Here is a 144,179-nt window from a genome sequence, read left to right as displayed (position 1 = left end):
TTTTCAGCGACTTACCTGTATGGGGTCCTCTGAAGGTGTTCCAGAGGTTTTCTTTTTGGTGAAAATGTTTAGTTTTATGTGCTCCCCCTCTCTGGGCCTGACTCAATCCTTGGCGGCACCTTAGCAAGGATCACATTTGTCGCTGAGATTGGGAGCACCCGCCCGCTGCTGCCCAGATTCACTGCGTAAGTAATTATTTTGCCGCCGGGTGGTATTTCAAGAACTTTTTCACAAAACTCCTGCCCAAAGTACCGTCAGGGATCTCGGCAGTCCTTTGGGCGGCACTTGGGTGGAACTTGGCTTCCACCAAGTTTGGGTTCTATGCTTCAAAGTGTGAAACATGCAACACCTATCAATCGAGCCAACCAAAAGAGCAATTGATAAGTCACGACCTCCCTCAGAGACCGTGGGAAAAGATTGGTTGTGACATATTCACACTCGATGGCCAAGACTACTTATGCACAGTGGACTACTACTTGCACTATTTCGAGATAGACAATCTGCACAGAAAGAAAGATGCCACTGTCATCATCAAACACCTCAAGAAACACTTCTCCAACCATGGTATTCCGGAAAAGGCTCAATCCGACAATGGACCTCCCTTCAACTCACAAAGTTCACAAACTTTGGCACAAAATATGGACTTGATCACACAACAAGCTCACCAGAATATCCACAAAGCAACGGAAAGGTTGAGAACGCGGTATAGCTCAGAAAGCGTTTAGATCTGGTCTTGTGTAATGAGACAGGAATAATAAACGATCTCCGAGTAAAAGATCCTCGCAGAATGAGTGATCACAGTATGGTTGAATTTGTAATACAGATTGAGGGTGAGGAAGTAGTGTCTCAAACGAGCATACTATGCTTAAACAATGAGGGCAGAGTTGGCTAAAGTAGACTGGGAACACAGACTAAACAGTATGCACAATTGAGGAACAGTGGAGGACTTTTAAGGAGTTCTTTCATAGTGCTCAACAAAAATATATTCCAGTGAAAAAGAAGGGCGGTAAGAGAAGGGATAACCAGCCGTGGATAACCAAGGAAGTAAAGGAGAGTATCGAATTAAAAACCAATGCGTATAAGGTGGCCAAGTTTAGTGGGAAACTAGAAGATTGGGAAAATTTTAAACGACAGCAAAGAATGACTAAGAAGGCAATAAAGAAAGGAAAGATAGATTACGAAAGTAAACTTGTGCAAAACATAAAACAGATAGTAAAAGCTTTTACCGATATATAAAACGGAAAAGAGTGACTAAAGTAAATGTTGGTCCCTTAGAAGATGAGAAGGGGGATTTAATTTTGGGAAATGTGGAAATGGCTGAGACCTTAAACAATTATTTTGCTTCGGTCTTCACAGTGGAAGACACAAAAACCATGCCAAAAATTGCTGGTCACGGAAATGTGGGAAGGGAGGACCTTGAGACAATCACTACCACTAGGGGGGTAGTGCTGGACAGGCTAATGGATCTTAAGGTAGACAAGTCCCCTGGTCCTGATGAAATGCATCCCAGGGTATTAAAAGAGATGGCGGAAGTTATAGCAGATGCATTCGTTATAATCTACCAAAATTCTCTGGACTCTGGGGAGGTACCAGCGGATTGGAAAACAGCTAATGTAACACCTCTGTTTAAAAAAGGGGGCAGACAAAAGGCAGGTAACTATAGGCCAGTTAGTTTAACATCTGTAGTGGGGAAAATGCTTGAAGCTATCATTAAGGAAGAAATAGCGGGACATCTAGATAGGAATGGTGCAATCAAGCAGACGCAACATGGATTCATGAAGGGGAAATCATGTTTAACTAATTTACTGGAATTCTTTGAGGATATAACGAGCATGGTGGATAGAGGTATACCGATGGATGTGGTGTATTTAGATTTTTAAAAGGCATTCGATAAGGTGCCACACAAAAGGTTACTGCAGAAGATAAATGTACGCAGTGTCAGAGGAAATGTATTAGCATGGATAGAGAATTGGCTGGCTAACAGAAAGCAGAGAGTCGGGATAAATGGGTCCTTTTAGGGTTGGAAATCGGTGGTTAGTGGTGTGCCACAGGGATCGGTGCTGGGACCACAACTGTTTACAATATACATAGTTGACCTGGAAGAGGGGACAGAGTGTAGTGTAACAAAATTTTCAGATGACACAAAGATTAGTGGGAAAGCAGGTTGTGTGGAGGACACAGAGAGGCTGCAGAGATTTAGATAGGTCAAGCAAATGGGCTAAGGTTTGGCAGATGGAATACAATGTCAGAAAATGTGAGGTCATCCACCTTAGGAAAAGAAACAGTAAAAGGGAATATTATTTGAATGGGGAGAAATTACAACATGCTGAGATGCAGAGGGACCTGGGGGTCCTTGTGCATGAATCCCAAAAAGTTACTTTGCAGGTACAGCAGGTAATCAGGAAGGCAAATGGAATGTTGGCCTTCATTGCGAGAGGGATGGAGTACAAAAGCAGGGAGGTCCTGCTGTAACTGTACAGGGTATTGGTGAGGCCGCACCTGGAGTACTACGTGCAGTTTTGGTCACCATACTTAAGGAAGGATATACTGGCTTTGGAGGGGATACAGAGACGATTCACTAGGCTAATTCCAGAGATGAGGGGGTTACCTTATGATGATAGATTGAGTAGACTGGGTCTTTACTCATTGGAGTTCAGAAGGATGAGGGGTGATCTTATAGAAACATTTAAAATAATGAAAGGGATAGACAAGATAGAGGCAGAGAGATTGTTTTCACTGGTCGGGGAGACTAGAACTAGGGGGCACTGCCTCAAAATACGGGGGAGCCAATTTAAAACCGAGTTGAGAAGGAATTTCTTCTCCCAGAGGGTTGTGAATCTGTGGAATTCTCTGCCCAAGGAAGCAGTTGAGGCTAGCTCATTGAATGTATTCAAATCACAGATGGATAGATTTTTAACCAATAAGGGAATTAAGGATTATGGGGAGCGGGCGGGTAAGTGGAGCTGAGTCCACGGCCAGATCAGCCATGATCTTGTTGAATGGCGGAGCAGGCTCGAGGGGCTAGATGGTCTACTCCTGTTCCTAATTCTTATGTTCTTATGTTATGTTCTTATGTTTAATCAAGAAGACAAATAAAGACTGTGGTGACTTCTACATGAACCTTCTCATCTGGCAAAACACACCAACTGAAGGCCTTGATAGTTCGCCAGCACAACGCATTACTCGGTCGCCGCACAAAGACAAACATCCCTATCGCAAACTAACTACTCAAACCAAGAATTGTACAGGACTTCAATGTCAACAAAGAAAAGAACCATGCCAAACAAGCACACTACTATAACAGAGGTGCTACAGCCCTTCCTACACTGCAGGGAGGAGAAACAGTGAGACTCAAACAAACACGAGACAGCAAAGTGTGCCAAAAAGCTCAGGTTCAGAAACAAATCAGCATTCAGTTATATCAGATCATTACAGAAGCTGGCCATGAGTATCGCCGAAATAGGAAACATCTGAGAAAGAGCGCTGAGACATTCATCGAAACGGCAGAGATCTTAGTGACACCCACACGCGATCCGCTGCCAACACAGCCAATTAACACGTGAAACAGCACTTCAATGACACACGCAAAAACAGGGATATGTCGCCTGATATTTCCCCTCAGAGCACTTATAAAGGGATTAAAGTGATCAGTGCACAGAACACCACTGAAACAACCAGTTTGAGGCAAAGCAACAGAATCTGCACAACACCAAAATACCTGGAACACTATGTATAAAAATCAGAAATCATGGACACTGGACACTTGGGGATTAAAGAGGGGCAGGTGGAAGGGGTATCTGTGGAAGTGCATTTTGGTGCTTGTGATATATGCAGTCTATAGATATACTCTCTGTGTAGTCACTGTATAGTTGCATAAGATGGAGACTTGTTACCTGATGTACTGTCAATAAGGTTTGCACTGTGTATATGCTATGCTGGCACCACTAGAGGGTACAACTGAGGAGATCGAGGTTTCCTGCCCCTGTGGCAGAGGCTGTCCACCAGAGGGCACTGCGATGGGAGACCTGAGGGTCACCTGCATAAGTGCGCAGGGCCCAGTATAAAAGGCTGCCCACCATGCATGTGCCTCACTCTGGAGTTACAAATAAAGGACCACGGTCACTATAGTTTGAATACAACACATTGCCTCGTGGAGTCATTCATAAGTGCATACAGATAACAGTGCTAGTGATCATAATTCAACAAGATTTAGGGTAGTTATGGAAAAGGATAAAGGGGGACCAGGAATAAAAGTTCTCAATTAGGGTAAAGCCAATTTTGCTGAGCTGAGATGGAATTTGGCTAAACTGGACTGGAAACGGCTACTTGATGGTAAATTGGTAAATCAGTGTCAGAGCAGTGTGAGGCATTCAAGGAGGAGTTCATGAGGGTACAGAGCAATAAGTTCCCTTAAAATAGATGGGTGGGGCTAACAAATCTAGAGCCTCCTGCATGTCAAGGGACATACAGGGTAAGATAAAGAAAAAAGGGAAGCTTGTGACAGATACCAAGAACAGAAAGTAGTTGAGGCCAATTCACTAAATATATTCAAAAGGGAGTTAGATGAAGTCCTTACTACTCGGGGGATCAAGGGTTATGGCGAGAAAGCAGGAAGGGGGTACTGAAGTTTCATGTTCAGCCATGAACTCATTGAATGGCGGTGCAGGCTAGAAGGGCTGAATGGCCTGCTCCTGCACCTATTTTCTATGTTTCTATGTTTCTAACTCAACACTGCAGAAACTCTAGAGGAGTATAAAAAGTGCAGGGGTGCAATTAAAAAAGATATCAGGAAAGCAAGGAGAGAGCATGAAATAATGTTGGCAATTAAAATCAGGGGCAACCCAAAGATGTTTTATAAATACATCAAGAGCAAGAGGATAACTGAAGAAAGAATGGGGCCTATTCGAGACCATAAAGAAAATTTGTGTGTGGAGGCAGAAGACGCGGGTAGGATTCTTAATGAATATTTCGCATCCGTTTTCACAAAAGAGAGGGGCGATGCATGCTTTGCAATGAGGGAGGAGGAGTGTGAAATATTAGACAAGATTAATATAGCGAGAGAGGAAGTATTAAGGAGCTTAGCAGCTTTGAAGGTGGATAAATTCCCAGGCCCAGATGAAATGATAAAGTGCCACATAAAAGGTTACTGCACAAGATAAAAATTCACGAGGTTGGGGGTAATATATTAGCATGGATAGACGATTGGCTAACGAACAGAAAACAGAGAGTTGGGATAAATGGTTCATTCTCGGGTTGGCAATCAGTAACGAGTGCGGGGATCAGTGCTGGGTCCCCAACTATATACAATCTATGTTAACGACTTGGAAGAAGGGACCGAGTGTAACATAGCCAAGTTTGCTGATGATACAAAGATGGGAGGAAAAGCAATGTGTGAGGAGGACACAAAAAATCTGCAAAAGGACATAGACAGGTTAAGTGAGTGGGCGAAAATTTGACAGATGGAGTATAATTGTTAGAAAGTGTGAGGTCAAGCTCTTTGGCAGAAAAAAATCAAATAGCAAATTATTATTTAATTGGAGAAAAATTGCAGGACCTGGGGGTCCTGGTGCATGAAACACAAAAGGTTAGTATGCAGGTACAGCAAGTAATCAGGAAGGCCAGTGGAATCTTGGCCTTCATTGCAAAGGGGATGGAGTATAAAAGCAGGGAAGTCTTGCTACAGTTATACAGGGTATTGGTGAGGCCACTCCTGGAATAATGCATACAGTTTTGGTTTCCATATTTACGAAAGGATATACTTGCTTTGGACACAGTTCAGAGAAGGTTCACTAGGTTGATTCCAGAGTTAAGGGGGTTGACTGATGAGGAAAGGTTAACATAGAAAAATAGAAAATAGGTGCAGGAGTAGGCCATTCGGCCCTTCGAGCCTGCACCGCCATTCAATGAGTTCATGGCTGAACATGTAACTTCTGTACCCCATTCCTGCTTTCTCGCCATACCCCTTGATTCCCCTAGTAATAAGGACTACATCTAACTCCTTTTTGAATATATTTAGTGAATTGGCCTCAACAACTTTCTGTGGTAGAGAATTCCACAGGTTCACCACTCTCTGAGTGAAGAAGTTTCTCCTCACCTTGGTCCTAAATGGCTTACCCCTTATCCTTCGGCTGTTCTGGACTTCCCCAACATTGGGAACATTCTTCCTGCATCTAACCTGTCTAAACCCGTCAGAATTTTAAACATTTCTATGAGATCCCCTCTCATTCTTCTGAACTCCAGTGAATACAAGCCCAGTTGATCCAATCTTTCTTGATATGTCAGTCCCGTTATACCGGGAATCAGTCTGGTGAAGCTTCGCTGCACTCCCTCAATAGCAAGAATGTCCTTCCTCAAGTTAGGAGACCAAAACTGTACACAATACTCCAGGTGTGGCCTCACCAAGGCCCTGTACAACTGTAGTAACACCTCCCTGCCCCTGTTCTCAAATCCCCTCGCTATGAAGGCCATCATGCCATTTGCTTTCTTAACCGCCTGCTGTACCTGCATGCCAACCTTCAATGACTGATGTACCATGACACCCAGGTCTCGTTGCACCTCCCCTTTTCCTAATCTGTCACCATTCAGATAAAAGTCTGTCTCTCTGTTTTTACCACTAAAGTGGATAACCTCACATTTATCCAAATTATACTTCATTTGCCATGCATTTGCCCACTCACCTAACCTATCCAAGTCACTCTGCAGCCTCATAGCATCCTCCTCACAGCTCACACTGCCACCCAACTTAGTGTCATCCGCAAATTTGGAGATACTACATTTAATCCCCTCGTCTAAATCATTAATGTACAATGTAAACAGCTGAGGTCCCAGCACAGAACCTTGCGGTACCCCACTAGTCACTGCCTGCCATTCTGAAAAGTCCCCATTTACTCCTATTCTTTGCTTCCTGTCTGCCAACCAGTTCTCAATCCATGTCAGCACACTACCCCCAATCCCATGTGCTTTAACTTTGCACATTAATCTCTTGTGTGGGACCTTGTCGAAAGTCTTCTAAAAGTCCAAATACACCACATCGACTGGTTCTCCCTTGTCCACTCTACTGGAAACATCCTCAAAAAATTACAGAAGATTTGTCAAGCATGATTTCCCTTTCAGAAATCCATGCTGACTTGGACCTATCATGTCATCTCTTTCCAAATGCACTGCTATGACATCCTTAATAATTGATTCCATCATTTACCCACTACCGATGTCAGGCTGACCGGTCTATAATTCCCTGTTTTCTCTCTCGCTCTTTTTTTAAAAAGTGGGGTTACATTGGCTACCCTCCACTCCATATGAACTGATCCAGTTGAGGAGGTTGGGCCTCCACTCATTGAAATTCAGAAGAATGAGAGGTGATCTTATCGAAACGTATAAGATTATGAGGGGGCTTTACAGGGTGGATGCAGAGAGGATGTTTCCACTAATAGGGGAGACTAGAACTCGGGGGCATAATCTTAGAATAAGGGGCTGCCCATTTAAAACTAAGATAAGAAGGAATTTCTTCTCTCAGAGGGTTGTAAATCTGTGGAATTCACTGCCTCAGAGAGCTGTGGAAGCTGGGACATTGAGCAAATTTAAGACAGAGACGGACAGCTTCTTAACCGATAAGGGATTAAGGGGTTATGGGGAACAGGCAGGGAAGTTGACCTGAGTCCATGATCGGATCAGCCATGATCATATTAAATGGCGGAGCAGGCTCGAGTGGCTGTATGGCCCAGTCCTGTTCCTATTTCTTATGTTAAATGTATCCTAGAGAAGCAAAAGAAGAAATAGCAGAGGCTCTGACCATCATTTTCCAATCCTCGCTGGCTACAAGTGTGGTGCCAGAGGACTGCTAATGTTGTACCTTTGTTTAAAAAGGGAGATAGGGATAGACCGGGTAATTACAGACCAGTCAGCCGAACTTCAGTGGTGGGAAAATTATTGGAAAAACTCCTGCGGGACAGGATAAATCTTCATTTGAAAAGACATGGATTAATCAAGGAGAGTCAGCATGGATTTGTTAAGGGAAGGTCGTGTTTGATTAACTTGATTGAATTTTTCGAGGAGGTAACCTGGATTGTCGATAAGGGCAGTGCGTGTGATGTAGTGTAAGATTTTAGCAAAGCTTTTGATAAGGTCCCACATGGCAGACTGGCCATGAAAGGAGTAGCCCATGGGATCCAGGACAAAGTGGCAAGTTGGATCCAAAATTGGCTTGGAGGCAGGAAGCAAAGGGTAATGGTTGATGGGTGATTTTGTGACTGAAAGGCTATATTCAGTGGGGTTCCGCAGGGCTCAATTTTGGATTCCTTGCTTTTTGTGGTATATATCCAAGACTTGTACTTAAATGTTGGGGGTATGATTAAGGAGTTTGCAGATGACACTATGGACTGCAGTAAGGTATCAATGTACTAATCAGGTGGGCAGAACTGTTATATAGGTATAATTGTATTTGCTCTGTACAGCCACCAGAGGGCTCATCCCCTGGAATCCCAAGGGATCCCATAATCTCTTGGGAGCACAGGTATTTAAGGAGGCTTCACAGGTTGGAGAGGCACTCTGGAGACCTGCAATAAAAGACTAAGGTCACACTTTACTTTGAGCTCACAGTGTTCAGTCTGACTCTTTCTCCATACACTACAACTGGTGATGAGATATAGATAGCAAACCCAAAGATGCAGAAAACAGTGGGCATCCTGGAGAAATTCTCTGTGAAGCACGATGCTCCTCACAGTCTGTGGGGCACCAACGAATGGCCTCATGAAGAATCTGCTCACTCCAGTGAAACCCACGCAGAAATTGTACAACGATTTGTGCACACTGGTCCGGGATCATTTGAACCCGAAGGAAAGCGTTCTGATGGCGAGGTACCAGTTCTACACCTACAAAAGGTCTGAAGGCCAGGAAGTGGTGAGTTATGTCGCCGAGCTAGACGCCTTGCAGGACATTGCGAATTTGAAGGACATTTGGAGCACATGCTCAGAGATTTTTTCGTACTTGGCATTGGCCACGAAACCATACTTCGCAAACTTTTGAAGACTCCAACCTTGACTAAGGTCATAGCGATCTGTATCTCATCACCAGTTGTAGTGTATGGGGAAAGAGTCAGACTGAACACTGTGAGCTCAAAGTAAAGTGTGACCTTAGTCTTTTATTGCAGGTCTCTAGAGTGCCATGCATTCATTGTCACCAGTGACAATACGAAGCAAATCTCTCAGCACACAAGTGCTGCTACAAATACTGTGAACAAAGTGATGTTGGTTTCGAATCGTAACATACAGGGCAGGTCACACATACCTGCAGCTACACGTCCGCAGATGTCTCAGACTCCACCATCAAGGGTGATGAATGCAAGGCCATTAACACCTTGTTGGCGCTGCGGGGGTGATCATTGTTTCCATTCATGCCGATACAAAGAATACGTTTGAAAGGACTGTGGAACAATGGGACACCTCCAATGAGTGTGCAGGCGAGCTGCAAAGCCTGTTAGACCTGCAAACCACCACATTGTAGAGGAGGACAGATCCATGGAGGATCATGACGAACCAGAGCCTCAGATCAAGGAGGCAGAGGTACATGGGATGCACACGTTCACCACGAATTGTCCCGCAATAATGTTGAATGTTGAACTACATGGACTCACGGTGTCTATGGAGCTGGACACGGACGTGAGCTGGTCCATCATGGGCAAAAAGACTTTCAAACGGTTGTGGTACAAAAAGCCTCAAGGCCAGTCTTAACTCCAGTTCGCACGAGACTAAGAATTTACACTAAAGAACTGATTCCTGTAATCGGCAGTGCTACTGTAAAGGTCTCCTATAATGGAGCGGTGCACAAGCTACCACTCTGGGTGGTACCGGGTGAAGGTCCCACACTGCTCGGCAGGAGCTGGCTGGGAAAGATACGCTGGAACTGGGACGACGTCCGAGCGCTATCGCCCGCAGACGACACTTCATGTGCCCAGGTCTTAAACAAATTTCCTTCGCTGTTCCAAGGAGCAAAAGTGCCGATTCACCTAATTCCGGTGGCACGACCCATCCATCACAAGGCAAGAGCAGTACTGTACATGATGAAAGTGTAAAGATTGAGCTAGACCAGCTGCAAAGAGCTTCCCCGATCGAGTTCAACGAGTGGGCCAGTCCTATCGTCCCAGTCTTCAAGGGAGACGGCACCGTAAGAATCTCTGCGATTACAAAGTACTATCAAATGTTTCTCCCTGCTGGACCAATACCCACTACCAAAGGCCGACGACCTCTTTGCAACGCTGGCGGAGGAAAGACATTCACGAAACTGGATCTGACTTCAGCCTACATGATGCAGGAACTGGAGGAATCATTGAAGGCTGCATCACCTGCATCAACACGCACAAAGGTCTTTTTATTTATAACAGATGCCCGTTTGGAATCCGATCGGCGGCGGCGATATTCCAGAGAAACATGGAAAGCTTATTGAAGTCGGTCCCGCACAACGTGGTCTTCCAAGACAACATCTTGTTCACAGGTCGGAACACAGTCGAGCATCTACAGAACCTGAAGGAGGTTCTTAGTCAACTCAACCGTGTGGGGCTCAGGTTAAAACACTCGAAGTGCGTTTTCCTGGCGCCTGAAGTGGAGTTCCTGGGAAGGAGAATTGCGGCGGACGGCATCAGGCCCACCAACGCGAAGACAGATGCAATCGAGAATGTACCAAGGCCACAGAACATGATGGAGCTGCGGTCGTTTCTGGGACTCCTGAACTGCTTTGGTAACTTCTTACCGGGTCTCAGCACACTGTTAGAACCACTGCACGCCTTACTGCGTAAAGGGGACGAATGGGTTTGGGGCAAAAGCCAAGAAAATGCCTTTGTAAAAGCGACAAAATTGTTATGCTCAAACAAATTGCTAGAGTTGTATGATCCATGTAAGCATTTGGTACTAGCAAGTGATGCGTCGTCATATAGCATTGGGTGTGTCTTGCAACAAGCTAATGATTTTGGGAAACTGCAACCGGTTGCTTATGCTGAGAGAGCCTACAGCATGATTGAAAAAGAAGCGATAGCGTGTGTCTATGGGGTAAAGAAAATGCATCAATACCTGTTTGGGCTAAAATTCAAATTGGAAACTGACCATAAGCCACTTATATCACTGTTTTCCGAGAGTAAAGGGATAAATACCAACGAATCGGCCCACATCCAGAGATAGGCGCTCACGTTGTCCGCATACAACCTACGTCATCCACCACAGGTCAGGCACAGAAAACTGCGCCGATGCTCTCAGTTGGCTGCCATTGCCCACCACGGGAGTGGAAATGGCGCAGCCCGCAAATCTAGCCATGGTTATGGAAGCATTTGTGAGTGAGCAATCACCCGTCACTGCCCGGCATATCAAAACCTGGATAAACCAGGATCCCTTATTATCTCTAGTCAAAAGCTGTGTGCTTCACGGGAGCTGGTCCAATGTCCCAATGGAAATGCAGGAAGAGATAAAGTCGTTCCAGTGGTGTAAAGATGAAATGTCTGTACAGGCAGACTGCCTTCTGTGGGGCAATCTGTGGAGGTCATTGATGAAGGGCGGAGACACCTTCATCAATGACCTCCACAGTACCCACACAGGCATCGTAATGATGAAAGCAATAGCCAGATCCACGTGTGGTGGCCCAGTATCGATGCGGACTTAGAGTCCTGCATTCACAGCTGTAATACATGCTCGCAGTTAAGCAATGTACCCCGGGAGGCGCCACTAAGTTTATGGTCTTGGCCCTCCAAACCATGGTCTAGGGTACACATCGACTATGCAGGCCCGTTCTTGGGTAAAATGTTTCTTGTGGTTGTAGACACGTACTCCAAGTGGATTTAATGTGAGATAATGTCGGCTAGCACGTCCGCTGCCACTACTGAAAGCCTGCGGGCCATGTTTGCCACACACGGCTTACCCGATGCCCTGGTGAGTGACAACGGGCCATGTTTTACCAGTGCTGAGTTCAAAGAATTCATGACCCGTAACGGGATCATACATGTCACATCTGTCCCGTTTAAACCAGCGTCCAATGGTCAGGCAGAGAGAGCAGTGCAAACCATCAAGCAAAGCTTGAAGAGGGTAACTGAAGGCTCACTGCAGACTCGCCTATCCCGAGTCCTGCTTAGCTACCGCACGAGTCCCCACTCGCTCACTGGGATCCCATCTGCTGAACTGCTCATGAAAAGAGCACTTTAGACAAGGCTCTCATTAGTTCATCCTGATCTACATGAACAGGTAGAGAGCAGGTGCCTTCAACAAAGTGCATACCATGATAGCACAAATGTGTCATGCGAGATTGAAATCAATGATTCTGTATTTGTATTGAATTATGGACAAAGTCCCAAGTGGCTTCCCGGCACCGTCATGGCCAAAGAGGGGAGCAGGGTGTTTCGGGTCAAACTTTCAAATGGACTCATCCACCGGAAATACTTGGACCAAATCAAACTCAGATTCACGGACTACCCTGAGCAACCCACCTTGAACCCTACTTTTTTTGATGCCCATCATACACACCAGTGGCAACTTGCATCATGGTTGACCACGAAGCAGAACCCATCATCCACAGCAGCCGAGCAGGGCCCAACACACCAGGCAGCTCAGCAAGGCCATCTGCATAGCAGTCCAGCGAGGGCCCAACAAATGATTCAACAACACCAGCTTTCACACTGAGACACTCAACCAGGGCAAGAAGTGTCCCAGATCGACTCACATTGTAAATAGTTACAATATTGACTTTGGCGGGGGCGGTGGAGTGTTGTTATATATGTATACTTGTATTTACTCTGTACAGCCACCAGAGGGCTCATGCGCTGGAGTCCCCAGGGATCCCATAATCCCTTGGGAGCACAGGTATTTAAGGAGGCTTCACATGTTGGAGAGGCACTCTGGAGACCTGCAATAAAAGACTAAGGTCACACTTTACTTTGAGCTCACAGTGTTCAGACTGACTCTTTCTCCATACACTACAAGAACAGTGTGAGTTAATGCATTTGAGGAGGTCTAACAAGGCAAGGGAATACACATTAAATAGTACAACACTGAAAAGTATAGTGGAACAATGGGACCTTGGAGTGCAGGTCCACAGATTCCTGCTGGTAGCAGGCCAGGTAGATAAAGTGGTTAAGAAGGCATATGGAATACTTGCCTTTATAAGTCAAGGCATGGAATACAAGAGCAAGGAGGTTATGCTTGAACTGCATAAAACTGGTTAGGCTGCAGTTGGAGTACTGTGTGCAGTTCTGGTCACCACTTTACAGGAAAGATGTGATTGCATTGCAAAGGGTGCAGAGGAGATTTACAAGAATGTTGCCTGAACTGGAGAAATTTGGCTATGAGGAAAGCTTGGAGATGCCGGGTTTGTTTTCTTTGGATCAAAGGAGGCTCAGGGGAGACCTGATTGATGTGTATAAAATTATGAGGGGCCTGGATAGAGTGGATAGGAAGGTCCTGTTTCCCTTGGCAGAGGGGTCAACAACCAGGGCGCATAGATCTAACGTATTTGGGGGGGTTTAAAGGAGATATGCGGGGAAATTTCTTCACCCAGAGGCTGGTGGTCGTCTGGAACTCACTGCCTGAAAGTGTGGTAGAGGCAGAATCCATCATCACATTTAAACGATACTTGGATGTGCACTTAAAATACTGTAATCTACAGGGTTATGGACCAAGAGCTGGAAAGTGTGATTCGGCTGGATAGCTCTTGGTCAGCCAGCACAGACACGATGGGCCAAAATGGCTACTTTCCATGCTGTAAATTTCTATGATTCTATTCTGTAAAGAAACAATAAGACAAGATTTTTGTTGTTGTTTGTTAAACTTGTAGTTGTTAATCCAACATCCCCAGCATTGAAACACTGACCACACTTGATCAGCTCCACTGGGCAGGCCACATAGTCCACATGCCAGACACGAGACTCCCAAAACAAGCGCTCTACTCAGAACTTCTTCACGGCAAACAAGCCAAGAGTGGGCAGAGGAAACATTACAAGGACACTATCAAAGCCTTCCTGATAAAGTGCAACATTCCCATTGAAACCTGAGGGTCCCTGGCCAAAGACCGCCCTAACTGGAGGAATTTCATCTAGGAGGGCGCTGAGCACCTCGAGTCTCATCGTTGAGAGCATGCAGAAATCAAGCGCAGGCAGCGGAAGGAGCGTGTGGCAAACCTGTCCCACTCACCCTTTCCCTCAACGCCTATCTGTCCCACCTGTGACGGGGACTGTGGTTCTCATATTGGACTGTTCAGTCACCTAAGGACGCATTTTTAGAGTGGAAGCAAGTCGTCCTCGATTCTGTAGGACTGCCTATGATGATGATGATGATGGAGTTTACTACATGTATTCTGAAGGAGTTAATGGCCAGTTTATATTGAAGCTCACTTTAATTCACTTTGGGGTAGAAATTGCCCCCGCCCGAAACGGGGTGCACGTACCCCGTTTGAATGGTTTTTACCGCAGCTGTGGTTCAGGTCGCCCATCGAGTGACATTCCGCTCTTCGTTGTTTTTTTTTCCTTGGATCCGGATGTCGCCCTTAATGGAGGCGGTGACAACACTTGAGGGGCGGAAGTTAGAGGTGCGATGACATCATCACAGCAGCTCGTCACCACGGCTCTCCCCTTCACTTAAGGGGGAGAGCCTCCGCGATTTAAAAACTTCGGTGCACTGAGCCACCAGGGAAGGTTTCATCCGGGCCAGTGGCCCGGCACCCAAGAGGGGGTGCCAGGTTGCCTGTTGGCAGCCCAGCCGAACCAGGGGGCATAATTGTCAGGCCGACTTAGCAGTCTGCCGAGAAGAAAAAAACATGGCAGCAGCGGCAGTGCATCCTCCCCTTTAAGGGAAACCGCACCGCTGCTGCAGAAGGCCACAGCCTCACTGGACCACTGGGAAAAAACAGGTTTTGTCACCGCTGGGTGGGCTGAAGATCTTCAGAGGGGAATGTCACCGTCAGGGGTGAGGGGGAGTGGGGGGTAAATCGGTGGCGCGCATGGTGATGACTTGCTTGTCACGGATCGGCAGCAGTGGAGTGGTAGGGGAGATCGGGGCACCGCCGGGAAAACTCCGGAGGGCAATTGGGCTATCAGCAGCCATTCCACAAAAAGTCGCTGGCCACTCCACTCCGCAGCGTGGCCACCGATTTGTGGTGGTAACAGGCCTTAAGGAGAGCAGCAATTTCGGCCCCTTCATTTCTTACGAAAGGAAAGGTGTAATGATAAAATGTATAGTGCACTCTAGCTAGGAGGTATGGCGCCCTTGATCTGCAGGGGCAAACCTCGTGTGTGTATGAGGTTCACCATTTTAACTGTACATTGCTGACTGAGCTCCAGAATAAAGAGAGTTATAGTGGGATGGGGAAGTGATAATGTAGATAGTGAAGGCTGGATGGAGGTGCAAGGTAAGTTGGTGTGAGTAAAGATGTGCAGGAGTAGGATAGGGAATGCAGAGTGATGGGGATGTGATGAGTGGCACAGCAGGATGCGGGTTGAGTGTGGCTTTGAGGCAACCGTTCGTGATCCACTGAGATGATTGAAAGGTTTGTGCCACTGCAGCCTGGTCCTCCCGATGACATGCCTGCTTGTGTCCTCCTGTGCTATGTGCAACCAGGCTGCGTTAGTCTCCTGGGGAGGTCTCTTCCACTCTTTGGAAGGGAAGAGAACATCCCTGTTGTGTCTTCCTCTGTAAGCATATGGGCGGAATCATGGGAGAGCCTGCATGCAGCCGTGCACCTCTGTGCAATGCTGGTCAATGTTTGCAGCACCTCAATGTTGTAGAACACAACTGTCAAAATCAATTTGCGCATGGTCCCTTTAAGGAAACCGACTGATGACGTGATGTCATCAGACCCTCTTTCTCAGGAAATGCGCTGGGCGGCTTAATAAGCCCAATCAATGAAAAATAATTTCTACAGTGCGGGCTGTGAAGTCGGGACCCGCCACCTACCCCGGCCGCACTGGATTGGCCGAGGTAAGCGAAATCGCGGCCATTATCTCTGTGCTCACTCAATCAGTATCAACCTCACAATAAGGTATGCACTACAGTGCTGCAGTATAACACACTACAGCATTTTGCAATGTAAGTCTATTTCAAGTGAAGGAGGATTATTGCCAGCATTCTAAAATATGATCATTTTCTGATTTTCTAGATGCCCAAGAGGAGAAGGTGGTAGAGGTGAATTCTGAACTAGGCATCTTGCATCATCCTACAGTGGCAAGCATCATGAATTTAGTTCATAAGTGTTGAGGAGGGAACACCACTTGAGCACATAATTTAGTGTGATACTGAGGGAGCGCTGCATTGTTGGAGGTGCCATCTTTTCAATGAGACATTAAATCCAGACTGCAACTGCCTGTTCCTGAACCTCAAACACAACCTCCCTCCAACTCCGCCCCCCCCCCACCCCTCCCCCAGATCTCTGATATATGGCTTACATGTTTATGTGTTTTTTGCACATGGCTAAGGGCTTTTGATTAATAAAAGTAAAATCGTAATTTCTGGCTGTTAAGCTGCTGAATTTTAATTATTTTACATTAATTTCCATGAGACAGCTTGACTTTCCATTGGTAATAAATTACCGTTGGAAACTGCAAAAACTAGCATCTCCCAGTTTACTAACAGTGTGGCTACTAGTAAAATAATCTTGACAGTCACAACTAAACATTCCAGCCCAAACATCTCATCTTGTATTTTTAGCAATGTTAACAGGTACTCACTTTTGACAGAAAGTATGTGGGAGAATATTGATCTCTTATTGTGTTCCTCCATAGCTATTTTAGTTTCAAAATATTCTTGAACAGGTGCTTTGTTAAGGAAAAGGTGTCATCATCATCATCATAGGCAGTCCCTCGGAATCGAGGAAGACTTGCTTCCACTACTAAGGTGAGTCCTTTGGTGGCTGAATAGTCCAATGCGAGAGCTACAGACCCTGACATAAATGGGACAGACATTCCTTGGGGGAAGGGGGGGGTGGGACTAATTTGCTGCATGCTCCTTCCGCTGCCTGCGCCTGACCTCTGCACGCTCGCGGCGTTGAGATGCAAAGAGCTCAACGCCCTCCCGGATGCACTTTCTCCACCTCGGGTGGTCTTTGGCCAGGGACTCCCAGGTGTCAGTGGTAATGTCGCACTTTACCAGGGAGGCTTTGAGGGTGTCCTTGTAACTTTTCCACTGCCCATCTTTGGCTTATTTGCCATGAAGGAGCTCCACATAGAGCAATTGCTGAGGGAGTCTTGTGTCTGGCATGCGAACTAAGTGGCCTGCCCAGCGAAGCTAATTGAATGTGGTCAATGCTTCAATGCTGGGGCTGTTAGCCTGGGCGAGGACACTGATGTTGGTGCACCTGCCCTCCCAAGGGATTTGCAGGATCTTGCAGAGACATCGTTGGTGATATATCTCCAACGACTTGAGGTGTCTACTGTACATCGTCCATGCCTCTGATCCATACAGAAGGGCGGGTATTACTACAGCCCTGTAGACCATGAGCTTGGTGGTAGATTTGAGAGCCTGGTCTTCGAACACTCTTTTCCTCAGGTGGCCAAAGGCTGCGCTGGCGCACTGGAGGCGATGTTGAATCTTCACATCAATGTCTGCCTTTGTTGATAAAAGGCTCCCGAGGTGTGGGAAGTGGTCCAAGTTGTCATAGACATAGAAACATAGAAAATAGGTGCAGGAGTAGGCCATTCGGCCCTTCGAGCCTGCACCACCATTCAATGAGTTCATGGCTGAACATATAACTTCAGTACCCCATTCCTGCTTTCTCACCATACCCCTTGATTTCGCAAGTAGTAAGGACTACATCTAACTCCTTTTTGAATATATTTAGTGAATTGGCCTCAACAACTTTCTGTGGTAGAGAATTTCACAGGTTCACCACTCTCTGGGTGAAGAAGTTTCTCCTCATCTCGGTCCTAAATGGCTTACCCCTTATCCTTAGACTATGACCCCTGGTTCTGGACTTCCCCAACATTGGGAACATTCTTCCTGCATCTAACCTGTCTAAACCCGTCAGAATTTTAAATGTTTCTATGAGATCCCCTCTCAATCTTCTGAACTCCAGTGAATACAAGCCCAGTTGATCCAGTCTTTCTTGATATGTCAGTCCTGCCATCCCGGGAATCAGTCTGGTGAACCTTCACTGCACTCCCTCAATAGTAAGAATGTCCTTCCTCAAGTTAGGAGACCAAAACTATACACAATATTCCAGGTGTGGCCTCACCAAGGCCCTGTACAACTGTAGTAACACATCCCTGCCCCTGTACTCAAATCCCCTCGCTATGAAGGCCAACATGCCATTCGCTTTCTTAACCGCCTGCTGTACCTGCATGCCAACCTTCAATGACTGATGTACCATGACACCCAGGTCTCGTTGCACCTCCCCTTTTCCTAATCTGTCACCATTCAAATAATAGTCTGCCTCTCTGTTTTTACCACCATGAATCTTGATGACTGGGGGGCAGTGCTGTGCGGCAAGGATAGGCTAGTGGAGGACCTTTGTCTTATGGATGTTAAGCGTAAGGCCCATGCTTTCATAGGCCTTGGTGAATAAATCGACTATATCCTGGAGTTCAGCCTCAGAATGTCCGCAGACGCAGGCATCGTCCGCATATTGCAGCTCAACGACAGAAGTTGGGGTGATCTTGGACCTGGCCTGGAGGCGGCGTAGGTTAAATAGCTTCCCACTGGTTCTGTAGTTTAGTTCCACTCCAGCGGGGAGCTTGTTTACTGTGAGGTGGAGCATGGCAGCAAGGAAGATTGAGAAGAGGTTTGGAGCAATGACGCAGCCCTGTTTGACCCCGGTCCAGACGTGGATTGGGTCTGTAATGTATCCGTTGGTAAGGATCACGGCCTGCATGTCATCGTGAAGCAGGTGAAGGATGTTGACAAACTTTTGGGGGCATCCAAAATGGAGGAGGACGCCCCATAAGCCCTCACGGTTGACAGTGTCAAAGGCCTTTGTAAGATCGAAAAAGGCCATGTATAAGGGCTAGCGCTGCTCCCTGCATTTTTCCTGCAGCTGTCGCGCTGCAAAGATCATGTCCGTTGTGCCCCGTAGGGGACAAAATCCGCACTGTGATTCGGGGAAGAACTCCTCGGCCACAGGGAGAAGACGGTTGAGAAATCTAGCGACAACCTTCCCAGTGGCTGATAGCAGGGAGATTCCTCTGTAGTTGCTGCAGTCGGACTTGTCCCCCTTTTTAAAGATGGTCACAATCACTGCTTCTCTGAGATCTCCCGGCATGCTCTCCTCTCTCCAAATGAGAGAGATGAGATCATGTATGCGCACCAATAGCGCCCCTCCGCCATACTTTAGCGCCTCAGCAGGAATTCCATCCGTATCCGTAGCCTTGTTATTCTTGAGCTGTTCTATGGCTTTGCCTACCTCGTGCAACGTTGGGGTTTCACTGAGGTGGTGGCGGGTCACATGCTGCAGGATGGAGTTGAGAACACTCCTGTCAAAGGCAGAGTTTCGATTGAAGAGGTCTTCAAAGTACTCCTTCAGCAGGCCCTGACAGCCTCGGTGTCCTTGATGAGTGTTTCCCTGTTCTTGGCCAGGAGTGGAGTGGGGCCTTGAGAGTTTGGACCGTAGGTGGCTTTGACTGCAATGAAGAATCCTCGCATATCGTGGCTGTCGGCCAGTTGTTGAACTTCCTGTGCTTTCTCCATTCACCACCTGTTCTTTAGGTCCCAGGTTTTTGTTGGACCTCAGCCTTGAGCCGTCTGTAATGTTGTTTTGCAGCTCTCAAGTTGGGTTGTTGCTTGAGGCTCAGAAATGCTTTTGCGCTTATAATCTATTAGTTCTTGGATCTCCTGATCATTTTCATCAAACCAGTCCTGGTGTTTTCTGGTTGAGTAACCAAGTATCTTTTCACAGGCACTGGTTATGGAGACCTGGAGGGCAGACCAAGCGCTGTAGGCATTCAGCATCTCAGGGTCATCAAGGCGCCCCAGATTAGTTGTGAGGCGCTGGCTGTATAAGGCTCTCTTAGCTGGGTCTTTAAATGTCCCGGCATTCACTTTTTTGTGGCACTATTTCTGCTGTCCCCTCTGCTTTGGGGCAATGTTTATATTGATGATGGATCGGATTAGGTGGTGGTCCGTCCAGCGGTCGTCAGCTCCTGTCATGGCGCGGGTGATGCGCACATCCTTGCGATCCATGGCTCGGACGATGACATAGTCGAGCAGGTGCCAGTGTTTGGAGCGAGGGTGTTGCCACGATGCCTTGTATTTGTCCCTCTGTGGTAGAACAGGGTGTTGGTGATAAGGAGTTCGTGTTCTAGACATTTTGTCAGGAGTAGGGTACCGCTGGAGTTGGCTTTCCCTATCCTGCCAATCACACCCCCCCAGAGGGCTGTGTCTTTGTCGACCCTGGCATTAAAGCCACCTAGGAGAATCAATTTGTCGCCCGTGGGGACGCGGGACAGGTATGTCTCGAGGTTGGACTAAAAATCATCTTTAGTCTCATCCATTGCATCGAGTGTTGGGGCGTACGCACTTGTGACTGTGACGCATTGGTTCCAGGATAGGGTAAGGCGAAGAGTAATGAGGCGTTCGTTAACCCCGCAGGGGGAGTCTTTGAGGCGGTCGACCAGTTCATTTTTGACGGTGAAACCGACTCCATGAAGGTGGCATTCTTCCTCTGGTTTTCTTTCCAGAAAAAGGTGCAACCTCCACCATGTTCCTTGAGCTGGCCTTCCCCTGCCCGCCGGGTCTCACTTAGGGCGGCGATGTCAATGTCAAAACGTCTGAGTTCCCGGGCAATTATGGCGGTGCGGCATTCCGGCCTGTTGCTGTTGGACTTGTCCATGAGGGTCCTGACGTTCCAGGTCCTGAACTTCATACTGACGAAGTGGAAGATGCCTGTGCGTGAGTTCTTTTAACGTGGGGTGGCCGCTGCACACTGGCAACCACACGGGCTTAGCTGAGCAAGGTCTTGGTCCAATGGCAAGGGGGTCCAAGACAACTGGAGACCAGGCACAGCTGTATGAGCCTAGTTGCCTACGGCGAGATGTTGGCCGCAAGCTCAGCGCTGAGTAGTGCCATTGATGGTATATGGCCCGAGGCTTGGTTGGGGGGCAGGCATTAGGAAGGTCAGCCGTCTGCTGGGGCTCTGAGGGATATTTTGGGAAGTTTCTTCCAAGGTTAAAAATTTCCCCAGAGGTTTCCAAGTTGTTTTAAAAGTTTAAGAGTTTAAAAGTATTTCCAGATTATTTAAAAAAAGGTTACATAGGTTGATTGAAGGTTTAATAAATAGATTAAGAGTTGATTAAAAGTTACAGAAAAAATTTTCTCCAAGTTGATTAAAAATGTAAAAGTTTTCCCGAATTGTTTAAGAAGTTTAAAAGTTGATTAAAAGTTTAAAAATGGAGTCCTTTCAGCCGGTTCAGCGCCGGACCCGGAGTCCCTTCGGCCGGTTCAGCGCTGGCCCGGGCAGAATGTTTCACAGTACTGCTGGAACACTCCACCCCGGCGTCTTCCTTGTGGCTGGCGGGCCAGTGGGCCCAGAAAAGCCGGCGGGTCCCAGAAGAGCTGGTGGGCCCAGAATAGCCAGCGGGCCCCGGGGTCCTTTCGGCCCGGGATAGAAGCGGCCAGTGCTGGGTCCTTTCGGTGGGGTCCTAGGAGGTTATCCGCACATCTGGTTCAGCTGGCATATTGCCCCTCAGTACAGCCCCGGGACACACACCTAACACCATCAAGCCCAAATGATTGTTTGACAATATGTTGGAGGATGTATTTCTGCACAGAGGAAATTGCTGAAAATTTGACGGAGAAATTTAAATATTGGCTGAACCAGCAAATAATGCACATGGGATACATACACTGACTACATTCATTGCAATTTTAACAGTTACGAATATTGGATGCTGTTTCTTGCTGCCATTGCCAAGGGAAACCTGACCAACTCATCATCTGGTGTTATTTCCATATCTGAATGATTGGTCCTTCAATCATTTCTAGATTAACAGTGGACCATAAATACATTTTCCTGGTAAGACTTGCACATTGCTTTTGCACTGTTCAGCAATAGGTGATGACTGGCGGCTTGAATTATTCAGAATTCAACTAGTTCAGCATTGTCAGTCTTTGCTGTGCACACTGTACATAAAGTTGATGTAGCTGACTTTTCAGTCATGTTAAATTTATGTGTTGACAGGATACTGATTTTAGTGGGCCTTTACTGCATGATGTAGTTTGCACACCTGTGGTTTCTGAATGACAAGATAAGCTCTGTGAAATCATCTTTGCCTGGAAGCAATAACATGGGCATCACATGACTTGAAGTGACTGGTGAACCAGTGTTATTGTTATTCATATTCATAGACAGTTTTTTAAACATTTTATCAGACTAACATCTGGAGTAACTAACATGGAAATAATGTGAATACAGAATACTTTGAAAGGTTGACTTTAGGAAGCACAAAACTGACTAATATAATTCCCATAGAGTATTTTCTCCATAATATCATCCACCAGTTATCTGTACTGTTCTATTTATTTCACAAAAATATGGCAATATATTTTCAACTTACATTTGATCTACAATTCTAACACATTTTGAATCTGGAGTGCATACAACTCTCTTTTCTTTTGCAAGTTATTCTCCTTTACTCGGATCTTCCCGGGCATTTGAACTAAGTGCAGGCAGGAAAATGAGGGTGGGGCTTGCCGATCTCGAAGATCACTGCCAGTACTACCCTTGAGCTGACTGCTGGGAGGTAGGCAGTGTGAATACTGTAGGAAAAGTAACCCCAAATGTATTGTTTGAAACCACACTGCTGAATTCTGGTGAAACCTAATGGGTTAATGTTAGGAACTCTAGGGAGTTCAAACAGCACCCCCAAAATAAAGGACTCTTATCATCAGTAGCTCCCCTCAATTAATGGCTTGAGCTGGGTGGACCTGGGCTGTCAAGGCTACAAGCTTATAGAACACACAGGTTATGCTGTCTGAGTAAAGTTAGAGTGGTCCAGAAAAAAAACTATTTATATCTGATGTTGTGTTGCTTATCATTATTTAAGGGCAGAAAAATAAAAGAGGTTTACCGGCTCACGAGTCGGTCTGGTTTCTATCGAATAATTAAAATTTGCTCAGTAGAAGCACAACTATTACTTCAATCTGGATCGGAGGGATAAAATGTCATACAAGTGCTTTCTGAAAGGAAATGGGCAGGCCGCGGCATTTAGAGAAGGACTATAGAGTGGGACCCAGACAGCTGAAGGCATAGCCACCAATGGTGAGGTATGGGAGGGGATATACACAGGAGTTGGCATCAGGAGATTGTAGAGCTGGAGGAGGTTACAAAGATAGGGAAAGGCAAGGCCATGGAGAGGTTTCGACTTAGATTATATGGAACATCCTGTTTTTTAAAGATATTAGGTAGCTTTAATAAAATTAGACATTACTGAAAGTCTCTGATGAATTTTACTTGCGACTCTCTCCCAGAAGCTGTCTGATCCGGCTGTGAACTTCTGATGTCCAGTTTCTCTCTCTCAGGGGGTTCAGCATCTGAGTTTGTCTCTTTGTCAGAATATACAGTCCATTCTGAAGAGTATATTTGTGGAGGATACAGCAGGCCACCACAATTCATGAGCCAATACTGGGAGCAACACAGGGAGCCACATAGGCAGCTGAATCTTTTCTTCAGCACGTCAATGCTTTGTTCAATTCAAATGCAGATTTGAGCCTTATTGTAGTAACCCTCTGCTTTATTAGTGAATCTTCTCAGTGGTGTTAGAAGCCATGGTAGCATTGGATGCCCATTGTTTCAAGCATCTTGGCCCTGATTATGAAAGATTGCAGGGACACTGGTCAAACGATGAATGAATCATGGCAGTTCCCTGCATAGTGGTTTGACATAAATTGGACTAAACCCATCATTTGTGTGGCTGCACTCTTCCTAGAGTGTGCACATCTTACACCCTCCTGCTTGTAGTGGAATTTAGGGCAGAATTTAAATAGGACATTTAACTGGTGGATGTGCTTCTGCCCCCTCCCCCTCCCCCCACCCAGGTCCACACAGCAGAATTCTGGAGCCAAGAACAAGAATTTTAAATCTGAGGATTGAGAGATAGGAAACAAAGATGAGGATTACTGACAAATGGGATTTGGGACATAAGATACAAGCAGCAGCTGAAGTTTAGGTAGGATCGAGTTTATGGCGGTGGAAGTAAAGAACGAGCTTACATTTATATCGCATCCTTCATGTCCTTTGGATGTTTTAAAGCACTTCACACTCAATGTATAACTTTTGAAGTGCAGTCACTGTTGTTTTGCAGATAAAAACAGCAGCCATTTTGTGCACAGCAAAGGCTCAGAAACAGCAATCAGATGAATGACCTGTGGTTGGTTTGAGAGGTGAATGTTGGCCAGGACAATGGAGGAACTGCCCTGCTGTTCTTCAAAAAATTGCCATGGGATCTTTTATTTCAGGGAGACATGGGCTCAGTTTAATATTTCATCTGAAAGATGGCACCTCTGACTTTGCAATGTGTATTTGGTATAACTTGGACAACTACAATAACAAAATCCATAAGCAAAGGCAATCAAAGTAAGCATTGGATTTATATTGGAAAGGAATGGTTAAACAAAACATTGGCTGAGTAATTCTTGGATCACAAAAATAACAGCTTACATTTATATAGCACTTTTCAAATACAAAACATCCCAAGCTACTTTAAGGGGAGCAGAAGGTTAGAGCAATTGTAGGGGTGGTGACTGAAGGCAGAGTCAAAGGGACAATTTTTGAGGAAGTTTTTGATGTGGGAGGCAGCTAGTGAGATAAAGATGTTTATGAAGCGAGGGTCACAATTTACTCAGATTCCAGTGGACTCCTGCCATAAATCTTCTGGAATTTTCGAGAAACAGCCTGGGACTCAGATATACTGGGTCCTGGCCTATGGTAAGAGTCCCTGGTCAATTTTGTAAGGGATAGAGCTTCTTCCCACCCTTACAAAGCCAGTGATACAAAATGAGAGGAGCTGGGAGGGTGGGGGATGCAAAGTCCTACGTTGCGAGTTCCCACTTCTCTGACCTTAGTGGGACCCAAAATAACATTGCAATAGGGGCGGGGCTCCATTTTTCGGGTCCAGTAAATTGGCCTGGACCCTAAAAATGGAGGGACTTTTTCATTAGTATCAATCCCCTTAGTAACAGGACTAAACTGGGTGAAAAAATTAATTTTCCAGGGGAGTCAGGACCCTCTGTTCCCACCGTTCCCTGCAGATCCTGTCTTTGTCGACTACATTTTGGTGGGGCCGATTAGGGACCAAAATGATAGCTTTTGGTGGAGGCAGAAGGCATGGCTGAGGTACTAAATATGTACTTTGCATCGGCGTTTACCAAGGAAGTGGACTTTGTCAAAGCTATGGTAAATAAGGAGGTTGCTGTGATACTGGATGAGATAAAAATAGATAAAGAGATACTAAACTGGCTGGCTGTAATTAAAGTGGATAATTCACCTGGTCTGGATGGGATGCATCGCAGGATGCTGAAGGAAGTAAGGGTAGAAATTGCGGAGATGCTGGCCACAATGTTCAATTAGATACAGGGGTGGTGCCAAAGGACTGGAGGATTGCAAATGTTAGCCCTTGTTCAAAAAAGGGGAGAAGGATAAACCTGGCAAAAGGGAATTGGATAAATACTTGAAGGAGAATCAATGTCAGCGAGTGGGGCTAACTAGATTTTTCTTCGAAAGAACCGGCACAGACTCGATTGACCAAATGGCCTCCTTCTGTGCGGTAGTATACTACGATTCTAAGATAGCAACCTGCCACAGGAATTCCTGGCAGTATGGAAATGGTGGACATAAGGGCATGGGCACCATGCTGTCACATACTCTGACAGGGTCAGTGCTGGAAGCACTGACGGGTGCAATTCCACATTACTGCCGGAATCGTGGTCCAAATATTTTGGGCTCAGATTTCCAGTGTAAGAGCATAATGGCTGAAGGCAGTACCACCAGCAGGGTGGGGAGTGAATAGCAGACCAGAGTTGAAAATGTGAAGGTACATGACAAGACATAGAGTTGCAGAAGATTGTAGAGGTCATGGAAGGATTGGAAGATGAAATGAGGCTTTCATACTGATATGTTTGGAGACAGGGTAGTGAAGATCAGTGAGAACTGGATCTACAGGACTTTGTTCAGAATTGGATCCTGGATTCAGTGTTTTAGAAACATAGAAACATAGAAATTTACAGTGCAGAAGGAGGCCATTTCGGCCCATCGTGTCCACGCCGGTCGACAAAGAGCCGCACAGCATTGATCAGCAGCCCTGACGGTTACACATAAACCTATGAACAATGACCGAAAGGCAAAGCGCACCCAGCCCAACCAGTCCACCTCACGCAACTGCGACACCCCTTATACTGAAACATTCTACACTTCACCCTAACCCCGTGAACTTTTATCTTGTGCAGTAACCTTTTATGTGGCACCTTGTCAAATGTCTTCTGGAAGTCCAAATACACCACATCCACTGATTCCCCTTTATCCACCCTGTTCGTTACATCCTCAATGAACTCCAGCGAATTTGTCAAACATGACTTGCCCTTCATAAATCCATGCTGACTCTGCCTGATCGAATTTTGCTTTTCCAAATGTCCTGCTACTGCTTCTTTAATAATGTTGCTTCCTGGATAAAAACTGTTGACATGCGTTTCTGTGGTCAGATCTTACCTGAACATCGATTGGATGAAAACCTTTTCTCTTCATGAAGACCATGGGTTTGATAAAATGAGTCCTGGTGCTCACATGAATAACATGTGTTCTCTTTGCACTCAAGGGAACCCTGCCATCTGGAGAAAGCTGTGCACTCTGTCCGTCTAATGCCTCCTTTCTATAGGTGATATGGTGGAGGTATCACCTTTTGCAAACATGGCAGATATCACTTCCCTGCTACAGGTGTGCATTGCAGACTGTCTGATGTGGCAGATATCTCTTGGGGTGGATTATCTGGTGGTAAGAAAACTTCATGCAAAAGTAATATTCACTTTTACAGGGCGGGCTATTCCTGATGAAATGTTGAGGGTAGATCATTTGACAGCAGATGGCACAACTCCATGACAGATGATATTTATTTCCAACTATTTTAATCCATTTCCACTTTGTTTTTTTTGACAGTGGCTGGTCTTATAGTAGATATTGATGATCAAGAAAGAAAGTAGGACTCAATGGGCTATATATTCATCTCGGGCGGTAACACAAAACAGGTAGTAGCAAATCGGCAACCTCCTTTTCACTCCACCCAATTTCCTTTTAAATTGAAGTCAATGAGGCGACCACCCAAGATGAATTGATACTCCAATTCATGGTGTTGAATTAGCTAAGGGGGAGTCTGAAAGAGATCTGTGAATAATATTAGATTCAATGTTTACCATGTCCAGTCATTGCAAAGCAATAATCAGCAAAGCAGACAGTATGTGGATTTATATTGCTGAATTAGTAGAGTCTGAGTCCATCGTGTTGAACCTATATGGTGTTCGTATCAGGCCACACCTTGCATACTGAGTTCAGTTCTGGTTACTAAAGCACATGGGAAACATCCGTTCCTTTGGAATTGGTGCAGAAAATGAACAAAACATTGATCCTTAGTATCAGACGACTCAGTTATAAAGAAAGATTAGAAACACTTTGCTCTTCAGACTTAAAGAGAAGACTTTAAGAGGTGGATGAGAACAAGTTAATCCTAACCTCTTTTTTAAGGTGAAGCATGATCATAGGACCAGAATAAATATGTGCAAATTTTAAAAAACACGTTTAGGAAGCATTTATTTACACAAATCACATGTATCATTATATATGGAATAGTCTTCAGGAGGCAGAATCTCTGGAGTCATTCAAGTGGCAGATACACGATTTGAGGAGAGGAGAACCATAGATTTCACTGGAAGGATGAGCTCTATGGGCCAAATGATCTAATTCATCTTGTGACTGCAAACCTATTTTCTTCACCAGCACTATCTTCTCAGACATCCTTTCCCCTGCAGCTTCCCTGACCCCATGTCTGCAACTAAATATTAGTAGCCAGTGGACTTCTTTGTCTCCAAAATTGAGGTAATCCACTTGTCCACTGGAGCATTCTCTGGCCCTATTTGCCGGCCCTACCTCCAAACTCTACACCTACCCTTCTCTCACTTTGCAATTTCCACTCATCATTACACCAAACTTCTTTCAAAAAGTTCAAAAGATATTAAAATTCTACCTCCTCCAGCCAACCTCCTGATTACCCAACTCTTGCATCGCAGCCTCATGTTCACTGGCATTGTTGACCTCCCCCTATCCTTTGGGTTCATCAGCTCTTAAAATCTCCTCATAGCTCAGTCCTCTAATAATTGGGATCAGCCTTTTGGTCCTTTAGTGTACCACTTTCAGGGTTTGTTTCTTTCCCTTGTGCCTTGGTAACCAGAAGTCAATGTAAGCTGCAGACTGACAAGAGAATCATACAGGTTCAACATAGGGACCCCCCTTTCAACCCACCCCCACAAGAGTCTAAAATAAATGGTGCCCAGCCCCCCAACAATGGTCATAAAACAAAAAACTGCAGATTCTGGAAATCTGAAACAAAAACAGAAAATAATGGAAATATTCAGAGGGCTATAAATTTGGTAGTGTCCCAAATTTTGAAAAGTTGAAAAGGTAGCACCAGGCGCTAATCATTCTCTCCTCCAGCGATATTCAGTTTTAGCACTTCAAGAGGAAAGTGAAGTGCTAAATCAAGCACTTCTACTCAGGCGCTAAAGTCCGAGAGTGGGGCGATAGCAGCAGAGTGCTAAACAATTTTGAGCACATTGGTAACGGCATGAGAGGCAGCTTCCTCGCTTAAAGGGAAAGGCCAATGATGATGCACAAGCTAGTTGTCAGCAGGTCTGTTTTGCAAGGCGACCTGCACGACTGCCATCATAGCCCCAAACACTCTCACAAAGTGGAGGGCTTGGTCATCTTGCACCAGTCAAACATGAAAAACTTTGTGCAGGTACCAGATTGGTGCAAATAATAAAGGTTGCGCTAGCTGAAAACCATTCCCTTTAATTACCACTCCCCAAGCAGCCAGCCGTGTTCACAACACCACCTCTTGCTGGCATTGTTGGCGTAAGGAGATACAGCAGGGGGTGAGAGTCAATTTTACATCTGGGGTGATAACGGGGCACTGCGCACTTTATAACATCATGATCTGCAAGGTGTTAGAGGCCTAGACGCTACGCTAACTGGCACTGAGGTTGGCAGGCATCGCTGAATTTGCCGCGCCCGGTCACTAACCCCTTAGCGCCCAGTTAGCGCCCTCCCAAGCGCTAATGGGAGGCGCTAACCTACCAAATTTCTAGCCCTCAGTCCGCATCTGTGGAGAGAACAGATGAGTTAACATTTCAGGAGTTCCCAGCAATTCCTGTTTTGTTCCCCACCAATGGTCATTTGTGTTTATCTTCCTTGGCACACAGAAAAGCTATCTCATTCCTCTCGAAGTACTAAATATTACAGTCATCACAGCAGTAATACCTATATTTTTATACAATTTTGAAATTAGTATGAATCCTACTTCTCGCTAAAATGAAGTTATATATCATGATGATATAAAGCTATGAAAAAAGAATGAAAGTTCACTGCAATGTGCTGTGTGCTTCATACCATTTGTTCTTGAGAGTAAAAGCACTCCCACTCCTGATAATATGAAGTAGTAACAGGGCATTTAGAAAACCATAACATGATTAGGAAGAGTAACATGGTTTTATGAAAGGGAAATCATGTTTAGAGTTTTCTGAGGATGTAACTAACAGGATAGTGGGAACCAGTGGCTGTAGTATATTTGGATTTCCAAAAGGCATTCAATAAGGTGCCACATAAAAGGTTGCTATGCAAGATAAGGGCTCATGGGGTTGGGGGTAATATATTAGCATGGATAGAGGATTGATTAACGGACAGAAAACAGAGAGCAGGGATAAATGGGTCATTTTCAGGTTGACAGGCTGAAACTAGTGGGGTGATCCAAGAATCAGAGCTTAGACCTCAGCTATATTAATGACTTAAATGAAGGGACCAAATGCAATTTATCCAAATTTGCTGACGATACAAAGCTATGTGGGAAAGAAAGCTGTGAGAAGGACACAAAGAGCCTGCAAAGGGATATAGTCAGGTGAAGTGAGTGGACAATTAGGTGGCAGATAGAGTATAATGTGGGGAAATATGAAGTTATTCTCTTTGGTGGGAAGAATAGAAAAACAGAATCATTTTTAAATGGTGAGAAACTTTTAAATGTTGGTGTTCAGAGAGATTAAGGTATCCTCATACAGGAACCACAGAAAGTTAGCATGCAGGTACAGCAAGCAATTAGGAAGGCAAATGGTATGTTGAGCTTTATTGCAAGGGGGTTGTAGTATAACAGTAAGGAAGTCTTACTACAATTGTACAGCGCATTGATGAGATTACACCAGGGTACTGGGCACAGTTTTGGTCGCCTTAACTGAGGAAGGATATACTTGCCTTAGAGGTAGTGCAACAAAGGTTCCCTAGATTGATCCCTGGGATGAGAGGGTTATCCTCTGAGGAGAGATTAAGTCGAGTGGGCCTATAGTCTCTGGAGTTTAGAAGAATGAGAGGTGATCTCATTGAAACATATAAGATTCTGAGGGAGATTAACAGGGCAGATGCAGAGACAATATTTCCCCTGGCTGGAGAGTCTAGAACTAGGGGCATAAGGGGTCAACCATTTACGACTGAGATGAGGAGGAATTTCTTCACTCAGAAGGTTGTGAATCTTTTGAATTTTCTAAAGGGCTGTGGATGCTGAATCATTGAGTATATTCAAGGCTAAGATAGATGGATTTTTCTACTCTAGGGGAATAAAGGGATATGGAAATCGGTTGGGAAAGTGGCGTTGAGGTCGAAGGTCATCCATGATGTTGCAGGCTCGAGGGTCCGTATGGCCTACTTCTCATTTTTATGTTCTTATGATAACATTGTGGTTACATTGGTGACTTTGACCACGGCAGTCGCAGTATCATGAAGTTTGTAGTTTCAAGAGATTTGAAAGAGACATGTGAAGACACAGCCTATATGTGATGTGACACATTTTCACTGTCTAGGCTCTGGTGTGCTTGCACATGCAGTCTTATCATAGACCAGATCTGGATTGCTCTGAACGCATTAGAAACATCTACACAGCTGTGATCTTATCTTTGTGTATAAGCCAGAGACAGACAGAAATCTCACACTGGGTAACAAGTGTCAGTAAAGAATTAAATTAACAGCGGCTATAGTTGTGAGTGCTGCTTCTAACAAAAGCACAAAAATGGATCCCTGAGAAGAGGATAGATGCAGGTTGCAATCCCGCTGGTGCCTGCCCCAAAGGCTGCGGGGTTAGTTGAAGGACATCACATTACCATGGGGCAGGTAGGTGTAAGTGCTACTTGGTGTACAACGGCAGGACTTGCACTGTCAAGGGGGAGAATCTCAGTGCCAGGTTAGCAAATTCCAAAAAGGTGGCGATAGACCTTAAAGAGGAAGATGCATTCCAAAAATGACAGCAAGGCATCCATTGATGGCCTTGGCCAGATTTGAAGGAAGAGGAGGTTACAAGGTACTTTCCCTCTCCTGGGGGAACCTGGGGACTTTACTGCCACATCCTGAAGCCTACCACCAGCTTTCACATGGCAGTCCAGGATCAATCCCTTGGCTCCTGTTGCCATGTTCATGCATTGGGTGGGAAAGGAAAATCCTGATCTGGGTAGTGAGGCGGTGAAGATTTCATAGAATAGACAGCACAGAAACAGGCCCAACCAGTCCATGCTGGTATTTATACTTCACTCAAGCCTCCTCCCGTCTTTCCTTATATAACTCTATTCCCTTCTCCCTCATATGCTTATCTAGATTCTCCTTAACTGCATCTATACTATTCGCATCAATCACTCTCTGTGGTAGCAAAAGTTACATTCTCACCACTCTCTGGGTAAACAAATTTCTTCTGAATACCCAATTTGATTTTTTGGTGACTATCTTATATTGGTGGCTTCTAATTTTGCTCTTCCACACAAGTGGAAGCACTCTGGGGCCGAAATTGCCCCTTTCTATAAGGCCCATGGCCGCCTGAAAGCGGCGGCCACAGGTCAGTGCAGACTGGCCGCCGAGTCTCTGTGGAGGGTCCGCCATTTTAGAAATTGCCCTTCCTCCATTTTGGAGCACTGTAGGTGACCGCTCCACTCGTTTTCTCGGCGCGGCAAGCAGCGCCGTCCCTTTACTGACCTGTGGCGACCCCTTCCAGAAAATGCCCTGCGGGAAATTGCCCCTTTCCGGAATTGCCCCGCGGGAGCCAGTCGGTGCTGCCGACAGCTTTTTGTGCTGGTGCCATTTCTGTGGCTTGGTGGTGCAGTGATACTACCGGCGACTCCATGTTTTTATTTGCCAGCTGACTGCTAGGTTGATCCGACAATTATGGCTGTGGGTTCGGCCAGGCTGCCAACAGGCATCTTGGCACTCCCGCTTGGGTGCCAGGCTGCTGGCATGGCCAAAACCATCTCTGATGGCCTAGTGTTTGCCACTAAAGTAGCTGCAGAGTTCGCAGCGGCCCTCCCCTTTAACTGATGGGGGAGAGACGTTGTGACGTACCAGCATGATGACATCATCAACGCGGTGCTGATGACTTGCAGCATTGGCCACTCAGCCCCACCCCCACTTCCGCCCCGCTAGTGACGGCCATTCCGCCACACCCCCACTTCCGTCCCAATGATGAAGCCACTTCTGCCCCGCTAAAAAAAAGCACCAACACCTGAATTTCTCTGGATTGTCCACTCCTTGCATTGGGGCGGATGGAACTGTTCGAAAACAGTAGTTGTGACTGGTTTGGAATGGTGGGCAATTTCAACCCCGCTCTCTGTGTCTACTCTAACAAAACCTTTCATAATTTTAAAGACCTCTATTAGGTCATCCATCAGCCTTCTTTTTTCAAGAGACAAGAGACCCAGCCTGTTCATCCTTTCTTGATAGGTATAACCTCGCAATTCTGGTACCTTCCTTGTAAATATATTTTGCAACCTCTCCAGTGACTATATCCTTTTTAGAATGTAATTTTATACCAGAATTGTACCGAGTACTCCCAAGTGTGGTATAACCAAGGTTTGATATAAATTTAGCATAGCTCCTCTACTTTTCAATTCTATCCCTCTAGAAATAAACCCTAGTGCTTGGTTTGCTTTTTTTATGGCCAGATCAACCTACATCACTACTTTTAGTGACTTGTTTATTTGTACTCCAAGATCTCTTTGGTCTTCTACCCCATTTAGAATTTTATTTTCGAAGTAACATGTGGCCTTGTTATTTTCTTACCAAGATGTAATACCTTACACTTATTTGTGTTGAAATTCAAATGCCAATGACATGCCCATTCTGCAAGTTTATTAATGTCTTCTTGTAATTTGCCGCAGTCCTTCTTAGTATTGATTATCTGCCCCTCACCCCCCCCCCCCATTTAGTGTCATCCGCAGATTTCTAAATCGTGTTTTGATTCTAAATCATTAACATAAATTGTGAACAAAAGTGATCCCAGCACTGATCCTTGTGGGACCCCACTTTCTACCTTCTGCCACTCTGAATAGCTATCTTTTACCCTTATTCGCTGCTTTCTGTCCTGAGGCTAGCTAGGTATCCATTCTGCTACTTGTCCCCTAAGTCTTCATGCTGTGACCTTATTCATTAATCTATTATGTGGCATCTTATCGAAGGCCTTTAGGAAATCTCGGTAAATTACATCTACTACATTACCCTTGTCTATTCTCTCTATGACCTCTTCAAAAAAATCAATGATGTTAGTCAAGCAAGACCAACCCTTTTGAAATCCATGCTGACTATTCATTATTATATTTTTGGTTTCCAGATGTTTTTCTATTCTCTCCTTTTTCGATATTCGATTATTTTTTTCCAACACCAATGTTAAGCTGACTGGTTTATAGTTTCCGAGACATGTTCTATCTCCGTTCTTAAATATTAGTATTATGTTAGCTATCTGCCAATCCTCTGGCACTACATATTTTTCGAACAAATGATTACGTATGTGTACTAGTGCTTTCACTATCTCTTCCCTAGATTCTTAAAAAAATGCACAGATGTAATCCATCTGGACTGGAGGTTTTATCCTCTTTGAGTTTGATTAGTTTATTTAATATTTCTCCTTTTTTATTTTAAATGCAGTTATATTATTTCTAATCTCATCTTCCGAAGTCATGTCCACCTGATCCGTCTCCCTGGTAAATACTGAAGCAAAGTAACTATTTAATATTTCTGCTATTTCGCTATCACTGCCTGAGATTTTATCATGTCCATCATTTAGTAATCCTATTCCCATCCTGACCTTCCTTTTTTATTCATGTGCCTGTAGAATATTTTACTACTTTGTTCTATGTTCCTTGATAATTTAATTTCATAGTTCCTCTTTGGCTTCCTAATTGTTTTTTTGACTTCTCTCCTAATCTCTTTGTATTCTCCCTTGTCATGCTCTCCCCTGCTCTCCACGTACTTAGTATATGCCTCTCTCTTTACCCTCAATGTTTCCCTGTGTATTTATTCATCCATGGTGTCTCATTCGTGTTTAGCTTGTTCTTATTTTTTACCAGAATATATTTTTCCTGGACTCTGTTGAACACCATTTTAAATGTTTCTCATTGCCATTCTACGTCATTGTTTGCCATATATTGTTGTCCATTTTATTTTCCCAAGTTCTAGTCTCAGCCCCTCAATCAGCTTTTCTATAATCTATTAACCTGGCCTTCATCATACTTATGTCCTTCTCAATTATTATTTTAAAGCATATTATATTATGGTCACTATTGCCTAAATGTTCCCTTACTTTTACTTCTCTTAACTGCTCTGGTTCATTCCTCATTACTAGATCCAGCAGTGAATCCTCCCTTGTCAGGCGTCTTACATACTGGGTTAGAAAGGAGTCCTGAACACACTGTAGGATTTCCCTTCCCTTTTTACCTATCTCGTCTGCCAATTAATTTTGGGGAATTTGAAATCCCCCATGATTATTATTCTATGTTTCTTACTTATTTCCATCAATTGTTTGCATATTTCATCCTCCACCTCCCTTCCACTATTAGATGGTCTGTACACTACTCCTATTAGTGTGATTAAACCTTTATTATCTTTTATCTCTATCCATATGGATTCTATTTCTGTCATACTGATGCTGTGTCACTTTTTTCTACTGCTATTTTGTTATCTGTAATATGTATAGCTACTCCACCCCCCCTTTTTCCTTCTCTATCTTTTTGAAATATGTTATACTTTGCAATGTTTAATTCCCAGTCCTGATTTTCCTGTAACCATATCTCAGTAATCCCTATTATATCTAGTTCCTTGCAACCTATTACTGGCTCCAGTTCCTGTTTTATTACTAACAATTTTGGGCTGAATTGCAAAGAAGAGTTACCTCCCCCCTTCCTCAACTATTCAAGCTTAAACCTGAAACCTTGGGCAAAATGGCTATTAGTGCCTTTGGAACTCTACCCAACCTGAGTTGGGGCATTAGAACCGGTTCTGGGGGAGGTGGGACCAGTACAAACCGGACAGTCTGCACCGGGCAGGACCAGAACCAATGTCCGAGGGGGAGTGTTTGCTAGTGCTGTTGGGGAGGAGTTAAACTAATATGGCAGGGGGATGGGAACTAATGCAGGGAGACAGAGGGAAACAAAATGGAGACAAAAGCAAAAGACAGAAAGGAGATGAGTAAAAGTGGAGGGCAGACAAACCCAAGGCAAAAAACAAAAAGGGCCGCTGTACAGCAAAATTCTAAAGGGTCAAAGTGTAATAAAAAGGCAAGCATGATAGCTCGGTGCCTCAATGCAAGGAGTATTCAGAACCCAGGAGAGGGCTCTGAGCTAGTTAGAGTGGGTGAGAACTCAGATGAACAGGACCCCAAGAAAGAATGCAAAAGGAAGGAGGCAACAGAGCAAAGTAGCACTGGGGTAAGTGTAAACCACAAAGTGACACGAAGGGACAATATGTATGAATATAAAGGGGCTGCAGGAGGGGTCAAAACTAAAAATCATGGTTTAAAAACTAGTATTAAAACACTCTACCGAAACGCTGGCAGCATTCGAAATAAAGTAAATGAGTTGACGGCACAAATCATTACAAATGGGTATGATTTGGTGGCCATTACAGAAACGTGGTTGCAGGGGGGCCAAGACTGGGATTTAAACATACAGGGGTATTTGACAATTTGGAAAGATAGACAAGAAGGGAAAGGAGATGGGGTAGCTCTGTTAATAAAGGATGATATCAGGGCAGTTGTGAGAGACGATATTGGCTCTAATGAACAAAATGTTGAATCATTGTGGGTGGAGATTAGAGATAGTAAGGGGAAAAAGTCACTGGTGGGTGTAGTTTATAGGCCCCCAAATAATAACTTCATGGTGGGGTGGGCAATAATCAAGGGAATAATGGAGGCATGTGAAAAAGGAACGGCAGTAATCATGGGGGATTTTAACCTCCATATCGATTGGTCAAATCAAATCACACGGGGTAGCCTTGAGGAGGAATTCATAGAATGCATACGGAATTGTTTCTTAGAACAGTATGTTACAGAACCTACAAGGGAGCAAGCTATCTTAGATCTGGTCCTGTGTAATGAGACAGGAATAATAAATGATCTCCTAGTAAAAGATCCTCTCAGAATGAGTGATCACAGTATGATTGAATTTGTAATACAGATTGAGGGTGAGGAAGTAGTGTCTCAAATGAGCATACTATGCTTAAACAAAGGGGACTACAGTGGGATGAGGGAAGAGTTGGTTAAAGTAGACTGGGAACACAGACTAAACGGTGGCACAATTGAGGAACAGTGGAGGACTTTTAAGGAGCTCTTTCATAGTGATCAACAAAAATATATTCCAGTGAAAAAGAAGGGCGATAAGAGAAGGGATAACCAGCCATGGATAACCAAGGAAATAAGGGAGGGTATCAAATTAAAAATCAATGCGTATAAGGTGGCCAAGGTTAGTGGGAAACTAGAAGATTGGGAAAATGACTAAGAAAGCACTAAAGAAAGGAAAGATAGATTACGAAAGTAAACTTGTGCAAAACATAAAAACAGATAGTAAAAGCTTTTACCGATATATAAAATGGAAAAGAGTGACTAAAGTAAATGTTGGTCCCTTAGAAGATGAGAAGGGAGATTTAAAAATGGGAAATGTGGAAATGGCTGAGACCTTAAGCAATTATTTTGCTTCGGTCTTCACAGTGGAAGACACAAAAACCATGCCAAAAATTGCTGGTCACGGGAATGTGGGAAGGGAGGACCTTGAGATAATCAATATCACTAGGGGGTAGTGCTGGATAGGCTAATGGGACTCAAGGTAGACAAGTCCCCTGGTCCGGATGAAATGCATCCCAGGGTATTAAAAGAGATGGCGGAAGTTATAGCAGATGCATTCGTTATAATCTACCAAAATTCTCTGGACTCTGGGGAGGTACCAGCGGATTGGAAAGTAGCTAACGTAACACCTCTGTTTAAAAAAGGGGGCAGACAAAAGGCAGGTAACTATAGGCCGGTTAGTTTAACATCTGTAGTGGGGAAAATGCTTGAAGCTATCATTAAGGAAGAAATAGCGGGACATCTAGATAGGAATAGTGCAATCAAGCAGATGCAACATGGATTCATGAAGGGGAAATCATGTGTATCTAATTTACTGGAATTCTTTGAGGATATAACGAGCATGGTGGATAGAGGTGTACTGATGGATGTGGTGTATTTAGATTTCCAAAAGGCATTCGATAAGGTGCCACACAAAAGGTTACTGCAGAAGATAAAGGTATGCGGAGTCAGACGAAATGTATTAGCATGGATCGAGAATTGGCTGGCTAACAGAAAGCAGAGAGTTGGGATAAATGGGTCCTTTTCGGGTTGGAAATCGGTGGTTAGTGGTGTGCCACAGGGATCGGTGCTGGGACCACAACTGTTTACAATATACATAGATGACCTGGAAGAGGGGACAGAGTGTAGTGTCACAAAATTTGCAGATGACACAAAGATTACTGGGAAAGCGGGTTGTGTAGAGGACACAGAGAGGCTGCAAAGAGATTTAGATAGGTTAAGCAAATGGGCTAAGGTTTGGCAGATGGAATACAATGTCGGAAAATGTGAGGTCATCCACCTTGGAAAAAAACAGTAAAAGGGAATATTATTTGAATGGGGAGAAATTACAACATGCTGCGGTGCAGCGGGACCTGGGAGTCCTTTTGCATGAATCCCAAAAAGTTACTTTGCAGGTGCAGCAGGTAATCAGGAAGGCGAATGGAATGTTGGCCTTCATTCGAGAGGGATGGAGTACAAAAGCAGGGAGGTCCTGCTGCAACTGTACAGGGTATTAGTGATGCTGCACCTGGAGTACTGCGTGCAGTTTTGGTCACCTTACTTAAGGAAGGATATACTAGACTTGGAAGGGGGTACAGAGACGATTCACTATGCTGATTCCAGAGATGAGGGGGTTACCTTATGAGGATAGATTGAGCAGACTTTGTCTTTACTCGTTGGAGTTCAGAAGGATGAGGGGTGATCTTATAGAAACATTTAAAATAATGGAAGGGATAGACAAGATCGAGGCAGAGAGGTTGTTTCCACTGGTCGGGGAGACTAGAACTAGGGGGCACAGCCTCAAAATACGGGGGAGCCAATTTAAAACCGAGTTAAGAAGGAATTTCTTCTCCCAGAGAGTTGTGAATCTATGGAATTCTCTGCCCAAGGAAGCAGTTGAGGCTAGCTCATTGAATGTATTCAAATCACAGATAGATAGATTTTTAACCAATAAGGGAATTAAGGGTTACGGGGAGCAGGTGGGTAAGTGGAGCTGAGTCCACGGCCAGATCAGCCATGATCTTGTTGAATGGCGGAGCAGGCTCGAGGGGCTAGATGGCCTACTCCTGTTCCTAATTCTTATGTTCTTATGTTCTTATCCTCAGCGAGAAGAAGAAAATAAGTACGAGTGGTTTGCTGGGAAACCGAATACTTGTACTGAAAATGGAGGCGATACAAAACAAACGGGCAATTACATTTAAAAACCTTCATGTTTAATTGTTCCTGTATCACCCAGGGAAACTGTACTTAACAGTTACTCGTATTTGTAACATTCATATTGTAGGAATTGCTTTCTCATTAGTAGAATGTAATTTAATGTCTTTTGAGTCTTGTTTCACTTTCATTTTTTTTAAAGACAGCACACAAATGCATTGAAAACATTCTACCATGTCTACGCACTGACAGCAATAACAACCTAAGTACTGTTGTAAGTACATAATTTTTACAAAATAGTATCAGTGCTCTCCTTGTAATGTAACAAATATGATTGTGTATACTAAAATCATGAACATTTACTTCATCAGGGCTGGTACTGTTTTTTATTCCCTCAAGCTTGCTACATATTTCAAGTAACTGTTTTTTTGTCAAATTTTAATCAGAATTAGATAGAAAAATGTACAATTCTCCATATGTGGCAAATAAAATGAAATGCTATCACTGTTCTGAATGACATTCAAAGATCCTTTGGCATTATTCAAAAAGCAGGGGGTTCTCCATGTGTCCCAACCAACATTCCACCCTCAGCTGACCACCAAAAAATGAATTAATTGGAAACTAATCTCCTCGCTATCTGTGGGTCTTTACTGCAGAATAGCTCCATAATTACATTTCAAGATAGTTCATTGTGAAGCACTTTAAAGGTGTTTTAATGTGATAAAGCATTATGTAAATACAAGTATAATTCTATTATTTCCTCTGAGCAGGAGACAAATGTAACCAGAAGAGGGGCAATGATAGTTGCAATATAATTAGTACCCCCAGCTTAGAAAGAGGAAAACAAGCCAGGGATCTGGTTTCTCTTCCCTATTTCATGACTCATGCTGGAAGTATATGTGTGTGGACTTTAGGTGAGGACAAGCTCAGGGGTTGGATCTGAAACCCCCAGAGTTAAGTATCCTGTCAAGCCTCAGACATGAATGGCAGCCATTTGGGAAAGATACTAGAGAGTACCCATGACCACGGAACTGTATTCCAGCCAGAAGTCAATAGGTGTAACTGTCACTCTTGGTGTGGGCGGAAAATTGGAGGTTGCGGATGGGCTACCCGTTAGGATAATTGGCGAGGTGTATAACTGGTGGCTGATCCACAACTACCAGTTTTCCATCTGCGCCCAGTGAAAATTACCTCCAATCTCTCTAGAAGGGCGAGAGGAAATTGGAAAGAAAAATGCTTGACATTTGAGTTGTTTGAAAGTAAACTCTAATACACTTTTACTTTCTCACAGAACTGTAAAGACAGTTTAATAAAGCTTCCAGGACTCATGAATAAAACAGGACATTAACTTGCAAGGATGAAGGATTTCTCACAGTTGGGTGTCATGACACACACACTCTGTGTTGCTTCCTTACAGCTCAAAGTGATTCCCAAGCTATTTGCTTACCTTGAGGAAGGCAGCATACATCTGTGTGACAAGCCATATTTTTCCTTTTAGCTGGATTAAGCACAATTTCTTAATATTTTCAAGTACGGTAAATCCCAAAGTACGGTTAACTAATTGCAAGAATAAGAATCAACGAGGGTGCTATAGAGCCAAATATATTGAAAATTGCCCAAATTCAGTTACTCTGATAGTTTAGGTAACAGCCATCCTTTTTTTGGGTTCATCTCTGATTTCTCTCATCAACACGGATTATTCTGTTCATCCAGATATATGAATCTTCATCTGACAAAAAACCAAACTTGGTTGTGTGCCAAGCTCTGGCCAGCACTACAGACTTGCCTAATAAATCTCAGAGGATTGTTATATAGCTATTGTTCTGTTTGATGGACTGGGATCATTTTGGTTCCAAAACTGGCACAAACTTCAAAATAGATACTGGGTCAATCAATCCTGCTTTAAACTCAGGTGATTTTTCGGCATACTTACTGTACAGGAATGGTGTAAGAATTTTTAGCACTGATGATATTTGGGTAGAAGTTGTTTCTTCTCGACCTTTGTCTTTAAATGGTTTTACCTGGGTTTCCGAGTGCTTCTGGATACATAGAAACAGAGAAAATAGGTGCAGGAGTAGGCCAATCAGCCCTTCGAGCCTGCACTACCATTCAATAATATAATGGCTGATCATTTACCTCAGTACCCCTTTCCTGCGTTCTCTCCTTGATCCCTTTAGCCGTAAGGGCCATATCTAACTCCCTCTTGAATATAACCAATGAATTGGCATCAACAACACTCTGCGGCAGGGAATTCCACAGGTTAACAACTCTGAGTGAAGAAGTTTCTCCTCATCTCAGTTCTAAATGGCTTACCCTTTATCCTTCGACTGTGTCCCCTGGTTCTGGACTTCCCCAACATCGGGAACATTTTTCCTGCATCTAACCTGTCCAGCCCCGTCAGAATTTTATATGTTTCTATGAGATCCCCTCTCAATCCTTCTAAACTCCAGTGAATACAGGCCCAGTCAATCCAGTCTCTCCTCATATGTCAGTCCTGCCATCCCGGGAATCAGTCCGGTGACCCTTCGCTGCACTCCCTCAATAGCAAGAACAACCTTCCTCAGATTAGGAGACCAAAACTGAACACAATATTCCAGGTGAGACCTCACCAAGGCCCTGTACAACTGCAGTAAGACCTCCCTGCTCCTATACTCAAATCCCCTAGCTATGAAGGCCAACATACCATTTGCCTTCTTTACCAACTGCTGTACCTGCATGCCCACTTTCAATGACTGATGTACCATGACACCCAGGTCTCGTTGCAACTCCTCTTTTCCTAATCTGCCGCCATTCAGATAATATTCTGCCTTCGTGTTTTTGCCCCCAAAGTGGATAATCTCACATTTATCCACATTATACTGCACCTGCCATGCGTTTGCCCTCTCACCTAACCTGTCCAAGTCACCCTGCAGCCTCTTAGCGTCCTCCTCACAGCTCACACCACCACCCAGCTTAGTGTCATCTACAAACTTGGAGATATTACACTCAATTCCTTCATCTAAATCATAAATGTATATTATAAAGAGCTGGGGTCCCAACACTGAGCTCTGCAGCACCCCAATAGTCATTGCCTGCCATTCTGAAAAAGACCCGTTTATCCCGACTCTGCTTCCTGTCTACCAACCAGTTCTCTATCCACGTCAGTACATTACCCCCAATACCATGTGTTTTAATTTTGCACACCAATCTCTTGTGTGGGACCTTGTCAAAAGCCTTTTGAAATTCCACACCACATCCACTGGTTCTCCCTTGTCCACTCTACTAGTTACATCCTCAAAAAATTCCAGAATATTTGCCAAGCGTGATTTCTCTTTCATAAATCCATGCTGACTTGAACCGATCCTGTCACTGCTTTCCAAATGCGCTGCTATTTCATCTTTAATAATGGATTCCAACATTTTCCCCACTACTGATGTCAGGCTAACCAGTCTATAATTACCCATTTTCTCTCTCCCTCCTTTTTTAAAAAGTGGTGTTACATTTGCTACCCTCCAGTCCATAGGAACAGATCCAATGTCGATAGACTGTTTAAAATGATCACCAATGCATCCACTATTTCTAGGGCTACTTCCTTAAGTACTCTGGGATGCAGACTATCAGGCCCCGGGGATTTATCGGCCTTCAATTCCATCAATTTCCCGAACACAATTTCCCGCCTAATAAGGATTTCCTTCAGTTCCTCCTTCTCACTAGACCCTCGGTCCCCTAGTATTTCCGGAAGGTTATTTGTGTCTTCCTTCGTGAAGACAGAACCAAAGTATTGTTCAACTGGTCTGCCATTTCTTTGTTCCCCATTATAAATTCACCTGAATCTGACTGCAAGTGACCTACGTTTGTCTTCACTAATCTTTTTCTCTTCATATATCTATAAAAGCTTTTGCTGTCAGGTTTTATGTTCCCGGCAAGCTTCCTCTCATACTCTATTTTCCCCCTCCTAATTAAACCCTTTGTCCTCCTCTGCTGAATTCTAAATTTCTCCAAGTCCTCAGGTTTGCTGCTTTTTCTGGCCAATTTATATGTCTCTTCCTTGGATTTAACACTATCCTTAATTTCCCTTGTTAGCGGTTGAGCCACCTTCCCTATTTTATTTTTACTCCAGACAGGGATGTACAATTGTTGAAGTTCATCCATGTGATCGTTAAATGTTTGCCATTGCCCATCCACTGTCAACCTTTTAAGTATCATTTGCTAGTCTATTCTAGCTAATTGACGTCTCATACCATCGAAGTTACCTTTCCTTAAGTTCAGGACCCTCGTCTCTGAATTAACTGTGTCACTCTCCATCTTAATAAAGAATTCCAACATATTATGGTCACTCTTCCCCAAGGGGCCTTGTACAACAAGATTGCTAATTAGTCCTTTCTCATTACACATCACCCAGTCTAGGATGGCCAGCCCTCTAGTTGGTTCCTCGACATATTGGAGCCCTTCTTCGATCTGTCCACGAAGTCACTATTGCTCTCATTTGCATGGACCAGTGGTGCAAGTAGCTCCAGGTTTCCTGAGTTTGCTCTGCTCATACACTCAGATTAAGTCACATTGAGTTACATGAGGTGTAGTAACCTGTCGGATCAGCTGATCAAGGTGGAAGTGAGGATTTCCTGGCACAGACGTACCTGGAGATCTTTGGATAGAAAATTATTTTACAGCAGCTTGTTTTTGCCTACAGACATCTGATTTGCATCTAACTGTTTCTCACTTGGACAGTTTTGATATGGTCACATTTTTAGACATCTCCAACCAATACCCACAGTCAGGGCTTATCAGAAGCATCGTATGGCATTCCCTATTGGCATACTTGTGTATAAATTATAATGGACAGCTAGTAGCACCACAGGATGGAGCAAAGGAGACTCGGCCAGCATTTACTACAAGAGGTATTACAGCATGTCATCACTGCTATCTTTTCTTCTGTGGAACAATGTCTATCATGGCATCACAGCCTTACCTCCTTCTCCCTCACTTTCAAATAATGGGACATTCCCTAAAACCAATACCCATCCTACTACTTGACAAAATATCAGAACTTTTTGGCCGACATGGCTGTGCCAATCACCATCTGAGTGAAGATATTAGCTCTGCGTAAGTGCACACTTTCCTGATTGGCTCTAACCATTAGTAATGAATTGTCATGTAAGTGCACATTCAATTTTATTATAATCAACCTATTCTTTCTTAACACCGTGTTTCCCTTGAATCCTACATGAGCCTTTTACCTATTCTCCTGCTGATTCTTGGTACAAACTGAGGGCCATGATTGCTGGAAGTGGTTGGCTGTACATATCGTACAGAAGACTCATGTGACTGATGGCCCTTGCCTCATGCCAGCTTATGCTTTAGCAGTACCTCCCATGTTCCATGGGTGTAATGCAATGAGGGGTCAGCTAGAGGTCTGCTATGTGCTGCAGTTCCATAGAATGGCAGTATCATGCAGCTTCAACTCCTGGGTGGCTTGGCCGTCATCCTCTTTACCATCATCTTCCTCTTCTCTCTCTTGTGCCCATTGCTGTGGTGGATCTGCAGGAAAGGAGGCTGGAAGCTAAGAATGATGGAACACTGCCCCCTTAGGATTAAGGAGACAGAGAAAGGGGAGGTTGTGTCTGTGTGGTGCTTCAGCAGGATGCCAGGGTGACAGTGCAGGCGCTCAGTCAATAACCTGGTGCCAGCAAGTTGCCGCCATGCTCAATATCTCTCATGACAAGAGCTGAGTGTTTCCCCATGAGCTCCATGGCCTTCTCCTTGAAGGGCGTCAGGTACATATGATTGTCGAAACCCCTCCAGTGCCCCGTGGTGCTCTTTGAGCACCAAATAGTCCTGCAAAAAAGCTAGCAGTGGAACACTGTGTGCCAAGTGGCATGGAAATGGTGAAGTAAGAGATGTAGTGAAGTATGAGGCTATTAAAGTTGAGGAAGGGGTTTTAAGGTTTTACATGCAATTGCTGTGATAGGTGCTGGATAGCCATTGTACAAGCCGATGAGTTGGAGCACCCTTAACAAGAAAGCACTGTGAAGGATTAGTTGGGCAAGTACTGTTTGAAGAGAGTGAGCTGGTACCTAGGGTGGGCAAGAAGAAAAGGGAAAGGTTTGCAATGGTTACTTTGCCTGCCGACCTGAGGATGTGGAACTTTTGTGGCACTGTTCTGCAGTACAGGGTGAAAGAATTGGTAGCCAGTGTCAGTCCCACCTTCCTATAGGCGGCTCGAGTAATAATTCTGGGTGTGTTGGTGGCATGCATACCCTGGGGCCTGTTCATATAGAAACATTGAAAATAGGTGCAGGAGTAGGCCATTCAGCCCTTCTAGCCTGCACCGCTATTCAATGAGTTCATGGCTGAACATTAAACTTCTCGCTTTCTCGCCATACCCCTTGATCCCCTGAGTAGTAAGGACTTCATCTAACTCCCTTTTGAATATATTTAGTGAATTGACCTCAACTACTTTCTGTGGTAGAGAATTCCACAAGTTCACCACTCTCTGGGTGAAGACGTTTCTCCTCATCTCGGTCCTAAATGGCTTACCCCTTATCCTTAGACTGTGACCCCTGGTTCTGGACTTCCCCAACATTGGGAACATTCTTCCTGCATCTAACCTATCTAAACCCGTCAGAGTTTTAAACTTTTCTATGAGGTCCCCTTTCATTCTTCTGAACTCCAGTGAATACAAGCCCAGTTGATCCAGTCTTTCTTGATAGGTCAGTCCCACCATCCCGGGAATCAGTCTGGTGAATCTTCGCTGCACTCCCTCAATAGCAAGAATGTCCTTCCTCAAGTTAGGAGACCAAAACTGTACACAATACTCCAGGTGTGGCCTCACCAAGGCCCTGTACAACTGTGGCAACACCTCCCTGCCCCTGTACTCAAATCCCCTCGCTATGAAGGCCAACATGCCATTTGCTTTCTTAACCGCCTGCTGTACCTGCATGCCAACCTTCAATGACTGATGTACCATGACACCCAGGTCTCGTTGCACCTCCCCTTTTCCTAATCTGTCACCATTCAGATAATAGTCTGTCTCTCTGTTTTTACCACCAAAGTGGATAACCTCACATTTATCCACATTATACTTCATCTGCCATGCATTTGCCCACTCACCTAACCTATCCAAGTCACTCTGCAGCCTCATAGCATCCTCCTCGCAACTCACACTGCCACCCAACTTAGTGTCATCCGCAAATTTGGAGATACCACATTTAATCCCCTCGTCTAAATCATTAATGTACAATGTAAACAGCTGGGGCCCCAGCACAGAACCTTGCGGTACCCCACTAGTCACTGCCTGCCATTCTGAAAAGTACCCATTTACTCCTACTCTTTGCTTCCTGTCTGACAACCAGTTCTCAATCCACGTCAGCACACATATTGCCTTTAATGCCCCCCAGGAGGGCTTGGAGGTCTGAATGAGTAAAATTGTACATTCCTTGTCTCTGGGTTGGTGCCACACCCTGCTCCCTTCTGGGTACAGATGGTGCTTGAGTGGTCATTATTCTGTTCAAGTATAACAAAAATATTGCTAAGACAGGCAGTGAAGTTAGTTGAGTAATGTGAAAGCCAAGCACTGTTCCTCTCTCATCTGTTCATTACCCAATCTGCTGAACTTTGTTTTTAAAGGCTGCACAGAAGTTTCCTGGTAGTTCAGCTGCTTACATCATTTTATACTATTTTCACACCAATGCTTGCACCAATGGGAATGCAACTGAGTAAAACAGGAAACTTGTGCAAAAGCAAAATACTGCAGATGCTGGAATCTGGAATAAAAATTGAAAATGCTGGAAATCTCAGCAGGTCAGGCACATCTGTGGAGAGAAAGCAGAGTTAACCCTTCGTCAGAGCTGGAGTGATCGGAAAGAACAGATTCTTAACAAGCACTGAAAAGGGGAGGGGAAGAAAGAACAAAAGGGAAGGCATGTTGTAGGTTGGAAGACAGGAGAGATTAGAGAGACAAAAGGGATGATGGCCCAAATTCAAATGGTAATGCCAAGTGTTCAAATTCAAATGGTAATGCCAGCGGCAGGTCGGGGCCATAAAAGGAGTGGTGAGCAGGGGCCTGGGAGCAGCGTGGAGGCCCCAACCTGCGTGAGAACATCAGCGGCAGGTCGGGGCCATAAAAGGAGCGGCGAGCGGCAGCCTGGGAGCAGCGTGGAGGCGTACCACTTCAGGGAGCAGCGCGAGCTGGTGCAGGAGGGTGATGGCAGTGAAGAGTGACGATATCAAGGTCCAGGTCGGTGACTGGAGAGTGGGCAAGTACAGCAGGAGCGGCGAGATCGGGGCGAAGGAGCGGCGAGAGACCCAGGGGAGGCGTGAGTTCAGGACCAAGGACCCAGGGGCAGCACGGGCCAGCCCACACTGTGTACGCACAAGGCCCTTGCCATTGGACCAAGACCTAGCTCTGTCAAGCCTGTGTGGTGGCTGGTGTGCAACGGTCACCACACGTTAAAAAAATTCATGCACAGGCATCTTCCATCCTTCAGGATGCAGTTCAGGACCTGGAATATTAGGTCCTTCATTGAAACACCTGTGAACTCATTCTTTTTTGGTGTGGAAGCAAGTCATCCTCGTTTTGAGGGACTGCCTATGATGATGGGTAATGCCAGGAGTTAGAAAAACATTAGTCGAGATAAGGTGTGAATGGTGGGATAATGACTAGCTGCCATTAGAGACAAGGAGAAAAAAAGAGGGGGGGAAGCGGAAGGAGCCAAAGATTGGCAGCAGCTACATTCTGAAATTGTTGATCTCAACGTTGAGTTCAGAAGGCTGTAAAATGCCTAAACGAAAGATGAGGTGCTGTTCCTCGAGCTTGCGTTGAGCTTTGTTGGAACAGTACTGGAGACCGAGGACGGAGAGGTCAGAGTGGGAGTGGAGTGGAGAATTAAAGTGACAGGCAACCGGAAGCACAGGGTCACACTTGCGGACTGAATGGAGGTGCTCCGTAAAGCAGTCACCCAATCTACGCTTGGTCTCCCCAATGTAGAGGAGACCACATCATGAGCAGTGAATACAGTATACTAAATTGAAAGAAGTACAAGTAAATCGCTGTTTCACCTGGAAGGAGTATTTGGGACCCTGGATAGTGGGAAGGGAGGAGGTAAAAGGGCAGGTGTTGCATCTCCGTGCTTACACGGAAGGGTGCCGCGGGAAGGGGAGGGGTTGACTGCGGAATGGACTAGGGTGTCGCGGAGGGAGCAGTGCCTTCGGAATGCTGAGAGGGGAGTGGAGAGGAAGATGTGATTGGTGGTGGTATCACGCTGGAGGTGGTGGAAATAGCGGAGGATGATCCGTTGAAGGTGGAGGCTGGTTGGGTGAAAGATGTGGACAAGGGGAACCCTGTCATGCTTCTGAGTGCGGGGAGGAAGGGATGAGAGCAGAGGTGCGTGAAATAGAGTGGACACGGTCGAGGGCCATGTTAACCATCGTTTGCATGCCAGACACGAGACTCCCAAAGCAAGCGCTCTACTCGGAACTCCTTCACGGCAAACGAGCCAAAGGTGGGCAGAGGAAACGTTACAGGGACACCCTCAAAACCTCCTTGATAAAGTGCAACATCCCCACTGACACCTGGGAGTCCCTGGCCAAAGACTGCCCTAAGTGGAGGAAGTGCATCCGGAAGGGCGCTGAGTGCCTCGAGTCTCATCGCCGAGAGAATGCAGAAAACAATCGCAGGCAGTGGAAAGAGCGTGCGGCAAACCTGTCTCACCCACCCTTTCCCTCAACGACTATCTGTCCCACCTGTAACAGGAACTGTGATTCTCGTATTGGACTGTTTAGCCACCGAAGGACTCATTTTAAGAGTGGAAGCAAGTCTTCCTCAATTCTGATGGACTGCCTATGATGAGGATGGTGGAGGGGAATCTTCTGTTAAGGAAAAAGGAAGACATGTCAGAGGCACTAGTGTGAAAGGTGGCATCATCGTCAGAGCAGACAGAGATGGAGAAACTGGGAGAATGGAATGGAGTCCTTACAGGATGCGGGCTCGGAAGAAGTGTCGTCCAGGTAGCTGTGGGTGTCAGTGGGCTTATAGTGGATACTGGTCGAAAGCCTATCCCCAGAGATGGAGACAGAGAAGTCGAGGAAGGGAAGGGAAGAGTTGGAGATGGACCATTTGAAGGTGAGGGAAGGGTGGAAATTGAATGCAAAGTGAATTAAATTTTCAAGTTCAGGGCGAGAGCAGGAATGAACCAGAAAAAGAGGTGAGGGAGGGGACCCGAGTAGGACTGGAACAAAGAATGTTCCACATATCCCACAAAAAAGCAGGCATAGTTAGGACCCATGCGGGTTCCCATAGCAACACCTTTCATTTTGAGGCAGTGAGTGGAGTTAAAGGAGAAGTTGTTCTTGTGTGCAGCTCCCTCTAGAGGTTACCGGTGGGCATAATTTTAAATGGGGCAACAGCGGTGTAGCTCATTTCAAGGAAATTCCAAGCAAGTAACTAGGTAATGTGGTTCTGTTTTAACATTTGCAGAAAACAATCTATAGAAACAAATTCACAAAATTATAAGTTTCAAGATTCCAAGTCTATCTGAGAAGATCCAGAATCACCCCTACCAACTCGCAGTGTTGCAGGCAGAACTTCGCTGCAACCACGTCTCTGTTCGGAGTCGTGCAACCAGGAGGTCTACCTCAACATTGGGAACTGGGACCAGGCACAGGTGACCTGGATCAGTTGTAAGGTATAAAAAATTATAACAAGAATATTGTTTTAAAGAATTGCATAAACAAATCATTTAAAACTAAGCAGAAACTTTACAGTGCTGCCACAGAATATACGATTTGACCACAATGGTGTCAGACTACATAGAATGTACAGGAAGGGGAAATAGTGCTGATGGTGGTTGTGTGGTTAATAAGAAAATGCAGCATAACAAGTAGGATTTTTCTGCTTCTAACAGCATGATTCAGAACATTATCAGGTGGACAATTTTGTTTGTGAATGAACTTTTGAAATGTACCAATTTAATTTAGAAAAACAGTAGAGTAGAATTTCCCATACTTTAAGGATCTGGTAACCTGTGCTTCTGTTTAAATAAGACTTGTGCTTTTTATTTTGTCCACTCTTTGTCTCCTTGTTCCTCCTGCTGAAACCGAATGTAGTAATTGCACAAAACACTTTGCCCTAGTAATTCCCCAAATATCAGTCTTTACAAGCAACTTCGTAACAGGATCAGTATATAAAGATCTTTGGTACCAGCAGAAAGGGCACCTTTAACTTTTTACAGTTCACATTCAACACACCAAATAAGATAACTTCTTCACATTCTTTGAGCTATAAAACTACCAACGACACTGAGCAGGGATGCTATCAGTCCTTTCGTCCTCTCGTGGCCTTTTAATTCTTACAACTGATATTACCCATGGTTGATTCACATAGGTAGACAAGAAAGTTGTCTTGACAGTGTGACTCAGTTGTAATTATAACACTCAGCTAGCACTTTGGCACTGAGACAGCTGTTCAAGACAAATACTGACCTCTAGTTAACACCAAGCCCGATTAAGTTCTCAGGACTTCTGAGGCCACAATGAATGCAGAGCCCTACTAGTGATGACAGAGCTCACAGACCTGAACCATTCTGTCAATCAATATTCAATCATTGTTAACACATCACTGCTTGCTGTTTGCTCCCAACAGTGAGGCTATATTATTTCATTACAACAATTTGAGGCTGTAAACTTAACTGGGCAATGGGCACTTTACAGCATTGTTGTAATTATCTCCGAGGAGTTACCTTTTCACATAAAATCTACAGTGTGCAAATATCGCACCAACTCTGCTTTTGAGCTGTGACATCTAGGGTTACACGCATTTCCCTGTTGTTAGCTTCAGAGCTCCTTTGTCATGTAAAGACTTTAATGTTTTGAACTCCAACGGCATTCGATGTGGCCCAGCATTAGAAAAATATCTGTATTTTAAGTTGTCATAGTAATGGTATTTAACTGGTGCCCCTTTTGCGTCTTTTGGGAAGGGCCAGTATCCGTAAAGGTGGATCTCATCACAGAATCTAGTTGCAAGTGTGTACATCAGTAGGCCTGTGCTTGGTCGTTTGATGTAAACCTTATTTGTCAGCCAGTATCTGTAAAAAAAAGAGAGACATCGATAACTACAGTTCAGAGTAACCTCCTTTACGTTACAATTCCACAAATGTTAGGAATATTCCCAACATAGCTTTAATACCATACAAGAGTGGCATGCTTAAATCCACCTACCCAAATACGCTAACCACAAAGCCATATTGGCACAATGAAATACCACCAGACATTGACTAGATTTAAAAGCACATCCTTGGTTAGATTTTGGCGTCTGGTTGACTAGCGTAGCGTTCTGGGAGACTGCCTTTCCAGATGTGATTTTGAGGCCTTAGCCTCATTTGAATTTGACCACCGAGCTGCGGACACCAAAAAAGCGCTCTGAGGTAGCTCGCTGATTTTGGGTGGCAGGAATTTCTGTTGGCTGGGACGCCGGTGATACCTGCAGGTAGTTCCTGGGAGGGGAGGGGAGTTGGTTAGCACACCTGCAGTATTTTTGCAGTATTTTGTACTCATGCTCCTCCTGATCGACAAAAGCAATTTAAAACTGACAGGGCCTCTTTGGCTGGACAGCCAGCTGATACTGGACGAAGCATACACGGCGTGAGGCTTCAACATTCAGGCCCCTAACTCCACTACCACTTCCCAAAATCAATTGCCGGGGTTGCACACAGACCATGTTGTATGGTTTACTTACTGTCACTCTGTGCTCGACATTCTCTAGGAGAAGCTGTGGCAATTCAATAGGGTAACATCTTTACATAAGACAAGCTGTTCAAATTGAACAATATTTTGCAGATCAAGTGAAGGACAGTTTCTTCTTGCATAGTCAGTATTGAAATTTGGGATGGTGCAGATGTGAACTCAATATTATCTATTCTATTTAACTGTTGTAACAGCCTTAGTGATGAGCTAATTTTCTTATCCTAAGACGGGCAGGGCTCAATATGAGCAGTCTGGTTTCAAGCATCTTTACATCTAGTTTTATTGAGATCCATGGGATGAATAGCCTGTTAACACTCACCAACAATGTTGTTTCAGACTTCAAAGTGATTGTTCACAAGAACTGAATCTACCAATTATACCATAGAACCTTGAGCTCTATAGAATGCTTTATTTACTTTACATTTACATAGATTAATATCACATTATAAGAACTATTTAATTTGAACTGAACAAATCCATTATTTACTAATTAGAAAGAAAGTAATTAAACCATTAAATCTCAACATTTCAGTACATGATCATAATACAGAATGTGAGTTACTGAAGAGAATTAAGGACAATTACAATTAGAACGCCAGACTTCAGCAAATTAAATGCTATTGCTGGGAGCTGAGATCACAGAGGATTACTTGGAAGACTGCATTAGATAAATTAATTGAAGAGAAATTGCTTTTAGAATGAAATGAGGTAAGATGCAATTAAAATACACGCCACCGAAAAACGAAAGAATATAGAGTCGATTTTGTGAAACTCTGCTACTGGCACAGAACCTTGCTAGCACTGAGCATGGGTCAGAGAATCGGGGCTACAGTGTTCTAACACTACGGGGGTGAAATTTGGTAGCGCCCCATTTGGGGGCAGTAACCAAAATGAGGCGGGACTTCCTGCGCTTGGCATGGAAGTCCTGCCCCGGCCGCGAAATTGGGGTTAGCGCCTCCGAGAGGAAGTGGAACGCAATGTCGGGCGCTCCACTTCCTCTCGGGGCGAGACCAGGGCATGAATTTTCCAGCGCTACATGGGGCGCTGGAGCGAATTAATTTCTCCCCCTACATCTGACCTGTGCTAGCAGCGGAGTCTTACAAAACTGCTTCTAATATTTAGACCTAGGTCACGGCAGTTGAACAAAAAAGTTAAAGAGAAGCCCACATGCACTTGTGCCATGTCCACTAATTGTTTAAATCTGCTATCACAATCAGATCTGTATGGTATCCTCTCACTTTCCAAATCATGCTGTGAACTAAAACCTGATATAATCATGTGATACAACTAATATGATTAGATTATGGGGACCTGACACCTATTTGAAACAAATTTGAAATGTAAGAAATAATTAAACCAATGTGTACAATAAACAATATCTTTATACTGATAACTTTCTATTAGTGGCAGGGGTAGAGTATTCTGTGCCTCCAAAAAGATCCAAAGCCCAACTTTTTTTGTGTCGCCAAGAACGGCCATTAGAAGCAGCGGAAAATGTGGGGTGTGGTTCCACTGACCATCAAAGAGGCCCAATAGGAAGCAGCAGCAGGCTGGTAAATTAGAAAAGGAGGAGCGGTCTTCAGTGGTCACTAGTCCCTGCTTGAGCATACCTCTCCTGCTGCCCTAACATCTATAAAATGATACCTAACGATTAACGCAGGAAGGATCCTTTATTGGCAGGGAAAGATTCCCCTTAACCTTCTCTGCTTCTGTAAATGTAGCACTAGTTATTCCAATCTCTCATCATAACCATATCCTCCCATCTTTATCATCCGAGTGAATCTACTTTCCACCTGTTCATTGGCCCTAATATCGCTTCCATACTGGGGTTCCCAAAACTGCACACAATACCCCACTGTGGCCCAACAAACTGGTCAATGGAAAGGAAAACTTGGCAACTGATCCGTAACTACCAGTTTTCCACCCGTGCCGAACATGAACATTGTAAAGTCCTTACACAATACCATAAATCCACACGAGGCACATTCTATGGACAAGGTCACTCCATGACTTGAATCTTTATTCACAGGACCAAGAAGTGATGACACTGTGTGGGACCTCCCTTTGTATACCTGGGTGACCAGGTGAGGAGTGTCTCCCACAAGTTCACCCCCTGTGGTCAAGGTGTGCATTTGTTACGTAAATACAGTATTGCAGCGTTGTTGCATGAATGCTACATACATGACAAATATGATCCCAAATGTCTTGTACAGATTTATCATCACCTCTTTGCCTTTGTATTCAATGCCCTTCTTTATAAAGCCAAAATTCCATTTGCTCTTTTCCATCTGCAATCTTCCTTTCAAAGATTTATAGACATTTATCCTTAGATTGTTCCATTCTTCTAGTCCATTGAGAATTTTACTATTTAGGGTATATTTCACTCTCTTCTTTTCTCTTAAATGTACAACTTCACATTTATCGACACTGAACAGCATTTGCCATCAACCTGCCCGCTCTTATACATTTGAGGTTTGTAAACTGTTCATTTAAGAGAGCACAGAGTTTGAAGCAGCTCAATAATGGGTTGGAATTTGCTTTCAGTGGCAAACAAAAGGTACCAGCTATTTATTACACTTACACTTGCCCACAGACTTTCTGTGGGATTTTGCACTAGAACTTACTGTGATTAGAAAGCCATTTCAGCGCAGCAGCCTTTATAGAGCATCTGAGTCTTGGATGAAGCAACTGTATATCTCCTTAACCAATCAGATTGAAGAGGTGTTAATGAGCCACCCAGAGTTTGAACCAGGAAATGTAAATTAAAATATTTAATTTAATGTGAAATATTGCTGTCCGATTTACACTTTAATAATGGTGAGTGCTGTTAGCCTCACCATTATTTCTACAGCAAAATCCGGCCCATTATGGTTTCTTTGGGAGGGTGGGGATTGCCAACTGAGTCACATAAATCTTTTGGGTTTTTTTGTTAAACAGATAGATAGAAATTATGCATGTAAGTGCACAATCTAAGAGCCAAGAAAGTTAAATCTTCTTCAAAGTCTTCATTAATAGAATTTTGATTTCAGCTCTGCACCATCAGTTGCATTATTTCCATTACATCTGAATGATTTCCATAGTCTTCTCTATGAATGCTGTTTTTGAGGAAAGGAGTGATATTTGCAATGCTCACTTTTGTAGTTAGGCCGAATTAGCAACAAATTAAACAGTATTCAAGACAATTTTAAATTGATTCTTGGAGGAAAAAGATAAAAGCCAATATTGGATAGATCAAAACTGCTCTGTAGGGTCTGCCTAGTAACCTGTCAGTAAGACTGCTGGAGTCTCACTAGTACAACAATTACCAGCACTATGATTCCACAAGCACATTGATGTTGTATTTTAATGGCCTTAATAGAGCTTGAAGGGAAATATATCTTTTTTCTAAATCTGCCACTCACCTTTCATTCATGACAATGAAACAGTACAATCAATATTTTGTCTGCCCAGCCTGCTGTTGATCAAATCTCCACTTAACACTAAATGAATCTGAGCTACTGCAAGTAATCATTTTTGTAACTGTCCGCAGCATACTTCTAATAACCCTGAGCTCATATTGATTCACAATTACAGAAAGACGGACTTATTAGTCTACCCTAACATCCTGTCACTGTTGCTAGCATTAGTCTGAAGCACTTAAGATTTAAAAAAAATGATGTTTAGTGGGTAAAGAATTTAGTGAGTCATAAGAACTCTAAAATTACTTCACTTGATCTCCTACATTCTTGATGGAAGTGGAAACATTTTCTGATAGATGAAAGGGAGGTTTGATTGGGTTTCACCACTAATGAATAAACAGAAGATCCTGTATTGATCCACTATGAGACTGGGCATCTGCTGAACCTTTTAATATGTCCCAGGTACCATTAAGACAAATGATTTATCGGTTTGCTTATTTTTGGTGGGATTTAGTTCTGGAAGAGAACTCTGTTAAGCACAATTTCAGCTCTTGGTGTTTTGACCCTGTACAACAGCCAGTACTTCTATAGGAGTTATTTGTACCCTTACATATTACAGGCTCTGACCTAAAAGAAAAATAACCAATTCTGGAAATCCAAAGTGAAAAAAGGACATGCTAGAAATGCACACCATGTCCATCAGCACCTGGAATGAGACATGGATTTACATCCAAAACGTGTCATTTTCCTAAATTGAAATGAGTCCTATGATCCTTTCAGATGGGCCCCACAGTCACCTAAAATTAAGGCTGTGGCAAATTTAACGGCAGCATGTGCAAATTGACAGGAGTCGTCACTCTGCTAAATGTGACATTGTTGCACCTGTAAAATGTGTACTTCCAATATTTTCTATTTTTTTAATCATAGACTCTGGCTTTTCTGTTCTCCACTACATTATAATAAGCAGCTGCAACTAGAACTCAAACACACTCACAATAGCGAGTAATAACAATTAAACTATAATTAAACACAATAGTAGATACCAATAGTTACTAAATTATAGTGAGACATAACCATAAGCAAGTGTACATTACAGTTCAAGTTTTTTGAATCTGGAAAAATCAGGAGGTGGGGGCAGGAGGGTGGTGAGTGCAAGCCCAGGGTACATATGAAACTGTGTATGCTGTAAAGGAAGCTGATCTGGCCGATTATTTGACTCAAACCCCAATCCCTCATTCAAATGAGAGCCCCGCACACTGAAAATGTGCTCAGAAATGCTGGTTGACTATCAATAGAAAAAGGAAAGACACTTCCTTTTGTATTCAACATTCAGGAAAGATAGAATAAAAGGAAAAGGAGGTGGGGTAGCATTGCTGGTTAAGGAGGAAATTAAGGCAATAGTTCGGAAGGACATTAGCTTGGATGATGTGGAATCTATATGGGTAGAGCTGCAGAACACCAAAGGGCAAAAAACGTTAGTGGGAGTTGTGTACAGACCTCCAAACAGTAGTAGTGATGTTGGGGAGGGCATCAAATATGAAATTAGGAGTGCATGCAATAAAGGTGCAGCAATTATAATGGGTGACTTTAATATGCACATAGATTGGGTTAACAAAGCTGGAAGCAATACGATGGAGGAGGATTTCCTGGAGTGCATAAGGGATGGTTTTTTAGACCAATATGTTGAGGAACCAACTAGGGGGAAGGCCATCTTAGACTGGGTGTTGTGTAATGAGAGAGGATTAATTAGCAATCTCATTGTGCGAGGCCCCTTGGGGAAGAGTGACCATAATATGGTGGAATTCTGCATTAGGATGGAGAATGAAACAGTTAATTCAGAGACCATGGTCCAGAACTTAAAGAAGGCTAACTTTGAAGGTATGAATCGTGAATTGGCTAGGATAGATTGGCGAATGATACTTAAGGGGTTGACTGTGGATGGGCAATGGCAGACATTTAGAGACCACATGGATGAACTACAACAATTGTACATTCCTGTCTGGCGTAAAAATAAAAGAGGGAAGGTGGCTCAACCGTGGCTATCAAGGGAAATCAGGGATAGTATTAAAGCCAAGGAAGTGGCATACAAATTGGCCAGAAATAGCAGCGAACCCGGGGACTGGGAGAAATTTAGAACTCAGCAAAGGAGGACAAAGGGTTTGATTAGGGCAGGGAAAATGGAGTACGAGAAGAAGCTCGCAGGGAACATTAAGACGGATTGCAAAAGTTTCTATAGATATGTAAAGAGAAAAAGGTTAGTAAAGACAAACGTAGGTCCCCTGCAGTCAGAATCAGGGGAAGTCATAACGGGGAACAAAGAAATGGCGGACCAATTGAACAAGTACTTTGGTTCGGTATTCACTAAGGAGGACACAAACAACGTTCCGGATATAAAAGGGGTCGGAGGGTCTCGTAAGGAGGAGGAACTGAGGGAAATCCTTATTAATCGGGAAATTGTGTTGGGGAAATTGATGGGATTGAAGGCCGATAAATCCCCAGGGCCTGATGGACTGCATCCTAGAGTACTTAAGGAGGTGGCCTTGGAAATAGTGGATGCATTGACAGTCATTTTCCAACATTCCATTGACTCTGGATCAGTTCCTATGGAGTGGAGGGTAGCCAATGTAACCCCACTTTTTAAAAAAGGAGGGAGAGAGATAACAGGGAATTATAGACCGGTCAACCTGACATCGGTAGTGGGTAAAATGATGGAATCAATTATTAAGGATGTCATAGCAGTGCATTTGGAAAGAGGTGACATGATAGGTCCAAGTCAGCATGGATTTGTGAAAGGGAAATCATGCTTGACAAATCTTCTGGAATTTTTTGAGGATGTTTCCAGTAGAGTGGACAAGGGAGAACCAGTTGATGTGGTATATTTGGACTTTCAGAAGGCTTTCGACAAGGTCCCACACAAGAGATTAATGTGCAAAGTTAGAGCACATGGGATTGGGGGTAGTGTGCTGACATGGATTGAGAACTGGTTGTCAGACAGGAAGCAAAGAGTAGGAGTAAATGGGGACTTTTCAGAATGGCAGGCAGTGACTAGTGGGGTGCCGCAGGGTTCTGTGCTGGGGCCCCAGATGTTTACACTGTACATTAATGATTTAGACGAGGGGATTGAATGTAGTATCTCCAAATTTGCGGATGACACTAAGTTGGGTGGCAGTGTGAGCTGCGAGGAGGATGCTATGAGGCTGCAGAGTGACTTGGATAGGTTAGGTGAGTGGGCAAATGCATGGCAGATGAAGTATAATGTGGATAAATGTGAGGTTATCCACTTTGGTGGTAAAAACAGAGAGACAGACTATTATCTGAATGGTGACAGATTAGGAAAAGGGGAGGTGCAAAGAGACCTGGGTGTCATGGTACATCAGTCATTGAAGGTTGGCATGCAGGTACAGCAGGCAGTTAAGAAAGCAAATGGCATGTTGGCCTTCATAGCGAGGGGATTTGAGTACAGGGGCAGGGAGGTGTTGCTACAGTTGTACAGGGCCTTGGTGAGGCCACACCTGGAGTATTGTGTACAGTTTTGGTCTCCTAACCTGAGGAAGGACATTCTTGCTATTGAGGGAGTGCAGCGAAGGTTCACCAGACTGATTCCCGGGATGGCGGGACTGACCTATCAAGAAAGACTGGATCAACTGGGCTTGTATTCAATGGAGTTCAGAAGAATGAGAGGGGACCTCATAGAAACGTTTAAAATTCTGATGGGGTTAGACAGGTTAGATGCAGGAAGAATGTTCCCAATGTTGGGGAAGTCCAGAACCAGGGGACACAGTCTAAGGATAAGGGGTAAGCCATTTAGGACCGAGATGAGGAGGAATTTCTTCACCCAGAGAGTGGTGAACCTGTGGAATTCTCTACAACAGAAAGTTGTTGAGGCCAATTCACTAAATATATTCAAAAAGGAGTTAGATGAAGTCCTTACTACTAGGGGGATCAAGGGGTATTGCGGCAAAGCAGGATTGGGGTACTGAAGTTGCATGTTCAGCCATGAACTCATTGAATGACGGTGCAGGCTAAAAGGGCCAAATGGCCTACTCCTGCACCTATTTTCTATGTTTCTATGTTTCTGTTTTCCCGGCAGAATTTTGGAGCCCCAGGACACTGCTGGCGTTTGCTGAGACAATGGTCACTGGGAAGATACCATTAGTTAGCTCCGATGCCTTGGAGCTGCTCATGATGCAAGTGCGGCAAAAGGAGATTTTCCTCCTCAACTGAAAAGGCCACGCCTCAAAATCAGAGAGCCATGCTGCCTGGGAAGAGATTGCCCAAAGAGTGAACGCTGTGTAAAGGACCCGAGAATGATTAAGGAAAAAGTTTTATGGCATCAGGAGAAGTAACAAGGAACATGTACTCATTTTAGCATACATGTGTAAAGTCTTGTTTAGTACAAATGGCCATTTGCTATACCCTCTAGGAGTGTAGCTGCAAAGATTGCACACTGCATTGAGCCATGATGGTATTTATTACAGAAGCTGTATGATACATTGACATAAGGACAAGATTGCCACGCACAGGGCTTGTCAGAAATCACCCACAAAAGGAAACTGTCAGGATAGGCAACATGCAAATTAGTGGGAGAAGCCTATAGCAGGAAGGGACATGCTCAAGACACAGGGATGCACTTTCCAGTACTCAGTAACAAAGTGACATGTTCACCAATGTGCTCTTGTTACAGACTCTGTAGTTTCTGCAGAGCCATTGGAAAATTTGACCTAAAAATTCAATTAGGCCTGAAAACGGGTGCAGGGATCACAAGGCCAATCGGCCTACACCTGTTAAAAGTAGTGCAGGTACGCGGCATTCGTGCAGCCTGCTAATTAACATGATTGATGCGTATACTCAGCATTGAGTGCGCTGCTGAGTGGCTGAGCGCACAGCAGGAGGCCCACGTTGGGTGAGGCTAGATCTATTTAATGCTAACCTACACTTTTAAATGCAGTCCGCACCTCTTAAAGGGGAGGTGTATTCTGCATTCAGGCATTAATTGAACTGGTTGTGAAGGCAACTGTCAGAAAGTTATGGCTCAACAATGCAGAGAAGGGGCACCTGAGTACTTTGACGCAACACTGGAAGTCTTAGTGCAGCGAGTAGAATAGAAGAGACAGGGGGCCGTCCAGACTCACAGTCAGAAGTGAGTGGGAAAAGAGAGCTGAAGCAGTCACTGCCCCGAGGAACTGGATCGAGTGCTGAATGATCTCACACGAATTGTCAAGGTTATTGAATGTATCTTCAAAAGCCAACTCCTACCAACTGCACCACTTGCCTCACACACTGCACAATGAACAAATTCCACCCCCCCCCCCCCACCCCAAACATCACTCACCTACCAATAATCTCACCACCTATCAATTACAACTCATACCTCACGGTCCTATCTTCACCTCACCGTCACACACTTACCATGTTGCAAGTCTCACACCCACATCTCACACCTTGCACACACTGCCAGCTATGCAACCATTTGAGGCACATCACCCACATTGCACCACACTCAATGACACACTTCCCTTTCTCTTGCAGGACAAGGTGGAGCATAACAGGAGACAGCAACGCCTGCATAACTTTACCGCAATGTAGGAGACCTTGCTCGACATTATTAGATGGACCATCACTAAGGCCGTGGTGATTGGCGAGGCTGAAACCATTGAAGATGATGGTATGAGCATACCTAGTCCTCCTTCTCACATCGCACTTCCCTCTCATCCCACAATCTCCTCACATGTATATCTTGCTTTTCCCCTCCTCCGCTCATGACAATCCTACCCTTGTGCCAAATCCAAGCTCAAAGCCAATACAGAAAGAGTAAGAGTAGAGTGATGGAGAAGAGACACCATCACTCAATCTGTCACTCCCAGGCACCAGTTCAGTAAATGGCACCGCGCACACTTTAGAGGGTAGTATAGAGGCAGGATCCGCATGTGGAGAGTCACTGGGCATGAGTGGTCTGCAGCCAGGGGAGGGGAAAGGGTAGCGTAGGTGCCAGCTCCCCAGAGGGCAAGGTCGCATATGAGTTCTGCTGCAGAAGACTCAGATAAGGACTTCAATAGGGCGGCCTTCAGAAGAAGGATGATGAGCATGCACACAGAAATCCCTGGTGCAGTGGCCTGTCAGAGAGCCTGTTGTCACTGTCAAGGAGCATGGAGGAGTCTGGCTCCAACACTGCATGGGGCTTTGTGCAGAGCTTGGAACCCATGATTTTCAGGATGAAAGTGATGGGCAACTCCGTTAGAACACTTGTCGATCCAACCATGATGCAGAATCTGATGAGCGATATCTCCGCTTCCATTGCAGGACAAGCGGAAGCAACCTAACGTCTTAGTGCTGCAGTGGAAGCTCAGACTTCTGTCATGCAAGCTCAGTTTGCTAAAATGCAAGCTCAGACTGCTGCCATTGTGGCTGCATTTACCAGTGGTGGAAAGGGGCTTTCAGGGTGTCACGCAGTCCAGTAATCTGTCCTCCAACAGATTATTAGGATTGCTGATGCGCCACCCCAGGGGATTGGCATTGGCTCCGTGGAGCATGAATCTGCTGTCCTCTCTCAGAATGACACCACTGCCACTCCACCAGTGCCCTTCCTGAGCAATATGTAACAGGACAAATCAGGGGGCAGGCTATCCTAGATCTGGTCCTGTGTAATGAGACAGGATTAATAAACAATCTCTTCGTAAAGGATCCCCTTGGAATGAGCGATCATAGCATGATTGAATTTCAAATTCAGATGGAGGGTGAGAAAGTTGGATCTCTAACCAGAGTACTAAGCTTAAATAAAGGAAACTATAAAGGTATGAGGGCAGAGTTGGCTAAAGTGGACTGGGAAAACAGATTGCAGTGTGGGACGGTTGATGAACAGTGGTGTACATTTAAAGAGATATTTCACAATTCTCAAGAAAAATATATTCCAGTAAGGAGGAAAGAGTGCAAGAGAAAAGAAAGCCATCTGTGGCTAACTAAAGAAATAAAGGACGGTATCTGATTAAAAACAAGGGCATACAAAGCGGCCAAAACTACTGGGAGGCCAGAAGATTAGGAAACTTTAAAAGCCAGCAAAGAATGACTAAAAAAATAATTAAGAAAGGGAAGATAGACTATGAAAGTAAACTAGCACAAAATATAAAAAAACAGATAGTCAGAGTTTCTATAGGTATATAAAAAGAAAAAGAGTGGCTAAAGTAAATGTTGGTCCCTGAGAGGACGAGACCGGGGAATTAGTAATGGGGAACATGGAGATGGCAGAAACTCTGAACAAATATTTTGTAGCAGTTTTTACGGTAGAGGACACGAACAATATTCCAACAGTGGATAGTCAAGGGGCTATAAAGAGGCTGCAGGAGGACATAGACAGGCTAAGTGAGTGGGCAAGAATTTGGCAGATGGAGCATAATGTTGGAAAATGTGAATTCATGCATTTTGGCAGAAAAAAATCAAAGAGCAAGTTATTATTTAAATGGAGAAAGATTGCAAAGTGCTGCAGTACAGTGGGACCTGGGGGTACTTTTGCATGAAATAAAAAAGGAAAGTATGCAGGTACAGCAAGTGATCAGGAAGGCCAATGGAATCTTAGTCTTTATTGCAAAGGTGATGGAGTATAAAAGCAGGGAAGTCTTGTTACAGCTGTACAGGGTATTGATGAGGCCACAGTTTTGGTTTCCATATTTACGAAAGGATATACTTGCTGTGGAGGCAGTTCAGAGAAGATTCACTAGCTTGATCCCGGGGATGAGTGGGTTGACGTATGAGGAAAGGTTGAGTAGGTTGGGCTTCTACTCATTGAAATTCAGAAGACTGAGAGGTGATCTTATAGAAGTGTATAAGATTATGAGGAGGTTTGACAAGGTGGATGCAGAGAGGTTGTTTCCACTGATCAGGGAGACTAGAACTAGGGGGCATAATCTTAGAATAAGGGGCCGCCCATTTAGAACTGAGATGAGCAGAAATTTCTTCTCTCAGAGGGTTGTGAATCTGTGGAATTCGCTGCCTTAGAGAGCTGTGGAAGCTGGGACATTAAATAAATTTAAGACAGAAATAGACAGTTTCTTAATCGATTAGGGGAAAAGGGGTTATGGGGAGCGGGTGGGAAGTGGAACTGAGTCCATGATCAGATCAGCCATGATCTTATTGAATGGCAGAGCATGCTCGAGGGGCCTTATGGCCTACTCCTGCTCCTATTTCTTATGTTCTTATGCTCATCAGCTAGCCATCCCAGACTGCTATCATCCATGCTGAGGTGGTGCCGTCTACAGCCAGTCCTTCTAGGCCCAGAGCTGCTTGAGATCTGAGGCTGAACCAGACTGTTCACAACCTTGGTGTCATATTTGACCCCAAAATGAGCTTTCGACCATATATTCGCAGCATAACTAAGACCGTCTATTTCCACCTCCGTAACATCGCCCATCTCCGCCCTTGCCTCAGCTCATCTGCTGCTGAAGCCCTCATCTCTGCCGTTGTTATCTCTCGACTTGACTATTCCAACGCACTCCTGGCTGGTCACCCACATTCTACCCTACGTAAACTAGAGGTGATCCAAAACTTGGCAGCTCGTGTCCTAACTCGCACCAAGTCCCGATCACCCATTGCCCCTTTGCTCGCTGACCTACATTGGCTTCCATTTAAGCGTCGCCTCGATTTCAAAATTCTCATTCTTATTTTCAAATCCTTTCATGGCCTCGCCTCTCCCTATCTCTCTCATCTCCTCCAGTCCCACCACACCCCAAGATGTCTGCGCTCCTCTAATTCTCCCCTCCTGAGCATCCCTGATTATAATCGCTCAACCATTGGTGGCCATGCCATCGGTTGCCTAGGCTCCAAGCTCTGGAACTCCCTGCCTAAACCTCTCCGCCTCTCTACCTCTCTTTCCTCCTTCACGACGCTCCTTCAAACATGCCTCTTTGACCAAGCTTTTAGTCACCTGCGCTAATTTCTACTATTGCAGCTCGCTGTCAAATTTTCTTTATCTCATAATACTCCTGTGAAGCGCCTTGGGACGCTTCACTACGTTAAAGATGCTATAATAAATACAAGTTGTTGTAGTTGTTGTTATTGTCCTGCAAGGCCATCTGTAGTCTCCCCCACTAAAGGACAGCATCCTTCCACCAGCCATGCTGCAGTCACTGGGGTAGCACTTCGTAGGAGCACTAGGACAGGCAAAGATACACGGAAGACAGACACAAAGGGACTGCACAAAGGTGATTAGTTGACTTTGTTATGTTGTATTGGATTGAATGATTTATAAATGTGGTTTAGAATGTTTGTTTTGTGGTGAGTCTCATTTCAATATTGTGGGCAAGAGGATGCTGTGGTGCTCCATGACAGGGGAATGGTAAGGTGGGAAGTGCTGAGCAACGGGGATCTGGGGTTTCATTCAGGGGAATGGTGGCAAAGACTGCGCCCTCATGATGGCCAATTTGTGGAGGATGCAGCAGATCACCACAAAATGGGACTCCAGAATGTACTGGAGGGCTCCTCCTGGGCGATCAAGGTAGCAGAATCATTGCTTCAGCACCCCGATGGTCTGCTCAATGACGTTCCCTGTGACTGCATGGCTCTCATTATAAGAGTGCTGGCCATGAGTGGTGGGGTTGCGGTGGGGAGTCATCAGACAGGTGTAGAGCGGATGGTTGCAAAATTCCGCGCAAGTGCATTTTTCTCATTTAAAAGTGGGTAAGCCGGCTGCACGGGAGCTCCAACATTGATCATGACTGCTGCCAGGATACTAGACATTCACTATCACGATGTGTTGGGCATGGTCGCACACCAGCTGCACATTAAGTGAGTGGTACCTTTTGCGGTTACGGAACATCTCACCATTGCCATACTATTCCCGTAAAGCCACGTGTGTGCAGTCGATGGCGCCCTGCACCATGGGGAAGCCTGATATTCAGGCAAAGCCACTTAAAGGCACTCCAAGCATAGAAAGCCTATGAATTCTCAGATGCAGCAATGGACGACGAACTGCAAGATGTTTGCTATGTTGCCTGTTCCAGCCTCGAAGGATCCATGGGTGAAAAAAATCAGGGCCATGATCACCTTGAGAGTCACGTTGTGGCCCTGCTCTGAGGCTGCAGGTCTGGTTCTAAGAGGTGGCAGAGTTCTGTGAACACCTTCTTGGTGAAGCAGAGTCTCCAAATACACTGCTTCTGGCTTAGGTGCAGGTCGGTGAAGTGCTCCCTGAAGACCTTAGGTGGGTAGGACCTCCTGCTGAGAGTCCTCCTCCGTCTCCTCCTCCTCCTCCCTCCTTCACTGCCACTGCTGCATTTCCGTCATGCTGCGGCGCAAGGGAACTGCAACTAGAGCCCCAATGACTGTGTGCAAGCAGTGTACTCAGAGTCCTCCCAGTAGGAGCCAACGCCTTCCCAACATCCAGCAGTACTCCCTGCACATTTTAACAACTTTTTAAATTGCTTTCAGCAACTCAGTACTCCCACAAACTCTGCAAGAGCCAGTAATAAAGCAATAGTCAACTTATCTGCAAGTTGGATGTATCCCTTTAACTTGCGCTAGTGACTGTATGTTCAGCTGTGCGTGTTTAGGAGAGGGCATTGAATGGAGGAGCGGCGGCATCAAAAATGGTAGATCATGCGTCAAGTCAGCATTACACACTGACAGACATCATGATCTGTCTGCTCTGCATACCCCCCGTGCACGCACATACCCCCCGTGCACGCACATACCCCCCGTGCACGCACGTACCCCATGTGCTATCGCTCTCACCAAGATGGCAAACAGCATGAGCCACTTGGGTGGACGCCATTTAAAAACAAAAACAGCCATAACTATGGCTGCTAAGGAGCTGAATTTCGCAGCCTTCATCGCGACAATTAAAATTAACTTTAGTTTTTAATCTGAAATATATATCTATTTGCATAAATAGGAGGATAGAGCAGATGAATGCGTGGCTGGAGAGATGGTGCAGGAGGGAGGGCTTTAGATTCCTGAGGCATTGGGACTGCTTCTGGGGGAGGCTGGACCTGTACAAATTGGACGGGTTGCGCCTCAGCAGAACCGGGACCAACATCCTCGCGGGAGGGTTTGCTAGTGCTGTTGGGGAGGGTTTAAACTAGCTTAGCAGGAGGATGGGAACCTAAGAATAAATTCAGTAGGGAGGGGAGTAAAGCTGAAATTGGAAAGCAAAAATGTAGAAAGTGAATTTGAAGGACAGAGGAAATAAGGGCTAGAAAGTAGTCAACAAGGAGGTTTGGCGGTACTAAATGATATATATTTCAATGCAAGGAGTATAGCGAATAAGGCAGATGAGCTGAGAGCACAGGTAGACACTTGGGAGTATATTATAGCAGTGGGGGAGCATTTAGATGCTAGTGACCATAATTCAATCAGATTTAAGATTGTTATGGAAAAGGACAAGGATAGACCAGGAATAAAAGTTCTAACTTGGGGAAAAGCCAACTTTGCTAATCTGAGAAGAGATTTGGCCATAGTGGACTGGAAACAGCGACTTGAAGGTAAATCAGTGTCAGAGCAGTGGGAGGCATTCAAGGGGGAGATCTGTAGTTTTCAGCACAAATATGTGCCCTTAAAGAAAAAGGGAGGGACTAATAAATCTAGAGCCCCCTGGATGTTGAGGGATATACAGAGCAGGATAAAGGAAAACAGGGAGGTTTCTGACAGATACTGAGGGCTAAATACTGTAGAATCTCGAGAGGAGTATAGAAAGTGCAGGGGTGAAATTAAAAAAGATATTAGGAAAACAAAGAGAGAGCATGAAAAATTCTTGGCAAGTAAAATCAAGGAAAACCCAAAGATGTTTTATAAATATATTAAGAGCAAGAGGATAACTAAAGAAAGGGTAGGGCCTATTAGAGACCATGAGGGTAATGTGTGTGTGGAGGCGGAAGATGTGGGTATGGTTCTTAATGAATACTTTGCGTCTGTTTTCACAAAAGAGAGGGGCGATGCAGACATTACTATCGAGGAGAAATGTGAAATATTAGATGAAATAAACAGTGAGAGAGGAAGTATAAAGGGGTTTAGCAGCTTTGAAAGTGGATAAATCCCCAGGCCCAGATGAAATGTATCCCAGGCTGCTAAGTGAAGCAAAAGAGGAAATAGCAGAGGCTTTGATAATCTTTTTCCAATTCTCACTGGCTTCAGGTGTGGTGCCAGAGGACTGGAGGACTGCTAATGTGATAGCTTTGTTTAACAAGGGAGAAAGGGATAGACTGAGTTACAGGCAATCAATCTAACCTCAGTGGTGGGATAATTATTGGAAAAAATCCTGAAGGACAGGATAAATCTTCACTTAGAAAGACACGGATTAATCAAGGACAGTCAGCATGGATTTGTTAAGGGAAGGTCATGTCTGACTAACTTGACTGAATTTTTCGAGGGGGTAACCAGGAGGATCGATGAAGGCAAAGCGTGTGATGTAGTATATATAGATTTTAGCAATGCTTTTGATAAGGTCCCACATGGCAGACTGGTCACAAAAGTAAAAGTCCATGGAATCCAGGGCAAAGTGGCAAATTGGATCCAAAATTGGCTCAGAGGCAGGAAACAAAGGGTAATGGTTGATGGGTGTTTTTGCGATTGGAAGGATGTTTTCAGTGGGGTTCCGCAGGGCTCAGTACTAGGTCCCTTGTGTTAAGTATAAAAAAGAGTCTGACTAGATACTGTGAGCTCAAAGTAAAGTGTGATCTTAGTCTTTATTTGCAGGTTTCTAGTGTGCCTCTCCAGCCTGTGAGGCCTCCTTAAGTACCAGTGCTCTCAAGGAATTGTGGGATCCCTTGGGACTCCAGGGGATGAGCCCTCGGTGGCTACATATATATAACACCTTGCTTTTTATGATATACGTCAATGATCTGGACTTGAATATAGGGGGTATGATTAAGAGGTTTGCAGATGATACTAAAATCGGGTGTGTGGTTGATAATGAAGAAGAAAGCTTCGGACTGCAAGAAGATATCAATCAACTGGTCAGGTGGGCAGAACAGTGCCAAATGGAATTTAATCCAGAGAAGTGTGAGGTAATGCATTTGGGGAGCGCTAACAAGGAAAGGGAATACACATTAAATGATAGGATACTGAGAAGTGTAGAGGAACAAAGGGACCTTGGAGTGCATGTCCACAGATCCCTGAAAGTAACAGGCCAGGTAGATAAGGTAATTAAGAAGGCATACGGAATGCTTGCCTTTATTTGCCAAGGCAGAGAATGCAAGAGCAGGATGGGGTTATGCTTGAATTGTATAAAACACTGGTTAGGCCACAGCTGGAATTCTATGTGCAGTTCTAGTCACCACATTACAGGAAGGATGTGATTGCACTGGAGAGGGTACAGAGGAGATTTACAAGAATGTTGCCGGGAGTGGAGAATCTAAGCTATGAAGACAGATTAGATAGGCTGGATTAGTTTACATTGGAACAGAGGAGGTTGCGGGGAGACCTCACTGAGGTGTATAAAATTATGAGGGGCCTAGATATAGTGGATAGAAATGGCCTATTTTCCTTAACAGAGGTGTCAACAACCAGGGGGCATACATTTAAAATAATTGGTAGAATGTTTAGAGGGGAATTGAGGGGAAATTTCTTCATGCAGAGGGTTGTGGGGGTCTGGAACTCACTGCTAAAAGGGTGGTAGACGCAGAAACCCTCACCACATTTAAAAAGTACTTGGATGTGCACCTGAAGTGTCGTAACTTGCAGGGTTACGGACCTCGAACTGGAAAGTGAGATTACGCTGGATAGCCTCTTGTTGGCCGGCATGGACACAATGAGCCGAAATGGCCTCCTTCCTGGCTGTAAACCTCTGATTCTATGAAATGTCGTGCTTCTAGTTATCCCCGGTGTCCTGGTCAATATTTATCCCTCAATCAACACAACAAAAAAGATTATGTGGTCATTATCACATTGCTGTCTGTGGGAGCTTGCTTGTGCGCAAATTGGCTGTCCGTTTCCCACATTACAAAAGGGGAGGTTGCCGCCCCCAACTGGGCCGATAGCCAATTTTGACCCCAATAGTCCATTTGTGTGACAATCCTATCTCTCCTGTGCTCCAATATAACTGAGACAATATGGAATAGATTATCAGGAGCAAACTGGAGGATCATAACTGTAGGGGAGGACGAAAACCCCCTCATTTTACCCAGAAGGAAAAGGGCTGTGGGATCAATCTATGCTGTGAATTGAAACCGATACGGTTTGACCTTGGCAGAGCAGTGATTGGACGGGGGAGGACACTGGAGGGCCAATGGTGGGACAGAGTCAGCCCGAAGCATGGGGCTTTCAAGCCAATGGGAGAGCACTTGCTCGAAAACTGTAGGACTGACTCACAGCCATTATCGGACTATTGTCTTCCCCATGTTTACACTATGGAAGGAAATTATGCAGACCTTCAGAAAACTAGGGAACCCAAAACAAACCAAGGGCCTACACAATGGCTACAGTAGGCCAACCCAATTAACACCTACTCAAACCTTGAGCAGGTTAACGTCAGTGGAAAAAACCCGCAATAATCTAAAACTGCTGCATTTTTCAAAATCACAAAGCCCACCAATGGGAAGAATCGATTTCAGCAGGAGAAATCTGGATAATCTGGCTATAAAAAGGGGTTTCTGACGTAGTGTGTGTGGTTTCCCTGTCCTCGTGATCCAACAACCAGCAAGCTCCTCGACATTGAAGGAAAACCAGTGTCCGAAGACACCGAAGATAGGAGAAACAAACCACCAGACCTGCAGAAGGCGCAGTAGTGAGTATAACCTCTGGTCCCCGGAACTCCCAACTCAGTTAGGCCAGGAAATGTGGGAGGTTGGGCATTGTACTGCTAAACTTGTGTAAAGATTTTCGTTGTGTCCGTTTAGTGGGATTTAGGGGGATTGTTTTGTTGGTGTATTGCTGTTTGTTGAGATACACCTTGTCAAATAAATTGGAAGCCTAAGTTCCTCTTGGAATCACCTTGTCTCAGTTCTATTGTATTACATCTCCTGATCGTGAGTCTTATGTCAGAACAGTGTAAGGGAAGCTAGGAGCGCCTCGAAAACGCTCAACTGTGTGTCACGGGCTAGGGAAGAAGGGGTTAGGAGTGTTTGACACTCAGGTGCCTCGCAGGCTAGGCATAAGCTGTGGGGACGCACGAGTCTCAAAACCCCCTTCATAAGCTGTGGACACAGTCTCTCCAGGGGTGCTCTTGCAGCACTCAGGGTACCTCACAGGCCAGGTATAAACTGTGAGGGCAGAAGCCCAGAGAGAGACACCCAAGGCACAACAACACTCCCTGAAAACCCCTTACATAACCTAATTAGTAGCTGTCAGCATGCATTTTGAAGGGGAAGAACCTGTCTGACCAGCCCCCTTAGTTTCTTTGAGGAAGTAACAGCCCAAGTGAACTGTGGAAAGTCCTATGACGTGATCTACTATGACCTGAGAAAGGCTTTTCATAAAGTTCCCCACAAAGGGCTATGGGGATTCAGATAAACCTTGGGAATGGATAAGAAACGGGTTAAAGGGTAGGAAACAACGAGTATTCATTAGAGAAGTTATGTCTATGGGGGGTGGGGGACGTGGAGTAGGGAGTACTGCATGGACTGCCGCAGGGCTCAGTGCTGGGACCATGGCTGTTTCTAATTTACATAAACAACCTGGGTACAGAAAATCTAAGCAAAGTGGTCAAATTTTCAGATTATACCAAATTAGGAGGATCAACAAAATTGGAAAAAGGCAGATCACAAATTATAGAGTGAGTTGAACAAGATATGTAAGTAGGTGGAACAATGGCAAATTAAATTTAATCCAAACAAGTGTGAAGTACTACACGTAGGAAGGAAAAATAGACGGCATGCATAATCCATGAATGGCATTAAAATAGCTATGGGTGAAGCTGAAAGAGACCTGGAGTCTTAGTCTACTCTATGGTAAACATATCCAATTAACCCAGAGTAGCAATCAACAAAGTCAATAGGATATTGAACTACATTAGAATCCCTCTGATGGGTAAGTTAGGATGGATCAGTCTTCCGCATCTGTAATTATCTCATGATCTTGCGAACATGCATGCCTCCAGAGGCACTGAAAACTACCTCCAACATAGTTTTATGCCCTGCCTGAGGAGGCAAAGCAATGCCAGCATCATTCAGCGATAGACACTGGGGTTGTCCTTTTATTCTGGACATGTGTCAGCCACGCACCCAAAAAAAACATTAGGGGGAACATTGGTGCCAGCACACACAAGGCCGCAATGTGGATTTCAGATTGCTGTCTGCATAGGCCTTCCCAGACACTGGAGATGCTCAGCAACCAGAATGGTAAAGTTGCAAAAGTGACTTTAAAGACACTATTCATGTGCCAACCCTGCCCATACTCATTTGTTCTGGTGTTGCCGCTAAATTTCTGAATCTGCCCTGTAGTAGAAGCATCGAAAATTTGAAAAGCAGATAGATCATATTACAAAACTCTTCCACTTGAATAACTTATGCAATATAAATGGATATTAACAACTTTAGGAATTCATTATGAAACTTTTCAAAGCTTTACCTCATCTTTAAACTAACATATGTGAAAGAGATTGCGTCTCATTCATGCCATTTTGGCTACAATGAGCCTGGTTCAGTAGATAAAAGCAAGAGGCAGCTGATAGCTAATTGACACCAGAGTCTGCATTAACACATTTAACATTAACATGCTTATTCACGTTGGTTTTCAGTGTTAAAATATGCAATTCATTTTAAATCCTTTGAGGTCATGAGTCTGACCATCCCCTAGTGCCAGACAATATCCTTGTTAATTTTGGTTTCAGTCAATGACTGTTTTAATGCATGGAACACGTTACATTCTTAGAACTAAGTGCAACACAAGTATTAAACCAATGTAGAAGACTGCATCTGGAAAGGAGTCCCAGAAATACAAGAATTAAATATTCATTATGTGTTTTGTAGTCATTCTTATATCTAAAAGAGATATTCTAAACCTCTCAAAGGACTCAAATAACAAAACTGATAGAATTCTTTATTTGCATGCTTGAATCTGGCACAAAATTTCCACCCGCACAGCTGACACCTCTGTGGTATTATTTATATTGCAATATATTGGCGAGAGAACTTTTTATTCTCTTCAAAATGTTGTATTTCCTGCAGTATTAGCTGTGTTATCAGGTAGTGGCTCGAAATAGTATGCATGCCACAGGATCTCACAACAACAACAACTTGTATTTATAAAGGACTTTTGATGTAGTAAAATGTCCTCAGGTGCTTCACAGAAGTATCATACGATAACAAATTTGACACTGAGCCACATAAGGAGAAATTAGGGCAGGTGACCAAAAGCTTGGTTAAAGAGGTAGCTTTTAAGGAGCATCTTAAAGGAGGAAAGAAAGGTAGAGAGACGGAGAGGTTTAAGGAGGTAATTCCAGAGCTTAGGGTCTTGGCAGCCAAGGGCACAGCTACCAATGGTTGAGCGATTATAATCAGGGCTACTCAAGAAACCAGAATTAGAGGAGAGCAGATATTTTGGGGATTGTGGGGCTGAAGGAGATCACAGAGATAGGGAGGGGCGAGGCAATGAAGGGACTGGAAAACAAAGAGGAAAATGTTAAAATCGTGAGCAGTAAGATTGCACCTCAGATTGGAAGATTTATAATATTGTACCTCACATGAAAGATTGGCCTCTGAGAGGATGGAGTTGCCTCTGATAGAGAATTACACAAAATAATCAGTTTATAGATAGGATCGATAGATAGGGCTCAATTTTGGTTCACCCCTTTTTTCGGCACACTTACCGGAGATGCGCTGCTTTTCTCCGTTGATAAGTTTGCCGGAAAAAAATCGCTCTGCACTTTGGCCGCTATCCGGCCTCTCCTCGGTAGTCGCTCAGCGTGACCAGTCGAGTCGGGGGCGGAGCCATAGTCCTGCGCTGAAAACAGTGCCGGGACGTCTGCGCATGCGCATTGGAGTCCAGTCGTGATGTCCGCGCATGCGCAGTAGCGCCGAAATTTGGCAATCGTCCATTTTTAAAAGGTATCGTAGCTGCTTGTGTTTTGCTGTCCGGTGCGTTTGCTTCCTGCAGCCTGTGTGTGCTCCAATCCCACCCCTGTCCCTGGCTGAGTGGTCTCCCGGTCGTCCCGCCCCTATTCTTGACCGAGTGGTCTCCCGGTCGTCCCGCATCTATCCCAGGCCGAGTGGCCTCCCGGACCGGCCGGCCCGTTGTTGAAGGAGCTGCTTGTATTTTGCCTTTGCTGCAGCCTGTTGCAGCCTGTCCAGTGAGATTGTTTCCTGCAGCCTGTGTGCGCTCCGATGTCGGCAGTTCAATCGCTCCCGCCCCCATCCCGAGCTGAGCGGTCTCCCAGTACGTTGTCGTCCCGCACCTATCCCCGGCCGAGTGGCCTCCTGCACCGGCCGGCCCGCTGCCTTCCTGGGCTGAGTTTTCAGATGAAGGGAGGACTTAGTTCTATTTTTTATTTCTTCTTAAATGCTTATTACTTTTTGTGCTTTGCTTAGTGCTTTGTAAGTTTTGGTGCTTTAGGTGCAGGTCCTCTCTGCTTCCCTTTCTGCCCCTATCCCAGGCCGAATGGTCTCCGATGTACCTACTTGCACTGATTTCTTAACTCTCTGCAAGGTTTTTCTGAGTGGCCACATACGCTGACCTAAGTAGAAATGGAGTAACTATTAGCTGGCCAAAGTGGCCTAAATGGCCAAAACTGGTGTAAGTGGCTGGTAACGCCCCTTTTGAGAAAAAAAACTAAAGTAAAAAAATCCTAACTCACTTACACTGGCGCAAATTGAATGTGCAAAATGGGGATTTTTAAGATACTCCAGAAAAATCAAGTTGCTCCGTTAACTCCTGGCCAACAATCCGGACGGACGGACGGACGGACGGACGGACGCACGCTGAAGTTTAATGCAAGATTACTACCAAAACACCAAGAACATTGTCAGTTTTACTACTGAACTTTCAACCAATAGTAGCATTTGGTAAGGACGTTTTGTGGCCTCACATCTCAACATCAAATCAGCATACAAGACACAGCATTCTCTATGTATAATGGTGCTATGCACTCTACAAACACAAAACAAAGGGGTAAGTTTTGGATTTTAGTGATTCCGCCCGATTTCAGACGATTATCGCAGCGAAAATATTTTCTTACCGCTGGTTTAACGTTGCCGCCAGAGCTTGCAAATTTCGGCAAGTGATGAAGATTGTTAGTAATAGTAATAACTCCAGCGTTGCACAACAGAATTTGTGCGGCAGGGTCGAAATTTACGACCCCCCAAAAATAATCGGTCCTTCTGCGCATGCACGAATTGTTATTTGACTCACGATGGAAAGAGATGGTAGCAGGCAGAGAGCCAGAAAGTTCAGCAGTGAGACAAACGAGGCCTTTGTCAGTGCTATTGAAAGAAGATGGGCAGAATTGAACAGGAGAGGTGCAAGTAGACCCTTCCCAGAGGTTTAAAAAAGAATTTGGACCAGCATACATGAGATCTCAAATATCGACGCCATCCAAAGAACCCACACACAGTGCTGCAAGAGGTTTAATGACCATTGCAGGGTCGTTAGAGTAATATTTTTATTGTACTCCTTCATTACTTAAATTATAAATCTGACACACTATGTGTTCTCATGCTGTTGGTATAGGGAGGCTTAGTGTTGCATCCTATTTGCCATGAATGATCTTTATACATTATTAAGATTGCTTTCTGAGACCTTAAAAGGTATGAGGGCAGAGTTGGCTTAAGTGGACAGGGAAAATAGATTTAAGAGTGGGACGGTTAATGAGCAGTGGCAGACATTTAAGGAGACACTTCATAACTCTCAACAAAAATATATCCCAATGAGAAGGAAAGACTGTAAGAGAAGGGATAACTATCCGTGGCTAACTAAGAAAATAAGGGATGGTATCAAATTGAAAACAAGGGCATACAATGTGGCCAATACTAGTGGGAGGCCAGAGGATTGGGAAACTTTTAAAAGTCAGCAACGAACGACGAAAAAAATAATAGAGGGAAGATAGATTATGAAAGTAAACAAGCACGAAATATAAAAACAGATAGAGTTTCTACAGGTACATAAAAAGGAATAGAATGGCTAAAGTAAATGTTGGTCCCTTAGAGGATGAGACTTTGGAATTAATAACGGGGAACAGGGAAATGGCAGAGACTTTGAACAAATATTTTATATTGGTCTTCACAGTAGAAGACACTAAAAACACCCCATAGGGGATAATCAAGGAGCTATAGGGAGGGAGGAACAATCACTATCCCGAAAGAAGTAGTACTCGGTAAAATAATGGGACTAAAGGCGGACAAGTCCCCTGGACGTGATGGCTTACATCCTAGGGTGCTAAAAGAAGTGGCTGCAGAGATAGTGGATGCATTGGTTATAATCTACCAACATTCTCTGAATTCTAGGAAGGTCCCAGCAGATTGGAAAACAGCAAATGCAACGCCCTTATTTAAAAAAGGAGGCAGACAGAAAGCAGGAAACTATAGACCGGTTAGCCTAACATCTGTCGTTGGGAAAATGCTGGAGTCCATTATTAAGGAAACAGGAGCAGGACATTTGGAAAATCATAATTCAATCAAGCAGAGGCAGCATGGTTTTATGAAAGGGAAATCATGTTTGACAAATTTGCTGGAGTTCTTTGCGGATGTGACGAGCAGGGTGGATAAGGGAGAACCAGTGGATGTGCTGTATTTGGATTTCCAGAAGTCATTCGATAAGGTGCCACATTAAAGGTTACAAGATAAAAGTTCACGGGGTTGAGGGTAATAGAGCCAGGACCAATATCCTTGCGGGGGTGGGGGGCGGGGGGGGATTGCAAAGTGATGTTGGGGAGAGTTTAAACTAGCTTGGCAGGGGGATGGGAACCTGAAAATAGATTCAGTAGGGAGGGGAGTAAAGCTGGAATTAGAAAGCAAAAATAAAGAAAGTGAGTTTGAAGGAGAGAGGAAACAAGCAGGAAAAAAGGGTAAAAAAACTAATTTAAAGGCACTTTGTCTAAATGCACATAACATTTGTAACAAAATAGATAAGTTGACGGCACAAATAGGTACAAATGGGTATGATCTGATAGCCATTACAGAGACGTGGTTGCAAGGTGACCAGGACTGTGAATTAAATATTCAGGGATATTTGACAATCCAGAAGGACAGACAGAAAGGAAAAGGAGGTGGGGTAGCTCTATTGATAAAGGATGGAATCACTGCAATAGTGAGAAATTATATTAGCTCAAATGATTAGGATATTGAAACAGTTTGGGTGGAGTTAAGGAATAATAAGGGGAAAAAGTCACTGGTGGGCGTATCCACCGAACAGTATTTGGCATTTGGCAAGGTGCCACATAAAAGATTACTGCACATGATAAACGTTCACGGGGTTGGAGGCAAGATATTAGCATGGATAGAGGATTGGCTAACTAACAGAAAACAGAGAGTTAGAATAAATGGTTAATTCTTGGATTAGCAATCAGTAACTAGTGGGGTGTGGCAGGGATCAGTGCTGGGACCCCCAACTATTTACAATCTATATTAACGACTTGGAAGAAAGGACCGAGTGTAATGTAGCCAAGTTTGCTGATGATGCAAAGATGGGAGGAAAAGCAATGTGTGAGGAGGACTCAAAAAATCTGCAAGATAAACAGGCTAAGTGAGTGGGCAAAAATTTTGCAGGTGGAGTAGAATGTTGGAAAGTGTGAGGTCATGCACTTTGGCAGAAAAAAATCAAAGAGCAAGTTATTATTTAAATAGAGAAAAATTGCAAAGTGTTGCAATACAGTGGGACCTGTGGGTACTTGTGCACGAAACACAAAAGGTTAGTATTCAGGTATAGCAAGTGATTAGGCAGGCCAATGGAATCTTGGTCTTTATTGCAAAGGGGATGGAGTATAAAAGCAGGGAAATCTTGCTACAGTTATACAGGGTATTGGTGAGGCCACACCTGGAATACTTCGTACAGTTTTGTTTTCCAGATTACAAAATGATATACTTGCTTTGGAGGCAATTCAGAGAAGGTTCACTAGGTTGATTCCGGAGATGAGGGGGTTGACTGATGAGGAAAGGTTGAGGAGGTTGGGCCTCTACTCATTGGAATTCAGATGAATGAGAGGTGATCTTATTGAAATGTATAATATTATGAGGGCTTGACAGGGTGGATGCAGAGAGGATGTTTCCACTGATAGGGGAGACTAGAACTAGGGGGCATAATCTTAGAATAATGGGCCGCCCATTTAAAACTGAGATGGGGAGGAATTTCTTCTCTCAGACGGTTGTAAATCTGTGGAATTTGCTGCCTATGGAAGCCGGGACATTGAATAAATTTAAGATAGAGATAGACAGTTTCTTAACTGATAAGGGATTATGGGTTATGGGGAACGGGCAGGGAAGTTGACCTGAGTCCATGATTGGATCAGTCATGATCGTTTTAAATGGCGGTGCAGGCTCGAGGGGCCATATAGCCTACTCCTGCTCCTATTTCTTATGTTCTTATGTTCTTATTAGCATGGATTGAGGATTGGCTAACTACAGAAAACAGAGAGTTGGGATAAACAGGTCATTTAAGGTTGGCAAAGAGTAACTAGTGGGGTGCCGCAGGGATCGGTGCTGGGGCCTAAACTATTTATAATCTATATTAATGGCTTAGATGAAGGGACTGAATGTAATGTAGCCAAGTTTGCTGATGATACAAAGATGGGTGGGAAAGCAAATTGTGAGGAGGACACAATAAATCTGCAAAGGGATATAGACAGGCTAAGTGAGTGGGCAAAAATTTGGCAGATGGAGTATAATGTGGGAAAATGTGAGGTTATCCACTCTGGCGAAAAAATAGAAAAGCAAATTATAATTTAAATGGAGAAAAATTGCACAGTGCTGCAGGACAAAGAGATCTGAACATATAAGAACATAAGAATTTGGAACAGGAGTAGGCCATCTAGCCCCTCGAGCCTGCTCCGCCATTCAACAAGATCATGGCTGATCTGGCCGTGGACTCAGCTCCACTTACCCGTCCGCTCCCCATAACCCTTAATTCCCTTATTGGTTAAAAATCTATCTATCTGTGACTTGAATACATTCAATGAGCTAGCCTCAACTGCTTCCTTGGGCAGAGAACTCCACAGATTCACAACCCTCTGGGAGAAGAAATTCCTTCTCAACTCGGTTTTAAATTGGCTCCTCCGTATTTTGAGGCTGTGCCCCCTAGTTCTAGTCTCTCCGACCAGTGGAAACAACCTCTCTGACTCTATCTTGTCTATCCCTTTCATTATGTTTCTATAAGGTCACCCCTCATCCTTCTGAACTCCAACGAGTAAAGACCCAGTCTACTCAATCTATCATCATAAGGTAACCCCCTCATCTCCGGAATCAGCCTAATGAATCGTCTCTGTACCCCCTCCAAAGCTAGTATATCCTTCCTTAAGTAAGGTGACCAAAACTGCACGCAGTACTCCAGGTGCAGCCTCACAAATACCCTATACAGTTGCAGATGTACCTCCCTGCTTTTGTACTCCATCCCTCTCTCAATGAAGGCCAACATTCCATTCGCCTTCCTGATTACCTGTTGCACCTGCAAACTAACTTTTTGGGATTCATGCACAAGGACCCCCAGGTCCCTCTGCACCGCAGCATGTTGTAATTTCTCCCCATTCAAATAATATTCCCTTTTACTGTTTTTTTTCCCAAGGTGGATGACCTCACACTTTCCGACATTGTATTCCATCTGCCAAACCTTAGCCCATTCGCTTAACCTATCTAAATCTCTTTGCAGCCTCTCTGTGTCCTCTACACAACCCGCTTTCCCACTAATCTTTGTGTCATCTGCAAATTTTGTTACACTACACTCTGTCCCCTCTTCCAGGTCAACTATGTATATTGTAAACAGTTGTGGTCCCAGCACCAATCCCTGTGGCACACCACTAACCACCGATTTCCAACCCGAAAAGGACCCATTTATCCCTACTCTCTGCTTTCTGTTAGCCAGCCAATTCTCTATCCATGCTAATACATTTCCACTGACTCCGCGTACCTTTATCTTCTGCAGTAACCTTTTGTGTGGCACCTTATCGAATGCCTTTTGAAAATCTAAATACATCGGTACATCCATCGGTACACCTCTATCTACCATGCTCGTTATATCCTCAAAGAATTCCAATAAATTAGTTAAACATGATTTCCCCTTCATGAATCCATGCTGCGTCTGCTTGATTGCACTATTGCTATTTAGATGTCCCGCTATTTCTTCCTTAATGATAGTTTCAAGCATTTTCCCCACTACAGATGTTAAACTAACCGGCCTATAGTTACTTGCTTTTTGTCTGCCCCCTTTTTTAAACAGAGGCATTACATTAGCTGCTTTTCAATCCGCTGGTACCTCCCCAGAGTCCAGAGAATTTTGGTAGATTATAACGAATGCATCTGCTATAACTTCCGCCATCTCTTTTAATACCCTGGGATGCATTTCATCAGGACCAGGGGACTTGTCTACCTTGAGTCCCATTAGCCTATCCAGCACTACCCCCCCTAGTGATAGTGATTGTCTCAAGTTCCTCCCTTCCCACATTCCTGTGACCAGCAATTTCTGGCATGGTTTCTGTGTCTTCCACTGTGAAGACCGAAGCAAAATAATTGTTTAAGGTCTCAGCCATTTCCACATTTCCCATTATTAAATCCCCCTTCTCATCTTCTAAGGGACCAACTCACTCTTTTCCGTTTGATATATCTGTAAAAGCTTTTACTATCCGTTTTTATGTTTTGCGCAAGTTTACTTTCGTAATCTATCTTTCCTTTCTTTATTGCCTTCTTAGTCATTTTTTGCTGTTGTTTAAAATTTTCCCAATTTTCTATTTTCCCACTAACCTTGGCCACCTTATATGCATTGGTTTTTAATTTGATACTCGCCTTTATTTCCTTGGTTATCCATGGCTGGTTATCCCTTCTCTTACCGCCCTTCTGTTTCAATGGAATATATTTTTGTTGAGCACTATGAAAGAGCTCCTTAAAAGTCCTCCACTGTTCCTCAATTGTGCCACCATTTAGTCTGTGTTTCCAGTCTATTTTAGCCAACTCTGCCCTCATCCCACTGTAGTCCCCTTTGTTTAAGCATAGAATGCTCGTTTGAGACACTACTTCCTCACCCTCAATCTGTATTACAAATTCAACCATACTGTGATCACTCATTCTGAGAGGATCTTTTACTAGGAGATCGTTTATTATGCCTGTCTCATTACACAGGACCCTGGGTGTCCTTGTGCATGAAATACAAAAAGTTAGTATGCAGGTACTGCAAGTAAATGGAACGTTGGCCTTTATTGCAAGGGGGATAGAGTATCATTGCAGATTAGTTCTGCTGCAATTGTACAGGGTATTGGTGAGGCCACACCTGGAGTACTGTGTGCAGTTTTGGTCTCCGTATTTAAAGAAGGATATATTTGCATTGTAGGCTGTTCAGAGAAGGTTCACTCGGTTGATTCCAGAGATGAGGGGGGTGACTTATGATGATAGGTTGAGTAGGTTGGGACTATACGTATTGGAGTTCAGAAGAATGAGAGGTGATCGTATCGAAACATAAGATAACGAGAGGGCTCGACAAGTTGGATGCAGAGAGTATATTTCAACTAGTAGGGGAAATTAAAATGAGGGGGCAGAGCCTCAGAATAAGGGGCCGCCCATTTAAAATTGAGACGAGGAGGAATTTCTTCTATCAGAGGGTTGTAAATCTGTGGAATTCTCTGCCCCAGAGAGCTGTGGAGGCTGGGACATTGAATATATTTAAGGCGGAGATAGACAGATTTTTGAGCGATAAAGGAATAAAGGGTTATGGGGAGCGGGCAGAGAAGTGGAACTGAGTCCATGATCAGATCAGCCATGATCTTATTAAATGGTGGAGCAGGCTCGAGGGGTCAAATGGCCTACTCCTGCTCCTATTTCTTGTGTTCTTATGTTTCTGTACTTCGATGTCTTCCTCGTGAACCATGTGCAACTTCCAGGACCATTAAACAAAGGACTGTATTAAATACACACAGTATGTTATACGTGCTTTGGGGGCTACCTGTGTGTGCTACAAGAGCAGATGGGCACTCAGGTAACCATTCCCATTGTCAACTTTGCAGGGAAAGATGTCCCACAACCGCTGGGAGCAGCGGCGGACAGGTGGTGGTCTGCACTGAAGCATGCCTTTGACAGACATCGAGAAATGAGTGGCCGGTCTGATTGGTGCCTCAGGGAGGGCAACTGCCGTGGGGGTGCTGAGCCCCCGTTCAATAGTGAGGGTAAGTCTTGCATACTCCCTGGGCAGGGTTGGGGCAATGTGATGTAGTGTCTGTGGACTAGGGTTGGGGGAATGTGATGCAGTGTCTGTGGGCTACATATAATGGAGTAGCAGCAGCCCTTCGATTGAGCCTGTGCTATGTGACTTTAATCACGTCATCCTGCCCCTTCCCCTACTGCTAACCACTCGGCTGTTGTTTTCTATTTCCAGATGAGAAGTCGCATGCGCCAAATCCTTCAATGGAAGCCTCCACCTCAGACTGTCATGTGGGGGTTGGGGGAAGGAGGAGGAGGAGGAGAAGGAATTTGAAAGAGAGGAGCGGACGGAGCGGGGTGGGGGGGAGCGATGCATTTGACACTTCTTTTTCCACCCGACAACACCTTGTCCGAGGATGAAACATTCCCGGGCTTTCAGCCATCCGAGGCCCCAAGTACTCGTGGCGTGCAGCAACGCACTCCTGGGGCTGAATCGTGTAGGGTGAGTCAACAAAACCGGTCCGCTGACAGATGGGCGGACGCACAACTGGAGATGGTGGGACTGTCCAGGGAGTGCATCCAGCTCAGCCGACAGCTCCTTGAGATATTGGGTAGGATTCCTGCAAACATCGCGACACTATCTGCGACCATCACGGAGATTGGATCACGGATTGTCCGTGCGAGCTGCGAAACCTGCGAGGCTGTCAATGCCCACACGCTATTGATGGCCTCCATCTGTGACACTACAGTCCCCCGGGTCACACCCAGACCCACATCCCCTGTGACTGGCCAGGCCGAGCAAGAAGCTCACCTGCCAGAAGCCGGGCCTTCCATACCCCAAGCTTCTCCAGTGCATCCACACATTGCGTCTCCATTGTCTCTCCCCCCAATACAGTAGGACTCTGGCCACCTTGCTGCATAAACTCCTGGTGCCAACTTTGGTAGGGTCATGACGTGAGGGCGGGGGGGTTAGAGTGAGGGGGTGGAAGAGCCGGTGGTAAAAGACGTTCGGTGCAGGGGTTGTTGTTTTATTGTTATTTTATAAAAGTTTACAAAGTTCAAGTTCAAATTTTATTTAAGTTTTGAAATTATGTTTAACATGTTTACAATGTTTATTAAATTCTTGTGTTCAACTTAATCATTCCTATGTAGTATCTCATTTGCAGAATAAGAGTCAACATGGTGGATAGAGTGGGCAGGCAACAGTCAAACAGCCGTTCACTCTTCAAGCAAAGCATTGAATTATGAGCTGCTGACAAGGCTTTTGCAGTGGCGAAAGCTCCACGAGGCCTCCCCTGTGGTGGTGGTGGTGGTGGCATGAATTTCTCACCAGGCTCCTCTTCTATGCCTCCCCCCCCGCCCCACCTCTTCTGGGGTAGTTCTGCAATCCCCATTAGCAATTCCCGTCCCCTCATGATGGCCAAGTTGTGTAGCATGCAGCACACCACAATGAACTCAGAGACCTGCTGAGCGGAGTATGTAGGGAGTCTCCAGAGTGGTCCAGGCATCGAAAGCGTTGCTTGAGCACTCCAATTGTCTTTTCGACGGTGTTGCGTGTAGCTATATGGCTGCCCTTATGGCGATGCTCGGCTTCTGTCTGAGGGTTCCGGAGGAGGGGGGGATCATGAGTCCGTAACCTTTGTCCCCCAACATCCAGCTCTGGCCATATGGTTGAAGCTGGAACGTGTGTGAAACACTGCTCTCACGCAAGATGAAAGCATCATGGATGCTCCTTAGATATTGGCCATTTATTGCCATAATGTGCTGAATATGGTCGCAGATGATCTGTACGTTCATGGAGTGGAATCCCTTTTGGTTTCGGTAAACCTCTGGATTGAGGAAAAGTGCTCGCAGGGCGACGTGCGTACAGTCAATGGCACCCTGAACCTTGGGGAAGCCAGCAATTCGTCCAACACTACAGCCCTCTCATTCTGTGCCTCCTTGGTCATTGGAAAGTTTATGAAGTCTATCCTGCGTGCATCCAGTGCAGTGATCACCTGGCGAATGCTGCAATATGTGGTGTGCTGCGAGATGGAGCATATGTACCATGCTGATGCCTGAAAGGAGCCGGAGGCGTAGAAGGCAAGTGCCGCAGTCACCTTCACCTCGACGGGCAGAGCAGTCCTGTTGCCGCTGGTAGGCTGTTGGTCTGCCTTTATGAGCTGGGATATCTCTGTGACCAGCTCTTTTCAGAAGCACAGCCTTCTAATGCACTGTGCCTTAGAGAGCTGCAGGTATGAGCGCTGTTCCCGGAAACTTGTGGGGGGTAAGGCCTCCTTCCCATATCTCTGTGGATCTCTTCAATTACGCTCAAAATGCTCATCAATAAGCCTTCTTGTTGACTTAGTATAGCCCTCATTTTTTTCAAATGTCCTTAAATATCCTTTAAAACAAACTATAAACTCACATAAAACTTCACTATGTAAAACGCAGCCTTCTCCCAATCCTTTTATGCACTGAACTTCTGCTCTGTTTTTAAAATGGTGCCGTTAGCGCTGGGTGCACCTTGGGTCCGACTGTTTTTTGCTGGCGGGTTCCCGGGCAGGCGGTAAATCGGGCGATATCGCCGAATTTTCCACCCGCCAGCAGCATTGCACGTCGATTGGCATCATCAAACGGTGAAAACATCGTGCGGGCGCTAAGTTTAGTGCCCCCGCAAAACCACTGCCGAAATTTCCGCCTGGGCACAAAATGTTGTGCTACTTGTTTAGCGCCAAAAAAAGTAGTTTTTGTGCTTCGTCCAGGCAAAAACCTGGTCGCAAACCTAGCAAAAATCTATCCCAAAAGTTTTAAATTTACACAATGAACATCAAAACACATTTTACAAAAAGGATGAGGGTGTTCTGACGTTTGTCCTTTGCATTGCTGCTCTTGAAGTCTGATAGTACTCAAAAAATCTTCAATTATTTAAAGAAAGCAAGACTTGCATTTATGTAGCACCCTTTATGACCACCGGATGTCTCAAAGCGCTTTACAGCCGATGAAGTACTTTTGGAGTGTATTAACTGTTGTAATGTAGGAAACGTGGCAGCCAATTTGCTCACAGCAAGCTCCCACAAACAGCAATGTGATCATGACCAGATAATCTGTTTTTGTTATGTTGATTGAGGGATAAATATTGGCACCAGGACACCGGGAAGAACTCCCCTACTCTTCTTCGAAATAGTGCCATAGGATCTTTTACGTCCACCTGAGAGAGCAGACAGGGTCTCAGTTTAACATCTCATCTGCAAGATGGCATCCCCGACAGTGCAGCACTCACTCAGCACTGTACTGGAGTGGTACCTGAACCCACAACTTTCTGACTGAGCCATAGCTGACACTGTTAAAATCCAGGTAACTAAAAGCTGCTGAAAAGAATTCAAATTTCATTCATTCTCCAAATTCAAATTTATGCTAATAAGTGATTATCTTTGCGTTTCCGCAGCTCTGTTTTCTCTAGTCGATACGTGACATGAAGCAACTGTATCTATACAATGGAAGGTGCTATTTTTTTCTGAACACAATACTTAAAGTTTAGCTGTAATTGTGAAAAGAGAAATTGAGTACACAATGAAACTGGAAACTCCAGACATAGTTCAAAAAGCCAAAGAATCTTTATTATCAACAAAATTAAGATAAACAGTTGTTACAAACTGCCCTGTACTGCAGTGGTTCAGCCTCTCACCATTGACCAAAAACTTAACTGGCCCAGCAACATAAATACTGTGGCTACAAGAGTGGGCAACTCAAAGATAATCACTTATTTGCATAAATTTGAATTTGAAGGAGAATGAATGAAATTTGAATTATTTTCAGCAGCTTTTAGTTACCTGGAGGTGCAGTCTCACCTCCTGATTCCCTAAACCTTTTCCACCATCTACAAGGCACAAGTCAGGGGTGTGATGGAATACTCTCCAATTGCCTGGATGATTGCAGCTCCAACAACATTCAAGAAATTCGACACAATCCAGGACAAAGCAGTCCACTTGATTGGCACCCCATCTACTACCGTAAACATTCACTCTCTCCACCACCAGTGCATCGTGGCTGCAGTGTTTACCATCTAAAAGATGCACTGCAGCAACTCGCCAAGGTTTTTTTCGACAGCACCTCCCGATCCCGCGACCTCTACCACCTAGAAGGAAAAGTGCAGCAGGTGCATGGGAACACCATCATCTCCAAGTTCCCGTCCAAGTCACACATCATCCTGACTTTGAAATATATTGCCATTCCTTCATCGTCACTGGGTCAAAATCCTGAAACTCCCTCCCTAACAGCATTATGAGAGTACCTTCATCACACGGACTGCAGCGGTTCAAGAAGGCGGCTCACCAGCACCTTCTCAAGCAAATTAGAGATGGACAATAAACGTTGCCTGTGCCAGCAACGCCCATATCCCATGAATGAATTTTTAAAAGTTTGCAGTATGCCATTGGGTCTGTGGGTTTATTTGCAAGCACTAGGGGACAGTGGGTCTAGTGAGAAGGAGGAACTGAAGGATATCCTTATTAGGCGGGAAATTGTGTTAGGGAAATTGATGGGATTGAAGGCCAATAAATCCCCAGGGCCTGATAGTCTGCATCCCAGAGTACTTAAGGAAGTGGCCTTAGAAATAGTGGATGCATTGGTGATCATTTTCCAACAGTCTATCGACTCTGGATCAGTTCCTATGGACTGGAGGATAGTTAATATAACACCACTTTTTAAAAAAGCAGGGAGAGAGAAAACAGGTAATCATAGGCCGGTTAGCCTGACATCAGTAGTGGGGAAAATGTTGGAATCAATCAGTAAGGATGAAATAGCAGCGCATTTGGAAAGCAGTGACAGGATCGGACCAAGTCAGCATGGATTTATGAAAGGGAAATCATGCTTGACGAATCTTCTGGAATTTTTTGAGGATGTAACTAGCAGAGTGGACAAGGGAAAACCAGTGGATGTGATGTATTTGGACTTTCAAAAAGCTTTTGACAAGGTCCCGCACAAGAGATTGGTGTGCAAAATCAAAGCGCATGGTATTGGGGGTAATGTACTGACGTGGATAGAGAACTGGTTGGCAGACAGGAGACAGAGAGTCGGGATAAACGGGTCCTTTTCAGAATGGCAGGCACTGACTAGTGGGGTGCCGCAGGGTTCAGTGCTGAGACCCCAGCTATTTACAATATACATTAACGATTTAGATGAAGGAATTGAGTCTAATCTCTCTAAGTTTGCGGATGACACTAAACAGGGTGGCGGTGTGAGCTATGAGGAGGACGCTGAGGCTGCAGGGTGACTTGGACAGGTTAGGTGAGTGGGCAAAAATATGGCAGATGCAGTATAATGTGGATAAATGTGAGGTTATCCATTTTGGTGGCAAAAACACGAAGATAGAATATTATCTGAATGGCAGCAGATTAGGAAAAGGGGAGGCACAACGAGACCTGGGTGTCATGGTTCATCAGTCACTGAAAGTGGGCATGCAGGTACAGCAGGCGGTGAAGAAGGCAAATGGTATGTTGGCCTTCATAGCGAGGGGATTTGAGTATAGGACCAGGGCGGTCTTACTGCAGTTGTACAGGGCCTTAGTGAGGCCTCAGCTGGAATATTGTTTTCAGTTTTGGTCTCCTAATCTGAGGAAGGACGTTCTTGCTATTGAGGGAGTGCAGCAAAGGTTCACCAGACTGATTCCAGGGATGGCTGGACTGTCATATGAGGAGAGACTGGATCAACTGGGCCTGTATTCACTGGAGTTTAGAAGGATGAGAGGGGATCTCATAGAAACGTATAAGATTCTGACGGGACTGGACAGGTTAGATGCGGGAAGATTGTTCCCGATGTTGGGGAAGTCCAGAACCAGGGGACATAGTCTTTGGATAAGGGGTAGGCCATTTAGGACTGAGATGAGGAGAAACTTCTTCACTCAGAGAGTTGTTAACCTATGGAATTCCCTGCCGCAGAGAGTTGTTGATGCCAGTTCATTGGATATATTCAAGAGGGAGTTAGATATGGCCCTTACGGCTAAGGGGATCAAGGGGTATGGAGAGAAAGCAGGAAAGGGGTACTGAGGGAATGATCAGCCATGATCTTATTGAATGGCAGTGCAGGCTCGAAGGGCTGAATGGCCTACTCCTGCACCTATTTTCTATGTTTCTATGTTTCTAAGCAGTGCCAAACAGTCAATAATGAATAATATAACAAAATGAAACCGAAACCCTGGTGTTTCTTCAATGTCGAACCAGGTTTCACTTCAATGAAAATTGGTATTAGGCCAACCACTACACAGGATAGAACTGGTACCAAAAGCTATGCAGCCCTATTGACTGGCTTTAAATAATACTGCAATAATACTACATTATGGGCTGGATTTTAGGCTTTTCTGTTTTCGGGGTGAAAATGGAGGTAGGGCGGTAAAGTTACCGGCCGGGAATGGTTTTCACTTTGATAAGGAGGTTTCGGCATCTGGGCCCTGCATCAGGGGGCACAGCGCGGAGGGAGGCGTTGTACACTTTTCATGGTGCAAAGATGGGAAACACGCGAACTAAAGTGCAGGGCCGTGTGCGCTCTGAGAGAGGCCTGGTGGGGGGATAAAAACCTTATAAAAAAACCACAAAAACATTCCCAAAACATTACCCACACCACCACAACACAAATCGCTAAAAGAATTAAAAGAACAAATACTCGCACTTATCTTTAGAGTATTTACCTTCCTCACCGCCATTGGCTATGCCAGACTGCACCGACTTCCCAGGCAGTCATTGCGGGTACACTTTTGGGGAAAAGGCAAAACGGTGTTGCAACTTGAGGTGATATACACCCGGCGCAGCTCTTCCCGGCGATGCTCGGAACGCCGCCGCAAAAACGGACCGGAGGATTGCGAAGGGACGCAGGAGACCTGAATGCCGCCTATCTCGTCACTCTGGTGTGAAACCCGGGGCGCAAAGGACCGGAAAATCCAGCCCATAGTATCTCCGTAGAGATATTTTTGTTAGGTATGGATATCAAGGCATATGGAGCTGAGGTACAGATCAGCCATAATCTAGTTGAATGGCAGAGCAGGCTCAAAAGGCTGAATAGCCTACTTCTGTTCCAATGGCTGGAATTTGCCGGCGCTCAGAGAACGGGATGGGTGGCAGGTGATTTCCCAGCAGAATGATTGACAGTGGGTCGGGAACCTGCTGTCATACCCGCTCCCATGATACTTTCCCAGATCTTGGGTCTGTCAACGCTAAACAGACTCGACACGCAGTGGCGGGGGAAGCAATTTTGGCCATTATGACCTTATTATAAGTCTATTAAAAATAATTTTGAGCTGAACTAACCATTTTAGCGATAAGGGAATAAAGGGTTATGGGGAGTGGGCAGGGAAGTGGAGCTGAGTCCATGATCGGATCAGCCATGATCTTATTAAATGGTAGAGCAGGCTAGAGGCCAAATGGTCTACTCCTGCTCCTATTTCTTACGTTCTTATGTTTTACCAGGTTGTCTACGAGGTTTACGCTGCTCAGGGATCATGTCAGATAAGGCCTTCGGGAGTTGTGTGACCATGAGTTCATTTCTTTACTTGACAGCTGCAATTGTGCTATAAAAGCTCCCATCTCACAGCTGTTTTTTTTGAGGAGCTTATCCAACTACCTTTTGAAAGCCACAATTTAGTCTGCCTCCACCACCCTTTCAGGCAGTGCATGCCAGATCCCAGCCACTCGCTGTGCAAAAAAAGTTTTTTCTTATGTCGCCTTTGGTTCTTTTGCCAATCTGTGTCCTCTGCTTCTCAACCCTTCTGCCAATGGGAACAGTTTCTCACTATCTACTCTGTCCAGACCACTCATGATTTTGAACACCTCTATCATATCTCCTCTCAACCTTCTTTCCTCTAAGGAGAACAACCCCAGCTTCCCAGTTTATTCACGTAACTGAAGTTCCTCATCCCTGGAATCATTCTCATAAAGTTAGATGAAGTCCTTACTACTAGGGGGATCAAGGGGTATGGCGAGAAAGCAGGAATGGGGTACTGAAGTTGCATGTTCAGCCATGAACTCATTGAATGGCGGTGCAGGCTAGAAGGGCTGAATGGCCTACTCCTGCACCTATTTTCTATGTTTCTATGTTTCTAAATATTTTCTGCTCCCTCTCTAAGGCCTTCACATCCTTCCTAAAGTGTGCTGCCCAGAATTGGACACAATACTCCAATTGAGGACGAACGAGTCTTTTATACATTCATCATAATTTCCATGCTTTTGTACCCTATACCTCTATTCATGAAGCCCAGGATCCTGTAAGCTTTTTTAACAGCTTCCTCAACTTGCCCTGTCTCCTTCAACGATTTGTGCATATATACCCCTAGATCTCTCTGTTCATGCACACCCTTTAGGATTGTATCCTTTTGTTTATATTTCCTCTCTTCATTCTTTCTACCAAAAAGTATCACTTCACACTTTTCTGCATTAAATTTCATCTGCCACGTGTCCGTCCATTCTACCAACCTGTCTATGTCATCTTGAAATCTATTACTATCCTCCTCTTTGTTCACTATACTTCCAAGTTTTGAGTCATCTACAAATTTTGAAATTGTGCCCTGTACACCCACTTCTAAGTCATTAATATATATCAAGAAAAGCAGCCTCCAGTCTGAAACATATCTGATCACTCCTACTCTCTCTTTCCTGTCACTTAGCAAATTTCTTATCCATTTTGTCCCTTTTATTCCATGGGCTTCAACTTTTCTGGCAAGCCTATTAAGAGGGGAAAAATAGAGTATGAGAGTAAACTTGCAAGGAACATAAAAACCGACTGCAAAAGTTTCTACAAGTACGTAAAAAGAAAAAGATTTACAGACAGAAACAGGAGAATTTGTAATGGAGAACAGGAAAATGGCAGAACAATTAAATAAATACTTTGGTATAAATACTTTCACAGAAGAGGACACAAATAACGTCCCAGAAATGCTAGGGTCTAGTGAGCAACAGGAATTAAAGGAAATAATAATTAGTAAGAAAATAGTGCTGGAGAAACTAATGGGACTGAAGGCCGATAAATCCCCAGGGCCTGATGATCTGCATCCCAGAGTACTAAAAGAGGTAGCCATGAAAATAGTAGATGCATTGATTGTCATCTTCCAAAATTCTATAGATTATGGAACAGTTCCTGCAGATTGGAGGATGGCAAATGTAACCCCACTATTTAAAAAAGGAGGGAGAGAGAAAACGGGGAACTACAGACCGGTTAGCCGAACATCAGTAAAACATAAGGGAAAATGCTAGAGTCTATTATAAAGGATGTGATAATGGCACACTTAGATAATATCAATGAGATTAAACAAAGTCAACATGGATTTATGAAAGGAAAGTCATGTTTGACAAACCTTGTACACCAATCATTGAAAGCAAACATGCAGGTGCAACAAGCAGTTAGGAAGGCCAACATACCATTTGCCTTCCTGACTGCTTGCTGCACCTGCATGTTTGCTTTCAATGACTGGTGTACAAGGACACCCAGGTCCCTCTGTACATCGACACTTCCCAAGCCATCACCATTTAAATAATACTTTGTCCTTATGCTTTTCCTACCAAAGTGGATAACTTCACATTTATGCATATTATACTGCATCTGCCATGTGTTTGCCCACTCACTCAACCTATCTAAATCACCTTGCAGCATCTTTGCATCCTCCTCACAACTCACAATCCCACCTCGTTTTGTGTCATCAGCAAACTTGGAAATATTACATTTGGTTCCCTCATCCAAATCATTTATATATATTGTGAATAGCTGGGGCCCAAGCACTGATCCCTGTGGTACCTCACTAGTCACTCCCCGCCACTCCGAAAAAGACCCGTTTATTCCTACTCTCTGTTTCCTGTCAGTTAACCAATTTTCAATCTATGCCAATACATTATCCCCAATCCTATGTGCTTTAATTTTGCACAATAACTTCATATGTGGGAGATAGATAGATTTCTAGAATAAAAAGCATCAAGGGGTATGGGGGGAAAGTGGGAATATGGTGTTGAGATAGAGGATCAGCCATGATCATATTGAATGGTGGTGCAGACTCGAAGGGCCAAATGGCCTACTATTTTCTATGTTTCTATGGAGGATTGGAATATTATGGCCAGTACCTCCACAATATCCGCCCTCAATACCCTCAGCAGCCTAGGATGCATCCCATCTGCTCCTGGTGATTTATCTACTTTAAATACAGCCAGCTTTTCTAATACCTCTCCTTTATCAATTTTTATCCTATCAAGTGTCACCACTACCTCCTCCTTCACTATGTCTATGGCAGGATCTTCTTCCTTGGTGAAGACAGATGCAAAGTACTCATTTAGTACCTCAGCCATACCCTCTGTCTCCATACATAGGTCTCTTTTTCAGTCCCTCCTCTCACTACCCTTTTACTATTTATATGCCTATAGAAGACTTTTGGATTACCTTTTATGTTGGCTGCCATTCTATTCACATACCCTCTATTTTCCTCCATTATTTTCTTTTTCACTTCTCTTCTGACCTTTCTATATATAGCCTTATTCTCGGATGTATTTGCAACCTGGCATCTATCATATGCACTCTTTTTCTGCTTCATCGTATTCTCTATCTGTTTCATCATCCAGAGAGCCCTGACTTTAGTTGCCCTACCTTTCCCCCTAATGGGAATGTACATCAACTGTACCTGAACTATTTCCTCTTTAAAGGAATCCCATTGTTCCATTACAGTTTTGCCTGCCAATCTTTGATTCCAGTTTACCCGGACCAGATCCGTTCTCATCCCACTGAAATTGGCCTTCCCCCCTTGAGCATAATGCAGCTTGCAAGTGTTTGGAGCAATCTCTCTATCCAGTGTCAGCTCATTGGAACAACCTCTCTCACCACTGACAGATCGCTTCTGTCAGCTCAAGGTCACCTGCCATCTATTACATTAACATCGGTGCTCATGAAACAATCTCATCTTGATCTTCAGAATCCCACCACGATCCGCTCCAACAACAGCAGCACCAGGCACAGCAGCAGCACCAATAACAACACCAGCCTTCTCCATAATCAACTGATGCTGCACAGGATACAGGGCATCAGCACCTAGGATGCTGCCCAGGACACCAGGGATGGCCTCACCATGGCCACTTCATGCTGTACACCCTGGTTGCCATATGTGCCAAGTTGGCACCACCGCACACCAACCCATAAAGCACCCCAAATGCCCAAGCCATTCCTTTCACACTCATTACCATTGCAGAGGGGTGCCATTATGCCTCACCATTCACTGCAACTCACTAAGCCACTTGCAAAGGTGCACACAAATCGGTCCAAAAACACAAAGTGTTGAAAATAAAGGTTTCAATGTTTGACAGCACATTACCATAAACTTTACATGAACATTGGTTTAAAAACCCAAGTGCCTACCCTTGTGTGTTGTTAGTTGGTATGATTGGACTGGGATGACAGTGAGTGTGAAGGCTGGTTAGTGAGATGGGGAAGTGATAATGTAGATAGAGAGGGATGGGTGGAGGGGAAAGGTAAGTGGGTGTGAGTAAGGATGTGTAGGAGTAAGGTAGGGAAGGCAGAGTGATGGGGATGTGATGAGTGGCATAACAGGATGAGGTTGAGTGTGGCATTGCAGTAACGTTTCGTGATCCACTGAGTTCATTGAAAGGTTTGCGCCACAGCAGCCTGCTCCTCCTGACAACATCACTGCTTGTAATGTGCAACTAGGCCGCGTTGATCTTCTGGGGAGGTCTCTTCCGCCCAATGGAAATGAAGAGAACCTCCCTGCGTGCTGTGACTCCCTCCAGAAGCATATGGCGGGAGTCATGGGAGAGCCTGGGTGCAGCTGTGCACCTTTGTGCAGTGCTTGTCAGTGTTCGCAGCACCTCAATGCTGTAGAACACTGAGAGCACAACTGTCAAAGTAAGTTTGGAATGGTCACTTTAAGGAAACCAGCTGATGACACATCATCAAATGATGTCATCAGATCCGCTTCCTTCAATTGGCCGTGAAACGTGCTGGGTGGGATTAACAAGTCCAATCAGCGTAAAATCATTTCTACACAGCGGGCTAGAATCACCAGTTTGTTCAGGACCCGCCATTGACCTCAGCCGAACCAAACCCGCCGAGGTAGGGGAAATCGCGGCCTATGTCCTAATGCAACATTTGCTGCAGGACTGAGCCAAAGACAATAAGAAGGTCTCAGTTCAATCTTTATTCTGTGCCGAGTTATTAACATCACAGTCTGTCAGTCAACATGAGGGTAAGAGTATGGTGCAATTGCTTTTAGCAATTCTAGGTTAAAAGAAATACTTGCCAAGTTTACCAGTCCTAATCATGCTAAGCTACCATCATTGCACATAAAAAATGTTGGACAGTCAACTCAATTAATTCAGAATTATTTTTGTTCAAAAAGAATTCAAAAGATCAGATAGCTCAAGTTACGCACTTTTTATGAGATAGCATAGCTAATCACAAAATATATGCTACAGGAAAGTTAAAAAGCATAACAAAACATCAAAGAAATGATTGATATGTGCATGATCAAAATTTGAGTACCAAACAAGCTGTGCATGGTAAAGTCCAGACAGTTCACAATATATTCTGTGATTGTGGTTTCCTTCCTACCAACAACATATTTATTTACAAAACCGTCAACTCTATCTAGCTCTGAGAAGTGCTATGGAGCTAATATCCTGCCAAGTACAACATCTGTGATTGGAGCGGCTGTCTTGGTTGTCAGCTATGTCCTCAGTAATTGCACAAATTACAAGCTATGGCCATGGGGTAACGGTGGGGGAGGGAGACAGGGGGAGGGGGGAGACGTGAGATTTGGCTTCTTTACCTCCATCTGCTACATTTGTTTGGGCCTCTTCTTTACTCTCACTCTTACTAGCAGCATTTTCCAGCAAAACATCAGCAATTTCTATGCTGATCAGCTATCTAGACATGAGAATGTCCTTATCAACATGGAAGGTGGATTCAAAACTCACGACTGCTGACAGTTACAACAGAAAGCATTCAAGGATGCTTGAAACGTCAGCTATAGGTGCCCACGTGGGATCCTCAACTGTCAGATGAAGCTGCTTCCTCTGTTGGTCTGAATTGGCAAAATGGATTCTGCTCTCAGCTCCTCTCATGATAAACGGATCAAGTATATTGCCTGTAGAACATCCAAATAAAATAGCACTCTAGCATCATGCACGGCAATCACTTTCTGCACCAAACATTTCTTGGGTGTTTCACAGCATAAGTGATACCAACATCCATTCGCAGGATCATGGACGCCATGTTTTACACTAGAAATGTTAGCTCTGTCGCACTTAGACACAGGCAGTTCACGTCATCCTCAAAGTTGTTTCATTATCAAGGTGATTTTCCTATGACAGCCACTCCTCAAAAAGAACACCAGCCATCATGATTTTTGTTGTTTCTAAAAGTTACAACCAGAGTAACAACACCACAAAAAACACTGGGGATACAATCAGCTTTATCTTTTCTCAGGTCATACTAACGGAAACCGCTGTTTGGCTTCTTTTCCCACCTAAGTATTTTTCATTGATGAAAGTTAGCATTTTGTTTTGGTGCAGCTTCTAAAAAGGCTACTTTAATCAGCATTAAAGATGTCGCCAGGCTTGTAATGGGAGGACATTTGAGGAATTTTATTCCACACCCGTTGGTTGACACTTTCTATGAGAAATGCCAGTTGCATTCCCATGTGTACCTAGGACTTGACTGCGCAGTAGTTTTTGAAGCAGTGACTGATGATATAGTCTTTGTTTCCTCCTTTAAGACGGTCCTTAAAACCTACCTCTTTGATCATCTACCGTAATTTCTTCTTATCTGGCTCAGTGTCAAATTAATTTTTTTTGTCTTATAACACTCCTGTCAAGCGCTTTGGGACATTTTACTGCATTAAAGGCGCTATATAAATACAAGTTGTTGTTGTTGTTCTAGCCCCAGCTCATTTCACAAGTTTCACAGGAAGCTTGAAAGATATCAAGAAACTAAAGGAAGTTATATTGTGTAAACGTTTTCCAAAAGCATTGAAGAGTGCTAAAGGAAACTGCAAAAAAATTAACAAAAAAGGGAAAACCATCGTATTGTGTATGCAAGCACTCTCTTAATGACTCCACGAGGCAGGGGTATGGCACTTGAACTGTATAGACTGTAGCCCTTTATTGCAGCTCCTAGAGTGAGGATACCAACAGGTGAGCTCCCTTTTATACTGGGTTACCTTTAGGTCTCCAGCAGCAGCACCCTCTGGTGTACAGATATAGTATATACAGGGTGAAGGTACATTCAGGTCTATTGTTACAGTACAACATTAACATGCATACATAACAACACTCCCCCTTAAGCCTTTCCCAAGTCCTTATTGCCATGACATGAGGAGGTGATCAGTAGTGGGCTGTGGGAGGTTGTGGTGAGGGTTGTGTGGGTGCCAGGTGTGATCCCTGTGCTCGTGGCTGCACTCATCCATTTCCCCCCCCCACCCATACAAAGACCATGTGGATGTCACTGTTGGAGGATTCCGCAGTGGTGGAGCCAGTGCTATGGGTAAGATATATACATTGTAGAATGGGTAGGTGGTGGCGTTTGGTGGTGGGCAGAACCACAGGGTGGTGTGGGCTCCTTGTCCGCCATTGGTGGTGGGGGTCTGGTCATCCCAGGTTCCGCCGGGAAAGCTGGACGGTACTGGCCTCTTGCTCCCGGTGCTGGCCCTGGTGGCCAGGGGGGGTAGGGCCGATCTAGGGCAGGTTGCCAGTGGTGGTGGCTGTGCTGCCCATTGACCGCTGTCCCTGCAGTGGGTCTGTTCCCACTGGGTGTGTGTGAGTCCTTCCTGGGGTATCACATTGGTCCCAAAAGCACAGGCTACATGATCAGGTAGCCCGCTGGACCTGGGTGTTTCCCACGGGGGTTTCCTCTGGCATTGACATTATACATGTAGAACCCGGTATCATTTATCATTCTACCTTTAGCATACATGACACATTGGCTCCGATCGCAACTAGTCGACTCGACATTGTTATCTCTCTTTACACTTTCACATTTTGCACTTACAACGCTTTCTTGTGTATCGGTATCTCTGTACAGAGTTACATTTATCATGTTACATACCATTTCTGGCATCACTATTCAACGGTACAAACTTGTTACTTACATCACTTTTTGAAGCATTCGTTACATTTCTCCCCTTCGCCTTACTGGCATCACCACTTAACATTACATTTGTATACCTGCATTCATTTACTGCATTTTTATCTTTAATATCACTGGCATCGCTGTGCCTAGAGTGGAACTGTCCCTTTAATTGTTTTGGGTTGCCGGTCTCCTTTAAGAGGGCCTTGCAATCTTTACCCCAATCCGTTTCGCCGCTCGGTAACACGTGTTGCTCCCTCACCGCTGCCCCTCGTGGTCTGGTCGCGGCCATCTTGATTCCAGGTGCTTCGCCTCGTGGTGCGGGCGCCATCTTCTTTCTCTCTGCGAGGTATGCTGCGGTGATCCTTTTCTCCCCAGGTTCTGCCACGGATGCCGGGAATCTACCTTCTGCGCCGATCTTCTTCCCTCGGAGTCCTGCCACGGCCCGGAAGGTGAGGTCTGATCGTTCAGAGAGGATCATCTCACCACAGAGTTGTGCAGTCTGTGTTGTCGTCACGCAGTCGAGCTGGACGGTAGGATTTCCAGGTGCTGCGATAGATCCACATAGGATGTCGATCGCCGGGGCCCAGAGGCCTTTGTTGTTCTGACCGATTTGGACTTGCTTCATCTATCTTCTGCCCAGCAGCGTTGGACCATCACCGGCAACAATCCACAAGGGGAGCTTGTCCATCGCGCTGCCATGGGACATCTGGACATCCATGCTGCCAATGACTGGGATGGTGCCTTGTGTGTAGGTGAGCAGCTTTGCCTGGATTGAGGACATTTTTGGTCATTCATTGGGATTGTCCCAGAGTTTCTCAAAGGCCGTCTGATTCATCAACGACTGGCTCGCCCCTGTGTCGATCTCCATCGAGACTGGAACCCCAATGATTTCTACTTCCATTTTCCACAGGGAACTCTCGGTGGAGCAGGTATATATTCCGTACTCTTCTCCCAGGGGCTGAGCAGCTTCGTCTTCATCAGTGTCGGAGTCCAGGTGATTGGCCAACTCTTCAGCGACTCGGTGAGTGAAACTTTTTATACACAACTGCTGAAGGTGACCTTTAGTGTTGCAGCCTTTGCAGGTATAGTCTTTGTATCGGCATTGGTGGACCCTGTGGTTTCCTCCACAGCACCAGCACGGGGCTAGCTGGTTGGTCCCATGTGACGGACTCAGGGTTGCGGGACTCGGGGCAGTATTCTTGCCTCTGAAAGCCGCCATTCTGTTCACTGTACTCGTCGGGTTAGAGTCCTGGGTGTGGGTCATCATCCGTTTGGAGTCGCAGACCGAAATCATGAAAGCCTGGCTCACTTTGATTGTCTTCTGCAGGGTGACCATAGTGTCCGCAGAGAGCAGTTTATGGAGGAGGCCCTCGTGGCCGATTCTAATAACAAAAATGTCCCTTAGTGCTTCGGTGAGGTGGTCGCCAAAATCACACGGTGCAGCCAACCTTCTCAGATCTGCAGCATATTCAGCAATTTCTTGGTCTTCGGGCCGCTGGTGAGTGTAAAACTTGTGCCTGGCTGTGAGGATGCTCTCTTTGGATTTAAATTGTTCTTGTATTAAAGTTACGAGCTCCGCATAGGTCTTGGTTGTCATTTTCGCTGGGGCTAGCAGGTCCCTGATGAGGCCGTGAACATTGGGCCCACAACTGCTGAGCAGGATGGCCCTGTGCTTGTTTGCTAGCAAGATCGGTGAGTCCCCAGCCAGGTCGCTCACGATAAAAAAGTGTTCTAGCCTTTCCACAAAGGCATCCCAATCTTCCCCATCAGCGAATTGTTGGAAGTTGCTTAGATTAGACATGTTGTGCGTGGAAATTCGTAATCTTGTCACCAGTTATTGTGTATGCAAGCACTCTCTTAATGACTCCATGAGGCAGGGGTATGGCACTTGAACTGTACAGACTGTAGTCCTTTATTGCAGCTCCTAGATTGAGGACACCAAGAGGTAAGCTCCCTTTTATACTTGGTTACCTGCAGTGTACAGGTGACCCTTAGGTCTCCAGCAGCAGCACCCTCTGGTGTACAGGTATGGTATATAAAGGGTGAAGGTATATTCAGGTCTAGTGTTACAGTACAACATTAACATGCATACATAACACATCAAATGTGCAATTTTTATTTTGCTGTTGCATATTGGTGATGATCCTTTTAAAAAGTCGTGCTCTGTTATTTTTAATATTGTTGTGTCTGGAGTTTGATTGCGTTCTTGAATGCACGTTTGATGGTTTTCCATATTTGGAAGTTGATCTTGAAGGGCCGCTGTGCTGCTATGGCTCACAGAGTAAAAGCAAGGTGCACAGACAGAAAAAGCTGTCGGGGGTACCGTGTGGTGGATCTAAGATTTTTCGAACTAAATTTCGCGGGAGGTGCGATGCAGGTGCGGGAGATCAGCGGTGTGTCCTTTGATGACGCACTTAGGATGGTCGGCAGCAGCGAGGTAGAAGTGGGGATCGCCAGAAAAATCCCTGAGGTGAATATTGCTGGCGGCGACCTTGGACCGGAAGTCGGCAGACACTCTCTCCACTGCCTGGCCGCCGCTTTTTGTTGGTAAGTGGCTTTTTTGGAGACCTGAATTTTGGCCCCGTTATATATATATTGGGTGTGGTAGTGTCATAGTGGAGGCCTGGGCTAATAATCCTGGGAACGTGAGAGTTCAAATCCCCACACTGCAGTTTGGGAATTTGAATTCCGTTGAAAAAATCTTCAGATAAAAAGCTGGTCCTGTATCAGTAAAAGTGACCATGAAGCTGCCGGATCCTAAAACCCAACTGATTCACTAATGCCTTTTAGGGAAGGAAGCTGGCATCTTTATCTGATCTGGCCTATATGTGACTCCAGTCCCACACACAACAGGTTTGACTCTTTGGCCCGCTGAAGTGGCCAGCAAGACATTCAGTTGTAACACCACCTTCTCAGTGCAACTAAGGATGGGCAAAAATGCTGGTCTTGCAAGCGATGTCCACACCCCAAGAATGAATTAAAAATACCTTACCGATATTGATAGATACAGGTCTCACAGTTAGAATTTACCTCCCACTTTAGAAAACCTGCTTAAACATGTATGTCTGCCCAGCCTCCCTCTTAAAACCTATTTTTCTTAATTATTTACGTTATCAATATTTTATGATCTACTTCTTACAGTGGATTTGCTTATTTGGTCTTCTTCCCTCCTCCTTTCTCAAAACATAGCTGCTTTTTCCTCAGTTATTTCCATGATAAGAAATATATTTTTTGTCCCCTTGATTCCCTGTTAATTGTTTTGGGAGGGGCAAATCAGAAAAAAATGTCTTCCTAAATTTGAGAAGACACTCAAAGATTTCGCATTATTTTCTTCCCAGACAGAAATCAGTCTGGAGACATGCAAGCCTCGCACCCTTAATGTCAGGTCATACATTGAAGAACCTTGACAATGACTATAGTGATGTTATTTTGAAAATGGGTGCACTGCATACAATGGTCACAATACACCATTCTTAGCACATACTGCAAAATAAAACTTGGGCTATTTCATATTTGTCAAGCTTTACAAATATTGGTACTTCACAATACTATGGTGGTGCAACTTTAAACTTGCATCTGAGCAGTCGACATATAGCACCCAGTTCATTCTTAAATACTGTAGATGTATCCTTATAAATAAGCAGTTAAAGAGGAAGCACTGAGTTACCTCATTATCCCGAAAGGTTGTAAATGGAAGATTGTTGTACACTTACTCAGTTTCCTGTTGTCACATATTATGGTGTTTTATGTTTACAGGCAGTCTGGGAGTGAAAGTTTTGTACAGAAGTCCCCCTAACCAAATATCATGTCCTTCCATAACAATGGGATGAAAACGATGGGTTGAATGAAGGAAACCTGCTTTTACTCAGCAGTTTTAAAGCATAAAAACATGATAACAAGGGGTTCCTCAGAGAAATCAGTTAACATGTCGGTATTTCCCCTCGTCACATTCGGGAATTTTGGAGGGAATTTAGTCCAATGTACTTCGCCCTTAAACCGAAAGATTATTAAAAAAAACTGGCGGATAGACAAAATAATTACCAGGTACAGTGAGGCCAATATAACCCACTTATGACTTTATTTAAATGAGTAATAGGACAAAATGTTCCAAGATCATTTGCCACTGAGGGCTGACCTCACAAGCAGCTGCACCTGCAATTTTCTGATAAAGCACCTTGTGGAGTGGGATCTCTGAAATTTTCCAACCAGCCAGCCTGACATATAATAAACAATGTGTCCCTCCCATTTGAACCAATTACCTTCTCTATACAGTAGTCCCATTTATATAATATTTTTTAAGATAGGGATATGGGGCCCAAAATTGGCCAGGAGTTGCTCCATTTTTTTGGAGCAACTTGATTTTTCTGGAGTATCATAAAAATCCCCATTTTGCACATTCAATTTGCGCTGGTGTGAGTTAGTTAGGATTTTTTTAGTTTAGTTTAGTTTTTTTCAAAAGGGGGCGTTATCAGCCACTTACGCCAGTTTTGGCCATTTAAGCCACTTTGGACAGCTAATAATTGCTCCAAACTAACTTAGGCCAGCATATGTGGCCACTTGTGGGCGCACAGAAAACCTTTGCAGAGAGTTAAGAAATCAGCGCAGGTAGCCAGAGATAGGGGCGGGAAGGGAAGCGGAGAGGACCTACAAAGCATTAAACAAAGCACAACAACATTCAAGAAGCATAAAAACCATCAAGAAGAAATAAAAAATAAAACTTAAGTCCTACCTTCCTAACTGGGGCCGGGAAGTCAGCGGGCCGGCCGGTGTGAGAGGCCACTTGGCCGGGGATAGATGTGGGTGGGACTACCGGGCAGGAGAGCACAGGGAACTGACTCTCTCTCTGACTGACTCTCTCTGACTCTCTCGCTCTCTGACTATTCCAGCGATCTGACTCTCTCTGACTATTCCAGCGATCTGACTCTCTCTGACTATTCCAGCGATCTGACTCTCTCTGACTATTCCAGCAGCCAGCCCGGCCGGTGCATTGTGAGGCCACTCGGCCGGGGATAGTGACTGGACACATTGGGTCCCACGCTGCAGCACGGCTGGGAGCAGGAGTTACTGCGCATGCGCGAAACCTCCAGTGCACACGCGTTGAGCTGCTGGCACTCTTTTTCGCACAGCGCCCTAGCTCCACCCGCTAATGGACAGACCATGCCACGGCAAGCCATGAGAGAGGCCACAGAGCAGCCAGAATCTGGGGAGATCATTTCGGTGCCGTTTTCACCCTAGTAAGCCGGCGCATCTCCGGTGAGTGTGCCGAAAAAACGGGAAAAAATGGGCCAAATTTGGGCCCATGATATTTATGAATTTTTAAAACTGTTAATAAAGATTATTTACAGACCTAAGTCCATTTCTAACATGTACATTTTCATAGAAGCAGAATCACATCAGACTATTAACTTTTCAGTAGTAATCTTTTCACTTGAACTGTCTTTGAATGTAGCTGATAAATGAGTTTACTGTTGGGAAAGATTTCAATTGCAGAAAGTTTAGGTTATGTTATCAATCATAAGCCTTTTGTGCACTACTATTTAAATGAAAATGGATTAATTTTTGCGCACTGTTCAAATAATAACGGGTTGCAATTAGGTTTCCCTCATGACACCTATTCTTTATCTCCTTTAGTGTTAGGAAGGCTACACACTGAACCTTATAGAGTCAAGCACTGTAGTTCGAGGATAATTGGTTTGAATGGAGGTGATATATTGTATATTACACAAGGCCTTATGGATAAAATATTGCAAGATCCCATCCCACATTAATCCAAAGAGTTAGATTTTTTTCATCTAAATGTTTGGATTAAAGTGAGGGGGATTTTAGAAAATTTTAGACATTTTTATTATCTAATTATTTGATTTAAAGTTAAGCTCATATTAACAGGTGAAAGTTTAAGGTTTCTGGTCTGATGTCACACACCCCTGACCAGCATATGTTGTCCGCTTCATGTTCCAAGATTTATAGCCAACCTAGTCTGAGCCGTGCAGAATTACTTACCCTCGGACAGCATGTATGAGTCGCAGGGATGGATAGGCTGTCTGTATGCTCAGTCTGTTCTTCAGAATTAGCTCATTTACATACTCAATGTGTTTTTCTCCACCTTTAACCATGAATGCGGGGATCCACAGAACACTGTCGTTCAACACGGCCAGTCTGTCGACAAATTTCTCTCTGTCTGTCTCACTTTGAAGACTTCCAAAAGCTCTTTGCACAACTGATGGATTCATAGTGACAAAATCAGATTTGAGTCCAACATCATTGGTGTATTCCACAAGGGGCGCAAGATTACACCTACAACAAACAAAACAATTTTTTTGCATAAGATTTTGTTCCCAATTAACAAGTTTATTAGTATTTAGAAATAAATTACAGACAATGAAAGTGATCAAAAATTACTTAAATGACCTATTCTTCCATGTATTCTATCATATTTTCTATCTATATTAATAATGTGTGAAAGACAAGTTTGTGTACACATCATTGTCAATTCTCTGCAATTATTGCCTGGCAATTGGCTATTCTCCAGACGCTAAGTGAAGGAAATAAGGGCTATGACCCGTGATGCCAAGTCTCTGTCCTGTTGAAGTTGCCCTGCGATTTCTGAAGTATCCCCTGATTAATGGGGAGGAGGCAAACTGCCTGCACCTGTAATAAAGCTCAGGCTGAGGCAGTCATTCAAATGAGGCAGATGGATGTATTCCCAGCCCTCCCTCCTCATTCTTCTGGTTCCTTTGCCAGTCGACACTCATTTAGATGGGTGTCCAAAAGTAACAATTCTTAATGCCTTGTGTCCAGTCCCTCTCTGATTAGGGAAGAGCAGGTGCCAGCTCTGCAGTAGACCCCTTTTCTGCATTACAGGGACATCAGGCCAGGAGAGAATCTTTTTAGAGCAGCTAGAAAGTCAGATCACAGAAAGTCAGATCACAGAAAGTCCCGATCACAGAAAGTCCACGATCACAGAAAGTCCCCATCACAGAAAGTCCTCGATCACAGAAAGTCCCGATCACAGAAAGTCCTCGATCACAGAAAGTCCCGATCACAGAAAGTCCTCGATCACAGAAAGTCCTTGATCACAGAAAGTCCCGACCACAGAAAGTCCTCGATCACAGAAATTCCTCGATCACAGAAAGTCCCGATCACAGAAAGTCCTCGATCACAGAAAGTCCTCGATCACAGCAGCTATTAATGCTTTTATCACACTTTTCAAGACCCTAAACTAACACTTAACTTGTATATTTGGAAAAGAAATACTTGGGTGAACGGGACTTGGTGCAAGTTAGATAATGGGCAGTAGAGTTTTGAATGAGCTCAAGTTTATATATAGTGGAAGATGGGAAGCCGGCCAGGAGAGCATTGAACTGGTCAAGTCTAGAGGTACAATGGCATGGATGAGGGTTTCAGCAGCAGATAAGCTGAAGCAGGGGTGGAGTCGGGTGATGTTACGGAGGTGGAAATAGATGGTTTTGGTGATGGAGCCAATATGTGGTCAAAAGTTCATCTCGGGGTCTAATATGACACCAAGGTTCCGAGTAGTCTGCTTCAGCCTTAGATAGTTCCCAGGGATAGGATGGAGTCAGTGACGATGGAATGGAGATTGTGATGGGGATCGATAACAATGGCTCTGATCTTCCCAATATTTAGTTGGAGGAAATTTCTGCTCATCCAGTACTGGATGTCAGCGCAGTGTGACAAATCAGAGACAGTGGAGGGGTTGAGAGAGATGGTAGTGAGGTAGAGCTGGATGTCATCAGCGTACGTGTAGGAACTGGCGCTGTGTTTTCGGATGATGTTGCTGAGGGACCGCACGTAGATGAGAAATAGGAGGGGCCAAGGATAGATCCTTGGTGGACTCCAGAGGTAACGGTGCATGAGTGAGAAGAGAAGCCATTGCAGGTGAAATCAAAATGATAATGGTGCAACTGAAGTCATGACTTTATCAATGTCTTATGGTAGCAGTCATCCTTTATGCTAGAAAAATTAAAGGCAGAAGATTCTCAGTTTTGAAATGTTCTGCTTGTGGAAGATATGGATATAAATAGACTGAACTAACAATAGAATGAGCATATCAGGCAAAAAATCAGTATGGAAACAACTCTGGTTCACAGCACTAAGGCAAGACAGCTAGAACGTGGTTGAATCTTAACTGCCCTCTGAAGTGGGCTAGTAAATCACTCAGTTCTATGAAACTGTTACAATGAATAAGAAGAATAAATCCGGATGGACCACTCGGGTGCGATCTAGGCATCGAATTAGGATACGACAAAGACACACCCAATCCAGTCGACCCTGTAAAGACCACCTCATGAACATCTGGAGATTGGTACCAAAGTTGGGAGAACTGTTCCACATACTTGTCAAGCAACAGGCTGACATAGTCATACTCATACCTATCAATCCGTCCATGATGGTATCGATATGAGTGACCACCGCACAGTCATTGTAAAAATAAGTCCTGTTTTCATAATGAGCATGTGTGATCAGCACAGTGATAAATGGGGTAGATTAAAATAGATCTAGTAACTCAAAGCTAGGCATCCATGAGGTGTGTGCTATCACCAACAGCAAAATTGTATTCCACCACAACCTGTTAAGTCATGGCTCAGCATATCCCTCACTGCTCCTTCTTCATCAAGCCAGATGACCAAACCTGGTTCAATGACAAATCTAGAAGAGCATGCAGGATTAGCACCAGGCATACCGGACAGAAACTGTGGTGCTAACCTAGTGAAGCTGCAACACAGGACTGCATGTATGCTAAACAGCGAAAGCAGCAAGCTACAGACAGAACTATTCAATCCCACCGTCAATGGATCAGATCAAAGCTCTGCAGTTCTGCCACATCCAGTCATAAATGGTGGTGGACAATTCATCATTGAATGAGTGGGGGAGGTTCTATGATCATCCCCATCCTCAATGATGGCGGAGCCCAGCACACGCGTGCAAAAGATAAGGCTCAAGCATTTGGAACCAGAAATGCTGACTGGATGATCCATCTCAGCCTCCTCCTGAGGTCCCCATCATCACAGATGCCAGTTTTCAGCCAATGTGATTTACTCTAAGTGATAGCAAGAAACGGCTGAGTGCACTGGACACAACAAAGATTATGGGCCCCAACAACATCCCGGCTGTAGTGCTGAAGACTTGTGCCCTGTGCTTCAAAGCTACTTGTGCCTCTAGCTAAGCTGTTCCTGTGTAGCTATAACACTGGCATCGAACCAATAGTGTGGAAAATGTCGCAGGTATATCCTGTCCACAAAAAGCAGGACAAATCCAAACTGGCCAATCAGGCTAATCTCAATCATTAGCAAAGTGATGGAAAGACATACCTGCATCAGCAGTGCTATCAAGCAGCACTTATTCACCAATAACCTCCTCACCAATTTAGTTTTAGTTTTGTCAGAACCAATTGGCTCCAGACCTTGGTCAAACATGGACACAAGAGGGGGTACAGAGACGATTCACTTGGCTGATTCCGGAGATGAGGGGGTTACCTTATGATGATAGATTGAGTAGACTGGGTCTTTACTCGTTGGAGTTCAGAAGGATGAGGGGTGATCTTATAGAAACATTTAAAATAATGAAAGGGATAGACAAGATAGAGGCAGAGAGGTTGTTTCCACTGGTCGGGGAGACTAGAACTAGGGGGCACAGCCTCAAAATACGGGGGAGCCAATTTAAAACTGAGTTGAGAAGGAATTTCTTCTCCCAGAGGGTTGTGAATCTGTGGAATTCTCTGCCCAGGGAAGCAGTTAAGGCTAGCTCATTGAATGTATTCAAATCACAGATAGATAGATTTTTAACCAATAAGGGAATTAAGGGTTATGGGGAGCGGGCGGGTAAGTGGAGCTGAGTCCACGGCCAGATCAGCCATGATCTTGTTGAGTAGCGGAGCAGGCTCCTAATTCTTATGTTCTTATGTATGTTCTAAATTCCGAAGGTGAGATGACAGTGACTGCCCTTGACAACAAAGCAGCTTTCGATTGAATGAGCGCCAAGGAGCCCTAGTAAAACTACAGTCAATGGGGATCAGAGGGAAAACTCTCCAATGGCTGGAGTCATACCTAGCACAAAGGAAGGTGGTTATGGTTTTTGGAGGCCAATTGTCGTAGCCCCAGGACATCGCTGTAAAAGTTCCTCAGGGCAGTGGCCTAGGCCCAACTATCTTCATCAATAATTTCCCTCCACCATAAGGTCAGAAGTGGGGTTGTTCACTAATAATTGAGGTGTTCAGCTTCATTTCCAATTCCTCAGAAAATGAGGTAGTTTGTGGGCGCATGCAGCAAGACCTGGACAACATCGGGGCTTGAGTTGACAAGTGTCAAGTAACATTCATGGCACACAATTGCCAGGCAATGACGATCTCTAACAAGCGAAAGCTTAACCACCTCCTCATAACATTCCATCGGCAAATTCTGAGGGACAGTATAAAGCTTCATTTAGAAAGACACAGATTAATCAAGGACAGTCAGCATGGATTTGTTAAGAGAAGATTTGTCTGATTAACTTGATTGAGTTCTTTGAGGAGGTAATAAGTAGGGTCAATGAGGTAGTTTGATGTAGTTTACATGGATTTTGGCAAGGCTTTTGACAAGGTCCCACATGGTAAGCTGATAAAAAAGTAAAAACCCATGGGATCCAAGGGAGAGTGGCAAATTGGATCCAAAATTGGCTCAGTGGCAGCAACCAAAGGGTAATGGTGAGGGGAGTTTTTGTGACAAGAAGGCTGTTTACAGTGGGGTTCCACAGGGCTCAGTACGTGGTCCCTTACTTTTTGTAGTATATATTAATGGCTTAGAATTAGAACATAGAACCTAAGTAATAGGAGCAGGAGTAGACCATTTGGCACCTTGAGCCTGCTCTTCCAATTCAATAATATCATGGCTGATCTGATCTTGGCCTCAACTCCACTTCACTGCCTGTTCCCCATAACCCTTGATTCCCTTATCTTTCAAAAATCTGTCTATCTCTATCGTAAATATATTCAATGACCAACCTCCATTGCTGTCTGGGGCAGAGAATTCCAAAGATTCACCACCCTTTGAGAGAAGAAATTCTTCCTCAACTCCGTTTTAAATGAGCGACCCCTTATTCTGAATCTATGCCCCCTAGTTCTAGATTACCTCACGAGGAGAAACATCCTCTCTGCTTCTACTTTATCAAGCCCCCTCAGAATCTTATACATTTCAATAAGATCATCTCTCATTCTTCTAAGCTCCAATGACTATAGGCCCAAACTGCTCAACCTTTCTTCATAAGAGAACTCCTTCATCTCAGGGATCAACCCCTTCATCTCAGTGAACCTTCTCTGAACTGCCTCCATCCCTCGTTAAATAAGGAGACAAAACTGTACGCAATACTCCAGCTGTGGTCTCACCAATGCCCTGTACAGTTGTAGCAGGACTTCCATACTTTTATACTCCATCCCCCTTGCAATAAAGGCCAACATTCCATTTGCCTTTCTACTTACTTACTGTACCTGCATGCTAACTTTTTGTGTTTCAGGTCCCTCTATATCACAGCATTTTGTAATCTCTCCCCATTTAAATAATAAATTGCTTTTTTATTTTTCCTACTAAAGTGGATAACCTCACATTTTCCCACATTATACTCCATCTGCCAAATTTTTGCCCGCTCACTTAGCCTATCTATATCGTTTTGCAGATTCTTTGCATCCTCCTCTCAACTTGCTTTCCCACCTATCTTTATATCATCAGCAAATTTGGCTACATTACACTCAGTCCTTTCATCCAAGTCATTAATATAGATTATAAATAGTTGAGGCCCCAGCACTGATCCCTGTGGCACCCTACTAATTACAGTTTGCCAACCTGAAAATGACCCATTTATCCCGACTCTCTGCTTTCTGTTAGTTAGTCAATCCTCTATCCATAATAATATATTACCCCCAACCTTGTAAGCTCTTATATGGTGCAGTAATCTTTTATGTGGCACTTTATCGAATGCTTTCTGGAAATCCAAATACACGACATCTACTGGTTCCCCTTTATCCACCCTGCTTGTTGCATCCTCAAAGAACGCCAGCAAATTTGTCAAACATGATTTCCCTTTCATAAAACTATGCTGACTCTACTTGACTGTATTATGATTTTCTAAATATCCTACTACTATTTCCTTAATAATGAACTGCAGCATTTTCCCAATGACAGATGTCCTGGGGGAGTGTTTGCTAGTGCTGTTGGGGAGGGGTTAAACTAATATGGCAGGGAGTTGGGAACCGAGGCAGGGAGACAGAGGAAAGTAGAATGGGGGCAGAAGTAAAAGATAGAAAGAAGAAAAGTAAAAGTGGAGGGCAAAGAAACCCAAGGCAAAAAGCAAAAAGGGCCACATTACAGCAAAATTCAAAAGGAGCAAAAAGTGTTAAAAAGACAAGCCTGAAGGCTCTGTGCCTCAATGCGAGGAGTATTCGGAATAAGGTGGCCGAGTTAACTGCACAGATAGCAGTTAATGGATATGATGTAATTGGCATCACGGAGACATGGCTCCAGGGTGACCAAGGCTAGGAACTCATCATCCAAGGGTATTCAACATTTAGGAAGGAGAGACAGAAAGGAAAAGGGTGGCATTTCTGGTTAAAGAGGAAATTAATCCAATAATAAGGAAGGTCATTCGCTTGGATGATGTGGAATCTGTATGGGTAGAGCTACGGAATACCAAAGGACAGAAAACGCTAGTGGAAGTTGTGTACAGACCACCAAACAGTAGTAGTAAGGTTGGGGACAGCATCAAACAAGAAATTAGGCAAGCATGCAATAAAGGTAAGCAGTTATCATGGGCGATTTTAATCTACATATAGATTGGGCTAAACAAACTGGTAGCAATGCGGTGGAGGAAGATTTCCTGGAGTGTATTAGGGATGGTTTTTTAGACCAATATGTCGAGGAACCAACTAGAGGGCTGGCCATCCTAGACTGGGTGATGTGCAATGAGAAAGGACTAATTAACAATCTTGTTGTGCGAGGTCCCTTGGGGAAGAGTGACCATAATATGGTAGAATTCTTTATTAAGATGGAGAGTGACACAGTTAATACAGAGACTAGGGTCCTGAACTTAAGGAAAGGTAACTTCGATGGTATGAGACGTGAATTGGCTAGAATAGACTGGCGAGTGATACTTAAAGGGTTGACGGTGGATAGGCAATGGCAAACATTTAAAGATCACATGGATGAACTTCAACAATTGTACATCCCTGTCTGAAGTAAAAATAAAATGGGGAAGGTGGCTCAACCGTGGCTAACAAGGGAAATTAAGGATAGTGTTAAATCCAAGGAAGAGGCATATAAATTGGCCAGAAAAAGCAGCAAACCTGAGGACTGGGAGAATTTTGTAATACAGCAGAGGAGGACAAAGGGTTTAATTAGGAGGGGTAAAATAGAGTATGAGAGGAAGCTTGCTGGGAACATAAAATCTGACTGCAAAAGCTTCTATAGATATGTGAATAGAAAAATATTAGTGAAAACAAATATAGGTCCCTTGCAGTCAGATTCAGGTGAATTTATAATAGGGAACAAAGAAATGGCGGACCAGTTAAACAAATACTTTGGTTCTGTCTTCACAAAGGAAGACACAAATAACCTTCCGGAAATACTAGGGGACCGAGGGTCTAGTGAGAAGGAAGAGCTGAAGGAAATCCTTATTTGGTGGGAAATTGTGTTAGGGAAATTGAAGGCTAATAAATCCCCGGGGCATGATAGTCTGCATCCCAGAGTACTTAAGGAAGTAGCCCTAGAAATAGTGGATGCAATGGTGATCATTTTCCTACAGTCTATCGACTCTGGATTGGTTCCTGTGGATTGGAGGGTAGCACCACTTTTTAAGAAAGGAGGGAGAGAGAAAACAGGGAATTATAGACCGGTTAGCCTGACATGGGGAAAAAGTTAGAATCAATTATTAAAGATGAAATAGCAGCACATTTAGAAAGCAGTGATGGGATCGGTCCAAGTCAGCATGGATTTATGAAAGGGAAATCACGCTTGGCAAATCTTCTTTAATATTTTGAGGATGTAACTAATAGTGGACAAGGGAGAACCAGTGGATGTGGTATATTTGGACTTTCAAAAGGCTTTTGACAAGGTCTCACTCAAGAGATTGGTGTGCAAAATTAAAGCACATGGTATTGGGGGTAATGTACTGGCGTGGATAGAGAATTGGTTGGCAGAGAGGAAGCAGAGAGTCGAGATAAACAGGTCCTTTTCAGAATGGCAGGTAGTGACTAGTGGGGTGCCACAGAGCTCAGTGCTGGGACCCCAGCTCTTTACAATATACATTAATGATTTGGATGAGGGAATTGAGTGTAATATCTCCAAGTTTGCAGATGACATTAAGCTGGATGGCGGTGTGAGCTGCGAGGAGGACACTAAAAGACTGCAGGGTGAATTGGACAGTTTAGGTGAGTGGGCAAATGCGTGGCAGATGCAGTACAATGTGGATAAATGTGAGGTTATTCACTTTGGTGCCAAAAACACGAAGGCAGAATATTATCTGAATGGTGACAGATTAGGAAAAGGGGAGGTGCAATGAGACCTGGTCTCATGGTACATCAGTCATTGAAAGTTGGCATGCAGGTACAGCAGGCGGTGAAGAAGGCAAATGGTATGTTGGCCTTCATAGCTAGGGGATTTGAGTATAGGAGCAGGGAGGTCTTACTGCAGTTGTACAGGGCCTTAGTGAGGCCTCACCTGGAATATTGTGTTCAGTTTTGGTCTCCTATTCTGAGGAAGAATGTTCTTGCTATTGAGGGAGTGCAGTGAAGGTTCACCAGACTGATTCCCGGGATGGCAGGACTGACATATGAGGAGAGACTGATTGACTGGGTCTGTATTCACTGGAGTTTAGAAGGATGAGAGGGGATCTCATAGAAACATATAAAATTCTGACGGGACTGGACAGGTTAGATGCAGGAAGAATGTTGGGGAAGTCCAGAACCAAGGGACATAGTCTAAGGATAAGGGGTAAGCCATTTAGGACTGAAATGAGGAGAAACTTCTTCACTCAGAGAGTTGTTAACCTGTGGAATTCCCTACCGCAGAGAATTGTTGACGCCAGTTCATTGGATATATTCAAGAGGGAGTTAGATATGGCCCTTATGGCTAAAGGGATCAAGGGATAGGGAGAGAAAGCAGGGAAGGGGTACTGAGGTGAATGATCAGCCATGATCTTATTGAATGGTGATGCAGGCTCGAAGGGCCGAATGGCCTGCTCCTGCACCTATTTTCTATGTTTCTATGTTTCTATGTTAGGCTAACTGGTCTATAGTTTCCTGCTTTCTGTCTCCATCCTTTCTTAAATAGGAGCATTACTTTTGCAGTTTTCCAGTCTGCTGGGACCTCTCCAGAATCCAGGGAATTTTGGTAGATTATAACCAATGCATCCACTATCTCTACAGCCACTTCTTTTAAGACCCTGGGATGCAGGCCATCAGGTCCGGGGGACTTGTCCACCTTTAGTCCCATTAGTTTGCCTAGTACTTTTCCTCTAGTGATAGTGATTGTTTTAATTCACCCCCCCCCTCCCAATTGCCCCTTGATTATCAATCATTGGGATGCTTTTTGTGTCTTCTACTGTGAAGACTGATACAAAATATTTGTTCAATGTCTCTGCCATTTCCCTGTTTCCCATTATTAATTCTGCAGTCTCATTGTCTATGGGACCATCATTTACTTTAGCTACACTCTTCGTTTTTATATACCTGTAGATGCTCTTACATCTGTTTTTATATTTCTTGCTAATTTACTCCCATAATCTATATTCTCTCTCTTTATTATTTTTTTTAGTTGTCCTTTGCTGGTTTCTAAAAATTTTCCAATTCTCTGGTCTTCCACTAATCTTCACGACAATATATGCCTTTGTTTTCAATTTGATACCGTCCTTTACTTCCTTAGTTCATCCTTCTCAGAGTCATTCCTTCTCACTGGAATCTATCTTTGCAGAGAGTTATGGAATATCTCCTTAAATGTCTTCTTATCTACCGTTTTACCCTTTAACCTATTTTCCCAGTCCACTGGTCAACTCTGCCTTCATACCTTTGTAATCGTCTTTATATAAGTTCAGGACACTAGTTTGAGACCTAACTTTCTCACCCTCAAATTGAATTTGAAATTCTACTATGCTATGATCACTCTTCCAAGAGGATCCTTTACTATGAGATCATTAATTAGCCCAGTCTCATTACACATTACCAAATCTAATATAGCCTGCTCCCTGGTTGGTTCCATAATGTATTCTATGAAACCATCCCGAATACATTTTATGAACTCTTCCTCAAGGCTACCTTTGCCAATTTGATTTGTCCAATCAATATGAAGATGAAAATTGCCCATGATTATTGCCGTGCATTTCTTACAAGCCTCCATTATTTCTTGATTTATACTCTGTCCTACAATGTAGCTACTGTTAGGGGGACTATAAACTACTCCCACCAGTGACTTATTTCCCTTATTATTTCTTATCTCTACCCAAACTTAAATTTAAGGGGCATGATAAAGAGATTTGCAGATGATACAAAGATTGGCCGTGTGGTTGACAGTGAGGAGGAAAGCTCTAGACTGCAGGAAGATATCGATGAACTGGTCAGTTGGGCAGAAAAGTGTCAAATAGAATTCAATCTGGAAAAGTGTGAGGTAATGCATTTGGGGAGTGGCAACAAGGCAAGGGACTACACAATAAATGGATGGATACTGAGAGGTGTGGAGGAACAGAGGGATCTTGGAGTATATGTCCACAGATCCTTAAAGGTAGTTGGACAGGTCAAGAAGGTAGTTAAAAATGCACACTGAATGCTTTCCTTTATTAGCATAGAGTACAAGAGCAGGGAAGTTATGCTAGAACTGTATGCAACACTAGTTATGGCCACAGCTTGAGTACTGCGTGCAGTTCTGGTCACCACATTACAGGAAGGATGTGTCTGCACTAGAAAGGGTGCAGATGAGATTTACGAGGATGTTGCCAGGACTGAAAAACTTTAGCTATGAGGAAAGATTGGTTAGGCTGGGGTTGTTTTTCTTAGAACAGAGGAAGCTGAGGGGAGATTTAATTGAGATGTATAAAATTATGAGGGGCCTAAAAAGAGTGGACAGGAAGGACCTATTTCCCTTAGCAGAGGGGTCAATAACCAGGGCATAGATTTAAAGTAGTTAGTCGAAGGATTAGAGGGGAGATGAGAAAACATTTCTTCACCCAGAGGGTGGTGGGAGTCTGGAACTCACTGCCTGAATGGGTGGTAGAGGCAGAAACCCTTGTCACATTTAAAAGGTACTTAGATGTGCCCTTAAAGAGTGGTAACCTACAGGGCTACGGACCTAGTGCTGGAAGGTGGGATGAGGCTGGGTAACTCTTTTTTGACCGGCACAGACATGATGAGCCAAATGGCCTCCTTCTGTGTCATAATTTTTATATGATTCTATTTTTCCCACCATCAGCACCATTGACCAGAAACTCAACTGTACCAGCCACATAAATGCCATGGCTACGACAGCAGGTCAGAGGCTCGGTATTCTGCGGCAAGTTGCTCACCTCCATGTCCCAAGAGCTTTTCCACTATCTACAAGGCAAACATCAGGAATGTGATAGAAACATAGAAAATTGGTGCAGGAGTAGGCCATTCAGCCCTTCGAGCCTGCACCACCATTCAATATGATAATGGCTGATCATGCAACTTCAGTACCCCATTCCTGCTTTATCTCCATACCCCTTGATCCCTTTAGCCATAAGGGCCACATCTAACTCCCTTTTGAATACTCTTTTGGATGGTTGCAACTGAAACAATACTCAAGAAACTCGGCACCATCCAGGTCAAAGCAGCCTGCTTGATCGGCAGCCCATCCCTTAGCTTAAACATTCACTCTCTCCACCACTGGTTTATCATGACTGCAATGTGCACTATCTCTCGGAAACACTGTAGCCAAGGCTTCTTCAGCAGCTCCTCCCAAACCCGCCACTTCCACCACCCAGAAGGACAAAGGCATGAGGTGCTTGGGAATACCATCACCTCTAAGTTCCCTTCCAAGTTACACACCATCCCAGCTTGGACATATATTGCCATTCCGTCATCACTGCTGGGTCAACATTCTGCAACTCTATACCTAACAGCACTGTGGGGGCACCTTCACTACATGGACTGCAGTAGTTCAAGAAGGAGGCCAACAACCACCTTCCCAAGGACAACAAGGGATGGCCAATAAATGCCAGCCTTGCCAGCGATGCCCATATCCCGAGAATAAATATAATTTAAAAATATTTTGGGCCACAGAAAGGCCACTTCTACACACTTCAATGGCACCAACATTTGCGGAAGAGCGTAACAAGTGATAGGTTGGTCAGTGAAATAGTGGGTGGAGGCAGATGACTGTAGATTGTACAGTAGAGATGCCTGACATGACTTTAAATAGCAGCATCTTTAGACCAAAGTTGGATGAAAGCAATGAGTTAATTAATTAAAAGATACTATAATCACTAATTTTTCAATTTCAAATTAAATCTGACTGAACCACAGCTTTGGATGTTTATGAAATTGTAAGAATCACAAATTCTGTTTTTAGCCTACTTCAGTATATATATTATGAATGCAAACCTGACCTGTGGTTTCACATACATTTATAATTGAGAAACACAAATGTTTATGAAGCAGAAATAGATGATGCAGGATACTCTTCAAACTGTAGAGGGCCTATCCAAAAGAAGATCCCACACACAACAATGAATGAATGACCAGAAGATCCAACAATCTGGCAAACTCTTAAATGACAGTTAATTTCAAACACACAGGGGTGGGTGCCTGCACTGTAACATCATCATGAAACTATTTCAGTAAAGTTGATGTACAAGTGTAAATTCACCAATCCTGTTTTCGCATTAGGGAACAGTGCTCAAAGGCAGCATGGCTTGGGAAATCAGCATTGTAGCTCTATCTCTGACACACGCTTCCTACAAGCATGCTTCCCACTGGGAAAATGGAATCATTAGAATAGCCATTCAGCCCCTTGAACCTATTTGATCATGGCTCAACTCCATTTACTCGCATTTTTTTCACAGCCCTCAATATCCTTACCTGAAACAAAATCTTTTAATAATTTAACTATTAGTCTACAACTGGATGTGGCAGGACAGCAGAGCTTTGATCTGATCCATTGGTTGTGGGATCGCTTAGCTGTCTGTAGCATGTATGTAGTCCTGTGTTGCAGCTTATCCAGGTTGGCACCTCATTTTTAGCTCCTGGCATGCTCTTCTACACTCCTCATTGAACCAGGGTTCGTCCCCTGGCTTGATGGTAATGGTAGAGTGAGGGATATGCTGGGCCATGACATTACAGATGGAATGATGAAATACAATTCTGCTGCTGCTGATGGCCCACAGTGCCACATGGATGCCCAGTTTTGAGCTGCTAGATCTGTTCTGAATCTATCCCATTCTAGCTCAGTGGTAGTGCCACAGGACACAATGTAGGGTGTCCTCAGTGTGAAGACAGGAATTTGTCTCCACAAGGACTGTGCACTGGTCACCGCTATCAATACTGCCATAGACAGATGTATCTGCGATAGATAGATTGGTGAGGATGGCATGAGAGGTGAGGTGAGTGTGACTACTCTTATATCAAGGCAGCATTTGACCGAGTGTGATATAAAGAAGCCCTAGTAAAATTGAAGTCAATGGGTATCAGGGGGAAAACGCTCTGCTAGCTGGAGTCATACCTAGCACTAAGGAAGATGGTTGTGGATGGAGGCCAATCATCTCAGCCCCAGGACATCACTGCAAGAGTTCCTCAGGGCAGTGTCCTAGACCCATTTTCAGTGAGATGTGGAATTCCCCAAGTGAGGCATTATGCAGAGTAATAGTATTTTCCCTTTGCCCATAAGTGACTAAGCACATAGTAGAACAGTCTTGCCTTGCACCTCTGGATGTTGCATTTAACTATTATTTGATAATATATAAATAATTAGGTAATCAGATGCTGAAGGCTTCAACTTGTCCATTTGCTCTTCGTCCGGGCATTACTAAATGAGGCAGCCAGTTACAAGAAGCATGACAACTATAGCTACTATTATAAACTTAATTAGGATTTTTATATTAGGAAATATAAAGCTATCATTACAGTTATAATGGAAATTTATTGATTACTTTCTTGTAGTATTAAATTCTCAAAAATCAGCAACCGAGCCTTAATTCTATACAGGTTTCTTTGTCCCTAATACTAGTAAATTATACATTAAAGAACATGAAAATGTTGAAAAGATCATTTAATCCACGCAGCTTGCTCTGTCCTTAGGTTCATGATAAGGAACTGCTCAATCTGTTTTTATTCTCCTGCATTTGTTAGAAGCCTCCATCGCTTTACTTCCTGAGCGCAACTATTCACTTTTTTGAATACTTCAATTAAATCCATATTTACTCTGTTACATTGCAGCTGAATCGCCACATTACAACAGTGACTGCACTCCAAAAGTACTCATTGGCTGTAAAGCACTTTGAGACATCCGGTGGCTGTGAAAGGCACTTTAGAAATGTAAGTCTTTCCTTCTTTTTTTCTTTCTGATTATGTGGGTTAACAAACTCAAAGCGGTTAATTAGAATGCTTTTCTTTTCATAAAATGGGATAAATAGTTGTCGTTTGTTAGAATTAACAAACCGTTAACAAAATTGTAGGAACAATTGTCTTTGAAATTTTTATTTTCTTAAGTTGTACAATTTATTGTCCAGTAAAATAATTGTAATATAAAACCTCCATAAGTATTTTATATAATCAAAGATGGTAACTTTAGGACACTATGGCACAGTTACAGTTTGGAAGAAACTTTACATTTTTCTCAAAACTCTAAAGTCTGCTAGACTTTCAATTTTCATTTGTTTTTATCCTATCTGCTAACTGTCTGCTCTTTGCTTTTAACTTCACTTCATCTGGATTCCAACACTATGTATATGATGCATGGTGAAGATTAAAGAATTGACCATTTTCAAACTGTCAACAATTTTGTGACAAGAACAACTTGATTAGTAGGAACATTAATACTCTGAATAGTTTCTGTATCCATGTAACTGAGGAAATCAGCTGCCTGTTATAGAAACCACCTGACTTTTCTTTCCATTAAAACCAATCAAGATGAAAATCAGACAGTTTCTATAACAGGCAGTTGAACCGCAATGCCAGTTTTACACTTGGGCAGCAAGATGTACCCCACTGTTGTTACAATATGAAAGGTTATATTGAGTCATAGTGAACTCTAAAATCGGCTATAAAAACATTTTGTATTTGCATCTGGATCAGAGCTTCAAATATCAATATTTATTGAGGGTGCTACGCTCAGACCCATCCTAGAAAACAAATCTCATGCTTGCAGCATTCACATGCTTCTTTTGAAATGTCTAAATCCCCTGCTGCTGGCCAGTCACTTCCAGCACAGCCAGGAACAGCCATCAATTTGCTAATAAGATCAATCACGTTTTTTTTTTATTTGTTTTTTTTCCTCCCCTCCTTCTCCCAGACAATGCACTAAGCACAATTCTGGTTAACAGAGCAAACATAAGAATATTAGAAAAGTCAAGAAAAGTTGACTTGTTTCATTGAATCGCATCCCTCCAGTATCCAAACTCTCCCGTTTTTGCATTTAAGTGAGTGGATCTATAAGTTGTTCCTAACCTTTGCCTGTGGTGATACTTCACTAAGTTCACTAACGCCATGTCTAAATTGAAATAAAATGCGCATTTTTCAGTTTGACTCTGCAGCTGTGAAATGCAGCACAAATTTGTTATTAATGACCTTAACAAAACCTGAATGGAAAAATATAGGGCCCGAAATTCATTGACATACCGCCCACTACCGCCTGCAAATGCAACTTTGGTAAAAAAAAAATCACCTACATACCGCCGACATACCGCCCGGCAGAAAATTCATCAGTGACATACCGCCGGGTGGTATGCACACCGCCCGCCCATACAGACCGCAGACATACCGCCCGGCAGAAAATTCATCAGTGACATACCGCCGGGTGGTATGCACACCGCCCGCCCATACAGACCGCAGACATACCGCCCGGCAGAAAATTCATCAGTGACATACCGCCAGGTGGTATGCACACCGCCCGCCCATACAGACCGCAGACATACCGCCCGGCAGAAAATTCATCAGTGACATACCGCCAGGTGGTATGCACACCGCCCGCCCATACAGACCGCAGACATACCGCCCAAAAGTGAAAAATTCATGACATACCACCGACATACTGTCGGAACTGCATACCATCCTGGAGAAGGTGTTTTTAAATGGATCTTAAGTGGGCAATATATACACAGAGCTGACAGGTTTGTTTGATATTGCACAGATTTTTATAGTTCTCCACAGTGTGATGTATTTGAAATGGATTATAGTATTTTCTAGTGTTAGGCGATAATATAAATGGTCTAATAAAGCCTTCTTTACTCCTTTATTAATGAACTATAATAAAAATGTTATTAGTCTCTCACTCCCCAGTCTCTCCTACACCCCAGTCTCTCTCTCTAACCCCCACCAGTCTCTCTCACCCCCCACCCCCATCTCTCTTTCTCTCTCTCACCCCCCAGTCTCTCTCACCTTCTCTCTCACCTCCCCAGTCTCTCCCACACCCCAGTCTCTCTCACCCCGTAGTCTCTCCCCCCTCCCCCCAGCGATCTCTACCCCCCCACAGCGATCCTCTTTCCCCGCTCGCCACCACCCCCCCCCTCCACAGCGATCTCTCCCCCCCCGCCCCAGTGATCTCTACCCCCCCCACAGCGATCCTCTTTCCCCGCTCGCCACCACCTCCCCCCCCTCCACAGCGATCTCTCTCCCCCCCCTCCCACAGCTATCTCAGGCCGGCAGTCTCTGGCCTCTCGTCGGTGCCTCTCGGGGCACGGAGCTTGACAGCCGCGTGCGCACGCGCACAACTCGGGATTCCCAAGTCAAAAGGTCTCCTCCGCCGCACACTGCCCGCTGCACTCCGCTCCCGCCTGCTACACTCCACTCTGGTTACCGCCGAGAAAAGTGGGATGAAATTCCCGCCAACTCGGCCCGAGCAGCACCAGGCGGTTAAAAATGACGCACCGCAGGGGGGACCGCCTAAAAACGGGCGGAATTTGTGTTTCACCAATTTCAGCTCCATAGGCTTTTACTTACCTTTTGCTAATGTTTGTTCATCTGTTTTTGATGAGGTGGAAATAATTTGAGCAGAACTCAGCATTGCTGAATACTGCAACTGTAGTTTCAACTTGCATTACTTAACTTTTGTAGTCACACCTATTTTTCCACTATAATTAACCAAGTGCAATAATATCCCCCAAGTATGAAATAATTACTCCCTAAATTACAATTAGCTCATGTTTTAACTTAAATATAACATGTCTGTTTCTTTCTCTCTGGGTTAGGCAGAGTACTTCTCCATATCGACCCTGCAGATACCCTTCATGATTTCAAAAACAATCATCGTAGTCTTTTGCTATAGGATCAGCTTTACTTCCCTTTGGTGCTCGTCATCGATCAAAGACTTATAAGCTGGTAATACCCCCACCATTCTTATTGAATTTCTAATGTTTTTACCTTTATTATAATAATCAAATGGGGCACAATATTCCAAGAGAATTATATCAACCGTTTTATAAATAAACATTTATATTTTTATAAACATTTGAATAAATATTGATTTTTGTTTTCTTAACCATATTATTTTCTAGACTGATATCTATGCCACTCTGTAACTTGCAGCCACGAGGATTGAAGATCTGCCCCCTCCCCATAATGGCACAGTTAAGCTCAGGAACTCAACATGTAGCCTGTGTGAACTTTCTTTATACCACTGTGGTGGTGTAGCACAGTCTGAGACTTGCAATAGCATGTGTCATTGCCCTGCATTCCAGTACTTTTAGCCCAGACTGGTAGCACTTTACCAGATATCATTTTCTTTACAAGGCCCCTTTACATTTTGACTCTGTTATTTCAAGAAAGAATAACATGGAATTACATTCAAATAGGGAAATTTGAAAACATTGTATTAGAAGAAAGAGAATTTTTGGTTTCGAGTATTTGTCTCTCTCTTACACAATGTTTCAATTATGTTCAAGACAAAGGCCAAAGCTCAGTGCTTTATTAAATCATTGTTAACTGCAAAGGTGGTAACTTCCTGTTGTAGAAGGGGTCCTACCTTATTACAAATTCATGGCTGTCAATCTCCTTTCCACATCCACTACCCAGAAGAATTCCAGAATTCCCAACAACTGCACAAGTACTGAATCGCTTGTTCTTCATAGGTGAGACTTCCGGGAGAAGACTGTGCAAATTCTGAGAGATGTTGAGGGTCCGACGCCTGTCCAACACATAATGAATGATATCCCCTGGCTTCAAGCTGCTTTTCACTACTGATATGTCTTTCTCAGCGTCTAAAAATCGAAGAATATCCTTCCTGCGTTAGAAGATGTGACACTCAGTAAAAATGATAAATCACTCAGAAAACATGCTTTATACTTTTACTGGACTAAGGCAACATGATAAAAAGTCAGTATGTATTATTTATCAGTATGAGGAATGGCTCCGTTGAAAATTCAGTCTTAATTATTCTACATTATAGTGTAAGCTTAAGAGGTCATAATGACATTGCAAAACGATGGTCAAGCCACATGTGAAACACTGTGCAGTTCTGGGCTCCTCGGTACCAGAGTGAATATAATAGCCTTGGATAAAATACAATGCATATTTACATGGCCAACGTTGAGGGGTCTGAGTCACAAGGAGTGAATAGAGCAATCAGAGCTTTATGGCTTTGAATTGAAAAGATGTGGGGGCGGAATTGATTAGAGGTTTTCAAAATGATAAAGGAACAGATAAGGTAAACATGGATAGGTTATTTTCCCTGATAGATCAATAGAAAACAAGAGACAATAATCTTAAATAAGATAGGAAACATAAAGGAAAAGAAACATATAAGAAACCTGTTCCTACAAAGTGTTACTGGAATGTATAACATTTTTCTACAAGTGATGGCCGCTACTAAATGGAGTACAAAATTCAAAAAGATACTTGATAATTACTTAAAAGAGCATAAAATAATGCAATATACCTGCTTTAGAGAAATCAGGTAATTGGATTATTTTGGAAGAAACCAGCAAAATGGACTTTGTAATTTCAGCCCCAAGAAGAACAAGACAGAGTGAATAACCTCCTCCCATGTTAAAATATCTATACTTCAATGTCAAAACTAAAACTGTGTATGTCTAACTTGCTCAGTAAAAGTAAAACAATACCGAAATTCAAAATGTGAAAGTGAGCCTTTCTGCTCCTTCTGATCTTGGAAGATCCAAAAATATATACAATAGCTACTCATCATTACAATATTTTCTGATAATATAAAATCTTTTATTGAAAAAACACTGTTTATAGCTCCTTCCTTAAAATAAAACACTCATTTTATTTAACATTTCCTAGAATGTGAAGGTGTTTTTCCTTGTCACATAGATTTGTACTTGCAGGTTTTTTCGTATTATTTTGAAACAACATTGTCAACATGGTAAATTCCTTGGAAAACACTTTGCTTTGTACATAAAGAGACCTTGTAAAGATGCAGTAAGTGGTATTATTAAATCACTGATCGCATCTAACATACCTTTTTTAAAAAGAGTAATACTTTGAATAACCATTACAATCAAAACTTAAAAACTGCATTCAAAACATTCATATCACAGATATCGTATCTGCTATATACTTTCTGACATAACAGTTGCATAAACAGAGTTTTCAGAGTGAACTGTTACAGTGGGCCTCGAATGCGTGGCTAGCACTGCCGCACAAACAGGCAGATTGATGTCTTATTTCAATTGATTCCCACACCCGTTGTAGGACCCTGATGCAGTTTCTAGTAGGTGGTGCATGCATTCTTAAAGGAACTGATGAACGCCACACTGGAAACAGCATAAGCAAGTGTTCTGAATCATTTTTGAGAGGTCAGAAAGAGCATGAATGCTTCTCTTGACGTCATAAAGGTCTTCCGGCCTACTACCGATCCTTCTCTGTCCCTGGTATTGCCTCTCCCCTCTTTAAATGTTGGCTTCCAGCTCAGCTTTGTTGAGGAGCTGTCAGATTCCCCATCCTCCCTTCCATGATCTGCGAGCTGCTGTCAGCGATAAATGACCACTAGCATGAACCATGAAAATGGTTTGTGTCTTCCACTGAAGGCATTGGGCAGACATGGCAGGCCCACTGCACACCCTATTTGCACCAGAGCAGAAAATCTCATGTATATAGCTCTGATATTATTAAGCCAATTGCCTATTCAATGCACTGGCCTGAATTTTAATGGGGAAGGCAGGTTGGGGGGGTGGAAGTTTCTGAAGCAGTTGGGAAACCTGGGAGAACAAGTTTCCCGCAGGCCTTGCTGAATTTAATGGCAGGGTCTGAGGAAAACCTTTGTTTCCCACCTGCAGCCAGCCAGATTGAGAGCCTAGCTGGCTGCGAGTGGGTAGGCCTGTGGCACTAGGTCACAGAGAGGAGGGAGGGAAGGATCAGGTAGGGGCTGGCCGAATGAGCATGGGAGGGGTGTCTAAAGCGATAGGGGCCTGGAAGCAGCATGGTGGGGGGGGGGGGGGGGGCGAGGGTGAGAATCGGGAGCCATGAGCAGCACGAGCGTTGGGGCGGGTGGGGGTGAGGATCAGGGGCGGAGAGCAGCTCGGGGTGGGGTAGGGGGCAGGTGAGGATTGGGGCCAGGAGCACAATGGGGGGAGGGCAGGCAGGGTAAGAGAACAATCGGTGGTCGGAGGGGCACTGGGGGTTAGGAAATGATCAGGGCGGGGCATCGGCAAAGATGGAAAGATCGACATACAGAGGAGCACGGGGTGGCGGAGGCAGGCATCAGTAAAGATTGGTAGCCGGAGGAGCAGGAGGGGGTGGTCAGATGAGCAGCGGAAGGGGGTTGGCAACGATCAGGGGTCGGAGGAGAAATGGGGTGGGGGGGGGGGGTTCAAAGCATCATCGGGGAACCAGTGGGTGGGTTGTGGTCAGGATTCAGATGCTTAACACCTTAACTCCCCACATGGCCCCAACCATCTTTTTTTTTAGGTTAAAACTCCCCCCAATATTTAAACGTATGAGCAATTCAAATAAAGAATATAAATGGTGCGGATTCAGCAATACACAATAACAGTGGCAGAAAACAGGGATAATTCCCCAGTTTTCTGTGTGTCCAATCTCAGCCCTGCTACTAAAGAAGGCAGTACAGAAACTACATGTGAAAATCAAAGAGAGGGTTGTGTATGGGCTGCTCTTGTTCCATTCTCCAATAGCGTCTAAGAGGAGGGCACCAGACTAGGCCAGTGTAAAGCTCAAGGAAACTGGAAAGACAGTGAAGGAACTCATATCCTCAAAAGAAATGCATCCTGCTAATGTTACATTCTTCGGACAATAATGTACCATATCACAAATCAAATCAAACAACTCACTGCTTAGATTTGTTTTTGAATTAACTATTTGGTTTTGAATGAGCTTGAGTATCAAATTGCTTTAGGAATTTCAGGGGAAAAATTAAAAAGAAAATTTCTAAAATATTAAAATTCCTAGCACTCTTATTGCTGAACATGCTTCAATGTCTCCACTTATTTCTTAATTACCTCAAACTCCCTTGGTGTCCTTCTCTTATTAGTCCTGTTAGTTAATATTGGTTGAAATGTCTTGTCACGCTAACTGCTTGTGTTAGATCGATTCATATCATGCCATTTCTTTTTAATACACTTTTTACTTTTTTGCATCTCACGTTATTGTAAAGAATATCACATACAAGTGAATTAGTCTGCAATAGCAGTACGTGATTTTGAAAAATCACCACAAGTTCAAACCTTTTATAATTGTGTTTTCTCAGAATTGAATATGTCAGCAGTATCATAGTTCTAATGTGCAGAAATGGTAACCTTAGAAGATGGGACTGCTATTATAGTAGCTCTACTGTTCATATTTACTGCTGCATCCAGAACTTGATGCTGTTCACTACTCTCTTTTAGTTTTGAATATTTCAATGAAAATCATTAAAACTGAAGAGGAATAATCTTGAGCACAGATAAATTCTGAATGATCAATCAAGAAAATATAGGGACTGTGGCGTGCGAAGAGTGAAGGATTCAAAAATATGACATCACAGGTGACATGATTCTATCAGGAAAATGTATTTTACCAGCCCCCATAGCTCGATATTACTTGTAAATCAAGGCCACAACTAGAATCCAGTTCTTTCTGCCTTCCTACTGCTGTTAGTTTCCACGTGTATCAGCTGGCCTACAGAACTTAAGCAGTTTTAGATGCTAATTCCTTCCATAAAGAGCTGCTAGCCAATTTTCAAAATTATACACTTTGTTACTCGATTTTATGCTTATCAAGATGAACAATGTACTAGAAGCTAGAACTATCGTTTAAATAGGATGCACAATGGGGAACAGTGAAATGCCTATTTTATTTCACTTGTGAGCAAGATTTTCTTAAGGCACTGATCACACATGAGTTATGTGAATAAACTGGGAATTTACGGGTTCTTCCAATGGTTCAATGCACCACATACAATGATACTGAGATGTACCGACCCAGTTTCGATCATAGGTCTGTGTTCCTAGCTGATCTCATGGGGCAATGGTGGGGATGGCTACAGTTAGTCTCTGTACCCCTGGGCTAAAGACAGAGGGGGGGGGGGGGAAGAGAATCACCTTGGATTTCCACACCTATTTGCAATTCAGTGACACCCCCTACAGGTAATATATACAAATCCTTTCTGAGGACAGGATCAGGCTCAACTGTAATGCTGCCCACATTCAAATATCTGTCAACAGTCATCATCTGGACTTGTGTGTGGCACATGATAATGGAGGGCTGTTGGTGTCCCTGGAGTTGTACACAAAAATTCATTGCTTTCAAGAGTGGAGGGGATAAAATTTAGAAGAAAATGGGTATCATGCTGTGCTCATTCTACAAGTCCTGTACATTTTTGTCAGAATTCTTAAAAACAAATTTGATTCTCATTTACCTTGAATATAATTGTTTATTCCAGATTTCACATCTAGAAGGGAAAAAAAACTTTCCACAACTCCTGAGGATTCAGACTGATGGCGTAAGCTACTGCATTGCAATGGTTTTCTTGTTTGCAAGTGCGTATTGTAAACCACTTCCTTTAATTCTTTATTAATAGAAAATGCAGTCAATTATGAAGTGCAACTGAAAACTTTAAAAAAAAATTCCAGCTTACAATGGCCTTCAAAACTGGAAATGTCTGTAACAGGAACTTCCTCACCATTGTCTCTTAAAAGAAGGAAATGTAAAGAAAAACTACAGCTGTTTGGTTTTCAAAGGTCAAAGTGGCCTTCTGCTGTTAGCAGAACGGCTCGATTGAATATAGTAAAATCAAAATTGACTGTGTTAACCAATTTAGCTCCAGCCACAATATCATGTAAGTTTTAAATTGAAAAAGTTTCCAACATATATTGTACATTTGGCCATTATTAGCAGCTTCAACAACAGATAAGTCAATTGCATTCTGGGCACCATATGATAGATATCATTCTAAAAACTCTCTTAAGTAATATTTTCGAAGTAAATGCATTACATTTACAAACTTTTATTATAATGTATGGAGTATATCTTTCAGTGATGGGGAAACTGCATCTAGCAATTTTATTCCTCAGAAAGTCAACTGAAAACATCAAGAACCAATGTAACACCCTGGTGCTAATTCAGCAAATGAGCTAAATGCTGTAAAGAATAAATAAATATAGCATAATGCATTGTGATGGTTAATGTGGAAATACTTTTGAAAATATTAGAAGGCATGCATGCTTTTTATTTGACATTTGATTGTCAGTAGTATTTTCCATGGGTTTTAGATATGTTCCAGAGGCTGTCACCTGATACTAAGCACCAAATGATCACACACTGTAGTTACACATAATTACTGAGATTTTAAAAAGTACTTTTTCCCAATCAAATTTTCTTCCCTTCTATCCTGAAAATGCTGACTTATGTTTTGTACAATTTCTAGGGCATCAGCCACCTCCCAGTGCCTTGCCATTCTTGATCCATGAGCTAGATAGTGAGGATCACCAGCCTGAATCTGACCCGTTTTCACTTGACATCAACACAGGTGCACTTTCCAAAAGAAGTTACTGGATCGTGGTCAGTAACTCAAAGCCCTGCCTAGTATGAACCGAACCAGGCAGACCAGGAAAGTTGCAGGTTCTAATCCTAATAAGTGCTAAATTAGCTGAATTTAGCCAGGGAAGAATTAAGAATATTATAAATAGTCTCAATAATTCTGATCCAGAAAAGGGAACTCCAGTCAGAAATCCCACTCTTCATCATTTCTTGTGATGACCCTCCCTTGCCACTCCCATTTGGAAAATGCACGCCTGTGGCCATTACATAAGAAGATGTGGAAGCTCAGCTGTGGTGCCCTCCACAATCAAATCGATTTAAACTTTCACTGTCTAGACTCATACATGACGAATGCTACTTGTGAGAAATACCAGAGGATCACCGGTACCTATGGAATCATATTTATCCCTGCCTTCAGGAGAGGAAAATAGAAAATAGAAAACAATCAATAATCAGTACTAATAATAACAGTAAAAGAAGGGCAGTTTTACCGAATTAGAAGAAGCTATGAAATATGCTAAACTAAAAAACACAGATGGAACTGTATTCCTGATTATTGTTGCAATTGAAAACAAGTTTTGGATGACTAATATGCTACAGGTTTTTTTTTTATGTCCTAGTTCACATGTAACTAGGATTAGAATTTTGCTGCTAGCCAATACAATGTAGATTCTTCCTGCAATTGACTGTCAAAAAATAATCTGCAACTACTACATGTCCCATGTTCCATATTCAATACATCTCCAGATTCTATGTCACAAATTCAATATTCTTGTAAGCCATGTGCCATAAAGTCGATATTCCTTCAGGTTCGCTATGTCATATGGCTTTGTCAAATAGCAACAGAAATGCATCATAACAATTAGAAAATAATTGTAAAAATAAAATTCACTATATTGTGTATGTAAACAGTAACGTCTTAGTGCATTTAAGACAGTGGCACAATCTCATTGTTCCAATGAGTAACTCAAGCTTTATTCAGTTTATCTGAACCTCTCAACACAACTACGGTCTTGCAATCCACTGAGAGATATCCACTGTCTTCTCTCTCTCTCTCTAATATATATGTTTAAAGGCATAAAACCATGCCTGTCTTTGAAACAAAATCTGTCCAGAGATCGACAAGACTCCCCACTGCCCATTATTATAGTTTCTATCCTGTACTACGAGTTGAGGAGGTGTGTTGAAGTATTTCTTTTTATTCTTGGAAACATTGTTATCCAGCTCACATAATTTTAATGTCAGTGAATATAGATTGAAATGCTGTTATAACTGTGAATAAACATTAACATTAGGATTTAACAGTAAAATGTATACACGAAAATTAATTTTCTCCTATGATACCCCTGATTTGTGTGTCTGAGTAGTTTCACAAGTTAGCTGACTAATAATAAGCTAGGCCACCTGCTACATTACCACATTTCAGTTTTTTGATTGTTTTCAAATTGCTACATTATTTTCGCAGCAACAGTGAAAGTATAAGAGAATATGCAGCCCTGTGGACATATCAACTACTGTCTGAGGAATAACCATGGTGCATTAAACATTTCTATCATTAGTGCTCATATTACTCAATTATGTACATCATAATATGAGTACTGCCTACAATTTAAAATGTTCAGCTAAATGTCAGGTGTCTTGGGGCGGAGGAAGTATAGTGACTAGAATAGTAACAGCAAATGCTTTATTACAATTCATATACCAAAGATGAAATTAACTCTATCTCTGATATTATTTTCTACTCTGAACTGTAATCATATATAGGTTGCAAAATTGAGAAAATAAAGCATAAACACGCAAATATATGGGCTCCAAGATCATGCTAAAACTTTTAATGAGCTTTGCTGGGTGATGATTCGGTGTAAAATGTGGCCTTAACATACAGCAAGCGCCTGACAAACTTCTCATATGAATTGTTGAATGTGTTCTATTTCTTGTTCCGTTGTGTTCTAACAATAAAACCAAACTCACTCCCATTATTGCTCATTTCCTACAAAAAATAATTATTTTGAAATTAATACAGTGCTACTGTAAAAGGGGTAAAACATACTTAGTTGTGTTATGTTAGTGATACAGTGTAAACACAGCTTTCCAATGCCTACAACATCAGATGGCTTTATTTGATCATTTTTTTAAAACTTTATACCTGATCTTGACGACCAGGGATGCATTGTTTTTCCAACCCTCCACAGAGTGCTCGAAGCGTGGAAGCACATTTTTCCTATTTACTTTACTGGAAGTATTAACCATTAGTCTGGTTGGACTCGCTTCTCCATCCCTGAAACAGTTAAGATTGTAAAAAAAAGTTTCAATTGCTAGTACTTTCCACAATGTATCAACCCTAGATCGCGCGGGGCCACCACCAAATGTGCATCTTGCACGTTGCAGGAACACTGCTCGACAGCAGTTGACCATCTGATGTTCACACTTATTGCTTAACCCGTCTCACCAGTTACGTAGACCTCGTTTTCCTGTTTATGACATGAAAGGCACTTCTTGCTTCTGAAGCGCACGCGATCCAGCCACAAGTTCACTTGTGAGCCGTGGTTGGGTGACTCTGGGCTGCACAGCTCCCCCAACTAGTGACACTCAGAGCTCGGTATCATTTCTCGCCCCATCCAACGGACACTTGACTCTGTATTTGACGTCTGACAATGCTGAGAATTGACTTTCCGCTCTCAAACCTCAGCTCCTTTTGCTTTCGGAAAAAAAATCATCATTATTTTTTTCCACAGACCGTTTGAATAAAATTACTGAGAGTCGGAATAATCGATGGCAATCTAATCTGCCCACCTATTGCACCGTTATGGAAACCAGCATTAAAATCGCAATGACAATTTCATAAAATAAAATGAGGTAAAATGTGAAACCAATATTAACAGGAGGATCAGAGCCGTCTAAAGTCTGTTAAAAGAGACACACTCGTTACACAGAAGAAAACTGTTGTCTTTTGTAGTGCGGGGCTGAATGTGACTTGGCTGCTAGGAACAAATCAGTCAAATCACAACCATCCAGTGTGTGTACCAGACCGAATACTGGCGGCTTAACCACATCTGAGGTGCAGGCACAAGCCCACCTACTGGAGAAAGAGAGAGCGAGAGATGGCAACTGAATAAAGCATAACACAAAAGACGGCAGTGATTTTGAGGGATTTTCTTCCTGGATCGGAAACACAGCTCGTTTTCAATATCCAGTCTTGACACCATTGGCACACAGATAGTGGCACCAGAGCGTGTCTGAGCATCGCTATCAAATTCCAACTCGTTTTCTTCCCCACGAGTTGTGTCGGGGATGGGGGGTTGTTTCGTGCAGCAGAGACTTGTCTTTCTCACCGATTCACTTCCACAAAGGTTTCCATTCCATCCCAACACTTTTAAAGAAAATCTTGCGAGCCACGTCCTCAGCACAATGAAACATCAAGACCAAGCACTGAAACTAACTCGATTGTAAATGTACATTAAAAACTCTTTCTAAAGCATTAACAGTAGCTCTACAAGGTAAGAACAAAAAACAATCACTTGTGGATTACAAATGGTAATTGTTGCTCATCAAAAGAAAATTAAACACTAATATACCAAACCGATTGCATTTATTGATTTGCAGGCAAACTCCTTTCAAAAAAATCACCACTTTTTCCATTTAACACAAGAATAATGCACATTACCCCAGTTGCGATTGCTGATGCTCCGATCTTGTTATGTCCTTTGTTTTAAAAAAAATGACTAAGATACTTATGGTGCATAACGTCCAACATTTTCGAGGGAGACGCATTGTTTTATATATGTGTATCTATTTATATATATATATATAGAAATAAAGGAGTCCGCTTTCCCTCACAGTCTGGGAAATAAGTAAGGCTCAAAGGTTTCTGTCTGTGAGATTGGAGACAGACACTTCACAGCCCGCCCCTGCCCCTGCCCCTGCCCCTCCTCTCTTTCTCTCTCAGTGCATCCACTCACCGGGGAAGAATTTAGCACAGCGCCGCATGACTGCCACCGCCTGCCACCAATAGCAGCACGGAGACGGCTGGGATCCGCCCCCAGTCGCGTTGGATTAACCAATAGGAAAGCGAAACTGCGGTTCCTGGCGAGGAAAATGATTGACAGGAGATGAGCGTTAAACGACAGATTAAATAAAAGAGAAGCGAGAAATTGGGTTGCGGCATTTGCAAAATAAGGGGATTTCTAAGATGCCTAAAACGAAACAGGTTAACACAAGAGTTGGAACTAAAATTTGAAAGAGGAAGTAAAGTTTCACCTGTGCACTGCATCAAACATTGAAACAGATGTGGTTGCGCCCCCACTGTTTAATTTGCATTAGTACAGGGGTTTTGGGCTGCCTGGGACTTTACGACCAGGAAGGGACAGGGGCAAATTAGTTGTGAGTACAGAAACTAGTCTTGGTTAGAAATATTTACACTTGACATTTGTGCTTAGCCATGCTACCCAAACAAATAAATACTGCATCGAAATATTTGTGACGTTAACTTCCACGCTCTGGTTGTTTCCTACTTTGAAGTTCGTTCCTCTTTTGGCTGCACTTCATTCGAGTTTCTCACCGTACAAAGTCAGTGGCTTTAACTAAATGCTAATCAGTGATAGTTTTAATAACTGCCTTCAATTTTATTTGTTCTATTTTTAAAATTCGTTCCTGGGATGTGGGTGTTGCTGGCAGGTATTTATTGCCCATCCCTAATTGCCCTTGAGAACGTGGTGGTGAGCTGCCTTCTTGAACCACTGCAGTCCTTGTGGTGGAGGTACTCCTAGGGAGGGAGTTCCAGGATTTTGACCCAGTGACAATGAAGGCACGGCGATATATTTCCGTCAGGATGGTGTGTGTCATGTATCCAGACATGTTTACTGCTTGTACTATTACATACGATGTGCCACCAGAGGGCACTACTATGGGAAGCTTGTACACCAGCTGTATGGTCACTAAAGTGTGCCACCAGAGGGCACTGCAGTGGGAGACTTGTCGGTTACCTGTACAGGTTTGCCAGGACTAGTATAAAAGGCAGGCCACCATGTGTGATCATCACTCTGGAGTTATATTAAATGGACTAAGGTCACTACAGTTCAAGTGCAATACTTGAACTTGACAGGTTCGACCATTTCTTCACAGCAAAATGACCTGGCAGGCGAAAACTCGGCCACACTGGCTGATAAGCACAGAGCTATCCTGCTCACCAGTTGTGGGTCCACCGTCTATGGCTTCGTCTGGGACTTGCTGGAACCAGCGAAGACAATGACCAAGACGTACGAGGAGCTTGTAACGCTGATCTAAGAACAACTCAAGCCCAAAGAGAGCTTCCTCACAGTCAGACACCGGTTTTACACCCACCGACGACCCGAAGGCCAGGAAATCGCGAAATATGCCGCAGACCTCAGGAGGCTGGCGGAACTGTGTGATATCGGCGACCACCTCACCGAAGCGCTGCGGGATATCTTTGGAATCGGCCAGGAGGGCCTTCTTCACAGGCTACTATTTGCGGATACCACTGTCACACTGCAGAAGGCCGTCACCATGAGCTAGGCATTCATGACCTCGACCTGTGGCTCTAGACAGATGACTCATCCTCAGGACTCAAACCCGGCAAGTACTGTGCACAGAGTGGCGCCTTTTAGAAGCTGGACTGTAGAATGTGAATCTTCTCAGGGGAGAGAGAACAGGCCCCCTGGTCCCTTAACCCTGAGTCTGCCGAGAGGGGCTAATCGGTTAGCACCATGCTGGCGTTGCGGAGAGAATCACAGGGCTCACCAGTGCCATTTTAAAGACTATGTATGTAAAGGCTGCATCACAAAGGGCTACCTCCAGTGAATGTATAAAAGAAATATGACTCATTGTGTTGATGAAGAGTCTGCAGATGGCCATGAATCCAGCGTGAATTATGAAGTGATAGTCAGAGAGGCAGCTCAGCCCCACGATGAGGTGTATGGCATATTTACCTGCACCACAGAATGTTCCCCATTGAGAATGGAAGTCGAGTTAAACGGCGCTCCAGTCTTCATGGAGGTTGACACAGGGGTGAGCCAGTCAGTAATGAATCAAGAAGCCTTTGAGAGGTTATGATACAATCAAGCTGAACAACCCAAGTTGGTCCCGGTTCAGGCAAAGCTGCGCACCAACACCAATGAATTTATCCCAGTCGTTGGTAATGCAGATGTAAAGGTACTCCATGATGGCGTGGTGCACAAGTTACCCCTGTGGATTGTTGCAGGTGATGGACCAATGCTACTCGGAAGAAGGTGGATGGAGAAGATCCATTGGAGCTGGGAAGATTTCACCCCTCCAGCAATCCCCCACGCTCAGAGGCAAAGCAAGCCTCCACTTGAGATTGGATCCGTCACCAAAGAGCAGACCAGCACAGCACCCAAGGCACAGACCGCTCAGCATGAATGCATGGAGATGATCCAGCTGAGACAACCCGAACACACCGTGCAGGCTCCAGTGGCAGGACTCCGGAGGAAGAAAATCGGATCCAAAGGTGACTTCCCAGCTTCGGTGGCAGAACCCGGGGAGGAGAGGATCACAGCAGTCGACATCATGGATGGAAGAAAGATGGCGCCCAAACCACGAGGTGAAACGCTGAAGGAAAAGATGGCGGCGGCCAGACCACGAGGTGCAGCGCTGATGGAGCAACACATGGTACCAAGCGAAGAAGATGGTTGGGGTAAAGATAGCAAGGCTCTCTTAAAGGAGGCCAGCAACGCACCACACTTAAAGGGACAATTCCACATTCTCAATGTAATAGCAACTGTGAGTTAAAAGTAAAGCTTGTAATTGATGATCAGAGTTTTATACATGCAATATGCAAAGAAAAGTCGTGCGATTGCGATCGGAGCTACAGTTTATCTACAATGAATAATGAAACGTACAATGCAGGATTTCAACTGTATTCAGATAATGTAGCGGGCAAACACCCATCGGGAGCACACAGGTCCAGCGGGCTACCCAATGTTGTAGCCTGCGTCCCTGGGACCAGAGTGATGCACCACGGAGTGTGGCCACAAGCAGCTAATCTAGAAAAGCTGCAGAGCAAGCGATCTCAGGAGGGCAACGGCACCGGTATCGATACCCTGCCCCTGATCGTCTCCACCTCTCAAGCACCCGATGGCACCAGCAGCCACGAGCCTGAAAGAGCAAACTGCGCTAAAGGCGCAGCCCCCAGACCCGATCGCCACCAAGGCTACACCCGGGAACAAAGGGTCACCCGCAACGGTTGTCCCAAATGGGACCGGGACCAACCAGGATCCCAAACCAAATAACGCCCAGGCAAGCGAATCAGCAGTTCTCTGTGCACTGCTAGACGACTGCCCCTCAGGGAGCAGCAGCGACCCGGGGCGTAGGGAAAGGACAGGGAGGTCACAGGCATCTGTGAACCTGCCCAACGTTAGGAGCAACGACAAAGGCCCTGAGAGCAAGCAACTTGAGCCAACCGGGTTCCCACTGCCAGCACTGGGCACCGCGCCGCCTCCAGACTACCTGGACACCATCCAGCAGTTCTGGAACTAGCTTGTCCTCACGCACCGGTGCTGACACTAGCACTGAGTCCAAGTATCTATCAAGAATGTATCTCACCATTCAAATGTACTTGCCTCACAACTGTACCACAAATGTAATGATGTACATGCAATTTTTTTTTCTGCACTTGAAAGTATATGAATGTAATGAGCCACCGGCATAATCTATATGTGGGGAGGGGAGAGAATGGAGTGGTCATGGACTCACAAACAGAAACCACCAGCATCTCTACTGCCAACGAAACACTACCTACTCACCCAAGATGGAAACGACCCTCCAAGGGTCAACCAGATAGAGCTAAGCCCAGAGCACAGTCAATGTATGAAGGCGATTTGCACTAAGGACTTGGGGGAGAGTGATGTCATGTATCCAGACATGTTTACTGCTTGTACTATTACATATGATGTGCCACCAGAGGGCACTACTATGAGAAATTTGTACACCAGCTGTATGGTCACTAAGGTGTGCCACCAGAGGGCACTGCAGTGGGAGACTTGTAGGTTACCTATATAGGTGTGCCAGGCCTTGTATAAAAGGCAGGCCACCATGTGTGATCATCACTCTGGAGTTATATTAAATGGACTAAGGTCACTACAGTTCAAGTGCAATACTTTACCTTGTGGAGTCATTATCAGAGCATCTAAAGACATAACTGTGTGTAACTTGGACAGGAACATGGAGGTGATGGTGTTTCCATGTGCCTGCTGCTATCTAGGTGATAGAGGTCGCGGGTTTGGGAGGTGCTGCTGAAGAAGCCTTGGTGAGTTGCTGCAGTGAATCTTGTAGATGCAACCATGTTGCACCGGTGGTGGAGGGCGTTAATGTTGAAGGTGGTGGATGGGTACCAATCAAGTGGGCTGCTTTGACTTGGATGGTATCAATCTTCTTGAGTGTTGTTGGAGCTGCCCTCATCCAGGCAAGTGGAGAGTATCCCATCAAACTCCAGACTTATGCCTTGTAGATGTTGGAAAGACTTTGGGGAGTCAGGAGGTGAGACACTTGCCGCAGAATACCCATCCTCTGACCCGCTCTTTTTGCCACTGTATTTATGTAATCCCCAGGATGTTGATGGTGGGGGATTTGGCAGTGGTAATGCTGTTGCATGTCATGGGTTGGTGGTTAGACTCTCGCTTGTTGGAGATAGTCATTGCCTGGCACTTATGTGCCACGAATGTTACTTGCCACTTATCAGCCTAAGCCTGAATGTTGTCCAGGTCTTGCTGCATGCAGGCATGGACTGCTTCATTATCTGAGGAATTGCGAATGGAACTAAACACTGTGCAATGATCAGTGAACATTCCCACTTCTGACCTTATAATGGAGGGAAGGTCATTGATGAAGAAGCTGAAGATGGTTGGCAACTGCCCTGAGGAACTCCAGCAGTGATGTCCTGGGGCTGAGATGATTGACCTCCAACAACCACAACCATCTTCCTTTGTGCTAGGTATGACTTCAGCCAGTGGAAAGTTTTCCCCCAATTCCCATTGACTTCAATATTGCTAAGGCTCCTTGATGCCGCATATCGTCAAATGCTGCATTGATGTCAAGGGCAATCACTCACACGTCAGCTCTGGAATTCTGCTCTTTTGTCCATGTTTGGACCAAGGCTCGAATGAGACTCAAATGAAGTCTGGAACCGAGTGGTCCCGATGGAACAGAAACTGAGCATCGGTGAGCAAGTTATTGGTAAGTGCCCCTTGATAGCACTGTCGACGACACCTTCCATCACTTTGCTAATGATTGCGAGTAGACTGATGGAGCGGTAATTGTCCGCATTGGATTTGTCCTGTTTTTTGTGGACCGGACATACCTGGGCAGTTTTCCACGTTGTTGGGTAGGTGCCAGTGTTGTCGTTCCCAAAGCTCCGAGACTCCCAAAGCAAGTGCTCTACTCAGAACTCCTTCATGGCAAACGAGCCAAAGGTCGACAGAGGAAATGTCACAAGGACACCCTCAAAGCCTCCCTGATAAAGTGCAACATTCCCGCTGACACCTGGGAGTCCCTGGCCAAATACCGCCCTAAGTGGAGGAAGTGCATCCGGGAGGGCGCTGAGCACTTCGAGTCTCATTGCCGAGAGCATGTAGAAATCAAACGCAGGCAATGGAAAGAGCATGTGGCAAACCAGTCCCACCCACCTGAAACCTCAACGACTATCTATCCCACCTGTGACAGAGACTGTGGTTCTCATATTGGAATGTTCAGCCAACTAAGAACTCATTTTAAGAGTGGGAGCAAGTCTTCCTCAATTTCGTGGGACTGCCTACGATGATAAGCTGTAGTGAAACAGTTTGGCTGGAGGTGCGGCTAGTTCTGGAGCATGACGGCTGGGATGTTGTCTGGGCCCAATTGGCTGGATTTTTGGATTTTTGCATTTTTTCCCGTTTCTGGACGCAATTCGTGGCGGAGTCAAAAATTTTGTGCCGGGTTAGCGTTAGCACCAGAGCTCGCAAATTTCGCCAAATGAAAGTTCATGAGGAGTGTTATCGCTAACTCCGGCATTGTACCACACATTGTGCACCGGAGCCGAAAGTTCTGGCACTAAAAAAAATCGGCCATTCTGCGCATGCGCAAATTTTTTTTTTCTTCCCCGCTTCTGGTCTGGTCTCCAGTCGCAAATGCTAATGCAGGGCACAGCCGCGCACATGCGCAGTACAACTGGGGCTAAATCAACCATTCCAGAATTTGATTTTTATCATGGAGGACGACGATTCCAGACAACGTGCCAGGTGATTCAGCCATGAGGCTAATGAAGCTCTAGTGGGGGTTGTGGAAAGAAAATGGCAGGAGTTGCATATTCAGGGTGGATCTAGACCACTGCCATCCATATTTAAAAGGATCTGGAGGCAAATCACTGAGGAGGTCTCTGCCTCAGACACTGTGGTCAGGGCTGGCACACAGTGCAGAAAGACATTTAATGGTCTGACAAGAGTGGGTCAGAGTGAGTACAATTTTAATTCATGCACTCCTTCATTACTTGAATTATAAATCGGACACACTATTTGGTCTCATGCTGTTGGTGCCTATCAGCACTCTGGGTTGCCTCCTAAAATGCATGACACATAGGTAGGCTTAGTTTGGCACCCTATTTAACATGAATGATCTTTACACATTATTAAGATTGCTTTCTGAGATCTCATAAGATTGCTTCCCAGTTCGATGTCCTCCTGATGAACCACGTACTTTGGTGGTTATCTGTGCCACAAGAACAGATGGACCCTCTTGTAACCATTCCCATTTTCATCTTTGCAGATCAAGAAGTAGCATAATCGCCACGAGCAGGTGTGGACAGGTGGCAGTCCACCTCAGACCCTGCCACACACCGACATCGAGGAACGAGCGGCAGGCCTCATCAGCGTCACTGGTCAGGCAGCTGCCACTGGGGGCACTGACCCCCATTCGGATACTGAGGGTAAGTCTTGCACATTCACTGGGATAGGTTGGGGCAATGCCATGTAGTGTCTCCGGACTAGGGTTGGGGCAATGTCCTGTACTCCCTGGGATAGGTTGGGGCAATGTCATGTAGAGCCTCTGGACTAGGGTTGGGGCAATGTCCTGTACTCCCTGGGATAGGTTGAGGCAATGTCATGTAGTGCCTCTGGACTAGGGTTGGGGCAATGTCCTGTACTCCCTGGGATAGATTGGGGCAATGTCCTGCAATGTCACTGGACTAGATATAATGGAGTGGCGGTGGTCCTTCAAATTACCTTCCTCATGTCACCCTGCTCCCTCCCCTCCTGCTAACCACTTGTCTGTTGCTTTCTACTTCCAAATGACCAGTCACAGGCACAGCATCCCTCAAGGGACCACTCCACGTCAGGCCATCGTCTGGAGGAGGAGAATATGAATGAGACGACTGGCACAGCTTCATTCCATCCTACCAGTGGCAATCTGCTCCTCTTACGACAACATGATGTTATCGGGGTTCGAGGAATCTGAGGCTCATGGGACCAGTGGAATACAACATTGCAGTGTTGGGGTTGAATCCCGCATGCCATCTCTCCGGCAGGTGAGTCGGCAAAGTCGGTCTGCTGACAGATAGGCAGGCGTGGAACTGGACATAGTGGGAATGACTCGGGAGAGCATCCAGGTCAGCCGTCAGCTCCTTGATGTCTTGGGTAGGATTCCCGCGAGCATTGACAGTCTGAAAGCGACCATTACAGAGGTAAGGTCACAGATTGTCAGTGCGAGCTGAGATACCTGCGAGGCCATCAATGCCCACAAGAGGCTGGTGCCCTCCAGCAATGATAGTGGAGTCCCGGAGAGTGTGGCGCGAAGCCTTGCGGAATATGGCGCATCACTGGCACAAGCTCTGCTTCAGCTTGGGTAAGTGATGCAGTCCATACCTGCCGCCATACTCTCTGCGTTCCCCACTGTCACACCCAAACCACCTGTGACCGGCGATGCTGATGAAGAGGCTCGCCAGGCAGAAGTCAGGCCTTCTACGCCACAAGCTCTTCCAGTGTGTCCCCAGACAGCGTATCCATGATCTCTCCCCCTAACACAGCAGCGCTCTGGCAGCCTTGCTGCAAGCCATCTTGGTGCCACTTTGCATAGGAGCCGCAGGCAAGAGAGGGTGGTAAGGGGAAGGGGGGCAAAAAACGGTGGGAAAAAAATAGTGGGGCAGGATATACTTGCTGCATTATGTTGTTGATGCTGAATACTTCATATATTTATGTTACAGTATTAAGTTACAGATTATGTTGAAGTTTCACACTGGATTATGTTGTTCATGTTGTGAATGATCGCACTGCTGGATGCAGCTTATTTTATTTCAGTCTCACTATAAAGGTTACAAAGTTTACAATGTTGAATAAAGGTTACAAAGTGTACAATGTTACAATGTTTAATACATTTTTTTTGTTCACCTTAAACATTCCTGTGTCGGATCTCATTTGCAGAATAAGAGGGCGAATAGTCAACATGGTGGGATAAAGTGCCGTTCACTCTTCAAGCAAAGCATTTCATTATGAGCTACTGACGTAAGGCTTTTGCAGCGGCAATATCTCCATGAGGCCTCCCAAGTGGTTGTGGTGGTAGTGGTAGCATGGATTCCTCTCTAGGCTCCTCTTCCTCATCTTCCTCCTCCTCCGCCCCACCCCCCGCTTTCTCCTGAGCTGGTTCTGCAATCCCAATTTGCAAATCCTGTCCCCTCATGATGGCTAAGTTGTGTAGCATGCAGCACACCACAATTAACTCAAAGACCTGCTGAGGGGAGTATTGTAGGCAGCCTCCAGAGTGGTCCAGGCATAGGAAACACTCCACTTGTCTGTTCGACGTGTTGCGTGTGGCTGCATGGCTCTCATTATAGCGGGGCTCGGCTTCTGTCTGAGGGTGCCGGAGGGGGGAGCCCTGAGTTGTGAGCCGTAACCTTTGTCCCCCAGCATCCAGCTCTGGCCTTGTGGTTGACGCTGGATCATGTGTGAGACACTGCTCTCATGCAAGATGAAAGCATCATGGATGCTCCCTGGATATTGGGCATTGACTGCCATGATGCGCTGAGTATGGTCGCAGACGATCTGTACGTTCATGGAATGAAATCCCTTTTGGTTTTGGAAAACCTCTGGATTCTGTAAAGGTGCTTGCAGGGCAATGTGCGTACAGTCAAGGGTACCCTGAACCTTGGGGAAGCCAGCAAATCGTCAAAAACCTACAGCCCTCTCATTTTGGGTCTCCCTGGTCATTGGGAAGTTTATGAAGTCCATTCTGCGTGCTTACAGTGCATTAGTCACCTGGCGAATGCAGCAATGTGTAGCGTGCTGTGAGATGGAGCATATGTTCCCTACTGATGCCTGAAAGGAGCCGGAGGCATAGAAGGCAAGTGCCACAGTCACCTTCACTTCGACGGGCAGTGCAGTCCCGTTTTCGCAGGTGGGCTGTAGGTCTGCCTGTAGGAACTAGCATATCTCTATGATCACCTCTTTTCGGAAGCGCAGCCTTCTAACGCACTATGCCTCAGAAAGCTGGAGGTATGAGCGATGTTCCCCATGTGCCTCATTTTTCACCCCGCGGAATGGGGCGCAAATCAGCTGAAAATCCAGCCCATAGTCTTTTGCTGTATCCAGTGTGCTCAGACTTTTCTTGATACCACATGGAGTGAATCAAATTGGCTGAAGACTGGCTTTTGTGATGGTGGAGACCTCAGCAGGAGGCCTATATGGATCATCAACTCGGCACTGAAGATGGTTGCAAATGCTTCAGCCTTGTCTTTTGTACGTGAGTGCTGTGCTCTGCCATCATTGAGGATGCGGATATTCATGGAGCTTCTTCCTCCTATAGTTGTTTAATTGTCCACCATCGATGTGGCAGGACTGCAGAGCTTTGATCTGATCCGTTGATTCTGGGATCGCTTAGCTCTGTCTATAGCATGGTGCTTCTGCTGTTTAGCATGCAAGTAGTCCTGTGTTGTAGCTTCCCCAGGTTGGCATCTCATTTTGAGGTATGCTTGATGCTGCTCCTGGCAAGCCCTTCTGTACTCCTCATTAAAACAGGGTTGGTGGCCTAGCTTGGTGGAGTGAGGGATATGCCGGGCCATGAGGTTACAGATTGTGGTAGAATACAATTCTGCTGCTGCTGATGGCCCACAGTGCCTCATGGATGCCCAGTTTTGAGTTGTTGGATCTGTTCTGAATCTATCCCAATTAATACTGTGGTAGTGCCACACAACACAATGGAAGGTGCCCTCCGTGAGAAGACAGGACTTCATCTCCACAAAGACTATGTGGTGATCACTGTAACAATGCTGTCATGAACAGATGCATCTGCAACAGGTAGATTTCTGAGGATGAGGTTAAGTAGGTTTTGCCCTCAAGTTAGTTCTCTCACCACTTGCCACAGGCCTAGTCTGGCAGCTATGTCCTTCAGGGCTTGGTCAGTAAAATCTGGAATCAAAAGCTAGCATCAGTAATGGTGACCATGAAACTATCTGATTGTCGTAAAAATCCATCTGGTTCACTAATGTCCTTTAGGGAAGGAAATCTGCCGTGCTTACCTGGTCTGGCCTATATGTGGTGATGGACATTGAAGTCCTCCACCCAGAGTACATTCTGTGCCCTTGCTACCTTCAGTGCTTCGTCCAAGTGGTGTTCAACATGGAGGAGTACTGATTCATCAGCTGAGGGAGGGCAATAGGTGCTAATCAGCAGAAGGTTTCCTTGCCCATGCTTAACCTGAAGCCAGGAGACTTCATGGGGTCCGGAGTCAATGTTGAGGATTCCCAGAGCCACTCCCTCCCGACTGTATGTATACTACTGTACTGCACATTCTGGTGGGACAGGACATACCCAGGGATGGTGATGGAGGAGTCTGGGACATTGGCTGTTGCTTGACTAGTTTGGGCTAGCTCTGCCAATTTTAACACAAGTCTCCAGATGCTAATGAGTAGGACATTGCAGGGTCAACTGGGCTGGGTGCACCATTGTCGTGTCCAAAGCCAGTACCTAGGTTGATGCCGGGTGGTCCGTCTGGTTTTATTGTTGTTATTGTTTCTCATAGAGGTTTGTTACAACTGAGTGGCTGCTGGATCATTTCAGAGGACAGTTAAGAGTAAACTACATTACTATGTGTCTGGAGCCACATATAGACAAGACCAGGTAAGGATGGCAGATTTCCTTCCCTAAAGGACATTAGTGAACCAGATGGATTTTTACGACAATCTGATAGTTTCATGGTCACCATTACTGATGCTAGCTTTTTGTTCCGGATTTTATTTAATTGAATTTAAATTCCCCAGCTGCCATGTGGGATTTGAACTCGTGTCTCTGGATCATCAATCCTGGCTTCTGGATTACAAGTCCGGTAACAGAACCACTATGTTACCATTCCCTGTTAATTAGTCTATATTCTTAATTTGGTATTTTATGTTGTTGTTGCAAGGCCCTGCTGCAAATTAGCTCTGAGCTAAGTTGCGTTTCCACTTTTTTCTGAATGAATATGCTAAATTATTAGCAATTCTTGTAGAATCATTAGATAGTATGCATGAAAGCATAATATTCAGAGAGCTAAGTCAATGTTTAGTTGTACATACTTGACACAGACCTTAGAGTTGCAGTTTAAATTATGATCTTCCTCACATGCTCAGTATAAATTTAAAAAAAGAACTTGCATTTATATAGTGTCTTTCACATTCATTCCCAGGACATCTCAAAGTGCTTCACAATGAATTAAATATTTTGGAGTGTAGTCATTTTTGTTATGTAGGCAAACACAGCAGTCAATTTGCCCACAGACTCTATGAACAGCAATAAGATAAATGACCAGATAGGAAGTGTTTTTGGTGGGGTTGGTTGAGGGACAAATGCTGGCCATGACAGCTCCCCTGCTGATCTTTGAATATCTATCTAAACAGACAGACTTGATTCCATATCTTATCTGAAAGATGGTACCTCTGGCAGTGCAGAATTCCCTCAGTATTGCACTGAAGTATCAGCTTAGATTTTGTGCTTAAGTGCTGGATTGGTGCTTGAACCCACAACCTTATGTCTCAGAGGTAAAGTACTACTACCTAGCCAAGCTAGCATTTTAATTGAAAGTTGAAGTAATAACAATATAGATTCAAAGAAACCTAAACAAAATGACAGGAAGTTTGCTTTTATCTTAAATTTTTTTTTCAAAGAACAAAAATAATAAGACAAAAAGATGTATTGAAGACTTTCATATCATAAAATGTTTGAGGAACAGCAAGCATGCAATTGACTGTACAAATGACAAAGCACAACTTAGTAGATGGGTTAGACATGCACTGAAAGGAAATAATGATACAAAGACAGAAAAACATAATGGGCGATAAATGCACACAAATCCTCTATTTAAAAATTATCCAAAAAAACATTTGAAATCTCTTGTAGAACTGAAAACAGTTTTCAAGTTTTACAAGTGTGACATGCAGCCTTCTTTGTCAAATGCAGGCATCTGAAAACTGAAGTGTGAAGTGTAATATGGCAAATATCTCCAGGATGTATCATACTCATTCTGAAACAGGCCTTTTTTTCATCACAGTAAGATGTTCTAGACCTGTTGCAACATTCAAAGTTTTCACAATTGAAGGAATAGACAACAACAATAGCATCATCAACAATTTCAATGGTACATTTGCTGAAGTACAATCTCAGCTATTTAAGAAGCCAAGCTACAAATATATAATTTATACAAATATTAAACCTGTTGCAGAACTGTAAGAGCGAACAATGGTTACTGATAAAATTTGGAAGCTATGGTGTTTTGACAAACTAATTATCAAGTGCTGGTAATCTGCCATGCACTCTTAGTCACATGCCAACCTAGAAAACCAGCAAAATCTGGCCAATAGCCCCCAGAAAGGTGGCAACACAAACCAGCTCTGAATATTGTCCCATGACATAGTTATACTGAGAGTGCAGTTGGGTACACACTTGTCATAACTTGAGCTGCAGTATACCCAACATTATATCACTTGTGTAGTTGAAAATTTTGGCAAAAATGTGGGGATTTTTATTTATTTCTTGCAGAAAAGTTGCGGGCTATTGTGGATATAAATTGATAGTAATTCTGATTGTTAAATAGTTTTAGTCACAGTGAAATAGAGGAACTTATTTCTCCCTCCTCCCAATCTCATTCTTCCCTTCCTCACACGCAGTTCATGCTGGCACTTTTCCTTTCCATTTCTTCCCCTCTAGTTCACATCAAACACTTTTTGCCTCCCCTTCCCCTCAATTCATGATGGCATTCTTCGCCCTATTACTTTCACCCTAAGTTCACTCTAGCACTCTTCTGACTCCAATTCAGCTCCACAGCTATTCTTGAATCTCCTAACTACTATTGGTTTTCCAAGAGATCAAATGTTGCTCTGCACTGTGGGTAGCAAGTCCTACTCTCGAAAATCAACTGTGAGATCAGGAATTCCTCACACTACTACCCAGGTTTACCTGTCCATAAAGTTTATTTTATAATTTACTTCATGCAGATAAGCCACTTTCCATCAATGTAACATCCGATTATCATTGTTATTTCGTAAGGGAGGTGTCGAGCTGTGAGTGGAGTATGACAATTACAGCTGAGCTGTGATAGATTATGGGTGACTATAATGAAGCGTGGGAGGTTTGAATGCCCACTAATTTTCATCTGCAGACAGTGTGCACTGGGCCAAAACACTGACTATCCACGTAAAATGTGGATGCTTGGTTTGTATGTAGTTGTGTAGCCTAATGTGTAGGGGG

General features: G+C 44.2%; 1 protein-coding gene across 1 annotated transcript; it reads right to left on the bottom strand.

Moving 5' to 3' along the window:
• Nucleotides 1-49,715: 49,715 nt before the first annotated feature.
• Nucleotides 49,716-130,326, bottom strand: st8sia4 (ST8 alpha-N-acetyl-neuraminide alpha-2,8-sialyltransferase 4). Its single transcript, XM_070866023.1, has 5 exons — nt 130,133-130,326; nt 128,615-128,746; nt 120,500-120,757; nt 102,339-102,632; nt 49,716-51,021 (listed from the first exon to the last, which is right to left on the bottom strand). Exons 1-5 carry the CDS (start codon nt 130,237-130,239, stop codon nt 50,745-50,747), a joined length of 1,068 nt encoding a protein of 355 aa, XP_070722124.1. The 5' UTR covers nt 130,240-130,326; the 3' UTR covers nt 49,716-50,744.
• Between the last annotated feature and the right edge of the window lie 13,853 nt (nt 130,327-144,179).

Source organism: Pristiophorus japonicus, chromosome 1, assembly GCF_044704955.1.
Source record: "Pristiophorus japonicus isolate sPriJap1 chromosome 1, sPriJap1.hap1, whole genome shotgun sequence".
NCBI lineage: Eukaryota > Metazoa > Chordata > Chondrichthyes > Pristiophoridae > Pristiophorus > Pristiophorus japonicus.
The sequence above is the reverse complement of the archived record's forward strand: the minus strand, read 5'-3'. Positions and strand labels throughout refer to the sequence as shown.

Excerpts from the sequence above, each read along its gene's own strand:
- st8sia4 (XM_070866023.1), bottom strand. The coding sequence starts at position 130,239 with ATGCGTCTCCCTCGAAAATGTTGGACGTTATGCACCATAAGTATCTTA. Across the intron at positions 128,747-130,132 it reads CATCAGCAATCGCAACTGGG|GGATGGAGAAGCGAGTCCAA; the intron begins GTAATGTGCATT and ends TAACTGTTTCAG. Across the intron at positions 102,633-120,499 it reads AGCCATGAATTTGTAATAAG|GTGTAATCTTGCGCCCCTTG; the intron begins GTAGGACCCCTT and ends TGTTTGTTGTAG.